We start from the raw sequence: 113,549 nt of genomic DNA on the forward strand, positions 1-113,549 counted from the left end.
CCGCATTTAGAAACATGCATTGAGATCATTTGGATTATGTTGGTGCTATAAATGTCCAAATGATGGGCCACTTGGTTGAGCTATCATCTATGAAAAAGCTTTATAGCTCATCCGATTCTTCCAGTATAAATATTCCGATTCTGCTCTGTAAAGACAGATTCCATGAACTGCTGTACTGCGATCTCTTCTGCCCACCATTGCAACCCTTAGCCTGCATTATTTCCAGACTCTTATCAAAGAACCAGGCTCACACCTATTTCGGAGATCGAATCGCCCTATATCGAATCTGAAACTTTCAAGCGAAAAGCAGACCGCGACGTTATATTCATTGCATCCATTCGTGTGCACTTTGTAAGGGCGCGGTGACACAGACTTATTTCATTTACAGGTTATAATCCCTTGTTCATCATGACGTCCTTTTTACTTCTATGTCTCAACAGCGTTACGGAGATCACGTCACGTGAGGGTTCTGCCTTTGTAGTGAGGGTTGTAAGTTGACGCAGAGAGGGGAGGAGGCGCCTTGACCCCCCATGTGGAGTGACGTCACCCGCTAATTTGTATTGGTGGGGGGGGGGTCCATTTAGAGGACGTCACCTTTTCATTATTAATGGGGCTGCTCGATGTGGAATGACGTCACCTGCTCATTATTATTAATGAGGGGGGGGGGTCAATGTGGAGGACGTCACCTGTTCATGATTATTAATGAGGGGGGCTGGCCGCCGTAGAGTGACGTCACACGCAGGACACAGACATTCTTGGCTCATTATGGTTGTAAATTTGAAAATCGGCCCAATACAGCAGTAGGATTTCGTAGTGCGTATCGTCACAGAATGAAATGTCTCCCGAACGCCGTGTGAGTAGTGGAGTTTTACCACAATGTGCTGCCAGGCTGGGCACAAGGGCAGAAACTAAATATACATCGTTGGCACTCGGGAGAAAATTGCGAGTGTGTTAATTCATACGTGTGATAATACACAAGAGTCAATGGGTACGTTTTTCATTGCAATTGAACAAAATCAAGTCACAAGCACAGTGGGGGAAAGAGGTGTAACGACACTGGACCTCGGAATATATTTCAAACTTCATTTGCTACCAAATGTCAAAAAAACATGTTTCTGCTCGTAAAAAGCAATTAACTTTGTGAAACTGTAGACGTCCATTAAAAGCTGAGGTTTTAACAAACGTATACATATACGCGACTCCAAAGCTTATCCCCCGATGACTTATTCTGGTCACTGGGGTATGTGGTCAATTCCAATCGGGATTACTTGCAGTACCAAACATTATACAACGGGGAAGTGTTGTACGATGTTTGTGTAATGTCGTGGTTCGACATGCGTACCGACTGAAGGGATTACAGTAATTTAATAATTCATAATTATTTAATTTAAACTTATAATTAAAATTGTGTTCTTGTAATATTCAAATATGAACGGTAAGCCATTGCTTTAAAGGAAACCGTTTCCATTACGTTCGACTGTGCCAAGTTAAAGCGAGTTTTACCTAAATACTAGTTGTTTAAAAGTCAAGGTAAATTTAATTTCAGCAACCAATGGGCATTCTGAATTAATATTAAAAAAAAATGTAAATGCCAATTAATTAACCTTAATTTAATGTTTAATCCATTACAACCATAAATTCACCCAATGGGCATATTTTGTAGTTTAGCTCATTTAGATCAAACCTGTGTATGCAACTTATCACATACTTAAATGAAATGCAGGTCTTGAAAACAATGCTTGTAAATCAACCGATGTTTTATTTTTGAATGAATGTTGCAGTCATATTAACTGTGAAACTATTAACACCTAGCAGATATCCTCAGTAATGGTAATCCCAGAATGTTTAAATCCACGAGCCAAAATGGTGAAACTCTCACTGATGGGCGTTTTGTTCAACTGCTCCTAGGTAAATAGCAAGGACAACTTGATCTATGAAACCTAATACAGCAAAAAAGCAAGTGGCAACAAAGACTGCAGGTGTCTTCATATAAAGGAATTGTCAAAAAAACACAAGGCAAAAGCAGGTATCACGTTACCTTTTCCAATAATTAAAAAAATTTGTGAAGCGTTCCAGTCTCAAAATGAAAAAGTTAACAGTACTCCCCAATAAGAAACTGTACAATCGGGTAGTGCAGTAAAATAATGACAAAAGACTAACATTACAGTACAATGTACAGTTGTTACACCAAAATGTCTGTACATAAACATTTGCTTTTCAAGAATCAGAAACGTGAACCTGACAAGGCTGCCAGATTCAATCGTTTGGTTGACAAATACGTTGTCTTGCATTTTGCTTGAAGTTAAAATAACACGTTTCAATATTTCACCTTTTAAACCTGCAGCAAGTGACATTTATAAACCCAGTGTGATGTGTAAAAAAAGTGTCCATAACAGAAGTTGGTCCCCAAAACCATAATTGTTTTGATAAAAAAAATCAGGGAAATAAATATCACGTTGGGCTGCAAGTGATTTACCGTACCTATTCAAGATTTTTGTGGGAAAATAATAAAAGTTAACCTGCAAAGAGAATTGTAAAATATAGTACCTGTTGCACTACCATCTGAAAATTCAGATTATAAAATCGTGAACAATGCTGCAAAATAGGTTATTTGGGAGGGGAGAAATTGTCCACTCATCAACTGTTAGCTGCATATTATAAAGTTGGTGTGAAAAATGTTCACAATCACTTACCAGTTAACGCAACCATTTCTGGCACGTTGGACAAAAAAAAATTCCCAGATCCTTAATCTCCCATATTTATAATCAAATGTAAGTGCTTAATTTTAATATATTTACAAAATATAAAAGTAAATAAAGGATCCATTACTTGAAAGGCCTTTAATTTTTACTTAAACCAGCAAGTATTTTTTCAATTTCAGTGAATACGACTAATAACATTCAGATTTTAGGCAGGAAAAAAAATCAGTTGACAAGGATGCACATTACACAGGTTTTTCAGTAGTTCGTACACTTTGATATGTCACCGATGAAATGTACACACCATACTCTAATAATAAGGAAGACAAACTTCTACAATAAATTTTGTACAGAGGCATGCTATAAAAAAAAGAGTGATAGTTTAGCCCACTCATGTAACCAACATTGGTGGACTGTTGATGTAGCTATGTAAAGGTGTCGTACCAATCTTCCCCATGATAGGATTCATTCACGCTTAAAAACATTTGAAAACAACAAAAATCCCCGACACAATCCACATGGGAGATGAAAAGGTGCATAAGCAAAGCAGGAATTATTGTGCAAAGGTAATTAGCAATCTTTTAAAGTAGTATCGCTTTTGTCAGCGTCCTCTATGCTGTCGCATAAGTGGAATCACACAGGACGGTGGCCCTGCGTTCTGGAGGAACGGGTGCCCAAGGAGCTCCACTGCAGAAGCACGCTGCGTGGGATCCCGCACGAGCATGCGGTCTAGGAAACTCCTCAGCTGCACCGTAGTCTGCGGAACAAAAAGTACATGTATGACAATGACTGTTGACTTACGTTTCTACGTAACATTATTGCACGACACCATTGGAACCTCCTTTGCCAGTAGCAAAATATGATAATTGTTTTTTTACCCTTTTATCTGGCAACAAACTGACACCTCAAGGACAGTGCATACATTATCAGAGTTATGTTTTTTGTTTGCATTCCGACCGCAGGTATTGTGGTTAATGCAAACATGACTCCTTGTAAAAAAGGTGTCAGTTTGTTGCCAGATAAAAGGGTAAAAAAAACAATTATCATTATTGCACGATACGCTCATGGCCTACATGTGACTTGCATGCCAAACAACATGGAGGTGACGTCTCAATTTGCAGTGGCAAACACAAATTATCAATCGGAACCGCAGTTACGCGATACATGACAACTTTTGTGTCTGCCACAAAAAAAACGAATTAGAATCTGTATTACGTTACAACGGCAGTAATATAATACTTAAGATTTGTGATCACGTTACACCGAAAATTCACGTATTTCTAAAACGGTATTTACATGCAAGTTTGGTTACTTTAAATCGAGCAAAACTGGGAGTTTCAGGAAAAAGCATGAAAGGCAGCATACAATGTCAAAGGATCCTCGTGGTTAATTCTTACGAAGCGACAATGTAAATGAGTGGTAGTGTGGTATTTGACGTAAAAAGACAGGTTCATCCGTAACTGTAACACCGCACATTGTGCACATCTATAAAAAGGTACATAATAAGCCCAAAAGGGACAGGTCAAAACATCGCAATACTGCACAACTATAAAAGCTTAAATAAATGATCATGTACTTCGTCAGCGAAGTCTCACCACATGCTCAAGCTAATTATGAAGAGGATGCCCAATTGGAATGTTCCCCAATTCTTATCCAAGGAATGTTTTGTGTCGCAAGAAACGGGAGTGTCCATAAAAAAACCCAAGCACATTAGGGGATTACACGAATTCACAAAGACAGGTTAAAAGAACCCACTTTGTGCTCCTTTTTCTGGCCACCTTGCACCTGGGTGGGTTGCCAATTTCACAAATCTACACGATCCACCAAACCTTACCTGTAAAAGGCACTGGATTGCAGGTGTGTGCCAGCCACCAATAACATGTCAATACAACGAAAAAAAGAGATGCCTAAACAGTGCTTGGCTTTACCCCTTGGGAGTTCTTGATCTTCGGTGGGATGTTGTCACGAATGCGACGCATGGCTTGTAGTGGTGGCTCATTGAAGTAGGGTGGCTCCCCGTCCACCATCTCCATGACCATCACACCTAAAGACCAGATGTCCACCTACACCGACAGAACATTACAATGCAGCTTGAAAGACAGTGCAGGTTATGCTCTACCAAATGTGCACATGGTGACTGAAACATGTAGCAAATTTTACTTTGAAATGTCATATTGCATTGTTGTTTAGCATAATGGCATCATGTTGGGCTAAATGCGATTAGTATTTATCCAAATCGCCAATCGCTAAGAACAAAAAGGCAATAGCTTTTTTGATTGAGATGTGCTTTAGGTTTAACCTCAGGGCCATAGGGAAGCCTGGATATGACTTCGGGGGCCATCCAGTACGGCGTTCCCACCAACGACTTCCTCCGTGTCACCTCCTTGGACACTTGGGCACAGAAGCCAAAGTCTGAGAGCTTGATCTGAAAAACATATGAAGATAATAAACCGATGTTTTAATTAGTTTACCTTTAAAATAAAACTGTATTTGTAAAAACATGGCTCCTTTAAGAACAATTGTATTGCAGACTGCTAATCTTTGGCTGGAAATCAAACTAAGGTCCGCCAGTGCAAGGGGACCACTGCTCCACCGCTCCTCTCAATAATAATACAAATCTATTCAGGGTCCTGCAATGGGATGCTTTAACAATTCCAAAAATGAGTATTTTACATGTGGATAGCACCAAGGTCCACAGCAATGGGTTTACAACCCCACCTCACTGTACAGCCATGTCATGGTAACCTTGGACCCAAAACTCCTGCCTCTAAAGTCTTGAATTACAGGCCAGAGAAAAGGTACTGGATGAACACTACAGACACTTGCTGCAAGCTAGAATAAAACTCATTTTAATTTAAATAACATAAATCAATTTACATAAACAAAAACACAAAATAAAATTAACAAAAACAAAATAAAATGTGGGCACATTTCATTGCGTCACACAAAACACGGCTGCTCGCAAGCCACTCTAACAACCACTTCGGATTGCACTTCAGTGCGGTGGTTGTGACCACGTCTTCCAATTGCCTGCCAACAAAGTGCCATATCAACCATTGCATGTTTAAAATAAATCAGCAAAACACCATTTGTGCGAGTATTACTGGCTAATCCAACAAGACATTACAAAAACCAGATGGCACACTGATGGTTATGCCAATAATCAAACAATTCAGAATATTTAACTATGAAGTTTTACAGGTCTATAATTAACGTCATACGCAGTATTTTTTCCATATGTAAAAACATTCTTGCCATACAGGTTTAATGGTGTCACTAATTAGGTTTCCAGAATCAATGTCAACACAGCCCTTTGGTCAATCTACTGCTGTGGATGAGGGCCACCCCATGCCATGCAGGTGACCGTACTTCACAACACTTGTTATCGAGGGTTGGTGAAGGCAGGGAACAGACATGGAAGCAGCATAGCACAGTACAACAATAGACCTTGGTGCTGCACTGCCCTCTATTGCCCAGCAAACAGCTCGGCTGGGCAATGCTGAAAAGCAAGCAAAATGTAACATTTGTATGAAGTTTCACTGGAGCTTCCAACCAGCATCATCCAGGTAATAGCAAGAGCTCAGACCTCAAGGTCTTAAAAATGTTGATTGCTTTTCGATAAGAGTAGTCTGCTCGAAAAAAAACGATTGGAACGTGGGTCGATGTGAAAACTTAATTTGTCGGGCTGTGTCAGGTGGTAGATTGTTATAGTTCGAAATGGACATTTTACCTACACGATCAAAACCAAAAAAATTAACTATGACAACATCTCTGTGCATTGTGACCACCCATTCACACACTTTCCAGTCTGAACCCTGGTTAGCTTCTGATATCCGTGATAGCTTACAAAAACGTCTGGTGGACATTCACCCGAACCCTGGCTCACTCATGTACACCAGGGCATTTCTCTTGGGATTCTGCTACTAGCCTATGCCTGTCACGCTTAGCTCAACCAACTTGTTAAAATAACATGGCCTCCGAAGAGGTCAACGCCATAGACCTTGCCGAAGGGGCTGTCGGGGTGGAAGGGGTGGAGCAGCTCGTGCGGTTGATAGCCCGCTCCACGCCCAGATCCCCACCAGCTACAGCCACACCACCTAAATCGATTGCCCCGTTATATTCATTAATTTCTAACATCTGTCCCCGCCATCTGCCACCCTCTATACACCCCTCATCTTCACGACGTGCAATTCTTTCAAACGTCCTGGTCTGCCCCTCCCCCAATCCCTCCATCAATCAGATCCATTCACCTAGGCCTCTGGAATTCTCGTTCTGTCTGTAACAAGCCTGCTTCCACCCTGGATGCCTTTTTCTCAAAAACCTTTCAAGCCCTAGCAATTACAGAAACCTAGATATCCACAGTGAACACTGCCACCCCAGCTGCTCTTTTCACATCCCACACAAACTTAATCCATTCCCCACGACCATCTGGCAAGCCTGGTGGCGGCATTGGGTTGCTCTTCTCCTCCACCTGGATCCCATCGTCTCCACCTGTTGTGCCCTTTCTTTGTTTCTCTCTTTCGAATTTTAACTATCATCTTTCTCTTTCCCCTTTGCAATCTTATTTATAATTCTTTACCACCCCCTGGTCAGCCTTCCTCCATCTTCCTTCCCCATCGACGTCCTTGACTTTAATGTCTCTCACTAGATCTTCCAACCTACACCTCTCGTCTCCTCTCCTCCGACCTACTCCTCCGGGTAGGACGCTTGACCTTATCTTCACTTCTGCTTGCTCAGCTTCCCATGCCCTAGTTGACTAACGTCCTCCGTCCGATCACCTATTGCTGACCATGACACTCATATTTACATCCCCCTCTCCATCCAGCCCTTCATCCACCCCTCCACTGAAATCTACACTCCATTTATCACTGTGCACTTAATTCCCTGGATTCCACTAACCTACCGCCCCTATCTGATTTCTCCAATCTCCACCCGGACAAAGCATCATCCCATCCTACATTCCACACTATCCGACTCATTATACACTCTTGCCCCTCTGCTGCCTTGCACCCCTCCAAATAATCCTCCTCGGCCTTGGCTAACAACTGGGCTAAATATTCAACGTCGCCTCGTACACAAAGCCGAGTGAACCTGGAAGACTCTACCCACGACTGATTCCCACTCGTTGTACTTTCCGATTTTAATTCTGCACTGGAGGCTGCTCGGCAATCTTATTTATATCCCTCATTTCTTCCATTTCCGCACACCCTGCTCTGCTATTTTCTACTTTAAACACGCCTACATTCTTCGCCATCCTCAACTATTTCTTGAAGATCTCGCAAAAATGTCATCTACCCACCTCAGTGCCTCCCTTCCTGCCAGCATCATACCTACCCCTTCCTCCTCAAATACCTTTTCTCCTGCGTCACTCCCGAAGCTGTCAAACACATCTCCAAAACTCACCCGACCTTTTCCTCCCTTGATCCCCTACCGCCTTCCTTGCTTCCATCTGTCCTCCCTACGATCCTCCGGTTCCTCCTAGCTCTCTCCATCTCTTCCCTCCCATCTGCATCTTCCATAACTCCTTCAAAACAGCCATCATTCTACCCATTCTCAAAAAACCTTCACTAGATCCTTCCATCCCTGCACACTAATTGCCCTACTTCCTTGTTTTCCTACTTCTCCAAACTCCTCGAATGACTAGTTCACACTCGACTCACTTCCTACATATCTTCTCACTCTCTCGATCCCCTCCACTAGTCTAGTTTCCATCTGTTCCATTCTACCGAAACCGCTCTCCTCCACGAGCACAACCACTTGGCTAACTCATGTCACTCGGGCCCTTTCATTGGTCCTAATTTCACTTGACCTGTCTGTGGCTTTCGACACCCTTGATCATTCCACCTTCTTATCCACTGTCTAACCTCGGTATCTCGGGCACCCCACTTCATTGGCTCTGCTCTTACCTCACGTGTCGTTCACCCACTGTCTCTTTTATCCATGGTTCATCCTCCCCCTCCCCCGTCACGGTTGGCATCTCCCAGAGTTCTGTACATTGCCCTCTCCTATTCTCCCTCTACACGTTCCCCCCCATGAGCCCATCCTTTCTTCTTTCAATTTCTCGTATAACCTATTTGCCGACGACACTCAAATCTTCTTTTCCTTTAAGGCTCTTAGCCCTGACCTTTCCGACCACATCTCATCCTGCCTAATGGCTATCCAAGCATGGATGACAGAAAATGTCCTTTCCCTTAACCCTTCGAAAACCACCGTGCTCAACTTTCCCGACTTGCGCTCTCCTCCTCCCCCCTGCATATCTTTCCCCCCCGCTCAGTCGAACTCCGATCGCTTCCATCCAAATTCTTGGCATCACCTTTGATTCCTCATTTTCTTTCACGTCCCACATCGCCAACACCGCTCGGACATGCTGCTTCCATCTTTTCAATGTCAGGAAAATTTGCCCCCTCATCACCATCACCGCTGACAAACTTCTTGTGCACTTTGTCGTCTTCACTCGTCTGGATGATTACAACTCGCTACTGGTCGGTGTCCCTGCCTACACCCTTGCCCCTCTACAACAAATTAAAAACTTGGTTGCAAGCACTGTCTTTAACCTTTAAATCTCGTTGCTCCCCTCCCCTTCAACAACTTCACTGGGTTCCTATCTATCACCGCTGCCTCTTTAAATTTCTCACCTTAGTTTTCAAAGCTTTGCATGGACTGGCCTCGCCTTACCTGTCGTCTCTCATTTCCTTACATGTGCCATCACGCCTGCTCCTGTCACAAGCTGTCTATCTTCTTGCGGTCCATCCACCCAATCTCCTTCGCTCTGCTTGCCCCCTTACACTGGAACAAACTCCCTCTCCACATCACTCTCGCCCGCGCTTTCCTCTTTTCGCACTGCCCTCAGGTCCTATCTCTTTTCTCTTGCCTTTTCCCTTCCTCTTCCGCCACCCCTACCAGAACTACCTAATGCCCCTAGTGCCTCCACCTCGCTCCCTCCACCCTAGTAGGTAAGCATTGTCAAGCATCTTGGTGTAAGGCCCTTGATAAATCCAAAATAGAATAGAATTCTATACAATCGGAACAATTTCAGGTGATTTGGTTAAATCCATAACGGTATCATGTTTGGTTAATTGTGCGTAGTATTCGGCCGGATTGACAGAATAGCTTTATTGACGTGTTTCAGGTTCAACTTTAAAGCCATGGGGAAGCCTTAATATCCATCCTCTAGACATTATCCCAACATCCACACCCTGGCTCCCTCACCCTGCCGTCAGCCGTGAGCAGGATGGAGTCACTTTTGATGTCTCGGTGGATAACACCCTGCCCATGCAGGTAGGCCAGTGCCCTCAGCACCGATACACACACTGCTGAGATCTGCTCCTCGTTCATCCTGCACACAAGCAGACATAAAAGTTAAATCTGAATGAAAAAAAAACTGCATTTTCTTGGCCGAGCTCTGCAACATTGACAATTCAAGGTATGAACACCAGGCTAGTAATAAAGGCAAAAATAATATTACTCAGTCCGGGCAGACAGAACAGAAATGTAATTTATTTATTTATCGATAAATGCTTTGCTGTCTCAAGATACTTTTCCAAGAGGGCCCTGGAGGGAAAATGTTTTGCCAATTAATTTCAGGAACCTTTTGCATTTGATAGGAACCTACGCCGCATGTGAAGGGATCACATCTAGGTTTGTATAGATTCAGAGACCCATTTGCTGTACTGCCATCTCCAAATAAACTATACGACCAGCAGTTTTGGAAGTTGCAAAAATCGACGTGATCTGCCAACCCCTGACTACAAAGTACTAGATCAAAGGTGAACACACTATCAAGTATCCCCAGGAGCCATAAGACATTTCATAATTTTTGGCCTCAATTCAAAATATTAGGCATGGGCAGTTGTGAATTCAAACAGGTAAGAGAATTAAGTTTATTCAAATGTAAAGATGAACAAAAAGCAACGTTACAACTGGTTAAGTTTAATTTCTGGACAGTGCACCACTTGCAATGCAAACAGATATTAAGAGTAGTGGCTATTATAATAATGCTGGCATGCTCTCCTCTTATGCCCACCTGGTGTGGGTAACGATGTCAGTCAGAGCTCCTCCTTCTAAAAACTCCATGACGACCCACAGCTCATCATCCACCAGATAGCTGTTGTACATGTTCACCACATTCTCATGGTGATACTCCCGCATGATCACCACCTAGCCAACAAACCATCAGAGATGAAAAAACATCAATTGAGTTAATCAGTGAACAAAGCACAGCCCCAGGGCTGGCATGTTCCCAGCTGAGCCCAATTTTGGCAAACATCGACAGCCGTGTTGGAATTAATGCACAGAGCCTCGTAAGAGCAAACTAATACACTTCAATTAATGATAATTATGTTTTATTCTGTTAAACAATTGTGTTGTATAAACACTTTCAACAGGCACATAAAACGTCCGCAACCGAAAAATACAATAGACATTGTATGCAGAAATGCCCTTACAAAGACACTATACTGAGAAGCTGTCGAGGTAAATGCAGTGCATTTATGAAGACAGACAATCATTAGACATTATAACAAGAACAATGGCTGAAGCATGAAGACAGATTAATTGTGAACGCATATACGATTTAGACGACGCACCTCATTGAAGAGTAGCTCACGCCGCTGCTGCTTGCGAAGATGCATGCGCTTGACAGCGACTTGCTTGCCAGTGCGTTTGTCCTCAGCTAGACAAACAACCCCCGTCGAGCCCTCCCCAATCTTGATGAAACTTCCCAGGAACTGCGAGGGGTCTCCTGGGTCGACCACCTGCTGTAGCGCTGCTCGAAACTGCTCGTGGGAGATTCGAGGAGGCTGGTGCTGCTGAGACCTGGTGGACCAAAATATATTAACTGAGAACACCTTACATTTAAAAATAATAACAAGACAGTGATAAACTTTAAAGAAAAAAAAGGTTCTCATCAATATAAACTTACTGTGGCCCTGAATGTGTGCTGTGGTTGTTTTGACCACCTCCTCCAGGCTTTGATAAAGGAGCACCCATTTTTTTTGTTGGGGCACTTGGCCCATTACTCTGGATTACGTGCGAGTGATTCAGGGATGACGGCTGCTGATTATGATTGTCATCTGGATGGTGCCGAGACTGCTGCTGAGCAGAATTGCTGGATCCGATGTCCCCCGTATCCAATGACGGCTCAGAATGGTCCACAGCTGCTGGATGTTGCTCATTTTTCCCAGACCCCCGCTTTGCTGATGAATCAAACACTCGCTGACTTTGGATTTCCGTGATGGACTGCTGTGAGTGAGCACGGGGAGGCCCGCTTCCACTCGAGTCCGATGCACTCTGAGATTGTCGGTCTTTTCTCTGAGACACTCCCTCCATTTTATGATGCGCTGGAGGTCGAGGAAGGGATGTAGACACATAAGAGGTGGGGGGTAGTGGTGGTGGTGATGGTGGCTTTGCTGGAAATGGCTTGTTTGGCTTTGGAAAAGTGGCAGGTGGGCCACTTTTTACTTGAGCAGATTTTTCCCCAACTGTGGGAGGTGTTGGAACCCGGTTGTATGCATCCACATTTTCCACTTCTCTGTCTTCAGAATGTTGAGCATCACTTTTCTCATACTGAAAAACACAATTGAGTTATGAGATACATTATTTTGCAATACTTGCGTTTGCAGTGGTGCACATGCATAACTAACAAAAGCTCACATTCATCAATAATCCTGCCTTAAAAGAAAACAAATATGTAATAGATGACATTTGGGGCAATGGTGATAGAGATTGAGAGAATAATATTTTCAGACTGTACTATACACCACAGGAGGCCCGGATTAAAAATAAAAGGTTTCCAAATTGGTTTATGAAGTTACCCATTACCAGATATTGACAAACCCTTCAAAATGTATGCATAAACTCGTTGTTAATCCAAAAGAAAAATGTATCAAAAGATACTGACATATTGCACCCTTGGGTAACAATGTTGTAGTGTGGAATCTTATTCAATAGTGATCCATGACTATTACTGGGCCTCACTCATTATTAAAATAGGCGTCATTAGATAGGTAATTGCTGTATGCTTGTAATTTAACACAGAAAAAAGGAACTTAACATTTGAAGTTAAGTGTCACTTATTACGTGCCTAAAAATAGTGGTTTAACAACTATACTTGGCAATTGAAAAATTGTCACGATAGAGGCTGCCATGCAATTAAATTATATATCTCATTTATACCGTTACCATTGTTTTTGTGGTGTTTATATTATCTTGTTCACTCCCTTTGCCTAAATGTAATAATCGCGTATAGAAAAAAAATACTTTTACACACACGATGCATTGCGAGCCTTAAGATTTGATGATATTCATCAATGTCGCATCATTAGACCTATACTTGTAAGATTAAAAATGCTTCTATAGCATTTAGGAGAATTTGACAAAAAAATATATCATGATGATGACAGTATTATTAAATAGACAAAGATCCTCCATATAGCCTTAACAGACTGCAGGGACAAATGCTATTAGCGAACACTTATGAAGGCCGGCACGGCACACAAGGGGGTGGATGGCCTCCACCATGTAGGCCTGCCTTTGTCTCAAGTGCTGGTGTTTACACACCACTCCAGGTACTCATTTGAGGCTGCGTCGACCTAGGGGAGGCCCAAGACCGGTTCAAATAATCGTCACTGGTGTTGATCGCGAGCAGGAATCAAACCCGGGTCGCCGGGTTTGTAGCACAGTATTAACCGCTACAACTACCGCTCCCCACCATTATTTTTAAACAATAACCTTGAAGACAAACAAAAACAAAGACTCACCTTCATTGCTGGATGCTGTGAGTGAAGAGAGCCTGACTGAAGCTGTCGGCCTGTAGGGAGGGGTGGCCGGGGAAGCCCTGTTGACCGGGTTGAGGTGCGACTCGGTCGCTCCGCAGTATCCGGCCCCGACCTAGGTCGTTCCTTAGGCCCGGTCGCCACCGGGTGGACCTCGTACGACGATTTGGGTCGACCAGAATCATCCCTGACGCTAACCACCGCTCGGTCCCCGTCTCCGTCATGGAATCGTTCCCTCTCTTTGTTGCGGTGCATCACTCCGGCAGAAGGCTCAGTCATGTGCCACAATTGTGATTCTAAAAGAGAACATTTCATGTAATATATCAATCACTAATAAGTTGTAAAGAAAACTGATCTGTATATATTCTTCAGGTATTTGTAACATCTGATTGTGCTGCATTCAGCTCTCATGGAAAATACATAATATAATTTTCTAAATATGTATTTGAGATGACAAAAACTTTCAGCACCATGTCTATTCGGCACAGAAATAAAATGTAAACATAGGCTTTCGTGACCAATATGATTAATTTATTTTTTAGTTAGATCCTCCAGCTTACACAGCCAAATAAATAATATTGTCACATGAACGAACACACCATTTGTATTGCTTCAGCACACCGGTATTCACAATATTTAACAATTAGGTAAGAGGTTCCCTGCTGGTAGCTTCAGTCAGCCTCATCAGGCGATTGCCAGAATTGTGAATATCTCCTCCAATCATGGGGCTTGAATTGGTGCTGTGATGATACCGTAAAGTGAACGTTTTAACATAAATAATGATTGTGAATATGATGTGAATATGAATCTACATATACTTGCACGGTGATGCAGGTTGATGATTATTAACTTTATTATACTAAAGAGTGATGCTGGAGTAATACTGTATTATTTATAATTTGTAACATTCGATAGAGATTGAGCTGTGTTTGCTTAATGCACTTCCAAGCCGCACTCGGCCTGTCGCTGTCAGCTAGGTTTAAATTAAATTTTATTTCTACAAATGTCTACTGATTCCACAATCAGTCTTTGCTAATAGTAAATAGTTCTACAAAGACTGCTAATGGTATCAAAATCAATAGAATGTCCTTGGTGGCAGGCATGTTCAGCAACAACTATTTGTGTTTGTGAGTATCTGATGTTCATTTGGGGTTCTTTTACTCTTGTGCTCATCTTTCGTCCTGTTTGGCCAACATAGCATTTGCCAAATATGCAAGTAATCTGGAAGAATCCTTGTTATGCTAGTTTGGGTAATTTTGTAATTCATCTTTGGTACACGTCAACACGTGTTGTGACCCGCACAACAGAAATAAAATATAATTTAAATGACATCAGGACAGCCCAATAAACATTATATGCTCAATAAAATGCTGCACTTAAAATACTCATTTCACAAATGTTACTGCTCAAATATATGGTTGTCAAGGACACTTGCATTTATAACTATCGTTATGAATAAGAGTCACCAGCTTCGTTTTGGCTGACCTGGTATCTGTGGGGGCCTCTCTTTTGTGATGGCTACCGGGTAGCCAGGCGGTGGTCTGCCTTGTCCTTTGCGGTTGTATCCCTGTTCCAGCGATCCTTGCCGTCCATTAACCACCTTCGGCTGGGAAATCCTAAAGGCAACATTTAAAAAGTTGGCAAAGTTGAGCCACTCAGTCAAATTAATATACATAGGAATCCATGTGTAAAATATAAACTTACAAATATATATTTTTACTATAGAGGGTGACAGTAAATTTGATTTTTAAAGAAGTTTGGATATATAGAGCGTCAAAAATACCTGTCACTTCGACCAAACCGGCCATCAGTGTGAGTTCCATCGGTCTCCCGTTCACAATCCCTGTCACGTCTATGTTCGCGATATTCCTCATCTTGCATGATGGTGGTAATAGGCCTGGGTCCAGGACGTATCCTGTCCGAGCCTCGGTACGGGACATCTTGCCGGTCTTCACGAACGCGCAGAGAATTGGAGCGCGACACGGATAGGCTGCTCATTTCAGTTACGATGCTGTCGTTGATGGGTAACTTTTTGCTGCCGCGCACAATTATCTGCAGCAAAATGCAGAAAAAACACATCAGCCCTGTCACCATAAAGGATTGTCCTCATAACTAATGAAATATTCCTAAAGGAAAAACATGTTCTTATGGCCAGGGAAGAAGAGTGTTATCATTAAAACAGTTCAGTTTAAAGGATATTTTTTTTGCAATGCTATCTTAGTTTACTTGAGAACCTATTTTATATTTTTATAACTGAAAGAAAATAAGCTGCCAATTTGTTTTTATTTACCTCCTTTATTGTGGTTTCAACCTCTTAGGATTATTACTTTATGCAGACTTTCATTGTATTTAGCATTTATAAGTTTGTGCCACTTGTTAGTCTATATGCTATATGTACGTATATGGGTTATTCGTAGGCCTATGTTCAAATTACCAAGACTACAGGCCCAATTTACCTCTAAGGATCCATTGCTAGATCATGGAAACTATGTAAGCCTATGGCTCCTCATGTAAGTATAGATAAAACAAATTGAATTTAAAATTAATTCCTTTGCCAATCCATTTCTGGATGAAGGTTAAGGTTTGTATGTAACTTTACCACACTAGCCAGTGGAAGGTCCGAGGACTGGTTCAGATGTCACTTGTTAGCAGTGGCTGGGAATCGAATTGCAGTGTGCTAAACATTAGACGTACAAGTCCCATTAATTTAATACAACTGTTAAGTTAAAAGCTTTAGAATTGATAGTCAATAATGAAGCAGCAGCACGACTCCGTAACCTCACCTCATGTAGGTGACCACTGCATTACGTCAATTGTCCCACGTACCCTCTAGGGGTATGGATACTACATTGTGATCTCTTGACCTTTTCACAAAATGTTACGAAATAATACTTTTGTAATGGATGACATCAGTGGTTCACAGGCACTTGGAATGTACAATGAAACCTTGGATTGCGAGCATAATGCATTTCGGAAACGTGCTCGTAATCCAAAGCACTCATATATCAAAGCGAATTTCCCCATAAGAAATAATGGAAACTCAGATTATTCGTTCCACAACCCAAAAATATTGTATCCATATAAAAATGATTAATACAAAATACCTTTTTATATTTTTATCATTTTAATTTATTATAAAGTAATCTATATTATTAATTATATGTAATCGTGGCTGGTGTGAGAGGTAGACGAGAGAGAGGAGGAGGGTTATTGTGTAGGACGACTTTCACGTGCAGTACAGATACTAAAGAACAGTCACTACACTTGGGACACAAAATAAAAAAATGCTTTCCGCACACACACGTGGTCACAACACTATACTGTAGTAAACAGTATACGCTCGCACGGATGTTGACTATACGAGTGAGGCACGCCGACTGAGACCGAGCATGGGAGACGATTACCCACAATCCCGCAGCAAGAAAGAACCATTGGCTCAGTTGTGATCACGTGACGCTCGGCAGACAAAGCATATACTGTACGTACTGCTCGTATTGCAAGACATCGCTCGTTTATCAAATTATTATTTATTTAAAAATGTTGCTCGTCTTGCAAAACACTCGCAGACCAAGTTACTCGCAATCCAAGGTTTCACTGTATATTGTTTAGTTTTCATGCATAGCGATTTGTAACTGCATGGTGTTGTAATTAATCTAAAGGGTGGTCTAGATGTCTTGTGGGGGGTGGGGTGGTACTCATTTGAGGCTGCGTCGACCTAGGGGAGGCCCAAGACCGGTTCAAATAATCGTCACTGGTGTTGACCGCGAGCAGGAATCAAACCCGGGTCTCCGGGTTTATAGCGCAGCACGCTAACCACTACACACGCGCGTCCATAGGTACACATACACGCGCTTGCTGCAGACACACACAACTTTCACGGTGCGTACGTTCGTAAACGACTCAAATAATAAACCAATGCTGCAAGAAGAACGCCTTAGACCTGCAACACATTTGTATGGTACTTTACTCGTGGAGGGTTGGGGGGGGATGCGTGACATCAGCAGGCACACTGCGGAACACTTCTGCATGGGCGGGTGACGTCACAGCTCACTTGCCGTGCAAAATATATGCATTATTGCGCCCCCCCCCCAAAAAAATACAAAAGTCTATTTTTATACTTTTTGCATGGTGTACAGTCTTGAAACTAACCACATGTCAAATGTCAAGTTTGTTGCATGTCGGGAAGTATGCTAAACATTTCGAACAGACACATTCACAAATTTCCCTTTTAGATAGATACATCGACATTTTGCGACCCCCACTGCCACTGTGTAGCATATTATTACGTGCCAGAGACTATGAGATGATATGACAATAGTCTGAGTCCATAATTGGCAAAAAGTAACGGCAAAGCAGTTATAAGTGACTCACATAATTGTGCGCAGTTGCGTATACAGTACACGACTTCCCTGAAGGCATACCTTCAGCGAGCCCGATCACACGGTTCGAATTCGACCCTCGATCGATGGTTGCGCCATCGCCGCGCACACGTAAAAAAAAAGCAAGGGACAAGTCCTTACTAACAACTCCTATAATTTTTCATTGCTGGAGGGGTTGCCTCCCTACCTGAAAATCCTGGCTCCGCCATTGCTTGCGACTCCCATATTATTCCCCAAAACTTAATATTGTTTAAGTAAGGTTTATTTAAAACATAAATTAATATGTAAAGGAAAAACATTTTTGGGATCAATTGATTGGAGGGGTCACAAGACATCTGGACCACCCTGTACAATGAAAACTTGGTAAGTGCTTCACTCTCAATGATGTATGAGGCATTATACTACTGCCACGAACAAAGTTTGGATAATGTGACTGGTTTAAGCAGTTGAGCTGGTTTTGCACATCCTGTCTGTGTCAATTGCTCTTTTTCAGCAGCTGAACCAGAATAACCACTATGCTATGCTGGTATACACAATAATCTCTAAAGTAGTTTTCAAAATCCCAGGTAAGGCAAGCAAGTGTAGCTATTCAAGGTCTGTTCTTTGCTTGCTTGACATGAACTCCGGATGTGGTGGAAGTCCAGTCTCCAAGCGGTGTATTATTCACACATTCATTAACTGGCAAGGCAGTCTCTCAGCAAATTGTGTTTTATATTGTGCCAGCACTTTTTAAAAGGGTACAATTTATGATCCGCATTTGTTTATGGGCTAGGCCACTTAGTTTTATGCCAATATTCCTGTCATTATCCCTCCGCCACCTGACATAAGTTACATTTACAAAGATATTATTTATACGTGCCAATGTATTTCTCAAATTCTAACCAATTAAGCTCACCATTGACTTAAGGCTTTTTAGTCCTGAATTTCACACCTCTGATTGGCACGGTTGGCTTTGCACAGTGCAAAAGAAGTTTAACATACATCGACACAACATATGTTTCACAAAAAGCACATTGAGCCATATCAGGTAGTGAGCTCGGAAAGTGCATGCTGGTTAGGAAAACCTAACATTTAACGAGACACCTATGTTGCATGCTGATTAACAGTTGCCATTAAAGTTGGGAGAATCTCGTGATCCCTTGGCTGGAATTAAGATTAAAATTATTAAGAGTAGAAAACAATTCCATAGAGCATCATATAATCATGGGAGGAGCTTGGGCTAAGCAAAGCCTGTTATGGTATTCAGGCAAAAAAGGTCCATGAAGACCTTGCCAGCCGAGTGAAATTGATATTGAAACCTATGGCTGATGATTTGAAGCTTTCGTGACTGCAGGAATCCATACTCTTTGGTTCTTTCGGTAAAGTCACGTAGGAAGAAAATAAAATAAATCACGACGTTTCGGGCGCAACACAAGCGTCCATCATCAGGTGGGAAAGCATGGTCATGTATGGTCATTTTATTTTTCATTTTATTTTATACCTACGTGACTTTACCGAAATAAACAAAGACTATGGCTGATGCTTATAGATGAAATACATTTCAATTGCGATTCTAGTTAATAAAGTATGGCTGGAATTGTCCACAGTACTGATCAGCAGCTAAGAGTCAGCTATACAGACAAGTGTATAGCCTAGAATATACACAGGGCAGCTATGTGTATATCGAATTCTCTGATTAAATGAATATCAAATATATATAGCCTTGGATACTCAGAATTTTAAATTTTCTAAAAAATCCCTGTAAAGTTTTTATTAGCCTGACCTACTATCACCCAATCTGTTGGAAACCCATTAAAATTCATGTAGATATTAATTAAGCCCACAGAATGAACACTGTACAGGAATCAAATAATGGTAATATTTAAATATTTTTTCTGCAGACAGAATCCATATATCCTTCCAATGGTAAAGATGGTTCAATGCCTGTAATGTGTGGTTCAAATTTGAAAGCCAATGGTCACAATCATTTGCCAGTAGGTGGCTCTTTGGCCCTATTGTAAAATAAGTATTTTGGCACAATGCATCCTGTTTTAATCTTATTTTCCACACTTAGCCTACAAAGGACCTCAAGTGCATTTGGTTGCCATCATAAGGTACTTTGTTGTAAAACACTAGTAATTTTCTTTCTTTAAAAACATTTAAAACGCGTATCATATACAACTGTTTGGAAGCCATATATCTAAATTATAAACCTCTACATAATAGTAGTAATTCCTACATGAAACAATAAATGTAGAAAAAACTACTGGTACTTGATGACTAAATATAAGAGTACATCAATAAGACTCAGAATTACATGATAAAATGCATGGTCCATTTAACTATGTAATACACAATGCGAAACTCCTGCGCAAACAGTGGCAATAAACCATGCCAGTGCACTGCTTTTATATGTTGATGATACGCATAAACACACATACAGGTCAAGAAGAGACCTTGTATTATGCAACTACAGTACTATTCGTCATCTGTGACATGTTTCAACTTGACGCTGCCAGAAGGGGTACCTTGCATGTCTTACATTCAGCCACAAACTAAATTGTGTGAAGGCAGATGCTTTGGAGAGTGCGAATATAAAGGCGAGCCTTGGGCACGAATTACTCAAAAGGAAGCGACACCCGCTGTGAGTCACCAAAATCAGCCCACTAAACTCAGCTGTTTTTTAGACAGTCCTAAACTATGGTTTCATTCAAAATAAGGTGTTCAGTCCAGTAATCAAATCTGTAAATTATGAGAAACCCCATGAAAACAGAAAAATCAGTGCAGGCCGGAAAATTATGGTTTTTGCATTATGGACAAATTCAGTGAATTTTGTTGTTTGAAACTTCAGTCCAGTGTCATTATAAACAAAGCTTGAAAACAAAAGCCATCCAACTGCAACTTTGCACCATAGTCGCAATACTCTTTGAAAGACAACACATAAGAACCTGGTAAAATGCATCAATCACCCAAGGACTTAGAATAACTAAATCGCAGAAGCATTAGCTTTTCTGATAATCTCTTGATCACACGTGTGTGCAGGCACAGCAGGTTTTTACAAGTAGCAGCCAAAGGCAAAGTGAGGGAATAAATGGGGTTCAAAGAAGGTCCGAGTGGGTGGACCAAAATGTAATGGTTGTTTACATAAAAGATTGCAACAGCTGTTTGCAGCCCTGTAGCATAGTTATTGGCTCCCTTTAATTAAAAGTCATTTAACACGGAAACACAACCCTTTTATAATTTAGGTGAAAGCTACGGGAAAACTTTCTAACAAGTTCACACATCTGTACAAATTATATTTTCTCACTATGATACACAGTACTTACCAACCTTTGGTGCTGTGGCATATAATTACATACATAAAAGTACACGTGGGTCAGGATTAAATGACCGTGCATCACCTTCATGGGAGCCAGGTCCACCGGCGTGATGTAAGAGGCGTCCACCACTGGTTTGGGCCGGTTTGCCGTGTCGGCCAAGAGGCTCTGCCATTGCGGAGGCAGGCCGGTGAAGCGGCCCTCCGCGAGGTCGAAGCCGGTGTGCACTCGGTGCTCGAAGTTGCATGGCGCGGAGATTTGAGGCCGCTGCTTTTTCTTTTTGGTGAACATGTTGCACAGTAGTTTCCCACAGCTTAGTCACCAGGGATTGCTTTTCCTTTTCTTGTGGCTTCTCAAGACTGGTTAGTGATGACCTGTTAACACATCAGATCCAGAGCAATCTTTGAGTATGACACCATGTGCATGGCCATATAAGGTGGCAGGCAGCGGCAGCTGGGATAACATTTTGTAATATTAATTCCCAGACGAAACGATTATTACATATAAAAATGACGCCATCATAAATCTGTACAGGATACAATTAATATGTAACATTACATCATTAACGTGAGTTTTGACATCGGTCATTATCATTAACACAAAATATGTACATACAAAGTAGCATGCTCAATTGTCTTAATTAAAATAAAGAGACCCGAGCAAAAGGGCAACGACGGAAATTCAAATTCAGTACCACGCTGAGGATTAGAACCGTTTGATGAAGCTCAGGCTGCAGCAAGGCACTTCTACTTGTTAACTCAATATTGCTTTGTGCCAAAAAGAAAATAGCAAATGAAGGTATACAATTCACAAATGAGGGTTGGTTTTTTGTAGATAATATAATACAGTTTCATCTGATTTCTTTCGACACAATTATAACCAAATATAACGATTTATGCATTTATTCTTACATAACCCAAACTTTGCAAATGCAATTGTCCTATAGCTACGGTACACAATATAACACCCCAAAACGTATGGGGTAACGTCACATTACTCTGTATGAAAATACTGTCAAAATAACCAATATCAGCAGTGCAATTGAAAGTGCATAAGCTGTGCACGAACCTTGCTGCATCCAGCTTGCCACCCACCGAGAAAATGATTTAATGCTTTGGTTTGTGGGTAAACGAGGCTTATAAAAATGCTCTCTTGCACTGCAGTGCGCACTCTCAGTACATAACTGCAATGCTATTTGCCACCGTCGTGTGATATTTTCACAAGCACCCACACACACCGTTATGAGAATTTATTGAAAACCCTGAAATAGGGTGTGCCTGATGTTTGCTTTCATAAGCGGGCTTTAAGGGCCTATTCGTTTTTGCCCCCACTCAATGATTTCTAATAGCCACAAAGCATTTAAAGTACAAAAACAGCGCTACTAAGAAAAGCGTTCACATACCAACAAAATGTGTCACGGCAATGCACCACATTATTTCGTGTTTCTGAGCATCTTTTATTCTTAGAGAGGTATAAATACAATGTGCGTTGCAATGTTTAACAGCTGGAGATGGCATAACATTTGCACGCACACGCCACAGGGTTCGTTTGCAGTCCAAGTAATTTCCGCGGGAGTTACCAAATTTGTACGATGTAATTACAGAACAGGTGATGTTTGCCATTGTGTCAATGTCAAAATTCATATGTTAAAGTTACTGTCAATGCTTAACTATGGCTAGCTACAAACCAATTGTAAAAAATATACAATTTCAGTTAACTATCATCTGCTTAAAAAATATGACCACAATTAACAACATGTTTTCGGTAAAAAGGACAATGTTTATGTAGAAGAGCCTGCTTTTGGCAATCTGTTGGGGATTGTTTGATCACACTGGCAAGTGCAAGTTTTGAGAAAAGAGGTCCGAGGACCATCACTTGCCACTTGTTATCCGTGGCCAGAAACCGAACTCGGGTTCTTAGCGCGGGGCACTAACCACTACACAACCAGAACTAAAATACAGTACTGTACATGGGAATATAGTATTGCTCAGGATACAAAGTAGCGGATAAGTGAAATACATTAAATAAAAGTAGATGGTTTATGGGCCGCTAAGGCGAGCCACAACGAGAGCCCAACACTTTGATATTCGTTGACGATCATCACCAGCCATGACCTAGTCACTGCTGGATAAAGGCATCTCTCGAAGCCGTTGAAATTCCACTTCTCATTGCCTCAGGTTGTGATAATCCATCTCGCTCCGGCTCAAAAGCTGCTTCCATCGCTCCGTCTTCACGGTGGTCATCTTTCCTCAAGGGGCGCGTCGTTCCCTCTTGTTACGGCTGCCAAACCCAGAGTCTCGACCACAGAGGCCATCATCATTATCACCACCCCTCTCGCCACGACGTGTCCTGACCAAGCCCAATTTACTCTTCCTCTGTACAAGCTCGCGAGTCAATGGTTAAACAAATTTTGGTATGATCTGAGTCATGTCATGACTCCGTCTTCCTGGTTCGCAAGTGCAATTTCAGGAATGCGCACGGTTTAAGAGAAAAACACAAAACTAAACCACTGCACAGGCTATATACACGTGCGGTCGAAACATTACACGTTCAATGATAATCGTTGTTCACAAACAATAAGACACTTTGAATTGGGCCACTTTAAGACACCGCGACCAATCTAATCCGTACCAGGCATCATCACTGAACGCCATTAGAAAAAATACGGAGCTCACAAAACACGCGCGACAAGTATAACTAAAAAAAAGCGCCCTCCCCCCCATTAAATGTTCGGGAAACAATTACAACATCTGACGGAAAACAGCACGGGTTCGAATCACCTTAACCTACGGCAGCCAAGTTGTAAGTGCGAGGAGTCGAGATCCCCGTCGCTCGGGAGCGAGGCATCGCCTCGCCTCTACAACCTGGCCATCGTTTTCAGTCGTCACAAACCACCGTCGCACCTCGAGTAGCGCATCCGCACAACTTTTCGGCACGATCTACCACTGTTAAGGGTCACCCGTTAGGCGTGTTAACGCGTACGAGCAGCGACACGGTGTTAGATCGATTAAAAAAAAGACCACAGGCCCAGTCAACGTCGAAACGAGGAGCGGATCAAACTTTTTTCCCCACCCTCCCCACACCGAACACGCAAGAAGCTGCGCAAGCAACGCACCTGCAGACGACAAACTCTGGGTGTCTCGCGGCCTCTAACACGAGCCCAACGTCGACTCGCGTTCGCTCCTCGAGCGTTCCCTTAAATCTCCACCCCTTAGCTCATCGTCGGTGGACGTCTTTGTCGTCGTTCTTTTGCCGTCCTTCGTCCGACGCGACTCGCCACACCGAGACCCCAGTCAGCCTAAGCGGGAGGTGGGGTCGCCATGTTCGCGGGCGGGAGGGGGGGGCGGGGGAGAGAAAGGGGGAGGGGCGGAGCGGGGCGGGGCGGGAAACATCCGGGCACTCGCGCAGGTGCCTCGAACGCCAACCCCTCCCGGTGCGAGGTGACGTTCGTCACGGCGCGATGACGGTCGCAGCAGCCGCCATCTTTCTAAGGGAATTGCGACCCTTTTCAGCAATGTGGGTGACGTGTCAACCTTTGCTGACGTCACCTTCCCCTTCGTCATGCTCTATGTTGATTCCAACCCACCCTCCCTACGCAATATGGCCGATATTGCCCCGCCCCTGCCCCCATCCTGCCCTTGCCCCCCACCTCGCCATCCTTGCGTGCCCGTTGGGGTGGCAATGAGACGGCGGCGGCAGGGGGTGGGGCCCAGCCGATAATCTTTTGTAAAAATCCCCATAAAGGGCGATTGGCTGTTGCGGTGCACACGTGGTTACAACCACGTGATTACGCGGAGGCAAAGTGGCCCGCTTTTCCAATCGCAGCCCGAGGTTTTTGAGCCCCGTGCCCGGTGGGGTGTGGGGGGTAGGGGTGGGGGGTAGGTGGGGGGTAGGGGTGGGGGGCTTCTTGAGGCTCGCGCCCAGCGTGCGATGTCCACTCAGAGTCTCGTGGCAAGGGCTCAATGCTGTAGCTGCTGCTGTTACTGCTGCGTTGGCCAAGTGGCACCACAATAAGTAACGGACAACAGCAACAACTCCGCACGTGTCGTGTCATGAACACGGTAGTCTTAACAACAAAAGGAAAATAACATGGCATGCGACTTCAATGGCCCTTTCTTCATAGCCCTTCCACTTTTTTGTATTGCATCGTCGGTGTTTTTTTTATGGAGATGGGTAATTGCCTGAAACGTTGCCGCATATTTGTCTTTTGATTTTTTTGTTTAATTTTGTGTTATATTAAGGAGTAGGTAGGGCGCGGGGGGCTTATGGGTAGTGGGTGGAACAGTCCGCTCTCTGCGTACCAGTTGATGCAATATTAGATATTACTCTGGCTGTCATGCGGCTAATTCACATTACAATCCCATACCTGTCAACCCCTTAGCAGTGCCTACTTTATCACAGACCAATTCAGATCGTATTGGTCACCCCGTGCCCCTTATAAATCTCAACGTTCATCCTACAAAGTCTCATCACAAGGGAGAAACGCAAACAAATATACAAAATAATTGTGCCCGTATTGAAACGGCTGTACGCCGTATGGATATGAAAACTAAATTTCCCTTCACAAGAATAGGGGGAAACCGTGATGGGTTTACAGGTATGCAATCCATATCCCCAAGAATTGTTTCAATTACATTTGCCATTGCCAGTTTTATCGATGCCAAACAATGTGATATTTTGCTTAATGTATGTTTATCAGAGCTTTTAAAATTCAACAATAAATACATATCCACTTAAAATATCTGCCCTACTCAAGAACCTCTATAAAAATGCCTTTTGGAGATATTGAATAAATGGTGTTATTCATACTCTACTGTATATGTTAAATATGCATCTACAGTGCAATAATTAAAAATGCAGTGTGCTTTATATAATCGATAAAATTATTTCACTAATGACATTTTCCCTCTTGGTGTCGTCTTCGTTTGCAGAGTTGTTTAATTCCTAATCGCCCCAACTGATCGAGAAAAAAAAATCTAAGTTTGTCCACTAAATAACTGAACATTTGTATTATTCGGAGAACAAAACAATACACATTTTGTAAGACGTGAAAAGCTTACATTCTTAAACATCAGTGGTTTGGCAAGGTGATTTTGAAACGTGACCAAATATTTCATTGGGTGGAGCACATCACGTAATTCCACTGCAGGTCATTTCGGGTCTGTTTTAGAGTAAACATTTTTAATCGCTCTTATTCAACCCAAGGCATTTCCAAACCACTTGCTGTATTTGATACGCTGTCCACCTGTTCACGGACGACATTTACGACTGATGTAATTGCAGCTGTACAACTCAATCAGGGAACGAGAGAGCCGAGCACACAGCTGAGATTTCAATGTGATGGTGGGATGCGATCATATTACGGGTCATGAGGGGCCGGTAAGACAGCACCCCAAGAGTGAAAGACTTTTACCAATCTGCACACATCAGCGTGGTGAAGTATGGTCAAATAAACCCAATGACCGGCACGGCAGAAAGAGGTCATAAAATAACACTATGTAACACAATTTTTGTTCCTGGGTAGTAAGTGTTATTTCGTAATTTCTTATACTTAAAAAAGTATTGAAGGTGGCTATTATTCCTCACAAACTTGCTTTTGTGACCAGGACAGTGATATTTTGAAATGTACCGATTTTCGATGAGAAAACGGGCGAATTTGTGTCTTTTCGTTATACTAAAGTAAAACAAAATTGACTACAAAAGATTTAGAGGTGAGTAGTTTTATACTGGTAGGAACGAAGTTGTAAACTGAGTGTACCAGCCTGCAATAGATTAATGTGTCCGTCCGTCCGTCCCCTTTCAATACTTTAACGAAGTGAAATCTCGTGCTGTTGGGTGTAAAATCAGCAATAGACAGCGCAGAGACTTGTACTACCAGCCCACCCTGCAGGGACTTGTTAGAGATTTACGATTATACTGTAAATCTCTTTCACGAATCAGCCCCCAAATGTGGTCTCCCATTATGTTCTCGTTATACTTTCCTTGGTAGCGGCGTTCAAAGTCCAGTATATCCTGGTGGAAGCGCTCGCCTTGCTCTCCGAGTAGACTCCCATGTTCTCCTTGAATTTATCAAGATGAGCATCATGGATGTGGACTTTGAGGGACAGCCTTCAGCCCATTGTGCCGTATGTCTTCACCAGTCTCAACCAGCTCCACATAGTTTTCGACCTTGTGATTGCCCAGGAAGCCACGAACCATTGCGACAAAGCTGTTCCAAGCCGCTTTCTCCTTACTAGTGAGCTTCTTGAGTAATTCATTGCACTCCAGGATCTTTTTTTTATCTGTGGTCCGACAAAGACACCGGCTTTGAACTTTGCCTCAGACAGCTCAGGGAAGAAGTCTTGAAGGGACTGGAAGGCTGCCGACTCCTTATCTACAGCTCCGACAAATTGTTTAATAAGGCCCAATTTGATGTGCAGTGGTGGCATCAGCACCTTCCGGGGGTCCACCAGTGGCTCCCACTTGACGTTGTTCGTCCCCACAGAGAACTCGGTCCGCTGTGGCCAGTCCGGCCTGTGGTAGTGTGCCTTGGTGTCCCTGCTGTCCCAAAGGCAAAGATAGCAGGGAAACTTGGTAAAACCGCCTTGGAGACCCATCAGGTATGCCACCATTTTGAAGTCTCCGATGACCTCCCAGCCGTACTCATCATTCTTCAAGGCGTCCAGCAAGGTCTTGATACTGTTGTAATCCTCTTTGAGGTGCACCGAGTGAGCCAGGGGAAGAGACGGGTACTTGTTACCATTATGGAGCAGCACGGCTTTGAGGCTCCTGGATGAGCTGTCAATGAAGAGGCGCCACTCATTCTGGTTAAAGGCGATTCAGATTGCCTCGAACAGACTGATCACATTGTGGCAAAAGCAGAGCCCATCTTGACAGGTGAAGAAGCTGCAAAAAAGTTGGTGATGCTTCCTCTAATCTGCGACTTGCACACTTTTATCCAACAAGTTCCATTGCTTGAGTCGAGATGTCAAAAGTTCGGCATTGGACTTGGTGAGACCAAGATCTGTGATCAAGTCGTTGAGGTTTTTTGGGTTGGGGTAGTATGGGTTTCTCTCCTCAGCTCCACCTCTGAAATTGTCATCTGGGTCTACAACGTCTTCCACGCTCTCTGACTTGCTGCTCTCTTCTAAAGACGGCTGCTCTCTATCCAGAGGAGTGGGTACGGGGAGCTTGCTTGAGTGGTCAGTGGGTTCCCACCAATTTCTTGGGATAGCGAACTTCATGTCTTTCTTTTCCCCTCTGTACCATGCTACAAAAATACATTCATTTCACCAATGACTAATGTGTAAAAGATTCTCGCAACATTTTTCATATATATATATTTTTTAAATAACATTGAAAATTGTAAAATATGTAAAAATTAAAAACTTTTACATTTTTTTAATTAGTACTAATTTTATAACATAAAATTCCGAGCAACAATTGTCCATCTTACCTTCCAGAGTTTTTTTTGCATTGCTCGCAGGTAAAATGAGGTGCCCAGTGTTTGTCTTGATCCCCAACAGGCATGCCGAAATATGCCTTGTAGGCCTCACGCATCTTAGCAGATACTTTTTCGCTATTGTCTTGATAAATTGGCTGCAGACAGAGCAAAATGCGTCTGCCGGATGCTTGCAGCCTCTTGATGCGATCTGAGAAAAATGCAGATATTTATCCACTTAGACAGCTGGAACTAAACTGAACTGATGGGCTTAAGGCCCCTGTATTTATACTACTTTTTATATTACTGGAAAGTTTTAGAATGTTCTGGAAGTTACTCCAATTTTACTCAGCACTGAATCTATCTGTTCTGTAAAATAGGTAAATTTCAAAATATCGTTGTCTTGGTCACAAAAGCGAAGTTTGTGGGGAATAATAGCCATTTTCTGTACTTTTGAGGCATAAGCAATTAGGAAATAATACTTACTACCCAGGAACAAACAAAAAATGTTACAGAGTGTAATCATGAATTGACAACTGAAAATAATAGTTGAACACAAAACAGGTGATATTACCTTCATACATTATATGTTCATTGAAATAATCACTATTACTAATAATCTATGCCTCGAGTTTCCTGGATGGCTGCTGGTTGGGCTGCTCTCCGATTAGCACCGTTGGCTACGTACTGTGCGAAATAAGTTCAACATACATACTTTCCACCCTGCTACAACTCACAATAACTATTGTGGTAAGTGTTGTTATTGGCTGCGGGCCGTTGTCACCGAAACGGGCTGGGTGACTGGCTAAACGGGATATTCCGTGTAACAAATAAACACTGAAATGAGATCAAACGGCGGAAGGAGTTCGGAAGAGATATCATAGTGACAGCAACGTATTGGAACAACCTTGTTTATTCCCTTAGCATCGTAAATCTTCCTTCAAAAAAACTCCTGAAGCAGAAAATTAGTGCTGGCTGCAGCCACATTTGCAAATGTTATTTGCAACGGTGATCATTATCTGTGTATCAATAGCATAATGTTAATGTGCCATTGAATGGAGGCACTACTGTGTGCTTTCTTGGTGTGGTCTGTAAGTTTTGTTGTTGTTGCGTTTGATGCCTTGCCCAAGCTTGATAAATCGAACTTATAAAGTTAATGTTTTTTTTGTTAATTTACATTTAGTGACTTGCTGATAATTTTCTCGATTTTGCACTTCTTTCTGGGTTTTTTGTATTGTTTGTTGTAACTTGCTGACTTGCCCATACTGGATATTATTTTGTCTAAATACAGATTCTGATTCTGAATACAAAAGACTGACACGTTTAATTTAAAATTGCTCTACTTTTTCAATGTGTTATCCTATTAATGTAATTCGTTCGCAGGAATATTCTTCAAATCATAGAGAATATAAAATACCTCATTACATAAAATAACACGTTATTTTTAGTTCTCCGAGTACAGGATTGTGAGAAGAGTATTAAATGGACAGCTGTCTTGTTTTCTGCTGCAGAGAAACGGTTTCCCAACAAGATGTAATACTATGCATTTTACCTTTGGAAGCCTCAACACTTTTTCAAGAGAGTCTTACTACATTTGGATGTTTAGCCACTTTCATTAATTCGTGTTTTTTTTTTTACAAGTAGGCCTATTTCGACAAATATCCGCAAGAGAGGTTTTTACAACCCTTAATAGTTGGCTGTCGGGTGGTGGCAGGTTTAACGACACATTTATATATTTTTATACGCGATCTTGTTGTTGGAGGAAAATGTAGAAAACCCACAAAGCATAAAAGGTTATTGGCACTCAAAGCTCAGCATAGAGAGATTCAATAATCCAATGCTGTGCTCGTTCGGCCACCACACAGTCAGCCCCAACCCTACAACAGCTGGCATTCCAAATCCTTTTCTCCATTAAAGTGCTGACCATGCTCAAGTATGGCACTGTACATTCAACATCTTTTGTCAGAGAGGGATAGCACGGTTGGCTACGTACGGTGAGAAAGAAGTTCAACGTAAACACAAATGTATCCCTGACTCGGATAAAAACTGAGAGTGATGTTCTGGGGATAAAAAAAAGTAAACCCAGAGACATACTCCCCATCCTCCACCCCCCTTCAAAACGGACCCTGTTAGTGTCACCTGGTAAACACGTGCTAACGATTGCGCAACGATGCTGCTATCAGGCAGCTTACGCAGACACGTGTTACCTGATTGGCTTTTCCCGAGGCAGTGAAGGGCGCAGCTTGTCTGGGCCCCTTGATGATTTCTTCTTTTGTACGGCTGATGTCGATGCAGAGTAACAACTAAAATGTCACATTCAGGTGGTCAAGCCAGACAACTGTGTTCAGGATCTCCGCAGTGTATCGCTGTGATGTCGCCTTCGTGTACGTGGACTGGGCATTGCATCGTTATACGTTGCACGGTCTATTCTGGATGACCACAGTCGCATTCTGGAGAGTTTTAAAATGTTCCATTTGTGCATTAGGTATCCGCATCTGCCATCCTTGATTACTGTTTTGCCCGACTGGATATTTGTGAATCACTTCTCTTGCGAGCTCTCGATTTGCCGTCCCACCACGCACCCCTGTGGACGTCTGTGCCACAGCATTTAATGTAATCCAATTGTCCGTGTGGAGGCGCGGATGAGAGGAGTATACCTCGTTGTTGTACGATACTATTTTATTTACAGTGAAACCCACTGAGCTATTAGATTTCTTTCGGAGGCTACCTGGACACATGTGATAGCTCTTCGAAGTGGCTTATCATAAGTGGGAATTTATAATAGCCAAATAATTAAAAATGCATGTTTCTAAATATGGAGGGTAAAACCGGAGGATGGGGAGAAAAATCCACAACCGTGGGGGGGACATGCAAGTTGTTTGCTAATTAATTTTATTATCCGTGTTTATCTGCAACCTTAACCATTAATAGTGTAAAGTACGAGAAAACCCCAACATAAAAAATATAGTGCAAGCGACAAACACCATGAGTTTAAAACAATAAAAAAGTGTGTAAAAAGCATTCAACCTTTGTGCATTATATGAAAACTAGAAGCATTTTCTGAAGTAGAGCATTGTGTTTTTTGCATAATAAACAGAGGTTGGATGTCTTTTTACGCATTTTTGTTTATTGTTTGAAATTTAGCCAGACTAAAATGCCCAAAAAGTGGTTTCCTGGAAGGACTGAACATATGCAGGAATACAATTACATTTATTCAAGTGAATAAGATGTGCTAATAAGTTTGGATAATAGGATTTACCAATAGCGCAACCCATCGTGCATATTTAAAGGGTTTTTTTTATCTGACTGATGTGTCATTTGAAAACAAAAAGCTTTGAATAAGACAGTATACCTTAAACGTTTTTCAAACTACTTCTGAAAGTCAAGATTTGTAATTTACAGGCTGGAATAATAACTACATTTACAATGTATGTTTTACCTGGAACTTATTATACACTGTAATTCTAATATATAAGAATGCAAATTTGCAATACCTTCATTTCAGTTTAACATGCGCTTGTCATGGCAGATTCAAAAGTCTTCCGCAAGATGGCATTGTAATCACACGTACCGTATCTGCAATGTCGTGCAACCATGGTACATTATTGCTTTTAAAGCGTACACTAAAACAAAATACAGCTTTCCATTAATATAGTAAACTCATACATAATGTGCATTATGTGCAATGCAACGAAATACACTTTTGTTTTCTAAAAATACTATTGTGGGGTATGAGGATCTTTGTGTTAATATGAACGAAGACATTTTTGTGTCAAGGACGACGCAGGACAAACTATTTTTCTCTTGAATATTTCAGATGTACTGCTATATACACCCGTCCTTGGACGAGCAAACAAGCTAGTACTTACTAAACAACCGTGTACAGTATGGAGTTGATTTTTTTGATGGGAAAACACTTTTTTTTTTTTAAAAGACGGTCAATTAATAAAGTGACATAACACAAATATCCAGGGCAATTTAAGTACTATAACAATAACTCCACACAAGTGTAATTTACGTATTATAATGACAATCAAACTAATAATACACCTGAGGTTTTACGATTCAATTAAGCATACCTTGACAAAATGGCTACAAACATCATTATTAAGGATGTGCCCCATTGTCAGTGAAATGCATTTTAGCCAAAACATTAAAAAAGTAACAAAGGAAAACATTAAAATCGGGTCATAGGAGTACAATGCTGTATATGAGAGGCCAATTATTTTCTAGGACATTCGTTTTGCAACTTACCCATAAAAACTCCCACAAATAGAGGACAATACTTTCACAATAATGTTAACAAAGAATCGAGTATAAATTGTGACTTTTCATGAAATCACATTGGGGGTGAATTGTCACATCAGTAGCCATAATCAATCCGCTGCTCGATCAAGGCTTTCACAAGCCTTCATTATGCTTACACCATTCCCTGATAACGATGTGCATCAGCAACAAATATAATAATTCGCAACCATATCCATAAGAAACTAAGTAAAGGGCAACAAGATATCTCTTATTTGTTAACCTATTTCCCGCTACTCATTATTTGCAGTAGCTATAGGGCCCAAAACAATCCTATTATATGCAGCCCTAATCTTCAAAACTATTCACCATCATCTGTGACTTTTTCCATTCGTCAATGGAGAATGGCTTGCAATTACACTGGTCTAAAAAAATGTAGACGTCTGCTTCAGAGTTGAAATGTGCTGTTCATTATGGATTTTCACGTGCTGAATTCAGATATGACAATTAAAACAACTGATTGGGTACTGTTCACAAGATATTTCAGTTTTTACATTTCATGCCTAAGTATATTGTGTAGATAGTAGAGTTTTACTCATAAATTGTAAACCTAGGTCTTTTCATGTGTTTATGGTTGCTTTACATGATAAAATGTCACCTGTCCTGTTCATGTAACACTTTAATCATAATCAGCAAAAGGGTTATAGAGATACAATGTATTATGAAACAAAAGGCAAAACACTATTATGTAAATATAAGTACATAGTTTAGTCTTCAGTGTCTACTCGGCGCTTCTTGGCTGCAAGCATTGATGGGCTCCATTTGCCCTGATATCGTTTCTCCATTGTTGCAATGTCCTGGTGTAATCAATCGCCATGCTCGTCGCTCACTGCTCCACAGTTTTGTGGGAGAAAATCTAGATGAGGGTGCAACAAAAATGTATGTTGCAACCAAGGCTTTTGTGTGCCTTGAGGAGGCTTTTCATTCCGTCTTTTCCTTGCCACGCAGTGCAGTAAAATGCATCTCGAAGTTCACGAATCTGAGGACCAACAAAGACACCTTCCTTTATCTTAGCTTCACTTAACTTTGGAAATTTTCCACGGAGGTACTTGAAAGCTGCTTGTGTTTTGTCCATGGCTTTGACAAAGTTCTTCATCAGACCCAGCTTGATGTGTAAGGGTGGCAACAACATCTTCCTTGATTCAACAAGTGGTGGATGCTGAACACTTTTCCTCCCAGGCTCAAATGACTGTCAGAGTGGTCAATCTATCTGGATGTAGTGGGAATCTCTCGCACGACTATCCCATTTGCAGAGCAATCACCAGTACTTTGTCTATCCAGTCTGCAGACCAAGCAAGAGAGCAACAACCTTCAAATCGCCACAAAGCTGCCACTAATGTTGGTCATAGTTTATGCACCTCAAACAGTTGTTTCATGTTGTCATAGGCTTCCTTCATGTGGACTGCATAACCAACTGGAATTGATGGTAAAACATTGCCATTATGCAGCAAAACAGCTTTAGGACTCATCTTCGATGAATCAATGAACAGTCTCCACTCATCTGGATCATGAACGATGTTGAGGGCTGCCATCACACCATCGATGTTGTTGCAGGCTACAAGATCACCTTCCATGAAAAAGAATGGGACAAGATCCTTTTGACGGTCACGGAACATGGAAACCCTAACATCACCTGCCAGGAGATTCCACTGCTGCAGTCTGGAGCACAACAGCTCTGCCTTGCTCTTGGGTAGTTCCAAATCCCTGACAATATCTTTCAGTTCACCTTGTGTTACGAGGTGTGGTTCAGAGGAGGAGGATGGGAGAAAATCCGGGTCACGTGACCTTGACGGTTCAGGAACAGAAGTTTCATCCTCTTCCTCGTCTGACTCAAGTGAGAATGATTCTGGTGCATCAGAAATCGGTAGTCCTTCTCTGTGGGGTACTGGGCATATAGCTGATGGAATGTTTGGATAATGCATAGTCCACTTTTTCTCCTTTGACAAGCCTTTCCCAACTGAAGGCGCCATGCAGAAGTAACAATCGCTGATACAGTATGATCTGTTGACTCTCTCCAAATCATTAGCACTGCAAAAGGCATATATTTCCTTTTCCTGTTCGACCACTGGCGAAGATTTGTTGCACAAGTGTTGTAGAAAATGTATGGAGCCCACATCTTGTCCTGATCTCCAATTTTACAGACAAAATAAAGTTGATAGGCTTTCTTAACCATAGTGGTTATACTGCACTTTTGTGATGCAGAAGTCACTTCACCACACACATACTGTAGCAGACGTTATCTGCTTTGTCCACACAAGTACGAGGCATCTCTGCTCACTTTGGCTAAACAGAAATGTGTCCCTTTGCAAAATCAAACACTGACGAATAAGAGAGCACGACACTGTATGATTTCTAGAGCTGATATAGGACAATTTGTTCAGCAGAGGGATGTAAGCCTAATTATGATTTCATCATCCATGACTTCTAGGAATAACATGATGCAATTCATACATGTATGATGCAATACCAGGTTCAGATTGCATCATTCATTGTTTTGCTCAAAAAGCATGTCCTGTCCAAACCCAGTCATAGATTTATTCATAGATCCAGTCAAATATGTATTTTAGTCATTTCTGGTTTAAATTGAGATTCCTTCCCTTTATAACTCACTTATCCTCCGCCATTCCCAAGTCAAAGGTGGTATATACTGACCCAGTAGCATATATTTAAAACTAGAGCCAATCAACAATTGTAAGCATCATTTAATTCTCAGTGACCCACAATTAGTAAAGTTGAACTACATTTATTTCGGAAGCATTTTGGCTGTAGGCCAGTGTTACCTACGATATTTTCATGGTCAGTTGGAGTCGAGTAGTTTTTTTTCCAATTTTCCAGATTTTGTTTTACAACAGATAACTGGAAAATAAATTGTGAATAATCCCACTGATAATAGGATCCCCAAAATTGATCCCCTACATCACAACGGATAAGGATAGTTATCATATATGTTGGACTTTGTAAGCGTAAATTATATAACAATACCATTTTCTGTAAAGGAAAATATTTCATTTATAAAATATTAAACTGTATAATGCATATTTTACCTGCATTAATACAAAATGGAATATTGTCAGAGTTAAGCCAGGATACCTACATTTACGGATTGTATGACATTAAACGTCTGATGACAATAATGCTGCATGAAGCATTTTGTTTTTCTTGGGGTTTAATGTATTACAAGTGTTGCATCGGTTCAATTGTATTTTATAGCTTTATTTTGGTTATTTATAAAACATATGGTTAAGCCATGTTTCTTGCGGAAGTGCGGAGTTGGCCTGATAACTTGAATCTAAATTGTCTTATGGTTGTTATTATTTGTCTTGCATCACACTGGGATTTTTGCACACAGCGTTGTAATACGGTGTTTTTTTTTTTTCCTGGAAGATTTTCTGGTTTATCCAGGATGTTTCTGTTGTGCGTCGTCGTTTTAAGATGTTTCTCTGTTCATATTTTGTTTGTTGCGGTTGCACCCGACTCAAGAGCCACATGGCTCACAGGGCTATACCTAATAAATCAAACTTGAAAACTTGAATTACATAAAAACAGAAATGTGGTAGCATTCATTTGTATGGTGCTATATACAGTAAACCGGATTGCCTGGGGACATGAATTTTAATGCATGCATTCGCAAACCTCCAGGTGGCCGAGAATGCAATCAAGTCCAGTATGGTACACTTATACTAAGCAAAAATGTGTGTATTGATTGAAATTGACAATTCTAAATGGGAATATATTTTGATTTAAAGCTTTCGTGACTGCAGTAATTCATATTCTTAGCTCTTTCGGTAAAGTCACGTTGAAGGGAAACAATAAAATAATAAAATATATAAAACAATAAAAATTCTCACGACGTTTCGACTATAACACAAACGGTTATCATCAGGTAACACAAACGGTCATCATCAGGTGTCACCTGATGATAACCGTTTGTGTTATGGTCGAAACGTCGTGAGAATTTTTATTGTTTTATATATATTTTATTATCTTCTTTGGTTCTTTCGGTAAAGTCACGTAGAATGAGAATAAAATAATAAATTGATAAAATAAAATAACACAAGAATATTCTCACGACGTTTCGGCCACAACACAAGTGGCCTTCATCAGGTGAAAGGACGACCCTGTTTTGGCCGAAACGTCGTGAGAATATTATTGTGTTATTTTATTTTATCAATTTATTATTTTGTTCTCATTCTACGTGACTTTACCGAAAGAACCAAAGAAGATGAATCCTTGCAGTCACGAAAGCTTTAAATCGAAATTTATATTTTATTATTTTATTGTTTCCCTTCAACGTGACTTTACCGAAAGAGCTAAGAATATGGGCATATATTTGTTTTGTTAAGCACGACTTTTTCAAAACATAAGATGTATATTAGATGTCACATTTATTAAAAAATAAAAAATAGGGAATTATAATAATGAAAAATACAACTCAACAAATGCATATAAATCCATCAAGAACCACCTTAACGTTTAATATATAAAGTAATGCCGTTAACGGGGCTCTTCCAAATGAACGGGAGGGAACCACAATGCTCACAAATTACAATTTAAGATTAGAATGTGGAATGTAAGAACAATGCTCAGAAGCATCGAGTTGGAAAACGTTGAGAGAAATGGAAAAATAAACGCTGAACGTGCGTGGATTGTGTGAGGTGAGATTGAGAGACGAGATATTCAGAGTAATGGTTTTAAGTGATATTCTCTGGTGGGCGAGAAAGCCTGTTTGGGAAGACAGGGAAGTCTGTTTCCAAAGTGAAATTGAGCAAATGATAGATTGATGAAGATCTGTATGAAACCGAGGGACATTGTCATTATCCAAGTGTCTATGTAACTTCAGAGCACAGTCGTGAAGAAGAGGTGTATGAATAGAAGAGTAGGTGCATGAATAGAAGAACTCATTAAAACCCGTAGCGATAATGGGAGATTGGAATCTAGTTGGAGGAGAGAAGCAGGCAAGTGTGAACTGGGAATTTGTAAAGAGAAGAAAGACTTGGGGATTTTGTAAGCAAAGAAAGCCAATACAGTAGTGGCAAATTTTGTACAGTACTTGTTTCTACAATTAGCACGGTTGGCTACGTACGGTGTAAATTAAGTCCAACGTACATTCATACAGCAGTTGAAAGAGGGAATGTATTGACATGCTGTGAAAAGGAGAAGCTTAATTTTCATTAAAGAAGTGTTGGAGGGGCAAAAGGAAGGGTAGAGAACAAGAAGCAAGAATGATGTTGTTGGATGGGTGGTAAGATGTTAACTCCCTCGCCTGATATACAGGTTGTGGGTTCGATCCCCTGATGCCTGTATATTTGGAGTTTGCATGTTCTCCCCGTGGTCGTGTGGATTTTGAGAGCATTTGGCTGCTATAAATTTCCACGTGATAAGCCACTTTATTGAGCTAACAATTGTGGCCAGGTCGCTTATGAAAAAAGAGCCATATAGCTCAGTGGGCCTTACCTTGTAAAATAAAAATATTAATAGAAGAGTAATAGACTGGGAAAGTTGGATAATAGAGTGAGGACTGACTTTTGGCTCAGCCCTGTCCATATAATGTAGACAGAACAAACATTGGAATTGAATGCAAAATATAACCATCTTAGCACATTTTTTTAAAATCATAAACAATGTTTTATGGCTATGTCTATGACATTTCGAAGTTATCAATAAAGACAAAACACTATCAGGGCATTATTGGAAAGACCTTTTACTTACATTGATTTTTGTTTTCACATATAGAGTATATCTTTGTCATTTTGAAAGCCATACAAAAACTAAACGAGGTAAGTAAACTGTTAGTACTAGGGCATGAACACATTTTACACGTTCCTCCAGAAAATTGACGGTCTACATTTTAACATCATACAAGAGGAGACAGACCTATGATTTTTTGGCCGAAACATTTACACCTCATGTAATTACTGAACAAAATCAGAAGAAAATATATTATGTTAATAGAATCAAGACATTAATTAAACTCCATTTTTAAAACTCGCCCGTATACATTGATACGTGTGCAAATGCAGCTGTTTGCACACGCAATTTTCTAAAACGTACAACACTGAATACATTATTGAAGATGCATTTTTTTGGACCAACACCTGTAAAACCTTGGCCACATTTCACAAACTGGTATTGCACCTGTACAGTATATGGTAATTAGCAGTCGGTTGGCAGACCACAATTGGTAAGGTAAAGTCCCGTAGGGCTAAGTGTGGGCATATCCACCATTTCCAACCTATGTTGCCGGCAGGGAAGGGTAGACCCAACTTGCCTGATATAAGTTATTTACCTATGTAAAGGTATTTCTCGAATACAACACCAATCATCATCAGCCACGGTCAATCCACTACTAGATGAAGGCAAAATTGATAAAAACCCTTAAAACACATTTTTCTGAAAAATACCACTTTTTTTTTGCTTGCATCTGTTACCAGAAAATGTGTACATAATTCGAATAACCTATTAATAGAATGATATATAATATAACATTTACCCAATGAAACCTAGTCATCATAAATATATATGCTTAAACACACTTGTGTTTGAAGATAATAACATTGAATTTGACAAAAGCAAAGTATTATTAGCAGCAAAAAAAAAGATAACAGTCGCACATTAACACATTCATCAGCCCCGTACGACTCCTAATTAGTCTGAATGTGTCTATATCATGGCTCACGTTGTACAATCATTGCGAGGTACTTTGTAAAATGCATCAATGTTTCATGCAGTTTTGGGGATTTAAAGCAGCACATTATTTCAGCTCGTATATTAGACGAGTCAAGTTACTCTGATATGTAAGCCTGTAACAATATTCTTCAAATCAGTCGTAAGGCGATACAGATTACACTCCCTGTGCTTTGACTTACACGTGTCATAGCCACACCCTACACATTCTGAACTTCATTAATTACATGTAATTATTGCACAGTTGTTTAGGATGTCTCCCAATGTTGCAACTATCCAGGCTCAACCTGCTTAGCTGCTGAGATCTCACAAGATCTGACAAGATCGGGTGCATTCTGGGTGATTTGGCCAGAGGGATTAGATGACGTGGACGAAGAGTCCGGCAATTGAGAACCCAATGAAAGGCTGAATCTAGTGGTTTGGCTGGGTTACAGATCAGGAGGGATGAATGGTCCATCACATTCTTTTGAGCTGCCTCTTGCAATACTTGTGGGTAGCCACAATGGTTGCATTATATATTGTTGTGAGACCAGTTCCATAATTTATCTGCTGTGAACCAACAATGGTGTTATTTTCTTGGGGGGGGGGGGCGTGGATTAGTTTTTTTCCCTTCAAAATCTCATGGTATGTGAATCAGGCACATTCAGCTTGTGCCAGTAGGTTAAGACTTTGTCCGGGTTTCTGATGGTCTCCTTCCACTGTTCCAAACATGAGCCTTCTGCATCCCAGTTCAGGGTCACCTGTAAGAAAAAAAGAGCTGTATTCACTGCACAATAAAAGCAACAATAAATACAATAATATATTTTAAGTCCTTTGGAAATGCACTGCCAAATGCAACCCCCCTCCCGCCCGTGTTGGTCATGAGTTGTTTAACAATACAATATGATGCTGAGCAGTTTGGCTTGGTGGATTTAGGAGATGGGGCACTGGACCAGTTCAGATATCATTGCCATTGCTGTCAGCCAAGAGCAGAAATGGACTCGGATCACCGGGTTTGTAGCGAAGTGTGCAAACCACCACCTACACCACCACTGTTCCCGCACAGTCTAAAATGTAGCCTAAATTGCATTTAAAACTATTCCCTCCCAGTGCATTTTTCAAGTGTCATTTGACTCATTGCTTGTTAAATATATATGGAAGTGCTCTGGAACCACACCTCGTACCTGATTTAAAATGAATCTCACTGAAATATAAACTACATTTTAAACTTTAGGGTTTTCTATGAACCTTGTGACATGAATTCCATTTCTGTTCATGGCTAACATTCGTGGCAAGTGGTCTATGTGAGTCTATGTCTCTAAGTATGTGGATATCTATAAGAGTCTGTGTCTCTATGCACATGTGTGGGTCTCTATGTGACTGTATATGTGCACATCTGTGGATCTCTATGCAAATCTGGGTCTCTATGTGAGTCTGCTTGTCTCTATGTACCTTTGAGTGCTCTTTGCGAGTCTATTGTTACCAGGTCTGGCCTCCCCTCCAACTTCACCAACCCACATTGCTAAGTGTGGTGAAGTATGGTCAAACAATCCACATTACTAACACGGATTTCGAAGGCCTTCATCTAGAAGTGGATTTTCACCACACTGGAAAATATGTATCATTGTATTTATACATTTTTGCTCGCTTTATACCAGGCACCTAGCAACCCAAGCCAAACACTTTGAGAATGGTTGATGACTTGAAATGAAAATATCACACCCTGCCCGCAGGTCAGAAACCTTTTCTTAAAAAAACATTTTAAAAAAGATTAGCAGGTGTCTTCAGTAGACAAGCACATCCTCTATTATTCTTACTTAGCTGTTGTTTAAAGCTGTCAGGCCAGCAATTACGTACCATGCAATAATACAGTGTTTCATTAACACTGGATTTGACCAGCTAAACAAAACGCTGTAAAGCAAATTAAAAAAAATCTTTAAAACACTTGTTTTAGAAATAAATCAATACTTGGGTTTGGCAAATATTTACTTTGCTTATTTCACCACTTTGTAATGTCATCGTAATATGTTGGTATAAGGTGGATTCTTTTCCACAGCACGCCATGGGAGATTTTGGGTTGAGAATGCTGACAGACCGCAAACTAACATCTTTAAATTCTCCCAGGCATCAATCACAGCCGAGCAAAAGAATAAAGCACTTGCAATCCCTTTGTGTCATTCCTCCATGCATGGTCATGAGGATTAATTTTACCTTACTTCAACCAGGCTGCTGAGCCTCGGCTGGGAGGGAGCATAGACATACACGCACAGAAATACAGCACCGCTCCCTGCTGCCCGCGACTAACAGAAATAATAATATCTAGAAAAAACCCACTTTTTCAAAACAAAGGTTTTAGGCTCGTAAAATATTAAATTTACTTATGCCATCATTTGTTAATGTCTTGGAAATATGGTAATGTGTTCTCTTGATAATTCAAGGTGGAATGTAATGAAGCATCAATTCATTGATTATTTACAAATCGTGCAAAGATACGCATTATGTACGCCAATGTTGTATTTAGACTCATGAAGCGGACACATTTTATACAAAAGAGACAGAAAAAACATAAAATACAAATGGGATGGTAAAAATAAGACAACAAAAACATTGGATTTATCTCTGGCCCTTCACTGAGGAATAACATCACTTAAAACAACCAAGTCGTTTTAACAGTGGTCTCCCATCCAGGTGCTGACCGGACCCAACCCGACTCAGCTTCTGGGTTCAGTCAATATTTGGCTCACAGGGGATACAGCAGCAGATTGTAAATATCCTTGAGCGAAACGAAGACATCTATCGACGTACATACAGCAACGTATGAAAATGAAAACCCTGCTAGTTTTTCAGGGTTTAAGGTAGGATATAAATAAACCGTTTGGGAATGTGGGAGAAATAGCACAGACACGCAATGATCTTCAGGAAAAAATTAACGGTAATAAGTATGCACATCCACTGCTGGGTAAAGGCCTCCCTTTGCAGTGTATCAGTATCGTTGACCATACCTAACCATGCTGGTCACTGTGAGTAGGTAAAGGGGGTGTTGCCCAGGGCTAGTTCAGATCGCACTCACCACTCAATTAGCCTTGGCTGGTAATCAAACTCAGGTAGCCGGGATATCGTTCAGCACACGAACCCGTGTCACCTCTTCACCCCCACCTAGCAAATGCGGTGCACGTGGTGTAGAATGCAGCTTTGAGATTAAAGCAATTTAGTTTTGCTTTCAGATCGGCTCCCCAATTATAACTCAGAAATTATTGGTTGGCAAGTGGCTAAAAACAGACATCAGGGAGTCCAGCGGAGTAAAGGTCTAATTTTAATTCATGTCAAATGTCAGGTTGAAATATAACCATTGTAAAGTTTCCCAATGACGTCAAATGCAGTACACCTAAAGGCACGCATGTCATTGTTCGCGCTCTCTGCACAGAAGTAACATTTTAAAGGGGTTCTAGATTTAAAGCTTTCGTGACTGCAAGGATCCATACTTTTTGGTTCTATTGGGTAAAGTCACTTTACCCAATAGAACCAAAGAGTATTTTAAAGGGGTGTTCGTCAATAGTAGTTTTTTTGCACGCAAGCTGTCCCTTAAAAGTTATTTTTAGACAAGTGTACATTTGTCAAATGCATTGTTGTTAAAAGAAAATGCATTACGAGCATGGAAAACTGCCATGATAGGTAGGTTTCATATTTCATCAATGTCTGTTTGCTAAATAAATATATGTTGGCAAATGTTTTCTGTGAACGGTATTAAACTCATGCTGTTCACATACAAAACTTAACATTGAATCAAACAAAAATCCGATTTTCAAACAAGAAGACGAATTCAAAGTAATCTAGTGATTTTGTTATTTTATGATCATCAGTTTCACAAATCTATCATGAAGGCAACTTAAAATCGCCCATCAACTGGGCACGTAAGCGAATGCGAATAATAATCATCGCGTGTCTACATCTATAACTACATCCTATTGTAAGGGTCACTTTAGAAACTAAAAAGGTGAAGTGGTCTCAAAGAGATGTAATTTCTTTTAACAATGTTGTTGCAATAGGTTGCAATTATGACAGCACTTTGGGTTTCATATGGACTTGAAGCAAGAGACAATAACAATTGAGAAATCACACCCACAGGTCGCAGAAAAAAAGATCCCCGTGTCGTCAACAAAGGCTGTTGGGTCAATTGCTCTTCGTGAGAACCTATGAAGCACAGCACCACGGAGAGGGCGAGGTGGGTGGCACAGTCAGCACCACAACCTTTGTCTTCACAGTGCTGATGTTTACACACTGCACCAAGTACTCATTGAACGGAGGGGGGAGGGATACCCAAAACTGGCTCAAATATCACTCGCCACTGATGTGAGCCGCGGCTGCGAATTTAATTCAGGATACAGAGTTCAAAGCGCAGTGCGTTAATCACTGCGCACATTCGCGTATAATTTAAAGAAATTGACAATAGTTGATTCTTTGGCGCACAATTGAATCGCCAAATCACGTCAAGTATATAGGTCCGCAGTGCACTACAATATGTACATACATTTTCTAATATACTCATATATTAAACTATTAAAAAAACTAATTTTTAATTTTACCAGGTAAGGCCCACTGAGCCATGTCGCTATTTTTCAGAAGCGACCTGGCCAACGAAGTGGCTCATCAAGTGGAATTGTATTGTAGCTAAATACTCTAAACGCATGTTTCTAAATGTGTAGGGGAAAACTGGAGGACTCGGAGAAAAATCCACACGACCATGCGAAGAACATGCAAACTCCACATGTACAGGCTTTAGCGTTGTGATCAAAATCTGGACCTCCTGTATCCCTGGCGAGGTAGCTAACATCTCACCACCACGGCGCCCATACTTAGGGTATATGGCCATTACATTCAAATATGTGATTTAAATAATGAACGTGTTCTAAAAAAAATATTTCTACTCCAAGTACGTTAACTATTACATGTTATTGGTTGAATAAAATAAAATATACTACATCCGACCGATAAGTTATACAACAATGCAGTACATTTATATATCTACATTTGCTGAAGTTTCCCAGGTCGCTTTTGATTAAAAGAAGCTAACATCGTGTTTTTGTATTTTTTGTTGTAACGTTCGAACCTGCCCCTATTGAACGTCTGTGAAAAAGCGCTTCATAGCTAATCGGTTTCGACCAGTATGAATAAATATTCTGATTCTGATAATAGCTTAGTGAACTTTACCTGGTAAAATCAAAGTTTAGTTTTATTTGTGATTTTTTGAGTGATATACCTATCTTTCATATACTTTGCACTTCTATCATGTTATATTGCTTGTTGTTGTCATGTTCTGACCCGCTGCTACTGGCAATCTGTGAAAAGAGCTTTATAGCTCATCAGATTCCTCCAGTATAAATAAAGATTCTGATTTTGTCTTGGGGACTACCGTCCTGGGATCCCTTCCCTTTCTCGCTCATCTTGGCCTGTCTGCTGCCTATTTGTTTGGACGTATGTTGAACTTCTTTCGCAGTATGTAGCCAACCATGCAAATCGCAGTTGCGGGGAAAGGACAACAACCTAAACGAAACATCAGTTCTAAAGAAATTCGTTTTCAATCTAGAATTAAAAGTACAATGCTCCAGTGTCTTCCTAATATTAGAAAGAAGAGCGTTCTAGACAGCCGCAGAAGAACATCTGAAGGCGCGCGATGCAGTAACCGTCTTCGTTCTATGGTTAGCCAATAGCCGCTGGACGGATGACCAAAGTTTGCATGATGATTTGTACTCCTTGATGATATCACAGGTTTACAAACAAGTTAACAGCATTTCTGAGAACTCACAACCCACTATTCAGCACCAGCGCTCCACACCCACAACCTTGGGTTTTGGTACCAAAATATATTTTAAAAAACGTCATCTCAGCATGCCCCGCATATCAATGCCAAGCTAAATGTCACGGACATGAAGGAATGCTTGTGGAAGCATGAAGGCGCTTATATATGTGCGTCATGGCTGATTAACCCACTTCCGACCGTATTCACTTTGGCGCGACGGAAAATTGCATGAACTTCAGAGCCGGAAAGTTTTTGTTGTTTAGTTTTTTTTTGTAACGCAAGACTTTCTATTGGTTACAACGACAAAAAAACACTTGCTCCGCTCATTGTGCTTGATCGAAGAGATGATGCGACTTTTAAGCGAGTGTTTTACCTCCGTTGTTTTGGACGATTGTAAAAAACGTGGGGTTCTTTTTTTATTTCCGAGCGCATTGCGCAGAACAGTTGGAGGAAGTTGTGAAGTTTTTTCGGTGGAATTGAAAACGGGAGATTTGCTATATTGTACATCTTCTAAAAAATATCCACCAAACAATACCACCTTGTGGCTATTGTATTTGCGATACATTGGCAGTGGCGCACAAAGCACAAATAATTGAAAAAAAAACCGAACACGTTCGTCAATTACACTGCCCTACAAGAAAAGAAAACAAATATATAAAAGGTGACATTTTGGGCAATGTCCCTTCTCCATCACTCTTTGATGAAGAATTCATGATGGAAAGGTCAATTTCCAATTTACAATAAGAAACAACATTTTATTACTCTGCCTGCGTGTGTGCATTTCACGCAACATATCATAAGGAAGCAAACGCATTATTAACCCAAGGACTCGGGCTTTGAAATGTTAACTCGACTATCACCAACTTGCAAATTACAAGTGGGTGCACTATTCTCGACACTTCACACACACACGCACAGGGTTGATGTCAACTAGAATCAAAATGCCAAGGTCACCTATCAGAGAGAGCCACACGACAGCACACGCCCATCTCTATATGTTCCCCTGCTGTCCTTCGTTCGCTTGTGGAAGGCACCTGAAGCACGCTTCGCTCACAGCCAACATTTGTCGACTCTACTCCTCATGTCACGTGACAAAGGCATTTCCAATTAAACCAAAACACACAGCTTACCTGCTTGCACCTGTACCTAACTTCTTCTCGCGCCTCTAGCTCCCACATGCTTGCACTGTCCCTTTCAAATTGCTTGTGTCTGTGTCACTCTTATACTAAAATACATGGCTTACGTGGACCTATACCTAACTTTTTCATATTACATTTGTACTGTTTTTGACTACTCGCATGTGTTTTGCGTACCACCGTCAATATTCCTCAAGGACCCTGTGCTCGTTTTCTGCAACACTGACGTTCTTGTTTTATTGTTGCTGTGCTCACGCACCACGGATCTCCCTTGTAAAATAGCTGGGCGACTTGGCTAAACGGGGGTAATCCGTATTACAAATTAAAATACACTCTAAAGTTAAATTGAATGTTCTTGGCACCCTTACAACTGCACCAGAGATCAGCCCAGGAATTTGACATCACAGAAATACTTCTGAAGTAAATTCCATAGCAAGTTGTGGTGTCACAGTACAGAGTGTACGTAGTTATATCAGAATGTGCATCGTTATATCAGAGCACAAAGTGCACATTTTGATGTGACAGTACACAGAGAAAGCTGTGATGACACAGTAGGAGCTGTGATATTTTATATACTGTACCTATCAGAATAATGTTTGTTTTTGTATCGATTAACCAATAGGGTGAGTTAGAATTTGGGTTATTTTGGACATGTGTATTTCGCATAATCGTCATCATGCTACATATCAGTACAGGCTACAAAACTAATTTATTGTACGTACTACGAATTTCACTGCAAAGTGAAAACTCAACACATTCATCAACACCACTGTTATAAAATGAATATATATAAGGCGATGTTTATAGGAGCATTTTGTTAAGTTAAACATTTCCCTTTCTCTACGGTGACTTCTAAAGTGCTACGTGACTCCTACCCTGTAGCGTGACCTTGTTTAAATGGGGGGAGGTTACGGCACGGTCAACGTTAAACAAACTTAAAATAAATGTTACACCCTTAACATAATTAGTTGACGTACGATCTGTATTGGTTATCGTCCATTCTACCCTGGTTCTCATACACACTTTGTATACGAGAAATGGCTGACGTTTCACCCCCCTATGTACATGAGGAAAGGATGGCGTTACACATAATACCAACATTGTTGGACTTGACTAAAATTGTGGAAGTGGGGGGGGGGGTGAGCCTTGGGGGGACCCAGTCTCCCTCCAACCCTGACCCTACAGGGGGGGCTGCGTGCTTCACACCTCGTGGTTAAACAATGTCACGCAATCAGTCATGTGTCTGCATGTCACCCAATCAGTCATGTGCCTGAATGTCGAAACTATGGCACCGTAAAGACTCAGCGGACAGATATATTGAATAAAAAGAACCCGACTGATTTTAAATGCAGGATGTCCACGGCACCAGCTCGATGTTCTGGCCGCTGAGCCACCCAACCGTCGACTTGAGGTGCAGCTTCGACGACTCTGACAGTAGAAGGCAGATGGAGTCAAATTAATTTTAGCAGAATAAATCACACATAACATATACGACATCCAGCAATAAGCTTGCATTTAAATAGCAAGGGCCCAAAATATGGATAGTTATGTGATGGTGGTCTCAGATAACCTAGAGGGAGTTTAACCTACCAGTCTTCCATCCAACAGTGGATAAATCATGGCCGATGATGATGATATGAAATGTATATGGGAGGGGTGGGACAAGGGGCACTGTTGTTGACTAGGGGTGTCCGGGGTGGGTGGTGGGGAGCACGGAATGTGTCTGTTTACTGGGCGACGTGGAGGCACGGACCTGTGTGCAGCCAGCAGCGTCTGAAGTTACTGTCCTAGCCCCGGGCAAATTCTGTACCCTTCGTTAAAAGCGCCTTCTTTGTTCCCTTACGGGAGCTAGTGCAGCATTGTTGGAGAAGACGGGAGGCAGCGCAGTGATCGATTTGACAAAGGTGGTGGACCCCCATCACCAATTCCCTGGCCCCAGGGGGTTGCCCTGAGGAAAGAACGCAACCGTCAGACCTCCCTTGCCGATTGGGCGTAAGAGCAACAACATTCCCGTGGGCCTGGCGAGCAACGCGGAACGGAGATGGGAAATCTGAAGAGGCAGACCGGGGATCAGGGAAGTGCAATAACATTTGCACAACTAAATATCCACCGACTAAATATCCACCAACTAAATAGCCACCGTATCGCGTGCTTTCAGATGCGTCACTGGAGCTGTGCACATTAAAATCTAGATTGAAAACTAATTTCTTGAGAACAGTTTGTTTCCTGTTTTAGTTCGTTGTCCTTCCCCCGCACCTCCGAATTATCACGGTTGGCTACATACGGCGCGAAAGAAGTTCAACATACATACACAATACTTACACGAGCATGTACGAACACATAACCGTCAGAAAAACAAGACAATAAAGTGTGACGTAAGATATAAAACACTAATAAACATGCGCGTTTGACATTCGGGAAAGACGACAGCACACTTTGTTATCATTGTTCCAGGCTCAGAGTGCAGCATCAATATCCCTTCCCAAACTGCCATGAGCACCGATTTAAAGTTCCACCGCACGCCGGTGCCTACAGGCTGCACGTTTCATTCGGCTCTGGTTCAGGGCGCTTTAAGTACAGATGGAAAATAATGGAAAATACCATCCCGCCTATTTAATACACCTTGGTGCTCAATAATCATTGCCCTTCCCTGTGCAGGTACATTCTTAACATCACGCACTTACCCGCTGAGTGTTCACCCATGTGCCATAACATTCATAATAATGATTGTAAATACGAGTTCAGTTCAATGCACAATTGGAGGCCAATTTATGCTGTTTTGATGCATTCCACACAGACCCAATTTGCAGTATTTAGAACGTTTTAGTATTATTATTGTTAAACACCAACCCGGCACTGAGCACGAATGATGGGGAGGGGGTACAGATATTCCACGAACGACAACCCCGAGGTCAGGTGCCCTCCGGGTAGGGTCGGGATCGATCAAGCCCACGACCTCCTGTATAGCAGACGAGGTAGTTAACATCTTGCCACTGCCCTACTCACGTAGGAGCAACGATCGTGTACTTCATTCTAGATTTTAAGCTTTCGTGACTGCAAGGATTCATACTCTTTGTTTTTTTCGGTAAAGTCACGTAGGTAAAATAAAATAAATGAAAACAACTAAATTAAATCACGACGTTTCGGAGGCAACACAAGCTTCCGTCTTCAGGTGGAACAGTCACAGCAAAATAGCTGTATCAAGTGAAGAGCTATATTCTTAGTTCTTTCGGTAAAGTCACGTTGAAGGGAAACAATAAAATAATAATATATATTTTATTATTTTATTTTATTGTTTCCCTTCAACGTGACTTTACTGAAAGAACTAAGATTATAAAATATATATTTTATTATTTTATTGTTTCCCTTCAACGTGAATTTACCGAAAGAACTAAGAATATGAATTACTGCAGTCACGAAAGCTTTAAATCCAAATTTAAGTGTAGAGCTCTGAGACACCCGAGATTATATAGACAGGTTAAGGGGAGGAGCCAGGAAGTGACGTGGGTGGGGGGGAGGGCCTAAGTTAAGCCGCCTGTTGTTATGCTGCAGGGGGTTCGGGGGTAGCGGTGGTGCACTGCACGAAAGCGGGTACAACACACTGGAAGAAATGGAAATGGCTGTACAATTAAATTATAAGGCAGCTAAAGTTTGACTTGGTTGATGACATCTTTCCAATGGTACTTGGTATTTTTCAGAGGGTGGGGGGGGGGGGCATTTATTTATTAACTCAAGTGTGTGCAGTGTTGATGTATTTATGGGATTATGTTTTATCCACATCGCATGACCCGGCTCAAGGAAAAAAAAAAGTTCAATGGAGCATCTTCTTTGGTTCTTTCGGTAAAGTCACGTAGAATGAGAATAAAATTTACGTAGAATGAGAATAAAATTTATTATTTTATTCTCATTCTACGTGACTTTACCGAAAGAACCAAAGAAGATGAATCCTTGCAGTCACGAAAGCTTTAAATCGAAATTCAATGGAGCACTCATTTAATGGGCGATTAAGTATTTTAAAATGTTTAATTTCAAATGGGAGCTACGAGAAAGTATGCTTATGTAATTGGTTCATTCTAGAAATACTCTTATAATGATGGATTCTTCTTTGTGTCGACTAAGTTTAAAAGCGAAGATGAAGAAATACAGAATTAATTATTCCAAACTCCTGGAATATCATAATATCAGTACTCTGATACAATTATTAAATAATAAGTAAGAGATTTAAGTTCTTTATCAATTAATTGATTAAAGCCTCACCATGCCATTCAAAAGGGTTGCTTGACTATACTTCACCACACCAGTCAGTCGGGGTTGGTGAAGTGGAGGACAGAACTGGCCCAGATATCACTCGCCACTGATGCGAGTTGCCACCAGGAAGCAACCACAGGTCACCGTGTTCACAGTGCACTTGGGTAACCAATCTGTCACTGCTTCACCCGACGCACTAATATTAATAGTGGCATTATCATAATAACTTATCGATCATCCCTTTTAAGCCACGTATCGTTATGCCAGGTGGTGCAACGGTGCGGGCATGTGGCTCGCAACCAGAAGGCCATGAATTCCATGACCGGTTGGGGTTTGACTGAGGAAAACGTTTCTCTGTTGCCGCTAAAGTAAATACCGCTTTGTGGGGAATCAACAACGGTTGTCCTGTAGATTAAATCCCAACTCAAGTAGGAATGTGGATTTTCCACCGCTCGTTCAGTGCCGTGAACATAAGATGAGTATCACCCCATGCTCATTTGAGTAGCAAACCACTTTTACTTGACCCCTGTTTACAAAGCAATGCACACAGCACCAACAGACAAAGCTGCCTGGCACCCAGGTCTCATATTTTACATATACACTATTGTGGTTGACTCAGTGACTGATGCAGAGTTTAACAATGTTCTAGAAGAGCTAGAAAGATTACATATTGCACAACTGTACAGCAGTTGAGTACATGCTTATAACTCTTTCTATCAAAAGCCAAAAAACAATACAGCCCCGAGGTTGATTGGTCCATTCAGAGCAGGGTCAGCCTAAATTTCTACACTCCATGAGATATTGTGCTTAACTCTTACAAACATATGATGCTCACAATCAGTGAGCCAAATCATTAACATCCCGTGGAGTGTGACGCTAAAACCACAGAGTATAAGAGCGCCACTACACATTATTCGTACACTATACTTTATACTCAACATACATTTTTAAAATCATGTACCCGAGAACCCTCACGAAACGTCGTGAGAATATTATTGTGTTATTTTATTTTATCAATTTATTATTTTATTCTCATTCTACGTGACTTTACCGAAAGAACCAAAGAAGATAAATATCTATGTCTAACGGGGACATTCCTGCTGAAATAAATTCAATTACGATTATATATTTCACTTCCCAAACTGCCAGTTCATACTGAAGTAATGATAACTGGCAAGTTAATATGCCGCGTTCCGGAGCCTCGTTATTTATAATTGACACGACGGACGACAGCATCCGTGCACCATTCTCTTTGGCCAATTTAACTGATGAAAGCCGAATTCATTTCAACCTCGCGGCATTGGCCACACGACACATGCGTGTCAGATGTATCGATCACTCTGCCTGTCAAAAGCGCATTACAAAGACAAAGATCCCCCTAATAGCGTTAGCAAACTTTTGGAGCAAGCGCTGTTAGCGAGCGCTTAAGAAATCTGTCACGGCACGCGAGGGGATGCGGGCCCAACATCACACCCGGCCGTCATTGTCTTCCCAGTGGTGATGTTTACACGCCGCACCAGGTGCTCATTTGAGGATGAGTTGAGAAAGGAAAGGTCCAGGACCGGTTCACGTAATCATCGCCGGTGTTGACCACGAGTGGGAATCGAACTTGGGTTGCCAGCTTCATAGCGCAGTGCGTTAACTGCTACACTACTGCTACCCACACACACACATTATACACACACACACGCGCGCGCGTGCGCTCGCAATGTGATGTATGGATTTCAACGACCGGCAGCTGCGCACGGGAATTGTAAATGCAAGGTATTGGCTGTGCAGTCTCTCTCAGTGCTGAATGCAATAATTAGCAGTATTCTTTCGTACTCAATTGCATTGCTCAAGCCTTTATTAATACTGCGTTGTCCACCTTGACCCTGGAGGAAGTGGTGGTGCGGTGGTTATAAAACTGCACGATGGCCCCCATCAGTCTGGGTTTGATTCCTAGCCACAGCTAAAGTCAGTGGCGGGTGATATCACAGAACCGATGCTGCACCCTCTCTGTCACCAAACCCCAGTGACCATCACGGTCAAGTATGGACAAACCACCCCCATTACTGACATGGCATTGGGAGGGCCTTCGTTCGGCAGTGGATTGAATGAATGGCTGAACACGATTGCTTTTTTTTTTGTACCCACATCACTACCAGTAAAAGTTCTTTAAGTTTCATTTTAATTTGAGCACCAATGCTGCTTTAAATAAAGGCTGATGTGGTATGTACAATATAAGGCTGATTTTATTTATCTCAATGCACTGGAAGGAATGCCACCCTGTTTGTTTTACCGTCATGTAAAACCTTCATAATTTTCATAATAAAGGTTTTGGTGTTAGATCGAGTAAATAGAAATGCGTCGTTAACCTGGCATTCCCTGTGATATATTTGTCTGTCAGAACAGAACACCGAGTGTATTGCTTGGTTTGGTTATTATTCATTATTTTTAAACCCTGGGTGTTGACCGAAGTCCTTTATAACCAGGTGAGAGTCCAAAGGAACAACAAGTCTCTACAAAGACAAACCACAAAAATATTTATATAAAAAAACTATTGCATTACAAAGAAATGTAACGTCAAATGTTATAAATAAACCCTCACATTTTTAAGCAAATGGCGACAATTAAAGAATGACATTTAAAGCCCTTTCTTTATCTACTGCTGGTTGAAGGCATGTCCACGCCGGGAGTTGCGTGACCATACTTCACCACCACAGTGAAAGAGGGGGAGGGGCGGCCAAGCACCACGTGAGCTATCACTCGCTGGCTCATGTGAGCCCTGGGTCGGGATTGGAGCTCAGGCGCCTGAATTCCAAGCAAAGTCCTGTTTGCTAAAACTACTGCAGCACCAAAATTGACAGAGCCTTAAAAACTTTAATAGAAGCAAAACACATGAGATTAACAAGCAATATCTATGACTACAACTCTATTTATTTTACCAGGTAAGGCCAACTGAGCTATGAAGCTCTCTTTCAGAAACGACCTGGCCGCAAAGGAGAGCTCAACGAAGTGACTGCTGTGGACATTTATAGCAGCCCAATACTCTAAAGGCACGTTTCTAAAGGCGCAGGAAACAAACCGGGGGACACAGATTAAACTCCACGCGACCACGGGGAGAACACGCAAACTCCAAATGTACAGCAGGCGTCAGGGTCGGGATTGAACCCAAGACCTCCGGTATACCAGGCGAGGTAGTTAACATCTCTCCACCGTGGCGGCCCATATGAGGAAGAACAACAATCAGAAGCTTTCACAAGTGCACACACACAGTCATGGATATGATGGAGTGCACAACGGTATACTATATACTACCACATAGGGCATACTGGTGCACAAAGTTTTACTGCAGTACATTGCTGTTGTACTCTCGCCATGAATTGTTGTACAATTTACAAGTTCACTGCTCCTGGCAAGACCAGTGCAAGGTAACAGTAATCATAGGCGATAGGCAATTGAGAACATTCTGATCCTATTTTGAACCCAGATGTAACTCAATGTTCTTTACTCACTGCATAAAACGTCTTTAAACTCACACACTGGCCGTATATTTACAAGGTACTTGATAAATGCTTTACACAAAGCTACCGTATCAATACAAATAAATGTGAAAATCAATATTAGCTCATACGAAAATGTGATAAAATTGTACATAATACATAAATACAAAGACAACGATACCCCCTATTGCCTGAACAGACTGTTGGGGAAAATTTCGTTAGCAAGCACCTATGAAGGCCGTCATGGCACACGAGTACATATAATGTATATATTTATACCCATACACAGACATGAACAGAGTATCAACACACACGTGTCCATACAGAGCAAAGTGTTGAAAAGCTATATTCATGAAAGTTTAACTCAAAAAAATATTGTTTTGATTGCATTTTATCAGCTTTAGCATCACACACTTTCAAAAACACCGAACCTCCAGATTAAAAAAAAACTATCGCAGCCCCAGGCTTAAAAGAGGAAATAAATAATAAAAGATTCTTTTTTGTGGGGTTAGATTGCGTAAATATATAAATGTTGTGTCGTTAAACCCTCCACCACCCGACCCAGCCAATATGTAAGGTTTGTCACATGAACAGAACATGGCAATTCGTCACAAGTACAGCACACCTGTGTGTTGGAGAACAAATCCACAACATTTACAATCTGAGTACGACGTTCACCAGTAATTACAACTAGCTTCATCAGGCGACAGCCAGATTTGGGCTTAACGACACATTTATATTTACGCGATCTAACACGAAAACAAACCTATATTATGGATCATATTGGTCATGAAAGCCTACTACGTGTTAAACTGAGAAAAAAATATTTTCCAACTTATAACCGAGGGAGAGATGCTGCCATGGTGTGTTGGTCCGCACACGTGACTTGCAGTACAGAGGTCAATGGTTCGATCTCCCGGTGCGGCAAATGGGGCAAGTTTCTCTTAAATCCCTCGCCTCTGTCCACTCAGCAGTACAAGTTGGTTCACCACAGTTTATTGTAGGATCGTGTGTGGTGGGGTAAAATGTGAGCACTCCCCATATCTGCCCAGAATAGAAGAGGATGCCAGAATGTCTTCTCTATGAGTTCTGTAGAGCTCGTCTAGTGGAGGTCTTTCTGCCAGCAGTGGCATGAGCAAACAATTGCAGGGCTGCACTGTTGCGGTTTGCATTTTGTTATATGGAGGGCCCACATTTGCAATTTTCGGTGTCAGGATTTTTCTACTTATAAGGATAGACTTGATCTCTATGTACCAAATATCGGATTATTAGCTCTTTTAGAACATGTATGTATGTTGAACTTCTTTCGCACGGTATGTAGCTAACTGTGCTAATCGGGGGTGCAGGGGAAGGACAACAAACTGAACACAAAAAGCAGTTCTAAAGAATTAGTTTTCGATCTATATTTAAAGTGCATAGCTCCAGTGGTGCATATGAAAGCGCGCAATGCGTTGGATATTTAGTTGTACAGTATTTGTTGCGATTATAATTTACATCACTCACCGACGCGCAAATGGGTTTGAACGTAACAAAAAAAACAGCGCTTGGCTATTGTGCAGCAAAAGGTCAGATTTGGTTGGGGCTCATTGTTGTTTGGGTCAGTAAGAAACACAGAGAGAGAGAGAGCTGGAGACGGAGAGAGACACACACCTGGCCCAGTAGGTGTGCCCGGCGGAGCGAGTCGCGGTAGAACACCCGCAGCTCGACGCTCACTCCGCGGAACTTGTGGTGCCGGTGTTCGGCCGGGAGGCTGATGGGGTGGTTCCAGCTGACGCCGCCATGTACCACGGCACTCAGTGGCGTCTGTCTCCTCTCCACCTTGTTGTCCGCTATGAGCATGGTGGCTTTCACGAATGCATCTATTGTGCGTAAATGTGTGTGCAAGTGTGTGCATGTGTGCGTGTGCAAAAAAATATAAATGCATTCTCATTACATACTTGCTGTTATTGACACTCGTAAAAAATGTCGATATGTTTTCAAATAGTCTCAGAAATTCAAAATTATTATTTTTAAATGTTATTACTATTAATGTATAACACGTTATCAATTACATACCGTGTAAATACACACTAGTATAAAATGCGCATTGTGCCCCGAAGGCATTTGGAAACTATATCTACTGGGGATTTTTGCATCGCAAGCCTGTGAGAGATGGCTTCAGGTGGCCATCATCCAACAGTAGTTTCAGTTTAATTTATTGGGTATAGCCCTGTGAGCCATGAGGCTCTTGACTCGGGTGCAACCGCAACAAACAAAACATGAACAAAGAGCATCTTGAAGTGACGACGGGCAACAGAAACATCCAGGATAAAACAGTAAAATCTTCCAGAAAAAAGCACCGTCATGGATGCTGAGGATGATCAATTATAAACTCTGTTAATACATATACTCATGCAAAAACACACATTTTTTTCCTATAAAGCATTTGTAAACTGTATCTACTTGAGCTATTTCCTTTCGCAATTGTGTGATACAGGCACGAACCTCTGAGAACAAACCATGCATGCAACATTGCAAATGAAATAAACTAGCTACATTTGAAGGTTATTAAACGATAACTATAATCACCCACTGACGAAGCTCATCCAGGTGTGACGAACCACCAATTATTTTCTTTCAAAAGTAGTTCACCGTGTGCCAGATTTTTTGATTGGGCTACATCGCATTGTTAAAAAGTCAATTGTATATATGTAATGTTGAACTTCTTTCGCACCATATGTAGCCAACCATGTTACTCGAAGGTGTGGGGGAAGGGCAACAAACTAAACACAAAGAGCAGTTCTTAAAAAAAAAACAGTTTTCAATTGATATTTAAAAGTTCCTAGTTACAGTGGCTTCATAATATCGGAAAGAAGAACAGTCCAGACGGCCGCAGAAGCGCATCTGAAAGTGCCCGATGCAGTGACCGTCTTTGTTCAGTGGTTAGCATCCATAGAATTTTCAAATGTATTTTCCTCCAATGCGCACACGAAAAGCTCGGGTTTCTTTTTTTGATCAATTACTGTTCAATGACGAGAAGAGAGCAATCTTCAAAGCTAAGACGGTGACGATGAAGGGCACAGGGCACGCAGCACGCGCCCCTGTGCCGACGAGAGAGACACGATCCTTCGCGACGCACGAGCGTTCGTGCAAAATCGCAATTGACTCAAGCGGTGCGTCGGAGCCGACGCCTCGCGGGCAAACATTCTCATCCAATTTACTGCGGAGGTAAACGCCGCTCCCAGCCTCAGAGCGCAGCGCACTCTCAAGTGGCCCAGCCAACACCGGGACTCTGTGTTACGCTGCGGTAGCATTACACAGTGTATGTCACGCTCCTTTGAGAAGGCGAGGGCACGAACGCTTAATCGTTGTCTCCTTGCATAGGCTGTCCAAGGTACTAAGTTTACTTCACTTCCAAAGCAATTATAATGATATTGAATCAATAACCAGTGTTGTTTAGATTACATGTCAGTTTATAATATGCAGTATAACAAACAAATCCACGGCAGAGGGTTGGTGCAGTGGTGTTCGCTTTGCGCGATGAAACGTTCACCGAAGTTTGATTCCTGGCCACGATATTTGAACAAGTTCTGAGTCCCCGATTTTACGAGCCACACAGACTCAGCGTGGTGAAGTATGGCCAAACAACACCCATCACTAACATTGTTGGAAGGCCTTCATTCAGCAGTGGATAAACAAAGGGCTGAAATTATTGAGAAAAAAATATTGTTATTGACGAGTATTTTGTTAAACTAATGCAGTACCTGAGTTGATATTTGAAATTATGCTCAAGAGGACAGTTTATGACATCACATGTCGTATTTTGTATCCTTTAAGTCAGGTGCAAGCCCGTGTAGACCAAAAGTCTCTTTTTCAAGGGAGATATGGGTCACACATACAATAAACATCTCAACCAACTATCAAAACCTCTACCATTAAAAATGGGATGTCCATATCAGCATTAAACAACATGAAAGAACAACAATAAATTAACAACAGTAATACAATTACGACTAAACAATAATGCAGTATTTTTTATTACATATTATTTATTTTCCAAGAGTACAATAATCGGACAATAGTCTCATTGGGATGTTCCATACGCCTTAATAAACTAAAGGAATCCATTAATTATTATGTTCGTCAAACAGTCAGATTATGTATCAACAGATGACATTAAAAAAGAGCAAAGAATAGACCAGCAGCCTCTGCACAAGCACAATGTTAACGATGGACCAACTTGGGTCACGTGCTCAAAATATCAAACGACAGAATAAAAAACAGGTTTTCTACTCGAAGTTTAAGAGGTTGTCGTCAGCGAAAAATGGCATTTCATAACATCAGACCCGACAGCACTTAATATTGGCATACGAGATGTGAAACACCTTGACCCAGGATAGATTCGATGAGGAAATCTATTGGCTCTGCCTTGCGCACCTGACGGCATAGTTCCATAGTTCCATTTATTTGGTATAGCCCTGTGAGCCATTCGGCTCTTGAATCGGGTGCAACCGCAACAAACAAAAAACAAAAACACGAACAAGAAAACATCTTAAAGTGATTATGTGACTGTGCAAACAGAAATTCCAGGCATGGGTATGGGTAGGCTTAGCCTCGCTGCTCTGGTTGTGTGCAGGCATGCGCGCGTGGGTGTGGATACGTGCACGCACGCCCGTTTCCTTTAAGGTGACTCACTGCCTGGGGTGGTCGAGTAGGACTTGCGGAGGTCGCGTGCCTCCTTAATGTGCAGCGTAAGGGTGTCCTTTTGCAGGTCGAGACAGCTGGACACACACAGCTCCCCTCTGTCCATCTGCAATGCAGGCTCTCACAATGCGACTTCAAAGGAACCGGCAGCACGGAATGCACTCATCAGCATTGTACGAAATAAATGGACCGAGAAAACCAATTGATTTCGTTCATTATATCCCTTTGGCAATCAATTGCTGGATGGATCGACAATTAACCCCATGCTGCGTCAGTCATCGGGGTTGATTGACTATGCTTCACAAAACTGGCCAATCCAGATTAGTAATGTTGGCACCCAGGATTAAATCAGATATCACTGGTTACTGATGTCAGCCACGACCAGGAATCGAACTCAGGTTGCCGGGTTCATAGCACAGTTCGCTAACCATTGTGCCATCACTCAATTCCCCCCTAATGAGAAAATATATTATTAAGCATCTGCTGAATAAGACATTGTGATGGGCTGTAAATATAAACCTTTACCCGATAACAATAAAAGAGCAATAAATATAGCTCGTGATTCATTTGAGGGAACCTCTTGTCCATTAAAAAGCCATTTATATAATCAAGTGACTGTTTATTGAGTAAGGATTGTTAACTGAATAGTTGCTTAAATTATTTAAATAAACACATTACAAATTGGCAAGGTTATAAATATTGGCAATATCATTAACTGAGTATCGTGCATCTGTGTAACGAGACGCTATGATGTGTCATGCCATATATACGATGGATATAAGCTGGGGACATATGATACCTCTACAGAATTAGATCCAGGTCCGTTTCAACACATTACATAAAATCCGTGATCTGGTTCCGTCTGTAAAAGATGTGATTCCGGACATACAGTACCCTGGTGTCTACAAACTAAGTTGCCTCTGTGGTAGTAGTTACATTGGAGAAACCAAACATGTCTCGGACCGCATTCGTGAACACAAAGCAGACCTAAAACACGGTAGGACCAACACCTCGGCCGTGGCAGATCACTGTTATAATTCAGAAGGCTCACATGACATTGACTTCTCCAAGACAGAGGTTATTTGCAAGCCATAGGGCTACCATGAGAGATTCGTTCATGAGGCTATCCACATATACAAACACAGAGACAATTTCAACCGAGAAGATGGATTCTGGCTTAGCAATCATTGGAAGGATTTGATAAACCATTTCGGGTCTTAATTGATTGTTCACGCTTACGGTGGCTTTCAGACAGCATACATTAATTTTTCGTCTCCCCCCTCCTCTTTTCCGAACATAGATGGACTCGTCCTTCTAAACAAACTGTCAAATCGCTATCCGTGGTGCTAACGTTTTTTTTAAATAAATACAAACCGCCACTTCTTTCAAATGTTTCTTGCCGTTGGTTTTCACACCTGATGATGACTGTTTGTGTTACAGCCGAACCGTCGTGAGAATTTGATTGTTTTATATATTTTTTATTATTTTATTGTTTCCTTTCAACTTGACTTTACCGAAAGAACCAATAATATAATAAGAATTAAAGGGCTTCATTGTTATTTTGTGTAATGAAGCTCTGTATTCTGAGCTCATTACACTGAAATTTAAATAATTAATCTGTTCTGAGATATCAATGAGCCATCAAAGGGGACACACTGACCAAGTCAACGGGACAATAACAACGTTTAACGGCCATGATTCCTTATTACACTGCTGCACAATGATACTGATAGTGCAGCGATCCTTCCATGCTTGGTAGTGGATCAGATGCGCCTGTATTATTCAAGGAATATCGCTCATGGTAATTCAGTGGCGGCTGACGTGCATGAAAACCCATGTGTTTTCACTCATCCGGAAGGCCCATAAGCTGGCGGTAAAGGAGCAGCCCTGGAATTTCTTTCTCACAGCACTGCCAGAGGAATTTCCTCCACTACAAACTCTATAAAGCCAATCTCGAGGTCACTTTGAACAACTTTTCCGTGTTGGCCAGACGACTTGGAAGATGTGTGCACGTGTGTTCACTTCTTTCGTACCGTACATAGCCAACCGTGCTAATATGTGGTGCGGGGGAAGAACAACACACTAAACACAAACAACAACCAAACACAAAAAATATGTGGGAGTACCCACACTTTACCCCATCACATGCGACCTACCGATTAACTATTTGTCGTGTTTCCATTTTCATTGCTGTGTGGAAAGAGGTGGGGGTGCAGAAAATGTAAGAGATTTGCACCATTGTTTTAACTTCCCCATTAAAGCCGATTGACTGTGATGGCTTTTGTCTGTACTGTACATCACTGTGTCGATGTGTTAGGTGCAGGATGCTCGGGTCTGTACGCTAACGTGCTATCTCAGTGTCTTCTGAATTCATAATGGTCACTGCCACTCGGCATGTTGGCAGACACTAACGGGTGGGACGCAGAGAGACATCGGGCAGACGTGTGCGGATCTTTCATCTCCATGCCCCCTGGGCTGTAGATGCATGTGGGCATGAGCACACTGACGTTGAGGTGGGTGAGCTGATAGAAAGCACGTATTATTACTAATAATTAATCTTACAGTTGCTATGAGCATGCGGCAATGACTTACGCTCGTAGTTATAACACACACCTGATTCCAATGTTTGGCCCAAATGCAAGTGGAACAGCCAATGGGAGTTTCAGGGCGAAGATTCATGCCACTATAACAATGACTGCTGACTCGACATTGATGAAGGCGTTTCTGACAGTTGAATAGGCCGGATTCCTCAACGATTCTCCAGAAAAAATTATGTTGGTTCAAGTGTCAATTCCCATTAAATATCCACCTGTTCCGAGCAGACAGAGCAAACCTAATTACTCTTCCCATTATCCGCACCCTCAACTCTATCCGTGGAAAATCCGATTACCCGTGGATCAAATCTTCCTATCAATACATTACAAATCGCTTCATCATGTAATTACGGGTGAAACGTCATACTCAGATTGTGCTATACTCGTCCCGAATTTAAATGTTCTGTTTACGTGACAAACCGTACTAATTGGCTGGGTCGGGTGGTGGTGGGTTTAAGGACACATTTATATTTACGCGATCTAACCCAAAAAAAACCTGTATTATGGATGAATTATTCATGAGCTTATTTACAGTGGCGTGATGAAAGAAGAGCTCCAGCCAGTGATCCGTTGCCTCCTCTCCCAGGCTGTGGAGGCTGATCGTCGTCTTCCCCAGGATCTCTTTGCGGGGCTTCCTGGTGGCCACCTGTAACTCCAGCTTGGCCGTCTGCATCGCTTTGGACTCAATGTTGAACACAAACATCTCGTCGTACCTCGGGTTCTGCGGGAGAAACGAGGCGATAAGTCCCACCATCGCGTTCGCGCTGAGGGAGTTTTGTGTTCGAGTCAGTTTGGTGTATTTTTGTTGTTGTTAAAACCAGGTGAGAAGTCGAGCATAGTCCAGGATAGTCTCATTTTACCAGGGTGACCAGGGTCACCAAAAAAGAGAATAACGCAAAATAGTGAGGGAAATTAAACCAAATCAGAGCAGGTTGCAACTGTGCATGCCATGTTTGATGGCTATGTTAGTAAGGGCTAATAACATTGCATGTAAATGTCCGTTAAAATAATGGCCGCAAGACCTCTCTGCTAAATTATTAATCCATAGTTAAACAGTTGCTGCCAGTTATGAAATTAAAGTTGAAAGTAATATAATTTACGGTCCTTTGTCAATCCACTGCTGTACGTAGGCCTACCCATGCCATGTTGGCCATGGGAGTTGTTTGATCATACTTCACCAAACTGGTCAGTGCAAGTTGGTGAAGGATGGAAAGCCTCGACCGGTTTCGGATATCACTCGCCCCTGATGAAGGCCGTGGCCGACAATGGAACTCAGGTTGGCAGGTTCATAATGCCGTCTGCGAAACACTTAAAACATAAAGTATGTTTGTACAACAGTGTAATACACAACGGTTATGTTTATGCCACTGTTGTTTACCATTCGACCTTGTGACTGCCTTGAGTGAGGCGCCATAATTGATCTCCCTCATCCCTCGCCATTGAACGAGGATTAAGTAATAGAGTATAAAGATAAATCAATGCACTCCTGAGTGAGAGAGGGGGGGGGGGAGAAAATAAATACCCCCAAAAAACATCCTCTGCTGATACTCTCATAGGAGACAGGTCTCGGGTATTTACAGAGCCCTTAGTTGACCCCCACTGATGGAATGTCCACCCTACAACTGGGCCGACGAGTTCGATTGCCAGGGGATTTCGTGGAAACCGCGGCCTTCGTGCCCCGCCGCCCGCGGGCTCGCTCACGCTGATGTTGGGCTTCATGTTGGTCTTGAAGGTCCACCGCCTGTCAGCGAGCACCGTGCCCTTCACGTAGAGGCTCGGCGGAGCCTTGCTCGGCTTGAGCACGAGGTTTTGAACCTGAGGAGAGAATGTGACCGGGAAAACCACACGGGGTGTAAGAGAGCAATGCGTCTCTGTCACACTGCGCTTATTATTTCTACTCCTACTACGTACTGGAGTTAGCGAATTAATTGACTCGTGAATCTGCTTATAACTTAGAGACCTACATATGACATATGCCTAGTCGAGGTAATTGGATCTCTAACCACAGAGGTAAAAAAAAGTTCGCTGCATGTTTGCATCCACTGTTGCAGCTGACAAATTATTTTTTTTCTTGCGTACAACAAAAACCCCGTAATTATTCTCAACAATGGCTGCATGCATGCAATCACTGAGTGTATGCAACAACACGGGTATTCTTTACACAAATAAGCACACAGGCCAGAGCTGCAACTGTTATTCCAAATGCAATTATGTTGATTTATTTAGAACATCAATATGACTTCAGGCACAACCCTATGTTGTACCGCTTAATGGCCTTGAACAAATTCTCGGCTCCAATCTGTACAACCTCATTAAGGTCCAACCGTCCATGTCTACCTATGAAGTAACCTATGAATGTGTTTAATAGCCAAGGCCAAGCCTCGTTTTACAGAGGCAGCGGTACATTGTTGCTTAAGGCAGACAGCTGGTGCAAGAGCAATGGGAGGGTGGGTGAGCAGGGCAGTGTTCTACAGTCCTTGCACTGCAGACAATCAGTCTCTGTAAGATAAACAATGGTATCGCAACAGACCCATGTGTTGGCGAAGTCTAAAATGTTGGTTTCCCTGCACACAATGCGTATGTGGTCTACACGCTGATATCACTATCTGTCTAATATAAATGTCGGCATCACTGCAGACCATGTGTCTATGTCAATGTTGTATAAACACTACAGACCACGTGTCTATATCAAAGTTGTATAAACACTACAGACCACGTGTCTATATCAATGTTGTATAAATACTACAGACCACGTGTCTATATCAATGTTGTATAAACACTACAGACCACGTGTCTATATCAATGTTGTATAAACACTACAGACCACGTGTCTATATCAATGTTGTTTAAACACTACAGACCACGTGTCTATATCAATGTTGTATAAATACTACAGACCACGTGTCTATATCAATGTTGTATAAACACTACAGACCACGTGTCTATATCAATGTTGTATAAACACTACAGACCACGTGTCTAAATCAATGTTGTTTAAACACTACAGACCACGTGTCTATATCAATGTTGTATAAACACTACAGACCACGTGTGTATCTATTTGAATGCTGGCTTCGCTGCAGACCATGTGTCTATGGAGACTACACACTTTCATTAATTGATGCAGACCATGTGTCTGTATTGCCTACGCACTGGCATCACACTGCAAGGTGCATTGCTTGTGATTAAGACAAATGCAGTGTAAATTAATATAGCATCTAGATGGGACCACATCGTGAGGCGTTGCATAAAATAGTGGGACATTTTTCATCACGGAGTCCAAGGAGGCATCACATATTAATGAATGTCACATGAATCGGAATTACTTCCTGTACAGCCGTTACAAAGTTACTAGTTGTTTTAATGTTGGTGATTGTTGCTGTGGTTAACTGTGGTTGTAGTCTTATTATGGCGGTTGCAATGGCAGCTGGTTGCTTGCGGCTATTGGGGCTATGGGTGTTTCGGTGGGCTATGGGCGCCTTGCGTTATTGCAAAGTCATTATCTTATCAGGTTCATAGTTCCATTTATTTGATATAGCCCTGTGAGCCATTCGGCTCTTGAATCGGGTGCAACCGCAACAAACAAAAACATGAATAAGAAAACATCTTAAAGCGCTACCTTAGCCAACCTGCACTGAAAAACGTGGCAAAATGTGTACCAAAACCTCCACGTGTCTGTTGACAGATGCGAGTTGCATAGATGAGAGCCGATGATTGATGCATTTGGTTTTGGAGTATGGGGCGAGAGACGATAACGTCTGTTAGGGTTCGCGGCCGGCAAGGAAAGTGAAGAAAACAAACACCTTGTTCAAACACGAGTCGTGGATGAGCCCAAAGGGAGAAATACTCAAATTAGATTTTTACTTGATTCTCAGAGACAAACTACAGATTGCCAGACATATCTCCGTCCTCCATGACATATAAAACAGGAAGTGGTCACAGGTTAGTTACACAAGTTGCATGCCCGTTGTGACGTCAGAACACTACAGCAAATATCTCTACTCTTTTTAAGTAAAATTTCGATTTAATTGTATTTTACGATGACCTTCAGACCGCAGCTCTTTCGCTGGCATTGACTCTTAATACCTCTCACACCACGGTTAATGGTATGGTTTACAACATGGAGAATAACAGCGCCTCGCAGCTGTCTCTCTCCCCCTCCTCCGTTCCGACCATGGATGAACTCGTCCGTCTGAACGGGGCTCGTAGCTATCCGTGGTGCTGAAGTTGAGGGTAAGAATCCACCCATTTTTTCACCATATAGCATTGCGATATATAACGACTTATTGTTGGTAGCTTAGCTGACTGGAGAATATATATAGTTTATTTATAACATTGAGGTAGTTTATGTTAGTTTTTTATTGGTTTACTATATGGTATTCATTATATAGTGTAGTGTATACCCAGTTACTGTTAATAGCTCAGCTTATTGAAGAATATATTGAGTACATTTATTATATTGATGCAATTTAGACTTGGGTTTTTTCACATCGGTTTACTATATGATAGTCGAGTTGTTGCAGACCCTTTGGCGTCCATGTACTAGGTGCCTCTGTAGATGTGTAGGCTTTGACTTTAACATAGCCATTTCTGTGACCAGTCACAAGCTAATCACTCAGCTGTTTCAATGCTAAATTCTCCTGTTTGATTTGTATTAGATGCCTCTGTGGATGTGTAGGCTTTGACTTTAACATAGCTATTTCTATGACCAGTCACAAGCTAGTCCCTCAGTTATTTCAATGCTAAATTCTCCTGTTTGATTTGTACTAGGTGCCTCTGTGGATGTGTAGGCTTTGACTTTTACATAGCCATTTCTGTGACCAGTCACAAGCTAATCACTCAGCTATTTCAATGATAAATTCTCCTGTTTGATTTGTACTCGGTGCCTCTGTGGATGTGTAAGCTTTGACTTTAACTATTTCTATGACCAGTCACAAGCTAATCACTCAGCTATTTCAATGCTAAATTATCCTGTTTCATATGTAAACCCCTTTGTCAAGGTGCCTCACTTCTCTAAACCAGCTTAAAAAGATGCTACGAATCTTAACAACGTTCATTGAAGCTCTGTCGTCCCGACAGGTCTGTTCCTTTCACCTGAAGGCCACTTGTGTTGTGGCCGAAACGTCGTGAGAATTTTATTGTCATTTTATTTTATTAATTTAATATTTTATTCTCATTCTACGTGACTTTACCGAAAGAACCAAAGAAGATGAATCTTTTTAAGTTATATTAAACAATTTCAAAAAGGGGACATAGATAATTACGGGGCAAAATTATGAAAGTTAACAGCAACGCAAAATATCCAGTTCACAAGATGAAAGGGTGGAACAAAACAAACATGGGGACGTTGAAAGGATTCAAGTGACAAAGCTGTGAGTCTGCCATACAACGAGTTCCTTCAACATGTCCCCTCAGGTGCCATATTTCCTTACTTTATAAATAAAACATGTTCTTCTGAAAATGCAACCTTTATTTAAATGCCTTTGAGTGACTCTTTCAACGGAGGGTCAGCGTTTGCAGATCATTTTAAATGTAACCCAGAATTAAAATAAAAAGGATACCCTCCAGATATGTATTTTGGCAAAGTCTGCCCATTATATAAAACCTCGGGGTTCACTTGGAACATCGCAAAAAGGTTGCTGTCAGCGTCATGAAATCTGATTGAGCTGAGAGGGTTGACTGTCACTCAAGTCTCAGTTGCAGGGCATACAATTCAAACTTACGAATCATAACAAAACTATGCCTTGAACATGGGCGAGGCTGTCTGCCTTGTAATTTTCAGCATATTGAAGTAAGAAATTAAACCACTTACTTAGCTGTCATCATTATGGTCTGGGTTCTTATTCTGCATCCACACTTCTTTAAAGTAACCGTCCATCTGAAGGTTGTGTGTCAACACTAATCTATGTTTTCCAATTATCCTCATCAAAGCCTTTCAGCAAAAAAATGTTTTCGTGAAAACAATGTTCTTGTCAGAATAATTATTTCCTAACCAATGCTATATACCCTGCAAATCCTCTTAATTGACATTCCAAGAGAAAATAATAGATGTTTTTATACCACTGGTAAAATGACGTGGCATTCTCAAACATTCTTTGGTTTATTATAAAATAAGTACATATGTTACATGCATTATATTCGGCTACATTCAATGTTGCCCTTTCTAAATATTGAACGTCACGTAATTATGTCCATTGTATCATACAGACTGGGGGCAGGGGGGCAGTAGTGTGTGGGAAGAGTTATGTGCTATGAACCTGTTATTCTGAGCTGGGTTCGCAGCCACTGCTAACATCAGTGGCGAGTGCTAATTGAAGCAGTTATGGGTACCCCTTCCACCAACCCACGCTAACCAGCGTGGCATTTAAAGTCAAACGAATGTCATAACCAACGAGGCATGGGGATTCCTACATCCCTATTTAAAAGTGTTGTCAACTCCATCACACAGTGCATAATATTAGCCCAGATGTCACTTTGTCTACAATTAGATTGGCCAAGATAAGAAATGAACATTCCCAGGGCAGAATTGGGGCCCTCCGTCTACCCGGGCAAGTGCTCAAGAAATGAACTTCGTGTTCAACGAAGAAACCCATAGGAAGCTATTAGAGCTAAGGATGACCTAAGTGAGTGTGAACACTGATGCTCGGCAAAGCCCTGTGGATAACGTCAATCTTGCCTCCTCGTGAGCAACCTCCAGCAAACAAGCAGTGTGTGTTTTTGTCAAACTGATTTTCACCATGTCTTTACACCTGTAAGCCAAGGATGTTGGCTCAGGACACACCCATTAACCCCGTCCCAACACTGACACACGGCTCATCATTCGATACATGACCCTGGCACATTTAATTTCAAGAACCGTATAAATAGTAAAGTGTATGCCCTCTTCGAACAATCCGTCGTTTATAAGAGTATTCATAATTTACCTCGTTAATATTTTGTTTGGGGCTGTACTTCTAATCGCATAAGTTACCAACTGATCCATCAATACGGATTAATCCTTGGCACCTTCGCCACGGGGGGGGGGGGAGAATAGCGTGTTCAACCGGTTTCCCTGTCAGGGATCTGGCCACAATTAATTAAAAGATTGGCCCAAGGTAAGAATCTCACTATAAGCCATTGCTCTCATCATATAACCTTGCAGATGGATCTGTTGAGAATTGTGCCTTTGGAAATGATAATTATTTGAGTGCCGTTCATATGAATATCGTTGCATAATAATCAATCGTCCAACTGTGTTAACAACGTGACAAGAATTTGCATTAAGGGTCGCATATGATCAATGACCGAGTGCCGTGTTATGTAACAATTCAAGTATACTAATTTGCATATTATAGAGTTAAGGTTTTGGTAGAATAGTTTATGCATGTTTTAATCTCTCTCTCAACAACCGAGGTTGCGTTACACGTGGGGAATTAACCACAGGTGACGTTATCGAAGTGAAACAACGCAATCGTGATGTGTACCGTGTTAATGCCGCGTTGAAATTCCGCGATTGAGAGTTCTCATATTACCCAAAAGTTAAAGTTTAGCTAGAAAATAAAATTGATTAAAGCAGAAGGGTTGTGTGATTATTTCCGTAATTCTGCATAACTGAATTCTGCGATTGAGATATGTTTTTAGACGAAGCCTGCGGTGTGAGAATTAATCCTCAAATGAGTTAAAAATGCACTGACAGATATAGGGGTGACTGAAGATCTGCCATCTAATGATCTCTGTAATTGTTAAGTTATTAAACACCTTAGTCGAGTAACCAAATTAAAGTTTAAACCGTTAGGCCTAAGGCTTGAGGCCTACTAACCTGTTTATAGGCAAAGCCTGAATCCTCAATTACGTTTTATTTACTTATAGATTAAGAATGTTCCATGAGAACATTTATTGATTATTACCTTACACTCTCTCAGACACCCTCACACTCTCAGACACTCACACTCTTAGACACAATCACATTCTCAGACACACTCTCAGACCCACACACGCTCAGACACCCTCACACTCATCACCACCGCACGCCTCTGATAAAATCTGCCTTTGGAACACGGAGCAGCCAATCGTTATGAGGCTGGGTGCTTGCTATACGGCAACAGACTGTGAAGCTTCGTGTTCCGACTGTGAAGCTTCGTGTTCCGACTGCTTCGACATCACGAGGACTGATTTTGACGCACCACCACCCGGACAAGATTTTCTGACCGGCGGTTGCGGATTGCTAGAAAATAAATAATTTTTGCGAAATTTTTTTTTTATATATATCGTGCCCCACCGGTGTACCGCCAATATGCTCATTTTATGAAAATGTCGATTTTTCCCACAAAATTTTCCTGGCTTATGGATCCGTGATTGGGAAATCCCAGTGTCAGACGGCCGACCGCCTGCTTGCTGAGTCTTCTGGCCTGTACCGGTGGGTGTGAGTTCTCAAACGACAAAGATGTGTTGTAAAACATTTTAAAAACTTTTTTTTAAAACACGCTTTAATTAAATGTACCCTACTGGTAATGGAAGAACTCCACGACTCCTGGAAGTGGCCCCGAAGCTTCAAACAACTGTCCTACCTCAAAGGGTCCTCCTCTACCGGAGCAGATAGTATTCCTGTCTTTGCTCTACTAACTGTTGGTCACCTAATATACAAACCTATAGCCCATATTTTCAACCTGTTCATCAAAGAAGCATCAGTTCCTCTCGAATGGAAACATTCCTTTGTCCATCCACTTCACAAAGGGGGCCCTAAAGATGATCCAAATAACTACCGACCTATCTCAATTTTGTCCCCGTTGATGACATTTTTTGAAAAATTATTGACCTACCAAATTAGCAGTTTCCTGTCCACCAACAATCTACTACATCTAAAACAATCTGGGTTCCAAAAAAATACAGCACCACATCTGCTATATTAGACTCTCTGCATAACATTTACAGTAGCCTTGATAATAAGCAGTACTGTGCCTGTCTTTTTCTAGACCTATCCAAATATTTTGATACAGTAGACCACAACACCCTGCTTAGTAAACTAAGTTGCCTCGGTTTTTCCAAAAACGCAGTAAAATGGTTACAAAATTACCTCTTTTCTCGCACCCAAACTGTATTCACAGATGGTTGGAGGTCAAACAGTGTTAAGATAACAAAAAGGGTTCCACAGGGTTCCATCCTCGGCCCCCTTTTGTTCTCTCTTTATGTCAATGACTTGGGCACTGACCTGGATCATTCCAGGGTAAATCTTTTTGCAGATGACACGATACTGATTACTGCTGGCCGCTCTCCGGATGACGTGATTGCTAAGCTACAGGGTGATTTCAACAAACTACAACATCAGCTAGTTGCTCTTAAACTAGTTCTGAATACCTCCAAAACCAAGGTGCTATGCTTCTCACCAGGACTAAAGCAGTAAGTTATTTTTCCTCAATTACATTCCTTAAATAATTGTCAAATAGAGCAAGTCAAGATCTATAAGTATCTTGGGGTCATCCTGGATTCAAAACTTAATTTTGAAGATCACATTGATTATATTGGTAAAAAGACAAAAATAAAAATTGGTTTTCTGTATCGACACAAGCACTGCTTCCCCCCAATGTTCCGTTTGGAATTGATAAAAGCTACCATACTGCCTTTACTTGACTACTGTGACATCGTGTATAAATCAGCCCCAAGTACTGTACTGAAGAAGCTTGATTCCATCTATCACTCGGCCTTACGATTTACATTGAACTGCCCATATTGGACTCACCACTGTGATCTCTACATTGGGTCAAACTTAACATCTCTTAATGTTCGACGGCTTGTGCACCAGATCTTATTTATTCACGATGTACTTACAAAAAAATCCGCAGACAACCTGCTGGATCTCCTCGCTGTTTCAAAGAACAAATTTGACCTCAGGTCTTCGCTCATTTACCAGCTTCACATTCCCTATTGCCGTACAAAAACTGGAGGAAGGGCCTTTGCTATTGATGCCCCCAGAGTCTGGAATGCTATTGCCAATAAACTGCAACTTGAATCGCTACCAATGAGATCTTCTCTCAAAACTGCTCTAGAGGAGTTGTACACCCCTAGCTGCCACTGATATTCATTGGCGTAAAATAAAATAAAATGTTTCGCTCCGGATGACGCTGCAAGGTATTATCTGTATTTTGATTTAGCGTGCTGATCTTAAAGGTGCATTGAAAAATTTGATACTCCGACCGATGCTTCTATTGTTGTGGAGTAACTCATGCAGCCAGCTATGGCTCTAGGGTTTGGTGTTACATGTTATTTATGCAGTTTATTGTAAAAATTCGGTCACAGTCCTTGTGATCACTGTTACGTTGCAATTATGGCTTTATTTTTTGGTGATGTGGAAAACGTTTTTTGGTTTGGACATGTTTGTTTTGTTGTAGTACGAAGTTAGACTGATGGCCTTAATCTAAGTTTTTGTGGTTGTTGTTGTTGTTTGACTTGCATCCCACTGGGATTTTTTTGCACACAGCGTTGGTGTACGGTGCTTTTTTTCAGGAATATTTTTGCTGTTTTTTTTTTCCATGGATTTTCTGTTTGCACAGTCACATAGTCACTTTAAGATGTTTTTCTTGTTCGTGTTTTTGTTTTTCTGTTTGTTGTGGTTGCACCCGATTCAAGAGCCGGATGGCTCACAGGGCTATACCAAAATAAACTGAAACTGAACTGAACTGAATGAGCATCGAATAGTGCTCCTCTCCAACAGCGGTATTGAGTCAGTGATGGGAAACTGTACGTTACTGTGACAGGACCAGTAAAATAACCACTCATGGCTTTCTACAAAGTATGCATTTTTTCGGTCAGTGAAATATTATTATCTTAACAGTCTCCTGCTCATTTCCTTTTTACAGCCCTGAGCCAATGGTGGAAATTCCACATTCATTTGGAAGAGGAGACTTAATCTAGTGGAAAACATTTGTCGGCTTCTGGTTAATGTCACTTATTATTAGCAACCACAAGGAAATGATTGGCTTGGTCAACCCCCATCTGGGATTTGAACTCACTCCCTTGTGGGTCAGATGCCAGCAAAATTCAACCCAACCAGTTCTATGCAAATAAAAAAAATAGGCCAATTAAATACATACAATAAACCCTTGTTAATTCGACATATATGGGGCTGTGGCCTTGCCGAACTACCTAATATTCCGAATTATCTACAATGGTACTCCCCAGTGCCTTCTGCCCCCAATAATGTTTTTTTCATTTTTTCTTACACCATATGCATTGACACACCTGCATCATTTTGATCCAAAACTGTGGATTTGTCTCGCACACTAAGATATTTGTACGTCAGTCCCTTTCTATTATTTCTTGATTTAGGTGTAGATGACATTTCCGAGAGGGTTGGCTTGCACAGAGTGCATGAACAAGGTAAAGTCCAAAACAACAGATCTACACTAACGCTCACCATGTACACTGCCACCAGACTGATTCATTGTTTTGGTCATGCCGAAATTGGACCATTTGGTACGGCAATTCAGCTCATGGCAAATTGCTAATACACCGTATATATGCCGAAAGCGCAGCCATGCCGAATTATCCCCAATTACGAATAATGATCAAATACTGAAATAACGAGGTTTTATTGTATGTAGTTAATTTGTCATTTATATACAGTACTAGCTGTACAGCCTGTACTATCTAGATTTGACTTTAATACATTTACCTGCTACTCTATTCTCTCATCTGCCTCCCTTCGGGTGTCGTTCAAAAATACGACCACACAAAAGGTTTCACTTCTCTCAATCAGTGAGTGAATGAAAGAATGAAAGACCAAAGAGATAGGCTTACCTGCACCACCATTATCCACACGTGTTGCATGGTCTGGTCGTACCGGAGCTGCACATGTAGCTTGCCACTTGGCTGCCCCCCTTCCACAATCACGTCTACGGCGACACATCAACGACATTTTCACTCTTCACTCTGAATGCAAAAGCCCAACGCTTGGCGCGTGAGATTCCCTCCTCGTGGTTTACGAAACCAAAGAGATGATGCAGTGAATAATACATTCAAGTAAATCATAAAGTTACCTTCCAATGTCCCACAGTCGAAACTGTCTTCAGTTTTGTATGTTGTGTCCATATTTGTAGGGAATGTCCCGTAGTCCTTGAACATAAGTGGAATACCAGTTTACAAGAAGAACACACTTATCTCTATTTTTTTTTATTTCGGTATTGCACATACGCATACTTTGTTTCTAAGTGTGCATAAAAAACGGGACAAAATGAAACACCGCTTCAACGATTCCATCATAAATGAGCTAAAACATTCTTTGAAAAATGACAAAATAACGTCCAGGAACAATTTATCACGGTTACATATTTCCGAACACTTATAATAATGTTTCTCCACACAATACACAGATGTGTGACAAATTACACGCTACGAATCATGGCGCACAGACTGAAATATTGAATGCATTTGTCGTCTGTATTAAAAATGGCCCACAGAGCCTTTATTAATCAACCAGCGGCATTTACTCGGCTTGGTTTGCCTTGTGTTCGCGATGGTGCCCAAGGCTATATATTTTTATCACAATAAAGTTATATATTATATAAAAGATATCTTATATATAATGGATATATATTACATTTCATATATATCAATTGGAGGTGTAGAGATTGATGAGAAGGCAGAGGAAGTGCATTAAAGGGCTTCTCCGAAACATGCATCTTCTAAATGTATCCTCGGAGGGACAGGGGTCAGGGCACTAAACTCTGAGGTCCTGGTGATAGCCACTGACAACGGAACTGGGTTCTCCGCGGCAGTGAGTTGATGGCCTAAGCCCAATCTCTAATAACTGTGCTAAAAATACATCGTATTGAATTTAGCTATTCGCCTACTTTGGCAAATATTTTCTCTCATATATGTCTATATATACGATGCCTTTGGTTGTCAAAATCAGCTCCTCTGCTTCTTCGTTTTTTCTCCCCTTGGCCAATGGGTTATTATTTTTTGTCACGTGCAACACTTTTGAGCACCTTGCTGGAAGTCAAGTCAAGTCAAGTTGTGTTGTTGTTGCTTAAACAAGTGGCGCCTTTCTTGCACAAATCTATACTCATAAGTATAACCATGAACTATGGAAATAAAAATCACCACCGGTGTTAAACATTGCACCAACATTTTTGTTACTTGACTTCAACAATTAAAAAGGGGGGGCTGAGCCTTCAAAAGGGGAGTCGGTGTGGGGAGGGGGCGTGGGGCTCAGGCCACTGCAGCTAGATGGTACAGGCATACTGTATACAAGTAAATTACAAATTAGCTACACGTGTATATAATTGGCCTATTTTGTCTTACATACGTTGAACTGGCTGGACGCATTACCTCTGCAAGAGGGGAGAGCTGTCCAAACGTGGGCGACTGCGGATGCATCGTGAGAGGCACTGAGAGCTGCCTGCCGAGCAGCCGCTTTCTGGAGGCCCCCGGTGACCCCATGCGGAGGTGCCACTCTGCGTGGGAACGGTAAACAAAGTGAGTGCGTGTTTGCGTGTTACGCACGCGTACAAGCATGACGTAAGTACATTTATTTGTTCTCCATGAAGGCCTGCCCCCACTTCTTCACCACGTCTCTCACAGATCTGCAATGCAAAATTCCATCTCTTGCTGCTGTACATGAGCTAATCTCATTGCTCCACCTCTGCAATGATCGTCCTCTCAGGCGTGTTCACTTCTTTGGCTGCCATTCCTTCACCATTCTCGTTCCTCAGCTATCATCCAATGTGGCGATGTGTCTTGCTCAAGCCCACTACATTTTTTTATTCACAGTCAATATGTTGGCCGTAGTTTGCATGTTCTATGATCCATGTGTTCCTCCTTCTGCCTCTCAGTGCAATTCACTACCATGACCTGGATGAGAAACATGGACTCTGACAAATAAATATTTCAGATTAGCTGAAAAGTGCACAAATAATTAAATGGTGCACGCTGGGAATTAGGCAATAATTATGTGATCGCCTACTAATTGCTATGAGCATAACCAATTCAGTGACATTCAGAAGGCACAGTTTTTGTGCAAATATTTGAAGGAAATAAGTGAAATTGTCTGAAGTTTCCAAAACATCCAAAAACATTCAGTACTTTTAGATCTCCTTTTACATAAATATCACAACAAAAGTACAGCATTACAATGGGCATTTAATTCGCTGTGGTCAGCATATATGTTAATAAAACCAAATTCACATATATGCAGTAGTGATCACAAACTTTGAATATCATAAACTTGGACATCGTACTCTGTGCCGTGTGGGCGACCTCTGAAACTGCACGAAGCGGGACAGAGCAGTGTTTAATTTTATCCCGTTTTTTTATGCACACTTAGAAACAAAGTATACGTCCAGTACTGTATGTACAATACCGATATAAAGAACTGAGATACATGTGTTTTTCTTGTAAACTGGCATTCCACCTATGTTCAAGGACTAAGGGACATTCCCTACCAATCTGCGGGCGTTGTGTACCTGAGCCTTGGATGCTGAAGGAGCGGCTGGCTTGGCCACACGATGGGCTTGGCGAATGCGGCTTGGGGCTGTAGGTGGACGTACACACTGAGGAGGCCCTCGCGAAGGAGCCACGGGAGGCGGTGCCCACGGGTGAGATGTTCAGTGAGCTGGGCCGCCGCCTTGGGTTATCTTGGCCTAGGCCGGCAGGCCCTACGGTGGCAGATCCTGGTGTCCCCTCCACCAGTTCACGCTTAATTTGGCTGAAGAGTGGCAGTGCAACCACTGTTTTATTTGGATAGGAGAGTGGGGGGAAAAGACAGCAGCGTTTCATTATTAACATTGACATCATCACATGTCCTGGTTTAACCAGGATACTCTCCTTTTCGATCGTAGCTGTCCTGGAAAGACCTGTGGATCTTCCCGGAACATCCAAAGTCCCAGTGTTTTGTCAGTCACGTGATTATTACACCACTGTATATTTGTTTTCATCGCTGTACTTTTTGTTTTGCTTAAGTCATCTTGGTGATCCAGGTCCCTCTTGCCAATGAGACTAATCCTGTTCTCGAGTTCTCATCTGGATAACAAAAACGTGCACTTGATTGTAATGCATTTACCTGTCGTTCGCCCCTATTCTGGTATTATTAGATATTATTATTATTCCCATAATATGTCCTTGTGTTTCGTACATCAAAAGGTGACAAACCCTTCCCACTGGGTGTATCGCAACAAGGGGGTTGAAACTTAATCGATGTCTTGACGGCCAGATCGGGCATTTAAACAAAAAGTAAAGCACATTCCTCCTCAACAGGTGAAAAAACATTGTGAAGAAGCATTTCAAGTCGTAGCCTTTCCCCAGAGCAGAAAGAGTTCAGGATGGTTCACCGATTCACAGTTGGAAGGCCATATCATGCGGCGCAGTGATGTTTGATCCCTCACGTGTACACGGAACAGCCCCTTTGTCGATCCACTGGGAGTGGATCAGGGACTTCCCATGCAGTGCTTGTCATACTTCACCACTCTGTTCAGTACTGGTTGTTGGTGAAGGTGTGGAGCATCGTTATTGGAGCATAGTAAAGTACAATGATTGTTTTTTTTTTTATATGCACAGCCCTCGATCCCAAAAAAAAACTGCTTTGCGTCCAGAGACTGTTTCCAAGAACAATTTTACCTCATTTTACACTGGATGTAATTTTTTTTCATTTTGTGCCCTGCACTTGTAAAGAAGTGAAGCGCACAAAAATTAAGTTTCCCATTCAGGGAGAGTGCGAGAGCGATTTGCTATGGCTGTCATTAGCGCGGTGCACTGTTATAAAGAGTGTAATGAAGTGTGCCACCGAACCAAAACACTGTTCACGAGCCACTGCACAGCACAACGAATAACACAAAGCGGAGGTATTGGTTTTTTTCCCTACCCCGTTCCGCTGTACTTCACACGACGACAGCTGAGTGGATGCACAAATAAAATGTTTGTAATAAAAACAAAATATATATAACAGCTTGCGCGTTTTGATAACTAAGTTGATTTACAAAATGTACAAAAATTAGACATTTTCAGACATACGTTTTCTTCTGAAGTTGCAAGCGTACCTTTTGTAATAATAGCAAGGATAACGATAAAATTATGAAGTATGTTGGTTGCTTGACCCAAGCTTCCTCGCGCTCGTCAGACATCACTCTCTGCTGATGTCTACAAAAGGCTGGGAATCACACAGAGCGCTGAGGCCATAGAGTTCAGTGCATTAACTAACCACCGCACTACCCTCAATAATGAAAGCATGTTTATACGAATCAATATAGAATTAAAAACCACTCTGATGGGGGCGGGAGGGGGATACACGGATTATTGACAAGCTTCAAGATATTATACATTTATGAATCAATATATTTAACTCAAAATATGTCAATTTGCAAATAATAATCACTGATGTATTCAGCCAAACTCTCTTCCCTGCTTACCATTGCCATTAACAATGTGCATTTTCTCATCCCTGCTTCGGTCAAATAGCACAGCTTCTTCCACCTGCTGCACCTCCTGATACTGGTGATGGAGCTGCTGCTGCTGCTGCTGCACGTGCACTTGGCGCATGGCGATCGTTGGCAGCTGGGGCAGCACGAACTCGACGGGCCGGCTCCCGGCCACCGACAGCTTGCGCTCCACGTAGTCGGGCGGCCGCGCCTCCACCAGCGTCTGCTTGTCCTCCTTGGCGGGGCAGAGGCAGCGCTTCACGTGCGAGCGCGCCGCCTCCAGCAGCCACGACATGCCTGGGACACAAAGCCAGCGCGCTATCGGTGCCGCGGGATCGTCAGCGTCGGCGGTTATCGTCACCAGCACAGGATTGTCACCACGACAGCATCGCCATCAGCATCACATCACCACCAGTATTAATTTTGGGAATGAAATTAAGTCGCGAAAATTATCGTAAACAAAGTGTGCTTTCGTGTGTGTGTGTGGGTAGTGCTTGTGTTGAAAGGAAAGCGGGGAGCGGTAGTGTAGCAGTTCGCGCGCTGCACTACGAACCTGGCCACCCGAGTTCGATTCCCGTTCACGGACAACACCGGTGACGATTATCTGAATCGGTCCTGGGCCTCCCCTAGGTCGACTCAACCTCAAATGAGTACCTGGTGTGATGCATGAGCATCGCCACCAGGGAGACAAAGGCGGACGGGCGTGGTGTTGGCCACCCACCCCCTCGTGTGCCGTGCCGGCCTTCATAGGTGCTCGCTAACAGCACTTGCCCCAACAGTCTGTGAAGGCTAGACGGGTTTTTTTTGTATTGAAAGGATAGACCCACGTTAAGGGATTTCGAGAGAACTCAAAAATTGACATTGTATGCCACTTCACATCCAAGCTTCACACAGACACCGGTATTAATTGTGTTTATGCGAATGTGGTGGGATACATGTCCGTAAGCACAGTAAAATTGTATTTTACTTTAGTCAACAATGGCTATGAGTGAACGTCAATCATCACGTGTGAGGATGGCTGTGACCCACGCCTGCCAAAGACACAAGCGCGACCGACCCTAGCGGGACGTCACTAACGAGTCTGAGCAGAATATGGAGACTGAGATCATTCAGCGGTGCACTCAGGAAGACTAAACGTAGTAGTTGGCTATTTTTCTACATATATACAAAATAAGTGAATGAGTTCAACGATTGATTGGCCTGATAATATGGGACAGGGTACAGGTTAATTGTACCCCTGCACAATTGAATTAAATTTAAAGTGGACCATATTTTTGACTGCCATAGTCAGATAGAGGAGCAGAATGACAGATGAAATCCAGAGACTGATATGTATGTATATTGAACGTATTTCATACCGTACGTAGCCAACCGTACTAGTCGGAGGTGCGGGGAAGGACAATGAACTTAACACAAAAAGATGTGACTAAAATTACACAAGTTGTAATATACTGTACGAGACAAACTGAAATAAAACACGAACTAAATTAACACTGAGGAGCACAGCAGTAAAGTGAGTAATGTTAATGTCATTGAGTACCAGCAACATCACCGCCAACACTGCCAAAATCATGAGTAATCTTCTTTCATATGGCTGATGTGGACGCAGATCAACCACTACAATTTCACGTTCAGGTGGTCAAGGAGCAGCGGATCGCTGTGATGTCTCCTTCGTATTTGTGGATCGGGGCATTGCATCGTTATACGTTGTACGGTCTGTTCTGGATGACCACAGTCACACACTGGAGAGTTTTTAATTTTCCATGTGTGCATCAGGTATCCGCATTTGCCATGGTGTTTGTACCATGGTAGTCCCCAGTAACACCACCACGAGGGACCTGAATGCCAACAATGACACGGCGGTGAGGGACATCAACGCCACTGCCATCAAACACCACAAACAGCCCCAACAAGATCACAACCATCACTGGCCACAACCACCAAAAAACATCAAATGTTACCATAGCAAGCTCAACCACACAGCATGCACGCCTTCATATAAGCCACATTAGTCAGCAGCTGTGATTGAGTTAATCGTTGCTTTACACATTTTCTATTTGATGCACATGTTGCTGCATTTTGCTGTCTAATGCTGCAGTGATTGCGGATTTACTCCTGATGACCAACACCATTAGGGTTAGGAATTTGCTCCTTTGACATTTTTTGTTGCCAGATAAAAGGGGAAATAACTATTCTCATTTTTTACCATTTATTTACCCAAATGGTAATTCCAGAAAATGATGTAAGATATTTATTTATTTACAACCATTTGCCAATCTACTGCTGGATGAAGGCCTCCCCATGCCATGTCGGTTATGAGGGTTGTTTGATCATACTTCACTCAGGCTGGCCAGTGAAAGTTGATGAGTGAGAGGGGAACGGTGGTGGTGGTGGATGACGGCGTGGAGTTACGGAACGAGTTCAAATATCCCTTGGTATACTTTCTACGTGGCTGTATATGTGTACATACAGTGCTGTGTTGTTTATTATTACAGGGACACTATTTTTGGATGACACTGCCTGAAATGTAGCACGCAGTATCCATAATCTCTCTTCATTGCTTCAAATTTTTTTCGTGGCATTTTCTATTTCGCGGTATATTTCATTGGAAACTTCATCATTGATTTCAGGGGCTATGAGTAGTGTAGTTTCTCCGTTAAGGCCACACGCTATCATGCTGGTGGGCGAATTGAAGGTATAAAGTAGGTAATAAAAACCCCTTGGCGATGTACCAGTACAATCAGGGATTCATTTCGACGGAGTTGGCGACAACTTATTCCACACTCGGCACACAACACGCAGGCGACGTTCCCCCTCTGGCTGTGATGATATCCTGCCGACTCCAATTCATATCGGCGATCTGGAAATACTCAGTGAGAAATTAAGCCCTCAGTGGAATATATGAAAAACGAAAAAAATATTAAACATTCGATACATTACATCTTTAAGCATTGTTTTTCTTTTCTTTTTTTAAATATTCTCAAACTCATTTGAAATTCTAATTTTGCATAATCCAAGCAATTCCCTCAACCCCACAAGACTGTTTTTAATCCAAACAATAACATTAATAATTAATACTTGAGCGCTCTTTATTTTATTTACGAGAGTACTACATAGGACAGGACATTGTGATGATCTGCCCATATTAAAGATTAACATCTTCTAACGTTTAAGTATTCAGAGGATAATTGCTAAAATATGCCAATGCTTTTGAACCTCCCTTATGCATGCACACAGCAGCACATTGAATTGGTGACACAAACACATATCAAAGTGTTCATTCATATAGTCTTACAGCCTTGTTTTGGCAAGTGCTGTTTGCAAGCACCTATTAAGGCCAAAGTGTCACAACGAAGGAGTGGTGAGACGTTAACTACATCGCTTGGTATAAAAGAGGTCGTGGGTTCAATGGCGAACCCTGAGGCCTGTATGTTTGGAGTTTGCATGTCTCTCTCCCCGTGGTTGCATGGATTTTTCTCCGCGTCCTTCGGTTTTACCCTCGACAATTAGAAACGTGCCTTTAGAGTATTCGGCTGCTGTAAATTTCCACACTATAAGCCACTTTGCAGAGTTCTCATTTGTGGCCAGGTCACTTCTGATGAAGAGCTACTCACTAGGCCTTACCTGTTAAATAAAATAAATAGTTTAGTTTTAAGGGGTGGTGTGACCAGGATCACGGCCAACCACCTTTTTTCCCTCAGTGCCGATGTTGACACACCCCACCGGATACCGATTTAAGGCTGAGTCTACTTATGGGAGCCCAGGACGTGTTAAGATACCGCTTGCCACCAATAGTATCCGTGGCCAGGGATCGAACCCAGGTAGCTCGGCTTATAGCGCAGTACACAAGTGCTTATACCATCACTACCTTCAGACACAAACACACCACCAGCAGTCTATACGCGTTAGCTATGTGCACAGTATTACCTTCATGTATGTAATGCTTGTATGTCGAGGCATACAACGTGAAATATTGAGGTTGTCTGGATATCGTTAGCATGGGTCGTCCATCCTTTCAATAAATGCACTCCTCACATCGCAAGTCATTGGTACACGTCTGCTATGCCAGAGTACATGCGATTCCATTCAGCCCTTTGACGGAGGGAGGGAACAGAGATTGCATTACCCACCCACAATGGAGTAAGAGCGAACGTAAGGAACATATAACACTGATCCACAAGGTCGAAACCTGTCCAGAGCCTTCTTGCATAAACACATATTAGGATACTATTGGTCTGGAAAGCCAATTGGAGGGTGGACTAAAACATATTTGTATTCATACGTGGAGACACGGGCCAGGTCAGGTATGCTCGTATATGTTCTGTTTGCTGTCACAAGATGGCATATTTTTTGACACTCGTCACGGTCCGAACGTTTCCACGGCACGGTGTTAAAATATCCCTGCAACTATTTGACGGATAGCGTCTATATCAGGTTAAACGTGTTAATTGTATTTTGCGCCGTGCAACCGGGCTGCCATTACTCATTGTCGGAGTTGCCACATTGCAACCGGCGTTGGCCCTGCAGTGGAATTACCGATACAGCACCACGGAGCCGGTGGTGATGATGTTGACATTCAGATGCCTCCATCTAGCAGTGGGCATGAACAATATTGATAATCATGGATGATGATGCATGGTGGTGGTGGTGAGTGATGTTGACATTCAGATGCCTCCATCTAGCAGTGGGCATGAACAATATTGATCATCATGGATGATGATGCATGGTGGTGGTGGTGATGATGGTAGTGATTAGTGGATCGTGTATGGCAGATGGTGATTCATGATTGATGGATGATTACAACGAATGATGATGATTGATGGATGGGTGATGGTTACTGGTTTATAGCGGACAATGATGCATGATTTATGGATGATGACGAATGATGACCATTGACGATGAGTGAACACTGTATCGTGGATGATGATAATGATGTACATGAATGTATCGGATGTTGCCTATGATGAGTATGATTATTACTAAACTTGTGCTATTGTGTGTATGCAAATTATCTGTTATCACCTGCTTGGAGGGAGAGAAATTCAGCATTGCAAAACACCTTCATTGTTGTCCAAATTCTTGCGGGTGTCACTAAGCCATATATAAACATTGTGTGGGTGTCTCTAAGCCATGTCTAAACATTGTGTGGCTATCCGGCCACACACGACACACGCAGAGAGGGGCTGGCAGTGGGCCTCCTCTCACCTGTCAAAACTAAAAGTTGACAAGCAAACGGGTGCATGACGAACGCTTCTCACCAGAGATGAATCCTTGCATGCAGCGGCCGAGCGAACCTTCCTTGTCCTCGCGGAGAAGCTCGCTGCCCGGAGTCTTCGCAGAAGCGAGGAGAAGCATCCCCAGAAGCATCCCCAGAAGCAGGAGGCAGAGGCACAGAACGAGCGGCGCTGCCGAGACGCCCGTCAGCTCCACCGGTGCCATCACCGCTCTTCACTCAGTGCAGACGCCGATAACTAAAAGCTAAGTAAAGTGAATATTGTAACTTAAATGTAGCCTGCTAAACCTGCTTCGTTACTATGTTTTTTTTTGTAGACGCGCGCATGTGAACTTTAAATAGAACGGCATATGCCAATCCGACGATGAGCGTGGATGAGTGAACACAAGTAAAACAATAAAGCAGGTACCACTTAAACAATGGCTTTGTTACTTTTGGACGATGGTAGTTGAAATGAAATCTGCCACCACGTTTCAGCTCAGCTCAGCCCTTGCCCTGGCTCGCCATCACTTGCAACCGCTCTGGAGGAGCTTTGAGCAGCAGCAGCAGCAGCGTTGCTGTGTCCTCCTCCTCCTCTCTCTCACCCAGAGACGCGTCCGTGACAGGGCACGGTGCGTGAGATCAACTCGCTGCGTACTCCAAGTTGACAGCCGCAACTCTATGCACTTGGTTAAGTGTACACGTGTGTGATGAGGGTGCGTTCGGGGTGGGTGGGTGGGGGTGTGTTCGTGGGTGCGATAGAATGCAGGAAATATTCTTCACAATTGCCGCATGCCTTTTTTTGACGAACAATTCCAAACATACCTAACCCCTGAGCCGAGTGCCCCGCGATGATCGTAATCCGCGAAGTTTAGAGCGCGCATGAGTGCACACGTCACCGCAATGAAGCACACTCAAAAACAAAACAATCGATTATGAAGCACAACTTAAATAAACAGTAAAAATATAAAACAATGAAATTCTCACGACGTTTCGACTGCAACATAAGCAATCATCATCAGGTGTGAAAACCACATGCTGGTGTGAAAAACACATGCTGTGGGTTTCACACCTGATGATGATTGCTGTGGTTTTCAAACCTGATGATGATTGCTTGTGTTGCAGTCGAAACGTCGTGAGAATTTTCTTGTTTTATATTTTTATTATTTTATTGTTTCCCTTCTACGTGACTTTACCGAAAGAACCAGGAATATGAATCCCTGCAGCCACGAAAGCTTTAAATCAAAAATTAAATAAACAGGTTAAACACAAGTGTGTTCGAGATGATAAAACAAAAACCATAGCATAAATTACAAAAAAAAGATCACTACCTACTCCAATCGTAGCCGTGACCCGAGACATCTCACGCGAGTGGCATCATTATAAGGCCAATTGTAATGTATAAACACGGCGTACAACCACACTTTCAGTCAAGGAGGCTCCTAATTTACAGTGCATATTAAAGTGACTCTACCGGATTTGAGAGACTGCGACCCACGCAGAGACCCCGGGCAAGGCGCGCCACAAGCACGGCACCTCGCATCGTCACACCGCCGCTCGGCCGTGATGATGCACAGGAGGAGGAGGAGGAGTTGGGACAATGCGCGCAATGTCGAGGGGCCTCTTCTTTGCTCAACCTCATTGCGAACAATCTGTGAAGTGGGCTTTGCTTACTGTGTGTTCTCAGCGCGCAATGACAATGGCACCTTTCACAACATCTACCCCCGCCTCCCCTGCTTTGAGCTTCTTTTTCACCCGCTGGATACTGTTACCGACACAGCTTCTGGAAGCTCGTTTTCAGTGAAAGTACAGACGTGCAACATGAGTATGCGTCTTATATTCTAGTATGTTCTTGCGTATGGCAGCAGTACATTCAGAGGCAAAATGCCACCGATGTCGAGATCTACTGGCCATGACGAGAGCGGCGTGCGTGGAGCTTTGCTGTTCCCCCTTCTGCGTTGAAAGACTTTTGACTTTTTAAACCACTTGCATTGCCGCCAGCAGCGACAACACTGGAGGCGATTTCGATACGAAACGCACAAATTCACCAGCAACATAAATAACCACGCACAAGCGCGGACCACGGCAATGCACGGTCCACAGTTTAAGTTGCATGGCAAAGAGTCACGACTTGTCATTCATGTTGTCATGTATGTGCGCCATATATGAAAGTAACCATGCCACCGTTGTTTAAAAGTCGTTTTCTCAGTTGAACGTGCAGCTCCTTGTCAATCCGTTCCTGGACAAAAAGCCTCCTTACCCACCACATCGCTGGCGGCGGTTGTTTGATCACAGCGTGTCATTTCATTTGATGTTTTTTGTTTCTTTGGGGGAGTTTGGTTGTTGAAGTTGGGGGGGGGGGTGGTGAATCATTGATCCCCACCCCCGGATAACAAGATTTTAAATTTACAATGGGAGAGTTAAGCCTGCTTACTAGTTGAATGGGAGACTCCTTGGGAGTAATACTAGGTATGTATGTTGAACTTTTTTCGCACAGTACGTAGCCAACCGTGCTAATCCGAGGTGCGGGGAAAAGCACAACAAACGAAACGCAAAAAGCAGTTCTTAAAGAAATTCGTTTTCAATTTAGATTTAAAAGTGCACAGCTGCAGTGGTTTTCTATGATCGGAAGAAAGAGCGTTCCAGACGGCAGTGACCATCTTTGTTCGATCGTTGGCCAGGTGCTGTGGGGTTTGGGTTGGGTGCGTGGTGGCCTCGAAATGGAAGCACAGTCATTGGATTAGAGGCCGACCGAAATTCGGTTTTGGTTTCAGCGCCGAAAGTTGGCAAATGGCCTCTTTCGGTATAGTTTCGGTTTCGGCCGAAAGTTATTTTTTGACTTTCGGTTTCGGCCGAAAGTCAATTTTTTTTACTTTCGGTCTGGTTTCGGTTTCGGCCGAAACTGATATTAACTTTCGGTCGTCAACCTAAGATCTATTTTGAGAATATAACGCTAGTGCTACGTCTATCACTCTGCCTATCGGCCGGTCAGTCGGCGCTAGGCAATCCAATGTGATAGGCTGCAAACACACACACGTCAGCAGCAGCAGCAGCTTGGGAGCGAGGTTACAGCCGCAACCATGCTCTGCTAATGCATATACGATTGGTCAACAGACGGCAGCCTGCATCTCCATCCGTGTGTGGAGTCTCTTTTGCGGGACGACAACAAAGTGCCTCCGTTGTCTGTCCCCAGCCGCCTGCCCGCCTTGACTTACGTGTTGCGTTCGCTTGAGTCTACACGCGTCTTGATACCGAGATTCGAAGTCTGACAATAGTGATATTCAGTTAGTTAATAGTTCCGTAGCGAATTAGTGATAACGAAATTACGAATCTGAGTGAAGTAGAAAATTAAAGTTAATAAACGGAGCAGTTAATCACCGTGAAGAATGTCGAAACATGCGGTATGGGATGACTTCACTAAAGTCGATTATGATGCAAGCAAGGCACAGCAACCTGCTGGGCGAGAATGCGGAAAACTGTTGTTTCTTAACTACAACATTCGTGTGTTTGGATATATTTACTAAGTAAGTAACACCTAAAGATTTGATATTTAGCGACTCTTACTGCAGGCTCTGAATGATGAGTTCTAGATTTATTTTTAATTAAAGTAGCATTACATCATGACATATTTAATAAATCTTGTGTTCGGCAACTTCGGTTATACACCTTTCTGTTTCGGTCTCGGTCGAAATTGTAGTTAAACTTTCGGCTTCGGTTTCGGCCGAAAGTCAATTCATAATTTTTGATCTGGTTTGGGTTTCAGCCGAAACCAGAAATTCCGTTTCGGTCAGCCTCTACATTGGATTATTGGGTGTCACCCCATCCTATGTGTGGTGGGGTGTTTCCGTCTCTTTTTCCTCCCACAACAAGCCAAACTCTGATGAATGAAATGAGCTAAACAACCCAACATAGCAGGACCATCCTGAAAATGAGTCATGATACTCACGGAGGCTCCCAGAAGTAAAATGCATTATTATTACTATTACTGCACCATTATTTCAAAGTGCTTAGTACTTAGTCCAGTTGCCTGTTAGAAAAGTGGGCTAGGTTTTGCGCAATCCTGGCCAGCTGCCTCAAAAATATAATAAACGAATGAATAAATGTGACTTGTTATGTGTTTATTGAGTATAATTTTTGGAACCCCCACCACTGCTCGGCACAGCTTTGTTCTGCCAAGAAAATGATGGTGGCTCCACCAACCGCTTTAGAACGGCGACCGCTCACTGTTGCTGCACACGGCTCTTTTCACAAGCACGACGTTTAAGAGGACCCACAGTGCAGTGACCGCAGCCACCCGTACCATACAATGGACCATACCGTGAACCACTGCATTCTATGTCTGCTCTCCGGCGAACTGGACAGCGTTAGTAGCGCTACCCCAGAAGCCGTTATCACAAAGGATCCCAACCTTAAAGCTGGACGCATAATATACAGTCTATTTTCCTATAATGCGGGGGAGTCGTTGCGTTCCTGAAGAACACCGCGTTACGGAAAAATCGCGTTATAATAAATGATATATAATATCGGGCAAAGCACAGTCCGCGTGAGATGCGTATTCAGGCTGAACAAAGACCGAGGCGCGTTGGTAGCATCTAGAAGCATCCAGCAGCATCCCACCGCCTCCTGTGATGACGCTACGCCAAGGCAGCCATGTGACCGCCTGTTCCTACTCACGCGACGTAGTTCAGTGCACTAAATCTCGTCATATCCAATTCGCGTCCGCGTTATTAATAAATGTTGTTGCCTAATAAGTTCATCGCGTTATATCCGTTGTAGGTGAACAAGACTGTCCGCATACTCGACTTGCCATACGCTACAAGAAACATTTGGATGAAGGCCTCCTCACACTGTGCCGGTCATGTGGATTGATTGGTCATACTTCAACATGCTGTCAGTGGCGTGTTGGTGAAAGCCTTCTGGAAATTTGACAAACGCCCCTCCCCCCAAGTAATTGACCATACACACTGCTCAGTGAGGGATGAAGAGGCAGCCCAGAACAAGTTAATGCGTCATTCGTCAGTGGCTGTTAACCGTGGCCAGGAATCGAATTCGAGTCGCCTGGGTCAGAGTGTGGTGCACTTATCACCAGAATTCTTAATAAGAAAAATTACAAACATAAACTAACCGTGTTATGGGGATACATTAATTAAAATAGGATTATTGCCTAATTAGGTGATTCACTAAACGCTCACTTCAATTTGCAGTCATGTTTTAAACATTTCACATTTCTTATCAGATAAAATTAATCATAAACAATGCTCAGAGCCAACATTTTCGAGTGTACATGAACACATAACTTAACGTGAAGAATATTGCTTCTAATTAGCGTCGAGATTGGAATTCATTTCTGGCTGGCCCATGTTTTAATTATCATCTCTGCCATGCTTGGCTAAATGAAGCAAAGACCAACAAAAAACACTTTTTAATTAAAAATTCCTGCAACTTACAATTTAGAACAACAAACAACACGGGGTTATTGCAGCCGGGTCTCCAAAACCAGGAGTCGTAAATATTGACTTGCGAATGATTACGATTTGACTCTTTTTATCTCAAATTGTATTCCGATTGTCCCATCGGCGGCACTGTCACGAGATGATGTACCCATTCGGATCTCTCGCAGGGCAGCGCAAGCTGTCGTGTTCGAGAACGGACCACACAAACGGATGTCGCAGAACTACATGTGAGATCCCTTCATGTGACCTCTGGTCCACACAGTGGGCCAGAGGTTTCCCACCCACTCTACACGTGACAATAGGTTTAATCTTTATTCGAATTATTGTTTGTCTTCGGTCTCAATGTTACTCCAATTTTGTTATTGGCGTTATGTCCTGAGATAAACATTGTATTCTCAGCCATTGTAGAGTAGTGCATCACGCAATTAAACACACCATTCTCTAATGCTACCCTCCTAAAACTATCCACGAATTCACTAAAACCAGCATCACAACTACCACCACCATGTATCATTATTATTATTATTCACATGCAAGTACAAGTCGGTGCCAATGAACAGCTACTGCACCAGCCCCATGAGTCAGCAAAACGCCAGTTAGTTACTACATAATGAGCCAAGAATGTCTGTGTGTCCCGCGCGTGACGTCATTCCACCTTGACCAACCCCACTCATTAATAATCATTATAAGGTGACGTCACTCCACATGGAGCACCCTCCCCCCTCATTAATAATCATGAGCAGGTGACGTCACTCCACATTGAACAGCCCCCTTCATTAATAATCATTATAAGGTGACGTCCTCCAATTGGACACCTCCCATTCATAATAATTAGCGGCTGACGTCACTCCACATGGGGGGCGAGGCGCCTCCTCCCATCTCCTCAGCGTCAACTGACAACCCTCACTACAAAGGCAGAACCATCACGTCACGTGATCTCCGTAACGCTGTTGAGACATAGAAGTAAAAAGGACGTCGTGATGAACAAGGGATTATAACCTGTAAATGAAATAGGTCTGTGTCACCGCGCCCTTACAAACTGCACACGCATTAATGCACTGAATATCACGTCGTGGTCTGCTTATCGCTTTCAAGTTTCAGATTTACTGCAATACACCCGTCCTTGGACGGGCAAAAGGCTAGTTTAAACATATTTTATCAGCACTAGGGGGCATTACAATTCCCCACACCTCCTACTAGAGAAAACAATTGTATTCGCATGTCAGTCAAATTGACATTTTTTACTGACAGAGCTGGAACTTAGCAATAGAAATGAAATCTATTGCGTTTTTTTTTCCGGAATCTTTGGTTAATGGACTGAAGCTATCAACTCACAACACTTGCAACCCCAGTTGAATCACAAGTGGCCATTCTATCCTTGCATATGACAATATGTTCAGGAGTTTAATGCCAAATGTGGAACGTCTTCTAGCCACGAGAGGGCTTCAGGAGAGGGTTTGTGTAGTTTTGGTGATTCTATATTGAAGGAGCACATAGAGACTGAATATAGGATTCGATCCCAGGCTCTCGGCAGCAATGGCTCAGTGATCTAACCCCTGAGACACTGGGCCACGCATGCCAATGAATAAAATAAAATTAAATAAGCAGCTGTAAAGTTCAAACGTATTCAAGGTGAGTGGAGTGGTACCATACCAACCTATGCAAACTCACAAACGCACTCTTGTCTTGAGGTCAAGTAACCCAGGTGAGCACATGGATTTTGGTGCGTGACGCGACGCGACGTGCAAATTGAACGCCGCTTGACTTGGCCATTATCGTACATTGTGTTTAGCTGAAGTTTAGCAGCAGGTTCGCAGAGGAGCGCGTGAAGAACCGACACTTAATTTCCACAATTTAATAATAAATGTAGCCGTCACGCACAGCCGGGCTACCTGCTGTGCATGCAGCGCTCGTTCTGAACTCAGAAACACGTCACGGTCGCTTGGGAACGTAAGCAATTGTTTGCTGGGACAATGTAAAGAACCAAAACATTCTCAGGGCACATATTTATTCTGGCAGGGAGTAGTAAAATCGCAAGCACATGTACGTGCATAGCGCTAGAGTGGTGGTGCACTGATTGAGGCATTGTGTGCATCATCCGGCAACCCGAGATTTATTCTCGACATCGGCCAATGTGAGTGGCGAGCGATATCTGAACCGGTTCAGGATCCCCGTCCGTCACCAACTTGCACTGACCAGAGTGGTGAAGCATGCTCACACAACCCCTACGACTGACTCAGCATGAGGAGGCTTTGACACAGCAGTGGATTAACAAAGGGCTGTATATTATTATTGTTACAATGCACAAAGTAACCCCCTGTATGCACCACACACACCGCGCAATGCATGCATCTTATTTTCAATGCGCCCACCTCGTACAGAAACGTTCAGTTGCATTGCGTTGGAGAGTAATGGTTTTTGCTATGCACAATTAAAATCTCATAGGAACATTACAGATACATTGTGTGTGTGGGGAGCTGTAGTGTAGTTGTGGGTGCGCTGCGCTATTCCCGCTCAGGGCCAACACCGGTGACGATTATTTGAGCCGGTCCTGGGCCTCCACTAGGTCGACTCAGCCACAAATGAGTACCTGAAGTGATGTGTAAACATCGCCATTAGGGAGACAAAGGCGGTCGGGCGTGGTGCTGCCAACCCAGCCCCTCGTGTACCGTGCTGGCCTTCATATGCGCTCGCTAACAGCACTTGCCCCAACAGTATGTTAAGGCTATTCGGGAGATATTTGTCTTTGTATATACTAATGCACAGCACTGATGAAATATATGAAGAATATAAATCGTAACGTGAATACAGCGATAACGTATTTCATTTCACACTTGTTTATAACTGGCGATTTGAGTGCATTGAACAGGGCTGGAATTACGTTTGGTGGGTACCCGAGAGCCATCCGAGTGTTGGCGGCCCCCTCTTTGTACATCCAACTCCTTCCCTTGACTGTTTCACGGCCACCCACACCCCAATTACAGCGTCGGTTTGGTATGCGATATTCATTACACACAAAGTGACTGCCACAAACGAACCGCAGTACGTTTGGTGATCTCGTCAAGGAGCATATACCATCACGCGAATTCATCCTCGCAGCGGCTTTTGGCTAAGCCATCGAACAAAGACCGTCACTGCAACGCACGCTTTGAGATGTTCTTTTGCGGCCGTCTGGAACGCTCTTCGTTTCCGATATTGTGAAGCCACTAGAGCGATGCACTTTTTAATCTAGATCGAAAACTAATTTATTCAGAACTGCTTTTTGTGTTTAGTTTGTTGTTGTTCTTCTTCCCCCGCACCTCCGATTAGCACGGTTGGCTACGTAGGGTGCTAAAGAAGTTCAATACATACACGCATACATACAAACCGTAAATCTAAATCAAACTTGAAGCGAACACAACTATTTAATTTCAGCCATTACTGGAAGTAGCACAGACTCTGATGCCATGACTTTAAGTAACCAGTTACCTATAGGATTTATCCCAGTGCTACAGTACAGTATTGTGTATTGACTGTCTATTTTGGGGGGGTGGAGGGGGGATTATGAACCGAGGCCCCGGGCAGTAGTCCTCAAAGGCCCGACATTAATTTGGCCCTGGGCAGTCTCTTTTGTTTGACTAGGAGATGAAATAAACCCGTTGAGATCCGCGTGAAACATCGCCTCTTATCCAAGGGCAACCTTGGGTTACATCACGACATTTAAAGTGCACAATATATATGTATGTAAAGCGTTTTAAATTAAACAAACGTAGACTACATCATTAGACCTCCTTTGCCAGTACCATGTCTGCATTGTGGTTAATGCAGACATGAATCCTTGTAAAAAAAAAAGGTTTCAGTTTTGTTGCCAGAAAAAAATGGGAAAAACCCGATAATTAAACATAGACAGTTTTTTTAAAGTATTTATTTAAATATAAAATCTGGGGAGGGCTAATGACAATGGGTGATGTAAAGCTTCAACATTTTAAAAATGCGAGAAGTAGATCCTTAGAATTTCTGTAATGGAAAGCAACTACATGTGGCGCTTAGGAGGCAATGGTGAAATGTTCACAAGATTTAATTTAAAAATATATATATAAACAAAACCGGCTTCGGGCAGCCGCAATACATTAAAACAAACACGGTCTGATTAAAAAAAAAACATAACAAAGGTTTGCAAGGATGTGAAGGAACCGTGATCGAATCTGAAATGAAACCGATCCTCTATCCTGGTTCATGGCCAATTGGCTTCGAAGCTTTGCGGCGAATGGCTTTAGCTACACCTGCTGGACTAACTCAGCAGGCATCGCAGTGGCCAAATTCCTCCCTTCACCGATTGCAGTTTCACGTTAATTGATTTTAAATGCTTCTCAACTCGTGCGTCTGCTTGCATTATTTAGTCATTAAATCGTCATAAAGCTTTTCCGCCCCCCCCCCCCCCCCCCCCCGCTCGTTATAGACATTAAAAGTAGATTTTCATTGAGAAACCAATCATGGCAAAATTCGGTAAAACCTTCAATTAATTTGGCACTTTAAACGAAATACCATTGGGGTGAAATTATATATATATTTTTTATGAAAGTTATATTGTTTAACAACACTTTACAATTTAGAGCCAGGAATGGCACTGGTTCACATCCTTTGGCTGAAGACAACCGCATGCATGATCTTGCCCCACGTCTTAGAGCTGTTAAATAATTTGGCAGAAATTTAAGTATGAAGCTGTTAAGCCAAGTAGCAAAGTGCTACATTAAACTCCCAAATGAAGAAGATTATTTCCTGACAAAAGATGGACTCTTTCGCACTCAAATCTCCACACAGAGAAATTCACAAATCCATGTCTGTGCTGACATTCTCATGGCCACCTCGCAGCTTGAGGAGTGTTTGAGTTGTGGAAGGAATGTAGCATCGTCAACAGCAGCCACGTGCAATCCACTCCTGGATGAAGGCCTCCCAATACCACCATCACCTCTAACTATAAACCACTATTTTAATTTTTACCAGGTAAGGCCCACTGAGTCATTCAGTTCTTTTTCAGAAGCGACCTGGCCACAAATCATGGTTCAGCGATCCTGCACACGAGCTGATTTCATCTCTTCATCCTCTTGGCACGTCAGGGAACACTCACGCAAACGAAGGGATGATATTCAAGTCTACACACAGGTGGACTCAACTCCACTTGTTGTGCTGATATCTCCTGGCCAACTCAAGCTCAATGGGTTTGTGGAATTTCACAAATTTGGCTGATCCAACAATTATTTGCTTACAAAGTGCCGGATGAGCCGCATTTGTTACGACGCCCGGTTACAAGCATAACAGGCCGACTTCAACAATGTGTTCAGGCAGACAATGTGAAGCTTCCATTCAGTGTTATTTAGAGTAATTGTGTATACATTAAACGACGCCATATCTCTCATACCGGTTCTGTCTTTAGCATAGGCAGCTCTAACGTGACTGCACATTTGATCGATGCAGCATTTGCATAAGCTTGTTTGCCAGGTAGAAAACAAGAACTGACCAATATTTAGTCTGGCAACAAAGAAAGACGTATCCATCTTAAACACAAATATGTACTTTCTTGTGTCAGGTGCAGTCATTAAAATGAATGCAAATTTTGCTGGTAGGGAGCCAACAAGTCAGTACATTGGCTCCCAGAGGCACCGGCAAGCGGGCGAGAGAACCCGTACCGGACCAGCATGTGTGCGTACCACCTCCAGAGTCCAATTACACCTCTCACTGTGTCAGCGAGATTATATCTCTTACCCATATGAGCATAATTACATTTTTTGTGGTGCTCTCTTGCTCACGAATGCAGAGTCCGGTTTCATTGATCGGTAAAGTACATTAGGCTTTACAATTGAGCGATAAACGGATTTGGCCAGATATATGTTTTAAGTAAAAAATGTATTCAGTGCCTTTTAATATTGAGCTTATAGCTAAGGGTTTAGCGGACATGAAGTCATGTCGGACATGAAGTCATGTCCGCTAAACCCTTATATCATCATCAGCCATTGTCTATCCTCAATATGTATCTGATTTGTATTGTGTTCTTTTTTAAGTCTCTTAGTGTAATTTTCAAAGCATGCATGCTCTTCTACATGCAATTTTAAGTATTTTTTAAAATTTTCTTTCATTCCAGTTTCCTGTCAATGTCCATGTGTATGAACCACATGTCACAGCAGGTAGCTTCCGCCAATTATAATCGTTCTTCTTACAGCACATCGGTATGTAGCTCTTCCCCATAACAGGAAGAATTCTCCACAAATCTGGCTGTCCACCTGATGATGCTAGTTGTAGTTACTGGCGAAACGTCGTACTTTAATTGTAACTGTTGTGGAGTGGCTATCCAACACACCGGTGTGCTATACTAGTAACGAATTGGTACGTTCTGTTTACGTGACAAACCTCTTACTAATTGTCTGTGTCGGGTGGTGGCGGTTTTAACGACGCATTTTTCTATTTGCGCGATGTAGCTCTTGATTATTAATCTAGATTTTTTTAACAAAAGCATCCCATCCTGCTGTCGCGCGTCCCGACTGAAACGCTTTTGAGTCCGCTCCATTCACAATCATTGCCCCAGGCGGAGGGCGACTCATTCTCTTATGTCTTCGCAGTGGCGCCTGGTCCGGCGAATCATTTGGTGGAGCTACATCTGTAGCACGCGCCCTTTGTGTCGCTCGTGTTTATTTTTCAGTGCAAACTTTTGCGATTCCCTCCGTTGTTGAATTCTCAAATAATTTCCTGTCGTTAATTGAATCGCGCGGGTTTTTGTTGTTGTTATAATGGACCGTCAAACTTGAAACGGCTAACGCTGTCTCAAATTATGCTTGTGCCGCTATTTCTCCAATGCAACCTTGTAAAACAAAAATAGATTTAAATGTTTTCGTGAAAAGCCTTGGCGGGAGCACATGTCCTGGCATGGCTCATATCACAATTTGTTTAACGCTGTTCTCTTTGTGCCACCCCAACGTAGCAGGTCCTTCTTTGAAAAAGGTTTCAATAATTAACGTATGTATATAAATATATTTGATATTTTTGCACTTCAAGATAAGAATGCACTTGCTCAACTTTAGAGCTTTGGACAAAATCTGCCGGCCTCTGTGCACTGATAATCCAAATTAAAGCAACAAGGTGACTGGTATGGATGACCAGAAAGCACGCCTTAGCATCTTGATGCAGTGAATTAGATTTTTAAAAAAAGAAAATGTTTTAAAAATGATATGTTCGATGACATTTGCGAGGTGTTGAAAATTAAGCGAAAGCTTTGACGGAAATAAACGCAGATTCTTCTGAGCGTATCAGAACCATTATTGAGCCTTGCCACCGCCTTGTGGGGGTGGGGGCAGTGGTGGAGGGGAGGGGCGGAGGGGGGAGGGTGGAGAACCCTTCCACAAATCGTGGCTGTCAGGGTTGATGCCTTTCCAGGTCACCTCCCGTGACACACTTTTGGGTAAAATTACTTCTTTTTTTCAAACCGCAGCGGATGGATGCAATAACCCTTTGTTTGCTCAGTTTGGTGACCTGTGCGTCTCGCGACGCCGCAGAAACGCACGGCATCAATCAACCGAGCGTGACAGCAGAACTGTGTGTGCGTGCGTATATTTGGTCGTATGAGTGTTTGGTAATATGAGTATTTGGTAGTCTTGGTAGTATTTTGGTAGTCATCTCAGTCAGTTGACCCACAGCACCTGCCTCTGTCCCATGATCTTTTGCCAGCTAGGCCGTTGACGCTTCACGTGGTCTCAAAGTGCACCTAGCCTGGCACAAGCATCGTGGCAAATCGCGACTGTGGTCATTGTTGTTTGGTCGTTTTTAGACGTGTGGGCAGTGGTCGGGCAATGGTCAACACACTGCACCATAAATCCAGCAAGCTAAGTTTCATTCAGAATAATCTGTATTTATCCTGAAAGCATCCCATGAGATATGAAGCTCTTTTTCACAGAAGTCCAGTAGGGGCGAGTGGTTAGTCACGGCTAACATCAGTGGTGAATGATATCATAATTGGCAATGAGCCTCCCCCCCTAAGTTTGTTCATCCTTACATTATCACTTGGTGTGGTGTGTACACATAAATGCTGTGGAGATGAAAGGTGGCCGGGCATGGTTCTGACCACACCACCACCACGTGCGCCGTGGCAGCCTTAAAATGTACTCTTTAACATCACTCCCATGTGAAGACCACACGGGAATTCACGAGGATGTGCTCATGTGGATTGTGAGTGAGTTGAGGAGGCGAGTGGAAGTGATGAGGCTGATTAGCAATGGTGGTGGTCAGTCCAAGCCATGTCGTGAGCCATGCCATGAAGGCCAAATCCAGGCTTTTTGTGTGTGTTCATATTCGTAAGGATGTGCACATGTGGATTGTGAGAGAGGAGGTGAGTGGAAGTTGCGAGTCTGATCAATGTTACAGTGCCTTGGAAGCCACCGCTAATACTCTCACTGCATTCGCTGCATTTCGCATGGTTGGCTACGTACGATGCGAAAGAAGTTCAACGTAAATATATTCATGCATCACACCTGGCGATGAGCCTCTGCTGTACCTAGGAGGGGCGCTCAGTGTGTGATTTACCACTCACGAGTACCTGCTGGCTTTTGCCAGGTGCATTCTGAGTCATAATGCTCCATGATTACGCATAAAGCATTCATTAAAGGCTAAACACTATACCAGCAACTGGCTGTGAGCTGTGGGTGATTCGTCCTATGAGCAGATCATCCAGAGAGCACCGGTTGCTCTCGGATCTCACGAGCTAAGCAGTGTTGAGCCTGGATAGCGCTTGGATGAGAAGCCACCGTGCATATCACGTGTTATATATCTGTATATACACACTTCCAGGCTATGTGGTAGGCAGCAGAGGGCAACGCAGCAAACCCCCCATTGTTTAACCACTTATATGGTCTCACGCACAAGTACCCACACTGACCAGCATGGTGAAGTATGGTCAAATCATCGCCGCAACCTGCACGCCATGCGAACGGCTTCTTGCAGCAATGGCTTGACAGAGGGGCACACGTGTGCCTGCGTCCCTTTTAAATCTTCTGGCGCAATGTCAATGCTGGAGTGGGTGCATCTTGAGAGAGGAATGGAAGCCACGTTGGCAGATACTGTACTGTCACGCTCGTGAGAAAACTGCAATATAATGCAATGCATAGCTTGTTATTTTACTGAAGCAGTAAAATTGTTATCCAAGCATTTTTATTTTATGTCATCCCTCTGCTACATCAGTATTTTACAGCATAAAAAATATATCCAGCATAGGTGAAATAACATTCAAGCTCAGGAATCCAAAAGCATGGGTGTTTCATTGTTGAAGATAAAGGCCAGCAATATGGCTCAGTCATTAAATTGCCTTTGCTGTAATATCTCAGCCGATGATTTAAAATTATGAATGAACTCTTCCTAATTATAATTAGGAATAGTTAAATTATTGGTGATGATGATAGTTGGTGCACTAATAGTCCACGAGCCAGAGCAGACATTGAGTCCAGTACCACCTAGTAGTAAGACGAATGGGAGTAAATTTAGTGAATTGCTTGATAACCCCGCTCATTAAAAGTGGTTTTCGCATGATTCACTGTTGTTGGCTACACAAAGAAATTGGAAACACGAAAGTGATGCAACCTCAGGTGGTAGTGTACTGGCAAATGTCTGGTCTGGGCTAATGGACCATGTGCTTTGAACCTGATAGCCCGAATAAAATTGCAGGGCCATGGCGAACATCAGCAGCGAATGAAATCTGAACCAGTTCTGGATCCCACACTTCACCAACCTGCACTGGCCATTGTGGTGAAGTGTGGCCAACAACCCCCAATGTGACTGACATGGCATTAGAAGGCCTCCATCCAGCAATATATTGACAAACGGCTATACATATATACGTATGTAGAACTGACTTGAAGCTTTCGTGACTGCAGGAATCCATTCTCTTTGTTTTTTTCGGTAAAGTCACGTAGGTAGAAATAAAAGAAAATAAAAAAAATCACGACGTTTCGATCGGGGGAAGGACAGAAAAAATAAACACAAAGCAGTTCTTAAACAAATGAGTTTTCAATCTAGAAAACGAACTAACAGTATAATACTGCCTCCTAACAAAGACAGAGCCGCCACTTTAACATCACTCTATTCGCCTCTGTAGATATATGAAATAAAGTCTACACATGCCTAATAATATGAAATAAAGTCTACACATGCCTAATAATGACATGATGGCCTCAATGCCGACTATTGCATTGAAAACCCTACCCTGCCATTTAACGCAAACACAATGGGCAGCTATCAGCATTGTGAAAGGACAGCTTCCGATCTCGGATGAGATGAATTGCACAATCAGTTCTATTGTTGAGAGTCATTTGATAAGAAGCCACTCTATATCAGCTAAAAATAAAAGCCATTCGACGTCCACATCATATTTCTTGAATGTATTTTGTTGCTCTTTATTTTCGCCTAAACATTGCATTCCCAGTTCACTATCGCTGTCCGGTCACGAGACAGAGAATCCATCTGGGAATCTCACCGAGCAGTTGTGTCCCCCCCATGTGTGTCCAGATTGTGTCAAAGAAGTTCTGAAAATCCCTTCAAGTGGCCCTTTTATCTTTACACAATAAAGGGCACGCTTCCTCACTCATTTTGCTGTGAGATTTGTGTTAGTTGTGTGACACTAAAAAACGTATGCTCATTCTTTACAACTGCAAAATATCCAAATGAAGTGGAAAAAACGGACATCTCACGTCACGTGTGGGGTTTTTTTGTGTGTACAGCCATTGGCGACTGAGCTGAGACCATCAACTCTCTACACTGGAGAACCCGGTTCAATCACCAGCAGCTGGATTCAAACCTAGGCTCTTAGCGTTGCTGGCTCAGTGCTCTTACCAGCGACACTCGGCGATCCTTTACAATGTATACAGAGCATGTTGTTTTTATTTTATGATTATTATTTCTTTTCCACACAACTTCATATTGGATAAATTGAGGCACAATTGAAAGTGATAGGAAATAGAAAAATTCCCAAACCTTCACGGTTGACAATGTACAAAAAGCCGATAAATGTCACTTCGCAACGACGCAATCATTGTCCTTTCCCTGGGAATTGAGGTTGTCTGCAGGCAGCATTCTTCCTGCATGTCTGTCCTCCGTGCTTGTACTCTCTGCTCACGCTGATTTGTTGAAGCTGTAGGCACACATACAGGGTGGCCCAAAAGTCAGGACACATAGGGTTAAGATATTTATTTTAACAAATCACATAGGGTTACTTCATTTATTTGAACAAATGTTCAAACTGACTTCCATTGACACTTATGCATGCATGAATTCTCGTTTGACATGTATTTAGGATTTTATTGAAGGATTACGGATGTTGTAATGTTTGAACATTCATCAATTGTGTCTTGTCTACATAAATTCAGGGTTCTTGGTCGAGATTTGTCAACAATAGATTCGAGGTGACCCCACAGGAAGAGAAAGAAGATAGATATGAATAATGCTAATAGATAAATACTTAATTGATGAATATATAATTGCAAATATTTAATGCCAGTGTTAAAATAAATAAAATCACCCCATGGGTCCTGACTTTTAGGAACCCTGTATTTGGGATTAAAAGTGTATGTACAGCATCTGCTTTTAAATTATTCAGGACGACTACTTTGAAGCTCTGGTTTTAGAAACTTGCAGAGAATAGATGACACATAAACATGCCCAAGTGTACAGCCATTTGCCAATCCACTGCTGGATGAGGTGCATTTTTGCAGACCTGTGGACTAATTTCACTATCTATAACTGTAGATTATATTAGTCCTTAGTTAATATAAATACTTTGTTGTTTCTTCACGTAGAAATAAAAAAAGATATTTATAAAACGTAGTCCATCGGACTCTGGGACTTCTGGAAACAAGGCTAAAAGGCCTGGCTGCTGATGAAACGCAGATAATTGAAACCAATGAAGTGTTTTCCTGCGTGAACAAATAATGCTGAAAAATATTAGTCGAGAAGATCCATAGAAAAGATGGACTACATTTATGTATTTTATTCTTCCCCTGAGATACACACGCTTGCGTGTTATTCATGTATTACCTCCGTGATGGTGCGTGAGATGTTTTTGTTATTAGTTATCAGTCGTTAAATATATTCACACGAGCGTTGAGATGAGCTCGTGTGCAGGAGGGAGGTGTATTGTGGCATCACGCGAGTGTGAGGGATGGTGGGAGTGGGCGGTGGCGGAGGGTCATTCAGCAGTAGATCTACTATGGCTGGAGATGGTGCTGCTGATGTGATTACAGATACAATATATGTAGCTGTTGCTCTGTTGCTATTGCAGAGCAACAGCTACAATTTCACATGCAGGTGGTCAAGCCAGACGACCAAGTCAGGAGCAATGGAATGTATCGCTGTGATGTCTCCTTCGTATTTGTGGATCTGGCATTGCGTCCGTTATGTATTGTATGGTCTATTCTCAATGACCACAGTGGCGCGCTGGAGAGTTTTTAATTTTCGATATGTGGAAATGTAAAAAAAAAATGACCCATACCATTGGTTGCATCTCAATGTTTTATTTAAATATTGTTGTTTAGTTCCAATGAACCGAGCGATCCGAGTTCGATTCCGACCTGTGACTCACATCATTTGCGAATCAGCTGGTGGCCTCCATTCGCCAACATTCATCGACCAGCATGGTGAAGTATGAGCAACAAACAGCCATACTCAGTCATGACATGGGAGGCCTTTATCCAGCATTGAACGTACAAAAGGCTATATAATAATATTATTATTAGTAATGTTTTAGATATAATTTAGTTTCTCGTGTGGGGAGATGCACGTATATATGTTTGGAGATATGTTTTTTTTTAATATATATATACATATCGGGAACCCTACCTCATTCATCCATACATCTGCTACATATTTCAAGATGATATCAGGTGGAGGTTCTTGGTATCTCGTTGTGAAATGACGATTTTCAAATTTCTAGCACATGTAGTTTTTCCTGTTTACATTTGGGCCGTCTATCCGTCTGTATTTGTGTTGTATTTTAATTACTTGCAGTTAAAACAATACAATTCACAAATTCCCAATTTAAACGTTCGCAAACAGTAGAAGATGTTGCCATATAACAGAAGTCCAAACCATCCAAGCACATCACCGATGAACGCTCCATCCATGCACATCCTGGCGGTATCGCTGAAATCCACACTGCGTCAACCCCACATCATTGGACTGGATGAGGAACCTTTGCAAGAATTTATGACGACCATTAAGAAAAAAATAATTGTTGCTTTTCATAATGCTGTACGAAAGAAGAAATAAGCTCCACATCGTGGTTTGCCCATGGGACGCAATTAGCATGAGGAGCATCGAACAGCAATCTGGCGCACATGCATGCTAAGATATCAGCATATGAAGAATAATGTTCCTAATCTTGATTTAAAGCTTTCGTGACTGCAATAATTCATATTCTTAGCTCTTTCGGTAAAGTCACGTTGAAGGGAAACAATAAAATAATAATAATGACGACCGTTTGTGCTATGGTCGAAACGTCGTGAGAATTTTTTTATTGTTTTATATATATTTTATTATTTTATTGTTTCCCTTCAACGTGACTTTACCGAAAGAGCTAAGAATAATGTTCCTAATCATTTAAAAAAAATAAAGATACAGCAGGTTCACAACCTGTGTATTTTATGACTGTGGATTGCTGCGAGTTGTCATACTTTGTTCAGGATTCTTACATTCGTTGTAAAATTTTAGGGCTCCAAAAATCCATTCCTAAAGAAACGTGTCGCAAATTCTAAGAGTAGCGGGAGAAACCAGCCAAGCCATCTTGCATGGCCCCCTTGTCCGAAGGTAAGATTCAGCGAGCAGTCCAAGTGGCAAGGCATTTTGGGAAATCGAATCTCAAATCCAAAAACCAGCACCTGAAGAGTCTATTCAGACGTTTAATAACAGGCCGAGTCCCATTACCCATGATGACAGCGTGGAATTAGCGGCCAGTGAGCTTGGCAAAGAAATAAACACCAGCTGGGAACCGTTCTCCACAGATGAAAGGAAATACTAATTAAACTTCAAACTGCCATTCTCTGTGTTGGCACACAAGTCATGTCCCGTATCACTAACCGTATACTGCTCCTATCCTGAGCGGTCACTGCAGAGGTGGCTGTTTTAGGAATCTCCGCAACAACTGGGATTGCTGCTGTTTTCCGACCTGGCCGGTATTCACCGTTCATGAGGTCTGGCGAGGCCAATAGGCTCCCTCGTGGCACGGGGGTTGAATGTTTCCTGCCAGTGTTGGAGAAATGAGTGTGCGGGTGCCCAACGTTCGCTGGGAAGCTGCTGAACGCTTGCGCATTAAAGCGCTGAAACAAATGGACGTGGGACTCCAAGCTCCCGGAGCTATTGAGCAACTCGCTTCTGCAAAAACACATTTTGTAAATGTTACGCTCACGTTTCCGCAGCCGCTTTGTGGTCCGAGTGTGGTTTTGCGGCTCCAAAAACGCGTTGAGAATGTATTCCCTCGAGTCTTCACCCGCGTTCTGCCGTGGTCACCTCGCGATTTAAATTGCCACAATAAAGACAACCACGCTGACATTATGGCAGTGTTCTAGGTGTAAGCGTGTACCGTATATGTGCGCCGACCATTTTTGTGAATTAAGTCCTCTTTCCTTTCAAATTATAGAACACTGCAAAACATAATTTATTTTCACATCAACCATTTGCATATGTAAATACATTACGCGCGATTTTATTGTGCAGTTTTGTGTGCAAAAAATACATAATAGCAATAAAACATCACGTGATGGATGAGCTTCCTCTTAAGTTAAGAAGTACAATTATATATATTTTTATGAAATTATAAAATACATACCGTACAACGTGTTGTCCGGCATGATGTCCGACGTTTCGCTCCACATGCTGGGGGAAGCTTCAATTGCCGGAGAAAGAAAATGCATCGAAGAACTCTACCGCACGACCATGAACACCGACGCAGTGCTATACATGGCTATTTTTGCGTTATCACATCAACGGCAATGCCATTTGTAATGTGCACAGTATTTCCCAGACATAAATGACCGCTGAATTGTATAAGTTACCCAACCTTTACTTATCCGTTTTTTTGCATCGACACAAATTTATTTCAGAATATTACACAACAAACATTCAACCATTCTTAAAAATGTATGTTCGATATTACTACTGTACACAAGCGATTTCCCGGAGATCCAACCTGAACTTGAATGGTCTTGGTGAACATAACATGTAGTCTAATTTTCGATTTAAAGCTTTCGTGACTGCAAGAATTCATCTTCTTTGGTTCTTTCGGTAAAGTCACGTAGAATGAGAATAAAATAATAAAATAAAACAATAAAATAAAACAAGCTTCAATATTGAAGCTCTGTCGTCCCAACAGGTCTGTCCCTTTCACCTGAGGAAGGCCACTTGTGTTGTGGCCGAAACGTCGTGAGAATTTTACTGTTTTATTTTATTATTTTATTCTCATTCTAGGTGACTTTACCGAAAGAACCAAAGAAGAAGATATCATGTAGTGTCACTTTGAGGTAATCATCTGGAAAAAACGCTGTCATTTCTTGTCTTTCGTTATAGATCACCATCACTCGCAACACAGATCTCTGCCCAATGCGCAATCTTGCAGGCGTTGTAACTGCAATCAATACGGTGACCCCCTCCAGATGCCACTGAATGACTTTCCCAGCTCAACGCACACATTTAAAGACCAAGTCCCGTTGCTTTCCAAATGTCACATGGAAGAGACAAGACGTTATCTGCCACGCGTGCGTGTGTGCATGTGTGAGCAATTGCAGGCACACTTGATGACACATCCGTAAACTTAATGGCATCATCCTGGGCGCAATTTTTAAGTATATTTGGTGATGGTGTGACAAAAAAAACGCTTTGGGGAAGTCAAGGTGAAACCATATTGACCATCCTTCCCCGTGCCTATGACCCAAGACCTCCCCCAGTATTCTCAGTGTGGTGTTGCAACTTGAAGGGGAGGGGTTGTGAGTGGATGTGATGGAGACAGCTTGAGGCAGAACCAGCCGGTGGGCAGATAGCTTCAGAAGAAAGTTATTTTAAAGCTAATACTCTATGGTTCTTTCGGTAAAGTCACGTAGGTGAAAAAATAAAACAAAATGAAATAAGAAATAATAAAAGAATAAATGCAAATAAATCTTTTTTTGTAAATTAGTTCAAATTTATTTATTTATTTTCTTTTTTTCACCTACGTGACTTTACCGAAAGAACCAAAGAGTACGGATCCTTGCAGTCACGATAACTTCAAATCTAGATTTGTGTTAAAGTTGTGCTTTGTACGCATTAGTTGTGAGTGGCACCTCAACAGTGTTGTGCTCTGGGTGGGGCCTGGGCCTCTTCCCCATGGCTCCGTGAGAAATAGATGGGATGTTTCTGTACTGTTTAAATCATTTGTTTGTCATGCATGACAATTACTTTTTCAGAGTCGATCAGGGCACACCACTGTTACAAAATGTTGTGATTAAACTTAGGTTTGGAATTAAATCTAATTTTAATGAAAACTACATTTTTCTCCAGAGATCGTGAGTCATTATTAGTTCCCACACGGAAAGACACCACCATTCCGCGATGAGCTCATTCAATTGTTGGGGAAATTAATGCAAGCGAGCAGCTATTACGACTGGTGCGGCATACGACATATTAATGTCGCCGGAATCATGCCCAGCCCACCTTCGTCTACCCATTGTGGGTCTTGTTTATCAACTCTTACTTAAATACAGCCATGCACATAAAGGCACGCATGTGCGTTCTTCCAATTTCCCTCTTTGTATTACAGAATGTTCCGACAATCTGATATACACTAGAGCTTTAAAACGGCATTATGCGATTATGGCTTCATTAAAAAAGTAAGGGTGAAAGGAAATAAAGCCATTAACAATTCACGCTCATCTAGCAAGGCAGAGTCACCCCAGAGACAACTTGGAATCTGCTGGGCGTCATAATGCTGCCGCGCTGTATTACAGCTGTCATGAATAAAGCGAATAAAGTCCGTGGAAAACCAAAATGATGGTTAATTAATGTTTAACATCATGTTTCAGAAGGCTTAATCAGACAGTTAAATATTGAGGTGGTCCTAAACACAAATGATAAAATGCTTAGAAAACACTACATTACTTTCAATGTGTCAGCTTAATAAAGCGCTACCCTTTTAACCACCCAAACTCATTGACATTGCAGAAACATGGCAAGAATGGAAGTTGAAACTAAGCAACAACAAAATTTTGACTTAAAACTTTCGTGACTGCAGGAATTCATATGCTTTGCTTCTTTGGGTAAAGTCACGTAGATGGAAAATAATAAAATTAAAATAATATAAGATAGTTAAAAAAAATCATAAAAAAACAAAACCTCACGACGTTTCGATTGCAACACAAGCGGTCATCATCAGGCGGAGAGATGATGAAGGCCGTTTGTGTTGCCATCGGAACGTCGTGAGTTTTTGGGTTTTATGAAATTTTTTATTATTTTTATTATTTTCCATCTACGTGACTTTACCGAAAGAACGAAATAATATAAGCAACAACAAATTCACGTGATGTATTATTTTGAGAGGCATCAGTGCAAACATTGTATTATTAAATGCGCGAAAATAAACACGTTTACTAGTTAACCCCTTTATTAAGATATCACTGCAGTGTGTCAGCGATGAGAGTTGGCTGACCATACTTCACCAGGCTGGTTAGTGCTTGTTGGTCAAGGGCGGGGGGTTGTGGGATGCAGGAGCCGTTCAGAGATCGCTTCTTACTACTGTCAGCCGTGAACGGGAATCAAGGTCAGTTTGCCGGGTTCATAGGGCAGTGCTGTCGAAAAAACGTGTACGTATGATTAATTCTCGATAGTATAATTTCAGAAGGCCAAGAGAGTGATTGTACATGTTTCATTATTGTGAAAGAAACAAATAATATGGATGACAGGCGTGGAAGAGTAAGACCAAACACCCTCGAGATGAGCTCTCGAGAGTTCCCTCTAATGGAGACCCTTCCCCCGAAAGGGGCGTGAGCAACTGATGTCAGGCCTGCATCTTTACCGTCAGCCCACAATAGATGACGCCTGCCCTCAAGAAAGACGATTTGTAAAGACCCAGCCAGCCACCCACTCACTCACACAGCCAGCCACCCACTCACTCAGCCAGCCACCCACTCACTCACCCAGCCAGCCACCCACCCACTCACTCAGCCAACCACCCACTCACTAACCCAGCCAGCCACCCACTCACTCACCCAGCCAGCCACCCACTCACCCAGCCAGGCAACCACCCACTCACCTACTCACCCACTCACTCACCCAGCCAGGCACCGACTCACTCACCCAGCCAGCCACCCACTCACTCACCCAGCCAGGCACCCACTCACTCACCCAGCCAGCCAGCCACCCACTCACTCACCCAGCCAGCCACCCACTCACTCACCCAGCCAGCCACCCACCCACTCACTCACCCAGCCAACCACCCACTCACTCACCCAGCCAGCCACCCACTCACTCACCCAGCCAGCCACCCACTCACTCACCCAGCCAGCCACCCACCCACTCACTCACCCAGCCAGCCACCCACTCACTCACCCAGCCAGCCAGCCACCCACTCACCTACTCACCCACTCACGACTTCAACGCGAATCTCACCTAAACACAAGAATGGGAGTCACTGAACCTGGCACTTAAGTACCTCATCCCTACCCCCACACAGCAGCCCCCTGGTTTCAACCTCCCCAGGGAGGAGTGGGTCACTCTCAACAGGTTCAGGACAGGTCACGGCCCATGCCTCGCCAACCTCCACGAATGGGTCAAAAGAGCAAGCCCAGCTATGTCCAGGCGGCGTGTATTTTTGATGTTTGCATGTCTCTCTCCCTGTGGTCGATGGCTTTTTCTCCGGGTCCTCTGGTTTTTCCCTCCTCATTTACCAAAAATGCGTTTAGAGTATTTGGCTGCAATACATTTCCACGTGAAAAGCCGCTTAGTTGAGCTGTCACGTGTATTCAGGCTGCTTCTGAGAAGCAGCGATATAGTTCAGTGGGCCTTAACTGGTAAAATAATAAACATTGTTCAGTTCAGACGGTCGCACACACACAAAATAATGAACATTGTTCAGTTCAGACGGTCGCACACACACAGAAAAAAACACTTAATTTTGCAAAGTTCCAACGTTAAGGATTAAAAATATCAGTTTCATTGTCATGAAAAAATCTCCATAGCCAGGGATGTGAGAAAGTGCGCATTCTGGAGTGAATCAAAAGTGACTTGAAGGATTTTCGGAATAACTTCTGTAGAATTTTGCCCCATTCTGAATGAGTTTTTCATGACATGACACTGATAGCACAACCAACATAAAATAAGAGTGAAATACAAAAACTCCATAGACCAATGCAATTCTGTACCTGGGCCCATGTATATTTGTGTCATTTGTAGCAATAATTGTGGGTTACATAACATTGGAGCAATATCAAATGTGCTCAACTTTACAATTATCTTGCCATAAAATAGATTTCGACACAAATGTGACATTAACTACTTTATTGTGGAGCCAGTGGATTTCAGAATAATCCTTTCTAAAGTGTACTGCATCCTTGCAATGCCACTGCAATGTCCTTAAATGTTTGTGACATTTATATTGAAATTATGAATTAAACTAAATGACACTTAACTGCACTTTCATCACAGTAATATGGAATTCCTATCACTTATTTCGTGGATAGGAGCTCGCTTAAAGAAATCCAAGCGGTAGTTGTGATCTTCACTTCTGTGGGCCGTTTTCTCTTTTTTTGTGCTTTACCAGGTCTGCTTTTAAAAACGTGTGTTTTCAACAGAACACTTACTTACACGAAAGCACAAATCCAGGGTACACGACGTCCAGTTGACGCACAAAGCACGCAACAGTAAATTGCTCCGAGTTGAAAAAAAAAGACAACAGCATGGGGCAGGGAAGCACATGAAGAGATAGATGTGCATGCGATTATCTAACATGGGGAGTTGCGCCGCTGTGCAACAGACACATTTGGAGTAATATTTAGAACCGAATACGCGACAATGTTTGTAGAAAGTGACGCATCAGCACATGCTGCAGAACAGACACTCGGACATTGCACTGTGACCGCACCGCATGCCCACGCAGGCGATTTGCCGGCGCGTGTTGAGTAAACGGCGATGTCACCGCAGGCCTCTTGGGGACTTTCGCTGGCTTTGCGTCTCCCCCCCCGCCTCGTCGCTTATCTAGGACGGGGGTCTGCAGTTCACACAAATTTCATTCAGCTTTCTCGTGTTTTGTTGGATTCCAGGCAAATCCTGCGCGCGCACAGTTACCTGCACCCGTGATGTATAAGATATATATAAACGAGATGCCCTCCAAGGGATTTGGCCTGAAGGTAAACAAAAGACAATTGTGGATGGATTTTGGAAGTGGGGAGAGATTTCACTTTTTTTTCTCCTTCAGATCCTAGTGCAGCGAGCATCTGCCGTTTGAATGTTTTAATAAGAAACAGCGTCATACATAAGACGTACATATTTTTGAAAAAAATAAATAATTCCCTCATGGAGACTTGTAGATAAGCAGGGTGTGCGTCATTTGCCCCTCGCCGATTGTGTCCGGACTGCAACTTTACAGGGCAGCAGGGAGTATTGTCAGAAAGCAAGGGGCCTTCATGCTGACAGAGATTGAGAACTGTTTAAAAAAAATGCAACAATCTTCGCTTCAATACGATCCTAATTACTAATCAGGCTCAAGTCATGTTTCGAGATTCAAAGAGCATGGACGCATTCAGCGTGAATTGGTCGTTGGTGGTGTCTATCTGTGATCAAGAAAGGACAAAGTCATGGTCGCTATTTAGGTCATATCAAGCGGTAAATGTAATTGGTGTTGGATGTGTCTAAGCACAGTGGGAAATCATTAAATGTAAATTATGAGAAATCCCATAAAAAACAGTACAATTCATGCAGGCTGGAAACAAATATGTTTAACGACACACAAACATGCGTATTGCATGTGCATAAAAATCTAAACCTGGTCCAGATCACGAGCTGACAAGAACTAACTGCGTGGCCATTGATGGCTGTGCTGTACTGATGAGTCCAAATGAGAATGAAACCAGTCTGCAGCTGTGCCTTTGTTTCACTTTTTTTGTACCCTGCGTAGCCAGCGGTGCTGATCATAGGTGCGGTGGGGGGGGGGATGACAACCAACTAAACACATCCCTTTGGCATGGTTACATTTGATCAACTCTTTGATAGTCTAAACGACAAAATGGACACGCATTCAATTATTTTGAGCTAGTGGTCTGGATATGGCTGAAAAATCTTGAACATGCAATGCCCACACTTTGCCGTTAAATATAATGTAGGACATCGTGACTTCGTATCAAAAACAGAACACCCACTACACCTTAAAGCCATTAAAATTTCTACTTTTTTTCCCTTTCACTTTCAAGCCTTCCTCAGGCCGTGGGCTGGCCGTAAAATGGACTCTGCTACACCAGCAGTTCTTGTGAACATTTGTCCCACTCTAAACTCTGTCGCAGCAACAACCTCATAAATTCGTAGCTCTTCTGGGTCGGCCTGGGCCTCACTTTCTTGGGACCGAGAGCCTTGAATCATCATCATCTTCTTCTCCAGGCAGTTTCCTGGTTTCCGCAAGAGATGTCCCAGGAACGATCGTCATTATTTTGGCCGTGCAAAAAAAAAAATCCCTTATGGAGCCACCAAATCACGTCTCGCTGTGCGTTTCCAAAAGACAGGGGTGGTGCTTCATCGAATTCATAAAAACACACGCAAAATAATGTACTCGGTAAGCATTCAGCAATTTGCCACACTTCCCAAGCGTAGAGAAAACCCGTGTGGATGTGCATCCGCGCGTGTGATTATTTAGCTGCCTGTGTCAGCCGCACGGTTCATGCATATATGATACCTCAAGCTGCATTTTTGCGCAGTAATCTGGAGGACGATGCTTCAGAGAACCACTGCAAGAGGGCGGCGACCAGGGAACAAGAACATCCCAGTTGCCACATGATCACAACGCCTCTGTGGTAGTAGTTACATTGGAGAAACCAAACGACATGTCTCGGACCGCATTCGTGAACACAAAGCAGACCTAAAACACAGTAGGACCAACACCTCGGCCGTGGCAGATCACTGTTATAATTTAGTAGGCTCACATGACATTGACTTCCCCGAGACAGCGGTTCTTTGCAAGCCATCTGGCTACCATGAGAGATTCGTTCATGAGGCTATCCACATATACAAACACACAGACAATTTCAACCGAGAAGATGGATTCTGGCTTAGCAATCATTGGAAGGATTTGATCAACCATTTCGGGTCTTAATTGATTGTTCACGCTTACGGTGGCTTTCAGACCACATCCATTATTTTTCGTCTCCCCCCTCCTCTTTTCCGAACATAGATGGCCTCGTCCATCTGAATAACTGCCAAATCGCTCTCCGTGGTGCTAACGTTAAAAAAACGCCACTTTTTTCAAATTTTCTTGCTGTGGTTTTCACACCTGATGATGATTGCTTGTGTTGCAGTCGAAACGTCGTGAGAATTGTATTGTTTATATTGTTATTATTTTATTGTTTCCCTTCTACGTGACTTTACCGAAATAACCAAGAATATAGCTACTTCCGTGACCAGTTACATGCTAATCCCTCACACTAACATCATGCTAATCTCCCAGTTACATGCTAATTTCTGACTTTAACATCCTGCTAATCTATCAAATTAACACGGCTACTTCAATGCTAGATTATTCTGTTGATATGTAAACTCCTTTGTCAAGGCGCTCTGCTCCTCCCACCCAGCTTAAAATACGCTGCCAAGCTTAACAGTGTTCATTGGAGCGCTGTCGTCCCGACAGTTCTGTTTCTTCACCTGAGGAAGGCTACTTGTGTTCTGGCCGAAACGTCGTGAGAATTATATTTTATTTTTATAATTGTATTATTTCCCTTCTACGTGACTTTACCGAAAGAACCAAGAATAATGGGAATTGTCCCTCAAAATGAAGGGTCGTAGCGATGGAAATGTGGGCAGATTCTCCCGGTGGGATTTCACCGCTGGAACGCACAGCCGGGCAAGTCTAAACTATGTGGCGCACAAAGCACGGAGCTGACAGTTTAAGCAGGTCCCCAGAGATGGTGCAGACCAGGAGAGCGGAGTGACGGGTTATTTTCAGTGGATTGCAAGTGGAGAAGATGATCCCTGACAAGGAAAAGATGATCCCTGACGCACAGGTTAGGGTGCACGGTTCACCTCATTGTGCGCACAATGTGAAAAAAAACCTCATGAAAAACATATTTGCAAATGTGATAATTTTGTCGGGCGGTGGAGGGTTAATGACAAGAACTTTGACATAAAACCACCACCATCACCACCATGTGGGCCTAGCCCAAAAATTTAATTGAATCGGAGGATAGTTTCTTTCATTGAAAAACTAAGGCCGTAAATTGCATTTTTATTTTCATATTCCAATCATAATAACAATAATTTACAGTCCTTCATCAATCTGGATGTACCTCCCCAGGACATGTCAGTTGTTTGACCACATTTCACCACGGTAGTCAGTGCAGGTTGGCGAAAGGTGGAGCGCCCAGGACCAGTTCAGGTAATCAATCACTTCCGTCATTAGCCGTGGTGAGGAAATTTATCGCAGGGTGCAAAACTGCTGTAGCAATGCTCCACCTTTATAATCAATTCCTGTAAAAGCTAATTTACATTTAGATGTAGAGTTCTTCATATAATGTGTGTATGTGTAAGTATGTAATATTAAAATGATAAAAATACAAATCTATCATATTCCGATTAGATTTTGCCGTCCGATACATTAATCTACGATGAACATTGCCCCAAATGGCACCACAAGCCGAAAACATGCGCAAGTCTTTCTTACGGCTATGTGCCTCAGTTCATTCTTTGAAAATGTTATCTTAAACATGCACATGCATTTATTGATGAATGGCTAATCACAATCAAGTACATCAATAGAAGGTTGCACAGCCTACTTGAATTTGAATAAATCACTTTGATCCTCAAAAAATACGACGACGAATACAGTAATTGTAATATTATTGTGTTATTACAATTCTGTGTGGTTGGATTCTGATAGCAAAAAATCCCCCATAAAACACTCCCTGTAGATATTTATAATTTTCTTAAAATAATTACCCCAAACATATCCTGCAGAAATCCCAGTGAGGCTACGTTTGTATATGATTGTAATTTTCAATGGTATCTACCACTATTTGGTGAGAGTGTTTTTTTAAGCTCGTTTGTTTCAGAATGTACCACGTTCTTCATCAATTCCCCTGGGCTTTTGTCCCCATGGATTTGTCCTGTACTGCGGGCATTTGCATCTCTGAGTTGTGTTTTTTTTTGCTGCAAGTGGGCGGCCAGGTCCTCTCGAGCCAGTGCGTACCATGTGAGAATTATTTAACTTGCAAGGCTTCCACCAATAACAACAAAAAAGACGATCGCCTCGATAACACCCAGCAAAGAGCTCCGCGTCAGCTTCATTGGTTCACGATACCCTTTGGCCCTGAGCCTAAGCCTGAAGCGCAGCGTCGGTGCTCAAGTTTGTGCCGGAGAGCTGTTTCTTTTTTCCTGATCTTTGTGCAGTTAATTCCAAATTTTAAAAAGGTAAAAATGAAAAAGTGCAACCCTTATAATTTGCTGCCACTAACTGACGAAATGGCCTACAAAATAGATGGAGCCTCCGGAGATCATCTGGAGCAGTGCTCTTCACAAATTTTAAAAAAGGGAGTGGGTGGGGGGCGGGAGACTTTCGCCGATAAGACATCGTCAGTGTGAGGACCACCACATCGCCTTCAAGGGGTGTTGTCACTCTTTGTGTAATGTCAGGGGCCCCACGTCAGGGGCCGCACTAAAGGTCACCAGGGGTCGCCAGTAGCCCGTGGGCCTTACAATGAAGAAGACTGCTCTAACACTGCTCTGACCTTAAACACGGGAGGACCAACACCTCGGCCGTGGCAGATCACTGTTATAATTCAGTAGGCTCACATGACATTGAC

The 113,549-nt window shown here is 42.3% G+C and overlaps 2 protein-coding genes and 1 long non-coding RNA gene across 4 annotated transcripts; 1 reads left to right on the plus strand and 2 right to left on the minus strand.

Annotated features, from left to right (window-relative positions):
* Nucleotides 1–1,739: 1,739 nt before the first annotated feature.
* Nucleotides 1,740–24,506, minus strand: LOC116943176 (serine/threonine-protein kinase PAK 4-like). Its single transcript, XM_032955798.2, has 12 exons — nt 24,262–24,506; nt 21,231–21,520; nt 15,255–15,523; nt 14,957–15,087; nt 13,457–13,767; nt 11,620–12,263; nt 11,285–11,513; nt 10,723–10,856; nt 9,909–10,035; nt 4,999–5,124; nt 4,628–4,762; nt 1,740–3,456 (listed from the first exon to the last, which is right to left on the minus strand). Exons 2-12 carry the CDS (start codon nt 21,435–21,437, stop codon nt 3,301–3,303), a joined length of 2,469 nt encoding a protein of 822 aa, XP_032811689.2. The 5' UTR covers nt 21,438–21,520; nt 24,262–24,506; the 3' UTR covers nt 1,740–3,300.
* Nucleotides 24,507–38,556: 14,050 nt separating this feature from the next.
* LOC116943175 (synaptotagmin-6-like) lies at nt 38,557–83,800 on the minus strand. Its single transcript, XM_032955797.2, has 11 exons — nt 83,121–83,800; nt 77,854–78,159; nt 75,916–76,179; nt 74,783–74,907; nt 73,489–73,564; nt 73,250–73,344; nt 63,179–63,292; nt 62,010–62,198; nt 58,875–58,989; nt 55,851–56,059; nt 38,557–40,295 (listed from the first exon to the last, which is right to left on the minus strand). The coding sequence occupies exons 1-11, from the start codon at nt 83,299–83,301 to the stop codon at nt 40,167–40,169; spliced, it is 1,803 nt and encodes a 600-aa protein (XP_032811688.2). The 5' UTR covers nt 83,302–83,800; the 3' UTR covers nt 38,557–40,166.
* Nucleotides 69,901–80,589, plus strand: LOC142924842 (uncharacterized). Of its 2 annotated transcripts, XR_012941946.1 has the most exons (5): nt 69,901–70,852; nt 72,779–72,829; nt 74,792–74,929; nt 75,875–76,047; nt 77,903–80,589. It is a non-coding gene; the product is annotated as an uncharacterized LOC142924842 (long non-coding RNA). The 2 variants fall into 2 exon arrangements; XR_012941945.1 differs by having other exon boundaries at nt 74,792–76,047.
* Nucleotides 83,801–113,549: the final 29,749 nt, after the last annotated feature.

Source organism: Petromyzon marinus, chromosome 17 (genome assembly GCF_048934315.1).
Source record: "Petromyzon marinus isolate PM22_M1 ecotype Great Lakes invasive population chromosome 17, UKy_Petmar_22M1.pri1.0, whole genome shotgun sequence".
In the NCBI taxonomy this organism is placed as follows: domain Eukaryota; kingdom Metazoa; phylum Chordata; class Hyperoartia; order Petromyzontiformes; family Petromyzontidae; genus Petromyzon; species Petromyzon marinus.

What these genes read in the sequence shown, in the direction of transcription:
- LOC116943175 (XM_032955797.2), bottom strand. Translation starts at nt 83,301, where the DNA reads ATGGCACCGGTGGAGCTGACGGGCGTCTCGGCAGCGCCGCTCGTTCTG. An exon ending in AGCTCTCCCCTCTTGCAGAG is followed by an intron (nt 73,565 to 74,782) that starts GTAATGCGTCCA and finishes CTTATGTTCAAG; the next exon opens with GACTACGGGACATTCCCTAC. An exon ending in CGACTGTGGGACATTGGAAG is followed by an intron (nt 73,345 to 73,488) that starts GTAACTTTATGA and finishes GTGTCGCCGTAG; the next exon opens with ACGTGATTGTGGAAGGGGGG.
- LOC116943176 (XM_032955798.2), bottom strand. Translation starts at nt 21,437, where the DNA reads ATGTTCACCAAAAAGAAAAAGCAGCGGCCTCAAATCTCCGCGCCATGC. An exon ending in CACAGCATCCAGCAATGAAG is followed by an intron (nt 12,264 to 13,456) that starts GTGAGTCTTTGT and finishes TGTGTTTTTCAG; the next exon opens with TATGAGAAAAGTGATGCTCA. An exon ending in GACATCGTTACCCACACCAG is followed by an intron (nt 10,036 to 10,722) that starts GTGGGCATAAGA and finishes GCTTGTGTGCAG; the next exon opens with GATGAACGAGGAGCAGATCT.